This window comes from Podarcis pityusensis, assembly GCF_964106645.2.
Source record: "Podarcis pityusensis genome assembly, chromosome: 1".
In the NCBI taxonomy this organism is placed as follows: domain Eukaryota; kingdom Metazoa; phylum Chordata; class Lepidosauria; order Squamata; family Lacertidae; genus Podarcis; species Podarcis pityusensis.
In genome coordinates, this window is record NC_138028.1 from 21313940 (window position 1) to 21437220 (window position 123281).

General features: G+C 43.4%; 4 protein-coding genes and 2 long non-coding RNA genes across 9 annotated transcripts in view; 2 read left to right on the forward strand and 4 right to left on the reverse strand.

Annotated features, from left to right (window-relative positions):
• Positions 1–14834, reverse strand: part of PPP4R4 (protein phosphatase 4 regulatory subunit 4) — a 69596-nt gene extending 54762 nt beyond the window's left edge. The window contains exons 1-2 of the mRNA XM_080981762.1: positions 13013–14834; positions 11971–12044 (exon numbers count right to left, since the gene is read on the reverse strand). Of these exons, the coding sequence (XP_080837888.1) occupies positions 11971–12044; positions 13013–13132 (194 nt within the window). The 5' untranslated portion in view covers positions 13133–14834. The remainder of the gene's footprint in view (positions 1–11970; positions 12045–13012) is intronic.
• A 9560-nt stretch (positions 14835–24394) lies between these two features.
• LOC308470663 lies at positions 24395–25309 on the reverse strand. Its single transcript, XR_013982520.1, has 2 exons — positions 25195–25309; positions 24395–25112 (listed from the first exon to the last, which is right to left on the reverse strand). It is a non-coding gene; the product is annotated as an uncharacterized lncRNA (long non-coding RNA).
• DDX24 (DEAD-box helicase 24) lies at positions 25177–48081 on the forward strand. 4 transcript variants are annotated; one of them, XM_081018960.1, is made up of 9 exons: positions 25177–25496; positions 29779–30512; positions 34230–34619; positions 35615–35768; positions 37529–38044; positions 41351–41426; positions 42268–42456; positions 46372–46501; positions 47191–48081. In XM_081018960.1, exons 1-9 carry the CDS (start codon positions 25318–25320, stop codon positions 47445–47447), a joined length of 2625 nt encoding a protein of 874 aa, XP_080875086.1. In that variant the 5' UTR covers positions 25177–25317; the 3' UTR covers positions 47448–48081. The 4 variants fall into 4 exon arrangements, with proteins under 4 accessions (XP_080875086.1, XP_080875088.1, XP_080875089.1 ...); XM_081018962.1 differs by having other exon boundaries at positions 25476–25604; XM_081018963.1 differs by lacking the exon at positions 25177–25496 and adding an exon at positions 25687–25818.
• A 20514-nt stretch (positions 48082–68595) lies between these two features.
• On the forward strand, positions 68596–97111 carry LOC308470398. The gene is made up of 2 exons (XR_013982406.1): positions 68596–69534; positions 96408–97111. It is a non-coding gene; the product is annotated as an uncharacterized lncRNA (long non-coding RNA).
• On the reverse strand, positions 69536–109875 carry LOC308469655 (cytochrome P450 2C42-like). The gene is made up of 7 exons (XM_080992429.1): positions 109435–109875; positions 108562–108738; positions 108062–108203; positions 102718–102905; positions 101766–101907; positions 100960–101424; positions 69536–72538 (listed from the first exon to the last, which is right to left on the reverse strand). The coding sequence occupies exons 1-6, from the start codon at positions 109486–109488 to the stop codon at positions 101243–101245; spliced, it is 885 nt and encodes a 294-aa protein (XP_080848555.1). The 5' UTR covers positions 109489–109875; the 3' UTR covers positions 69536–72538; positions 100960–101242.
• Positions 72251–80870, reverse strand: LOC308464796 (cytochrome P450 2C19-like). The gene is made up of 9 exons (XM_080984386.1): positions 80673–80870; positions 78961–79123; positions 77652–77801; positions 76844–77004; positions 75588–75764; positions 75088–75229; positions 73957–74144; positions 73355–73496; positions 72251–73013 (listed from the first exon to the last, which is right to left on the reverse strand). The coding sequence occupies exons 1-9, from the start codon at positions 80853–80855 to the stop codon at positions 72832–72834; spliced, it is 1488 nt and encodes a 495-aa protein (XP_080840512.1). The 5' UTR covers positions 80856–80870; the 3' UTR covers positions 72251–72831.
• Positions 109876–123281: the final 13406 nt, after the last annotated feature.

Sequence of the window (123281 nt, forward strand, 5' to 3'; positions counted from 1 at the left end):
GAAGCGGACACGGAGCAATGGATTCAAACTACAAGAAAGAAGATTCCACCTAAACATTAGGAAGAACTTCCTGACAGTAAGAGCTGTTCGACAGTGGAATTTGCTGCCAAGGAGTGTGGTGGAGTCTCCTTCTTTGGAGGTCTTTAAGCAGAGGCTTGACAACCATATGTCAGGAGTGCTCTGATGGGGTTTCCTGCTTGGCAGGGGGTTGGACTCGATGGCCCTTGTGGTCTCTTCCAACTCTATGATTCTATGATTCCTGGATTGTACCCCTTTGAACTACAGGTAAGGGAGGGAGATCTCATGTTTTAAACATTCTGAAAGCCAGTACAGTGGTACCTCGGGTTACAGACGCTTCAGGTTACAGACTCTGCTAACCCAGAAATAGTACTTTGGGTTAAGAACTTCGCTTCAGGATGAGAACAGAAATCGTGCTCCGGCAGCATGGCAGCATCAGGAGGCCACCTGAGCTAAAGTGGTACCTCAGGTTGAGAACAGTTTCAGGTTAAGAACGGACCTCTAGAACGAATTAAGTTCTTAACCTGAGGTACCATTGTATAGCAAACATAGTGCTGGACTTGGACCAGAAAATTCAGAATTCAAATCCACACTCAATTGTGACCTTGAATCAGGCACTGGTCCTTAACCTACTTACTTAACAAGGTGGCTGATAATACAATAGGGTAATATGATGTACACTAGTGAAGCCTTTAACTAAAAGCTTCCTGCTTGTAGGGTCTTCTCATTTTATTGCTTCCTGTTCCATGTGAGAATAGCAATTAATACCCCTTGGTTATCTTCAACTCCTAATGAGGCTTTAATGATCTATTCCTTTCATCACTTTTTCTTTCTTTTATAAAGTTTGCTGTAAAATAAATAAAAAAAAGAAATGTAATAATTAAAGCCCCCACCCCACCCCAATTCATCATTTCCCTCAGCCCCACTGTACAAGAAGCAATAAAAGAGGTAGAACCTACATTGAGGAATCTATTAATAAACATTGTGGGGAATCTTGCAGTATTTGCTTGCAGGTAAACATTACAGAAGTATCTTGGTCATGAGGTGCAGCACTGCTGGATAATACAATATAACATTTAGTGTTCCATCATGTCCTACAGTTTTTGCCGGCAAAAGTTCCACTGAGGTATAAAATGCTATCAATGAATGGAGCTGTCTGCAGATCAATGCGAAAAGCGTATCTAGAATAGGCTAGGTTTGTGATAATGTACAAAATTTACATACTGCTTGAATGCAAACAGAATCTCTAAGCAGTTTACAACACACACACACACCCCTGTGGTCACCCTGCCCACCTCCACCATCACCAGTAGTGAAGCAGCAGCTTGAGATCTCCTGGTGGAATGACAGACGGACACAAGAATGAGAGGCTGGCAACTATTTACAGTTGGACTCATGCACACTAATCAAGAGCTCTGCGACTCAGAGCCTTTTCAAGTACACATGGGACTCTTTCATGAACATAGTCTGCAGATGCAAACCTGACAACTCCGTTAAAGATGGGTCAGCACTTCAAAGAAGGGAATGCTCCAGCTAGGGCAATGCATTTTAATGGTGTACTTTGTGTACCTCAAATTGCTTGGCCTGAGTTGTCCTGCTTATACTGTTATGGGGAAAACTGTGATTCAGGCGTGACGTACAGCAGAGGCAAAAGTATGAATAAATCACTGCTGTGTGTGTCATATTTCAGACAAATGTGCAATCCACAAAATTGCACATTTTATGTCACCGTGAGGGAATAATTTTAAGAAACCATTTTATATCCAACAAGCTGATCTAACAGCATGCACAGATTGTGCTATAATTGTACAAACCAACATACAGCAAACTTGCATCTGCTTTTATCAACATCTTACTTTTTCCACATCACCCTTATGTGCAGTAGAATGGTACAAAGATAGAAAGTTTATGAGCACTGCTTTGTCATCTTACAAATATGGGTTGATTAGATCCAAGCAAACTGTAGTAGCAGGTGAAGCTGCCATGTGATTACTTCACAAACGATTATCACAAAATCTGCCTAAAGTGTAATGATCTGTAGTTCATTCAATATGAGTGAGGTTAATGTAAATGAATACTATGATGAAACAACCACACCATACTTCCCTGCATGCCAAACTTTACAAAGTTTCACACAATCCACATTCTTGGAACGACAATTTGTTCATTTAAATCTTCAACACTGAAAACATGTATGTTCATGACTCAAATCTTAATTTAAAGTGATGTAAACTGGTGCAACTTCTTTAAGGATTTTCAAAAACATTGGTAAGAAACCTCAGGACCAGGGACTGAATGTGGCCCTTCAGCTCTCCAAAAACTCTTCAGGCCTCTTTCCCAAGCCACACCCCTACTGAGGCCACATACACACACCCTGCTCCATGCTCTCCTCAAATGAAGACGTTCAAGTTACAGAATATTTTGAGCCTATTCCAAATATTAGCTATTTCATGTCTATGTGTGTGCTTTTATTTATCAAAAAATTAACTGTTGATAACGTCTGCAACCTTCTGACAAAGTCAAAGAGCACCATTCTCTCAGTTCTTCACAAAATACCACCTGACAGGACCATTTTAATGTCTTATTGTCCTTCCATTCTCTTAGTTGCCACTTTTCTGGACCTTAGCTAAATAATGGGATCACTAGTTAAGTTTAGGATCCCCTCCCCACCCACATTATTTCAGCCTTTTGAACCATCTCCATTGCCCAGGATCAGGTTCTCAGAAGTAACAGCTACACCATATCAAGCTAAGCTGCCATGTTTTCTTTTTTATTAGGTGTTAGCCATAGATCAGAGATAGCTTTCTTACAGAATGAATGAATCATTTAAGGTGACTTTGCTTTCTTGCCACAGCTGATTCATACTCAGCTTTTTAAAAAGTGCTGCACTTATATTAACACAGCAATGAAAAAATGGTGGTAAGTGGTTATTTACTGAATAGGCCCAGGTCTCATTTAAGCCACTGGAAAGGTTTCATATATGTAGATCATAAAGGTAAAGGTAAAGGGACCCCTGACCTTTAGGTCCAGCAGTGGCCAACTCTGGGGTTGTGGCACTCATCTTGCTTTATTGGCTGAGGGAGCCGGCGTACAGCTTTCGGGTCATGTGGCCAGCATGACTAAGCCACTTCTGGTGAACCAGAGCAGCGCACGGAAACGCCGTTTACCTTCCCGCCGGAGCGGTACCTATTTATCTACTTGTACTTTTGATGTGCTTTCGAACTGCTATGTTGGCATACACACACTCAAATAATTAATGAAACAAATATCTAATTTATCATTTTTGGAACTTCATTTTTACACAGACATACATATCCTGGAACAGATCCTTGCCTAAGCCATGTTAAAATCAATAAAAAATTGATTTTTTCAGGTGTATCTGAAGAAGCATGCACACGAAAGCTTATACCCAGAACAAACTTAGTTGGTCTCTAAGGTGCTACTGGACAATTTTTTAATTTAATTTATTTCGACTGCGTCAGACCAACATGGCTACCTACCTGAATCTAGAATGATGTTGAAATCAGGGAGACTTAAGTGAGTTACTACCAACATTTCCTTGATTTCAGTGGAACTCTTGTTGTAACTAATTTTCTCTGGATCGGGGCCTCTCATCACTTTCATACACTAAAATTCCAGTATTCTGAGCTCAGCCAACAAAATCGTTTCACCTACTAACTTAACTGTCAGTTTTACTGCATTTTATTGTAATTCACCATTTTCCAAAATTAAGATTGCTGTGTTTTATTTCTTTATGCGTATCTTAATGACACACACAGGGACAGGGCTCAGCTGGTAAAACTTCCAGTAAAAGAATTAACATCCTTCCACAGCTGGAAAAGAAAATCACAGTACAAAAACATCTACAGTGTAACAGTTAAGGATGAGCATTAAGGAATGCCCAAGAGCTGAACTGCACACTTAAAAATATATGAAAAAAGAAAATATAATACTCTTGGTGGATCAGTCCAACGGTATACAAAAACCAAAGGTACTAGCAGAGTTCTGCTTTTCCTATCATTCATTGCTATCCCCCAGCATCTTAAATTTTAGAGATATCAGGAGAATAAGGAAGTATTGCCCTGACCACCATAAAATCTATTAAATTTACATTATATGCAAAAAAAAATAAAAAATAGTTTGACTAGTAGTAGAGACAGGTTAAACAAAATGTTTTTTAAAAAAATAATTAAGCACATCACAAGTGAGGGTGACATTAAAAGGGTACTTAATGTGCTGCTAAAACAGTTTTCAACCTGTGAATCACAAATAAAAGGAGATAAGAATAAACCTATATAAAAATGATATAATCAACATGCAGAATAATTTTCTATTCTTATCTATCCATATATTATTTCCCCTACTTGTTTTTTCTTCTCGTGGTCCAAAATACAAATATATATACATAAGCATCCCACACACAATGATAATGAACTCATTTGCCAAGTGTCAAGCCTCATGTAGCCAAAATGGCATCCTGAACACAAGCACTTTACAATGCAATATTTTGCTGTAGGTCCCATGTGTGCATTTGTGTGCATGTACACACACACACACACACACACACACACACACCCCACTACTACTTAAACTGGAAGAAGTAGCAACATCTCACTGCACACCATAATCTTGAAACAGATACTTAATGAAAACAATAGGAAGGATTTTACTGTTTACAATTATCAGTGGAATTTCAGGACAAGCAACGCTGAGCCAGTGACTCATCCATTGCTTGATATCAGTGCAACGCTTCCAGATCCAAAAGCTCGGCTGCATCAGTACGAGCAACATTTTCTCTGCTCTTCCTCCCAGAGCTAACTATTTCATCTGCATGCCTGCATGACAGCATAACTAATACTTTCAGTATTGTGTACATGGCATCCATATGGGTCCTTCACTCTCTCCTCCCCCTTCTCTGATTCAAGTGTATTTGTTCTGAAGCAATAATTAATTTATCTTCAGTGCAAAAAGTTACAATTACAACAAACATAAAATATCATGGGTCTTTAAAATGAAAGGCTGTCCCTGACTTATTACAAACTCAGGATCTGGTAGAATCTGTGAGTAGGTGACCTAAGGGACAAAAATATTGTCAGCTCGACAGCCAGCGTTACAAACTTCCAGAAGTGCTGCAGTGGGTATTTTGCAACACATGTGCTATTTCTGCCATAAATGCATTTCCAAATGCCATGCAAAGGCATATCTATATGTGCTTCTACATTCAACACAATTGGTTCAGCATCAAGATTGTACATGTTTGAATGCCACCTCTTGAAGAGGAAATGCACCCTCTGTCCATTGTCTTACTCTGGGGCAACTAGGCTGGCTATCAGGAATAGTTGGTCGGTCCCTGTTTTCCATTTGTGCCCTTCTCCTGGATCCTTTCCCTTGTACAGTGGTACCTCAGGTTACATATGCTTCAGGTTACAGGCGCTTCAGGTTACAGACTCCGCTAACCCATAAATAGTGCTTCAGGTTAAGAACTTTGCTTCAGGATGAGAACAGAAATTGTGCTCCGGTGGCACGGCGGCAGCAGGAGGCCCCATTAGCTAAAGTGGTGCTTCACGTTAAGAACAGTTTCAGGTTAAGAACGGACCTCCGGAACGAATTAAGTACTTAACCTGAGGTACCACTGTACGTAATACTTTTCCAGCTTTGATGAATACTCTGTAATAGCTGTAGAAACCCTGACTGCACTGTTACACACAACCATTCATGAAAGCTACCTTTGTGAAAGAGTAACAAGGCTTCCCTTGCCAAGATCCCCACCCCCATCCGCTTCCCTCAGATGATCACATTTTCTCTTCAAACTAAAGCCTCAAAGTGCATGAGGAACAAGATCCTTCCTCACTGAAGGGTCGAGAGAAGAAATTTGGCTTACATATTTGGACCATTTGGTACATCAGATGAATGGTATGATCCTAGGCAATAAAATGTATGACTAGATAAATGCGCACGTTAAGATTCTTCTTCATTTTTACCATGAGTGGCAGCTCTAATGATTCCTCACAAGGATAATGAGCAGCAAACAGTTTCTCCCCCAATCTTTAATAAGAATACGTAATACCCCAGGAGGCATAACCCATTGGTTATGTTATTCTTTGAAAGTGTAAGGCCTTGGTTTTAAAGGGGAGGGGAGAATGCTATAAAGGAGGCTGAGGAGTATTGAGCATCAAAAAGTAATGTCCTGAGGCTCTCCCAAGTCAGAAGCTAAGCCTCAAGAGGCAAGACCTATTAGAGCTTATGTTCTAATTAGGTGGTCTGAGAGGCTAAAGTGGCTTTTCCAAATACATATGGAACAGGATAACAAAGCAAAAGCAATGGAAGTCAAATTCAAGAACAACAGGAAAATATCATAGTCTGTGTACTTTTCCTTATAAGAACTTCTATACTGGGGCGGGGGGATGGTATTTAGAATGTTACCTTACCACATGCTCACATCATTGTAACATTAGTAATCATAAGGGCTGAATGCAATTGCATGTTGAACTGCTTTTCAGAGGCGGATAATAAAGCCTAAAATGAAGTACAGCACTTGTATAGCACAGTGACTAAGCAATGAATCAGAAAATTCCACATTCAAATCTCACCTCAGTTGCCAATATTATCTCCGTTTCAGTCCCCATTCCTATCCCTAGTATTATGCATGGGGATAATAATACTGATCTACCGCACAGAGTTGATGAAAGGATGACAAGAGTATGTGAGAACATTTTGAGTATATACAGTGGTATCTCGGGTTACAGACACTTCAAGTTACAGACGCTTCAGTTACAGACTCCACTAACCCAGAAATAGTACTTCAGGTTAAGAACTTTGCTTCAGGATGAGAACAGAAATCGTGTGGTGGCAGCGGGAGGCCCCATTAGCTAAAGTGGTACCTCAGGTTAAGAACAGTTTCAAGTTTAGAATGGACCTCCAGAACAAATTAAGTTCTTAACCAGAGGTACCACTGTATAGCTACCAGTGGCGTAGCGTGGGGGGTGCAGGGGGTGCCGGCCGCACTGGGCGCAACATCTGGGGGGGGCACGCTCGCACTCGCAGCTCTCTGCCCCTACCTGGCTCACTCACTCTCTCTCACTGCAGTGCTGGCTGTGCGAATCCGATCCGAGCCGCTGGGTCGCCGCCCACTGTGGAGCGGGTGGGTGCCAGGCATGCGGTGCGGAGAGAGAGTGAGGGACTATCTGGGGGAGGGACAGTGCAGCGGCCGCCCAGCGCAGCGCTGAGTGCGGGAGAGAACCACACCAGACCAGACCAGGCAGCAGCAAGAAGAAGCTGGCAGCGGCGGCAGGTTAGGGGTTAGGGGGCGCAAATTACTTGCCTTGCCCCGGGTTAGGGGGCGCAAATTACTTGCCTTGCACCGGGTGCTGACAACCCACGCTACGCCGCTGATAGCTACTATTAGGACCATATTTTGATCGGTTAAAGAAAAAAGGCAAAAAGGATAGTAGTAAGCTATAAGTATGAACTAGGAGAAACTGCAAGGAGTAAGCAGGACAAGCAAAATGCTGGACAAAAATGGGAAAATCAGAAGTCACCTTAACTTGCAAGAAAATTTGGTATGTGTTGATCATGTGCAAATAAACTGCAAAGGCAGGACACACAAGCACAATGCTTTCTTTTGGGGCAAACTAGGAAAAGATTGCCAAATTCTGGCACAAAAAGAACAGGGCAAAACGTATTCCAATTGAAATATCCCAGGGCAAGTTCATTACCTATCTTTAGGCACCAGGTGAAAACATTTCTCTATAACCAGGTCTTTGGGTAAGCAACATTCAATGACCTTTTAAATGTGTTTGAGAGAGGGGTATTATTGGTTTGTTTTTGCTTTTGCTTTACTATGTATTTTGCGTTTTTATGTTGTGAACCGCCCTGTGATCTTCAGGTGAAGGGCGGTATACAAATTTAATAAATAAAATGTAAAATAATTAATAATGTCTGCAATGCTCTCAGGAATGTATTTTAGAAATAGTTGGCTTTTTATTATTATTACAGATTCATTTTCATATAAGATTTTTCTCTCTTCCATCCAACCCGCCAATTTGGATATTTCAAATTAATTTCCCTTAACATTTTGGCTGTCAATTGAGTATGTCTCTTTGTACATTTTGTATACCTTGTGCATGCTTTCTGTGCTGTTTCTAATAAAAGTATTTCCTGGTGCAAGGGGAAGGGGGTGACCACGGGCGTAGCCAGGATTTTTGTTGGGGAGGCAGGCTTTTGTTAGGGGGGCAGAACCTAAGATTTGCATTGATTTGCATTGATTTAGGGGGGGACAGGTGACTCCCCCTGCCTACACCCATGAGGCTGATTGGTGGCTGTGTAAGAACTCCTGATCCCTTGGAGCAATTCTTACTTGGGACAGGTGACCAAGTAAGTGGCTTTGTCAGAGATGGGATCCTGGGATGAACAGGTCATTGAGTATCTCAGTGCTATTCCTATTTCTCTAGTACAAAACATGAAATCAGAGTAATATAAAGTTCCATGGTTTGACCAATCAAGTCAAATGACCTCATTATTCCCATGTTGTCTGGGGCACAACTTGTCAATTTTTTTTTTTAAAAGGTTACCTTCAACACATTCCCCCCCTACAATCCAGATTCAGAAAGCACACTCATTTTTACACATTTCACACAAAAATCTTCAGATTTCAAAATAAAATGGAAACTAGCAAAGTCTGGAGGTCAAATGTCCAAATAAGGCAGGCTTCACTTGCAAGGCAAAGAAAGAAAGAAAGAAAGAAAGAAAGAAAGAAAGAAAGAAAGAAAGAAAGCTAGCTCTGCTGTTTGATGCAGCACACAGTGGCAGCAACTTGTTCACCCTGGGTCAATTTGCGGATTTGCACACTACAATTAACTAAAAATTTCTACAAAAGTAGTCCTGTCATCTATGTGCTGCAAAAAGGGGATAGGTAGATGGGCAGGACCTACATGCATACAACAATATGTGGCGCAAGCTTATTTTCTCCTGCTCTGGAGGATAGGACTCAGACCAATGGCTTCAAATTACAAGAAAAGATATTCCAACTAAACATAAGGAAGAACGTTCTTGACATCAAGAGCTGTTCGACAGTGGAACAGACAGCCTCAGGAGGTTGTGGGCTCTCCTTCCTTGGAGGTTTTTAAGCAGAGGTGGGATGGTCGTCTGCCATAGATGCTTTAGCTGAGATTTCTGCATTGCAAGGGATTGGACTGGATGACCCTTGTAGTCCCTTGCAACTCTACAATTCTATGATTCTAGAAAAGATTCTAAAAAGCCTATGTGCAAGACAGAGGCAAGGAGGAAATGTCTGCCCAAAGCTCATTCTTGCACCCTACTACAAGTAGAGCCTGTGTTCTGGGGAACAGTGTGAACCAGCCCATAATGAAATAACGTCCAAAAGTTATGTAATAATGCTAGAGATTCAAGGAGAGAATCATACAGCAAAAAAATAAAGAAAGAACACATATCAGTCAAGCCAACAGCATGCTGGTGATGTTCAGCCAGAAATATGACAAGAAATGTCTAACTGAAAGAAAATAGAATTACAAAAAACAACAAGCAAACAAACAAAACTAGTTTATAGGGGGGGGAACACAACCCATTTTGTTGCAGTTGTTACAGAAAAGCCTGTTCTGAAAAGTATGGTCAATCAGGAAGAGGTATTCTATGTGCCACTGAATGTACAGAAAAAACCAGGTGAGGTTGGCATCACTGGTCGGGGGGGGGGGCACGGGGATGCACCAAGGAACAATTAGACTACCCAAACAAGAAAAGCATGCTAGTGTTGCTACACTGATGACACTCGACACTATTTCACCACGTATCTCAAAAAGGAAACAATTAAAAGCCAAATGTACATACCTCAACCAGAGGAAAGGAACACTCGAAAGAATTTGTGTTCCACCAACACAAAACTACAAATTGACCTAATTCTCATGCCATAAGCCATAAACCATGGCTTACTGTGCACAAGCAAATTGCTCTGGTTTTGCCCCGCCCTCTTCCTAGCTCATGCCAGGAAGGAACAAGCCATGACCTTTGGCTTAATGTTACAATCAAAACAGGGACCAAGGTTTGTTGGAACAAAACAGGATCAGACATAACTGTTGTAACACTAAACTAGAGGTCATAGTTTGTTTCTCCCCAGTGTGATCAAAGAGCGGAGAAACAGCTCAGTGCATTCATAGCAAACCATGAACTAGAGTATACTATGACAGGTGAACTGGGCCACTGTATAGTAAAGTGGGGGGGGGGGGGTCAAGAAGAATACAAAACCAGTTAAGAATCCTCTTAAACTCTTAAGAACTGTTAAATATAGCTTAGCAATTATCTAGCTACATCAGCAATTATAAAATCTTATCTTAATGAGACTTTTTTTGTTTCAAAAAATATTTGAGGCCTGCAACCTTCCAATACAATTGCATTATTCTCTTTCCCCATCTCTGACAGCTTGCAACGTGTTCTATTCATGTGAGGCCAAAAAGTGGCAGAAATCTGCCTTGCACATCAGAGTGTGCAAACGCTAAGGGTAGGCATAGAATCACCAATGACAGCCACCAGAGTGGCCTCTACCACAGTGATTGGTGAGCAGACAATGGTCCAATCTCTGCTTACCCAGTCAAGACACAGAAATATTGGATTGTGTGGAGGTCAGTTCCTTTTGGCTGCCCAAGAAAAGGAGATGTGGCTCCCATTTGAAAAATAAACTATGGTGCAAGAACAATTTTTCATTATTTACCATATCTTTTTAAACAGGCCCCCCAAAGTTACTAGCCTCCTAAAAGGTTTGTAGCCTGCTAAGAGAGGTTGGAGCAGCAGCAATGGAGTGTTCCATCCATCCTCTGTCTGTCCATTCACTTTCCTGTATACAATTCCTTTTCATCTAAGTTGACCAGGCAAGTGATTAAATATGAGGTGGTTTGCAGACTGGAGGAACAATATTCATGAGGTGGAGGTAGTAGCCATGTACAAAATTATTTTATGTCTCCAAACAACGCAAAGGTCACCCAGAGCTATGGAACCCAATATCTGCATGAACAGTATACTATTGATAACACTGAAAAAGGTAAATGGTGAATTCAAGCAAGTACTTCCAAATCACATGTGAGTGAGATAATTAAAAAAAAAAAAAAACAGAGCAAGATGATGGCTATTGCCAGATAGGAACTATTATCAGAAGCATAAGTGGCAGATAAAAATGCTGGCTTAAAAAGTGACAAATAGATTATATTAGCAGAGCACATTTTGAAGACTGAGACAAACATGGCTCTGGAGCACTCTAAAAATAACTGATCAAACTGAAAGGAAGCTTACAGCTGGCACTTCAATTAGTGAGCATTGTATAAAAATGCAAGTTTAAATGAAAATCTTTCAGAACAGCACCTCAAAGATGATATCTACATAAAAGTCAAAGGAAGCCCATGTTTCGGACAGTTAATGTTCAAGGCAGTTAAACATCTGTTAAGTAAGCATTTCAAGAGATTGGGTGGGGAAGGGTACCAGATATGACTGTGTCAATGTTATCTGCATCTCTGCATTTCTCAGGTGCTACACAACAAATCCTTTAAAACATTAAGTTGTACTATAGAGTTAGTCAATGTGAAATCTTATTAATATCACCACACAATTTGGTGACCCTCAAAAAGAAAAACAATAGCAGCCCAACTCATCAGAGGGAAGGACCATAGTAGAAAGTAGCCAACTTAATAGAAAGTAGCTATGCATCTGTGCATGCTCATCGATTCTTCATGCTACTACGTGCACGAAGGGCCTTATACAAATTTAATAAATAAAATGCTACCATCACACATTTTAAACTTTCTTCCATGGTGTTATTCCAAACCTTTTTAAAAAAAAACAAAAAAAAAACCCTTTAAAACCCTTTAAAAAACCCCATGAAGCATGGAGATGGAAACATTTAGATAAAAAGTAACATTAAAAAACCCTCTACAACGTTATCTGAAGAAATACCTGAGTAGATATACAGCCCTTTCAATATCATTGAGTTCTTCATCAACTGTCAATCTCTCTATTTCTTCTGGTGTCTGTCAAGTGTGAAACACAAATTAACATAATTAACATCTCAAGTCCATGCTTGAATCTGTTAACAACTACTTCCACCCCAAGTTTACAGTACATAAATATACTTAATCATTGAGATCACTATGACTTATTCCTGAGTGACTATGTCTAGGATGATGCTGTTAATTATGTTGTACAGCTCGAAACACAAATAAGTTAAATCAGAGTACATGAAATTAAAAAGATGCCAATGGAAAATGAATTCAAGTGCTCCTGCTTAATTGGTTATGAAGCTGTCTTGTATGAGTCAGACCATTGATCCATTTAGCTCAATATGATCTATACCAACTAGCATCTGCTTTCCAAGCTCTTAGGTAAGGGTCTTTCCTGACCCTGCTAACTAGAGACAGTAAGAACTGAAGCTAGGATTTTGTGCATGCAAAACATGTGGTCTATAGCTGTCCCCCTCCTCAGTTTCTGAATCAGAATGTCAGGCTGTAATTTTTAACTCACTTTCTCTGGAACAGTCTCCTGGAAGTCTATAAACAGTTCCAGGGTTTTGAGGCCTTTGGTTTTTAATACTCAGAATCTCTGTTAACATTTCAAAAATTAGGTAGTGCACTTTTTTAAAATCAGGAATAGTCCCCCCCCACACACACACCATTTCTTAAACTACATCCTGAAAGAAAGGAATGGGAAAGGATCCCAAATTATATAATCACAAAACCTATTTCAAGTTAAAGCAGTTTATATCTAGTATTTCTTCCCCCACCTCACACTTAAAACCCCATTTCTGAAATAATTCTACTGTCAGATGACATGATTTAATACCCTTATCTGTGCAAACTATCTCTTCATTGTAAAACAAGCTGAGCCTGCATATAGCAGATAGTAGCACCATTTATTTAATAGATTCCAATCTGAAATAACTGCAGTTTGATTAGAAAGTACAGTTTTATATATATAGAGAGAGAGAGAGAGAGAGGTATACCTTTAGACTCCTGCGTACTGGCCTTTCAATAATAGTAAGTTCCTGCAGATCTTCTATATAACCAAATAGATTGTTCTGGCTAAAATCCATTTTGTAGGAGAAGATGATTATCGGATGCATGTACTAGGTTGGAGCGCCAGTCTTTGACAAAACCAGGGTTGTGTGCAAGCTTCACATTGCACTGAGGCCAGAGAGAGGGAGAGAGGGTGGGAGAGAAAGAGGAGAGAGCAAGCAGGCAACAAACACCCTCTTCTCGTCTTAAAAGGATGCACTGGTGGAGGTGGGCGAATAGAGGCTGCTCTGCTGCTGCTGCTCTTGCTGCTTCCTCCTCCTCCTCCTCCTCCTCTTCGTAGGACGCTACTGAGCCCCCACCGCCCAGGAGGAGCCTCAGCAAACACAATGCGGCACCAGCACAGCCCGCCACCGTTGCTGCTCCAAGAGCATCACTCGCCACTCAGCCCAGGCTCCGGCAAGGAAACTTTCACTCCTGCTGCTTCACTTTCGCCTCAGTCCCTCCACCGTTTCCAGGGAGAAGGAGACACCAACATCTCCCTTCCTCCTCCTCCACCTCCTCCACCACACATACGCATATACGCACGCCCTCCTTTCACTTCGCTCCTGCTTGCTTTTCTCTCCCTCTCTCTTTTTGGTGGGGGCGCTAAGGGTGGAAATGCAAGGCGTGGGGGCGGGGGGTGGAGGCGGATCTGAGGCTGCAACTTTTCTCCTCTTTGGCCCAGGAAAGGAGGCAGATCTTGGGATCCCCTGCTCCAGGACAGATGGGGGCAGGTGCCCACCTGAAAGCTAACACTGAAGAGGGTTTTGCAGTGGGGGGGGGGGGAATGGAGGAGAAATCGACAACTTCTTCCCCGAACGAGTGCAAAGGGATTATCGGTTTGTATTTTAAATGTGAATTTAGGGGGCGTGCGGATTAGAGGGACCTGCACCCCCGCAAGAAGAAGGGTTGGTTAGGGAGGGCAGGCGCCGTTTCCTAGATGCTCCAAGAACAGGGGAGAAGATTTCCCGGGGGACGGGGGACGGGGTGGTTTGGGTGGCAGAACGGGGAGGTGGGCGAATGACAAGATCTATAGCCCTTTTTTTGTAGGGCGGGAAAGATGGATGGGGGGGCGCTTACGGAGGGAAACGCAGCGACTCTATCATATATAAAAGCCCGAGAGTGCGGTGCGTTCCCACCCCCGCCAAAGGAGCGGCTCTCCTGCCTTCCCGCCGCCCCCGAAGCGCAGCGATTCCCCCGCCCTCCTCTTGGTGACGGGCCAGGATGGGGCTTCGCGAGCGGAGAGAGAGACAAGAGAGCGCCAAGCCGGGAAGGCCAGATGCCAACCCCGGGAGATGCTGGGCCACTCAGGGCCCTTCCGAGGGACGCGGCTTCATGGGCCCAGGCGGGCTGCCTGCTTTCCCTCGCCCTGCAGCTCCCAGAGGCGCCGCGCTCCCTCCCCCGCGACTCGAGGAGCCCGAGGGGCAAGGGAGCCGGAGCCGCCTTCGCCTCCGCGGGCAGTGTGGCAGCGCCGAGCCCGTCGCCAGGGCAACGAAGCCGCTACAGAGGCTCCGGAGGGGCAAAAAGGGCCGACCCGAGCGCGCCAATATCGCAACGCGCCCGGGAAGACGGTCCAGGCACATCGTATATACAGTATTCTATTATGTATGACGGGGCAAGGCTCCGTTTCGGCTTAATTTGTTGTTTCCCACCCATCTCCATGAGGTAAATTTGACGTTCCCGTTTGCCGCACGGGCCCGCCTCATGAGGAAACTAGCCGCCGCCGCCGCCTGCTACGCTCACTGTCAACCCCTTGGCCCCGCTTCAGGTGGTGAAGGATAAAACGGCTTTTTAAATCCACGGCTGCTGGCCGTTGGTTGGCTGCGCTCTTCCCCCTCAGGAGGGGTGGTGGTCACGTGCTCAGGGACCAAAGGCCGGCCCACCTGTAAGGCAAGGTGAGGTGATGGCCTCAGGGGGGCGAGGATCAGCAGGGGCAGCAGACCTGGCCCCCAAAGAACACATCACCCGCTGACACAGCTACAGCAGCACACTCTGTGAAAGCCAAATCTGCCCCCTTATCAGCAATACGCACACACCACCATGCCACCTGTACAACAGGCCTCACAATGGTTTGCCTCAAGTGCCAAAATGTATTGGCCCTGCTTCCCATTGGGATGTCTGGTTGGGCGCTGTGAGAACAGGAGGCTAGACCAGATCTTCTTCTTTATTGAATTCATATACCACCCTATACCCAGAGGTCTCAGGGCAGTTCACAGAACAAAATATGTAATCAAAATATAGGCCACTGGCCTGATTCAGCAGAGCCTCCTTATGCTCTTGGGGCTCCCATGCCAAAACAAACACCAAAAAAAAACACCCCAGCAAGGCAGAATAGAGTGGTATTATTACTTCCCTCAATCTGGACACTACACTTCTGATGATGCAGCCTAGAATAGCATTAGCTCTTTTCTTCCCCCTCTTTTTTTTACTGAGGCGGCATCACACTGTTGGCTTAGGTTAAGCTTGTGGTCCACCAAGACTCCTAGATCCTTTTCACATCTATTGCTAGCAAGCCAGGTGTCCCCCATCTTATATTTGTTCAGGTGGTTATATGTGTCTAAGTTTAGAAACTTACATTTGTCCCTATTGAAATTCATCTTTAGTTTTTTGCATCAACTCGGGCCCATTGGCCACTGCAATGAGACAGGCCACCTTATGGGCACATACATCCAGGTGGGAGCTTCATTTGCAGGCTGATCTTTGGTCACTGACAACAGTTAGGGTTGCCATGTTTCAAAAGATTGAAGATTGTGGAGCTTTGTTGCAGAATCTCAAAAAAAGAAGTTTTTGAGCTATTTTTAAAGCCGAATCTCAGCTATATCTGGGAAATTACGGACGTTAAAAAAAAAAAAAAAAGGCAAGCCGGCATTGTCTTGTGGATGCTGTAAAAAGCTTGCATGCATGGGGAGTACCCTTCCACAATAAAGACCTATCTGGAAGCACACTGTGAGTTGCTTTGGTTCATGGTAGAGAAATAGTTAAATGTGGTAGTGTTTCCTCACTTCTGCACCCCCAGGCAGGATGGAACAAGTCCTAGATGTCTCTGCAACTTGCCCATACTGCTGTGGGGACATAAGCAATTTCTTATTCCACTGCTTATACTTCAGAAGTCACTTTTAAGAATCAGGCGACTCTGAATATGCAAAGAGACAGGAGGGACAACCCCTTTGGAATGTGCTACCCAAGGCAAACCTTTCATGCTGTTTCATGTTAAGGTTGGGCCTGGGGGTGGTTGCTTCTTAATTAGGCATGTCAAAATTTATTTTCAATAATAAGATGTAATGGAAGTCTGAATACAATTTTACTGGCACTTTATATATTTATTGGTGAGCCTGCCAATTTAATTAGTCAATTAACTGTTACTTTTAACCAATAAATGTCAATTAATCTGTTAGCATAGAGCACTGGAGAATCAGAACTAGATTTTCAGCTTACAGATCCTACAAAGGGCAGAGTGAACTGACATTCCCTGGGGAAAATTCTGCCAAGAGTTGCTAGGAATAAATATGGAGAACTAATTTCCTCAATTTTGTGTTCTCAGTGGGCTGGGGGACCTCAGGCCCTGGGGCTGGATGTGGCCTTCCAGGTCACACTGTCTGGCAAGCACAGAGTCTCCCAAGTCCATGCACCCTCACCAGCCCTGCAGTCTCGAGTTGTTTTTTGTATGTTTGTTTTGCCGGGCTGGAAGTTTTCCTCTTCCATGGAGAGATCTGTGAGGAGGGTACAGAACCCTCTGAGTTGTGTGTGACTGGAATGTTGCCATCAGCTCAAAGGCAAGAATTGCATTTGTTGTTGCTCTACACAGCACAGGTTTGTGCACATGTACCATACCCCATGGCAGCAGGGCCCCCGGACTCTTAGCTTTCGTTTTAAAAAGTAAGGAATAATAATCTGAGATATACTTAATGTTGAAAAGAAACAGGGTTATACCACAGATAGGGTAAAATGATTAAAATGACATACACCCTGAACATGCAGACACTGGCCATTACTCTCCATGAACATAGATAACAGTGTGATTCTGCCCTGACATCTTCATGGCTTGCATCCTATTGTCTGGCATTTTCTATTTGAGTTGTGACTTCATTCCGTTTAATACTGCATGTGCCAAACAGGGCTGCATTTCTACTGCACCCCGCTGAGTTGCATGCACATCTATCCCACCTACATAGTGCTGCCATGCAGTTTTGTGGAATCTTTCATATTGTTTTATATATAAATTCCTTGAAAGCTCTCTAGAGCATTACATCACAGGCATACCAACAGAGTTTTGAAAGCATCTCAGGAAAAGGCAGAAATAAAGAGGAACAAACAGGGACAGTTATTTATCAGGGACAGGTAGCAGAAAACAGGCACAGTTGGTAATGGATAGCAAGCGTATGGCACCGGAGATGAGCATTTGGGAACAGCAGGCAAGCAAGGTTTGAAACGAAGGAGGGGCACGCTTTCACCCACAGTATGGAAAGGCCTGAGTGCTATTGTACAAATGGAACAGCATTGATTACAGGAGATACCTCCATTTATACAGATGGATTTAGGGTTACACCCCAAGGCTACAAGCCCCAAATTACTCTGCTGTTGCTGAAAGCCATACTGAAAAATGATTTCAGTAGACGTTCTTGCGCTCAAAATGCTTTGCTGCTAGTGCATTGCCTCTCTAGACTCCTGTAACTCTTCCTTTTCCTCCATGTTATGCTGGATAACTCACTACACTAACAGGAAATGGTAGACCGACCAACCCCACAAGACTTGAGGCGGGGGGAAATCAAATTATGTGAAATATTATTTGACTTCATGCACATTCTAATTATACTTTTTATACTAAGCAGACACTAAGATGCAAGAGAACAACCAGTAATGTTTCTGCAAACGAAAATAATGAAACTATGAAGCAGTAGTTTCTTAGCAACAAACTGGAAGCTGTGTTAAGTAATGTTCTTATTTTTATCAGGGCTTGTGTGTATTGGCAGTTTGGCATCTCTATTCTAGGAATTTTTATACGTGCAGATATTTCACTTCCCCCACCCTCTCTCTTGCCATATATATGAGGAGGTTAAAATGACAACAGTGATTGCTACTTTTTATCCAGATAGGTGCATTGTGCATTTAGCAACTGCCCAATATGTAGTAATTCAGCTAGGACAGTTTTTTCTGTAGATTGAAAACAGTAATGAGGTCTAGTCTGTTGAAGTTCTAGCAGTTGTGCAGCTTTTAAAGGCACAAATGTTTTGTCAAGAAAAGGAGAAACAAACCAACACTTAAAATGACAACATATTTAAAGTAGGAATTTCACCTAGTGAAAACAGTTTGTTTTACTAATGTAGGAAAAGCCTCAAAAGTACCATCTCTTTTTTCCTTTACCAAAAACACATGGGCTCTACTGAATGGTTTGCTCACAGTATCTGTATGTGTTTTGGCTACAGAGACCTTCATATCCCAAGAGCAAGCAGGACTCCAGTCCTATGAAGAAAGGCTACACCACATTCAGAAGACAATGTAGCCTTTGTCAGTTGTCACAGTTTGTGCAAGAGAGAGCAAGGCAGCACCCTTGACACCCACATCCCCATTGGCTCTACGAGTCCTAATTTGGGAGAAAAGTGGGATATAAATGCATTGAATAAATAAACATGATGACCCTCCTGGATCAGGCCATGTAGACCTCCTATGGGAAACCTGCAAGCAAGCTGGAAATGAGTGCAGCAGCAATCTGTCCAGCTGCAGTTCCCAGCAATGTGTAATTCCTCTACAATCCAAGTGTTTTGTGGGTGCATGTCCATAGAGCTAAGTCTGCTCTACATGCATCAACTCCCACTGAATGCAGAACTCTATTTAACTCTATTTATGCTTCATTCTGCCCTTCATACCATGGGCATCCATGGGGTAAGGGGAGTCCTCACCAATCTCACCCACCTCTGGATGAACGATAATTTAAGGATCTCCTGCTTTCTTTTTTTAAAAAAAGTCTAGCAGTTCTAGAACCTAAGTATAAGACAAATTTGTACGTGCACTATTCTTTCCATTCTTTTTATATAGTGAGAAACTGGCTTGCCTTTCCCCTTCAGTGTTTTAATTGGTCAGTCTTCTCCTCCAGAAAAACTCCTACAGACTCCCATGCTTCACACAATTGTTAATCACATAAGGGGACAGGAACTAGGACTGAACAGGACTACTATTCCCTATCACTACTACTATTATTCAGAAGAAGCTATGCCAATATTATAAGAACTTAGCACCAGGTAGGGCCAACACATTTAACCAACTGCACCTGGTGGGTGGAAGTTTATATACATCGATCTGGAAGTTTGCAAATCACCTGGGAAACTCTTCTGCACAGCCCAGATGGAGCAGATAAGGATACCACCACTGATAATATCAAAAGCTGCTGAAAAGTCAAGGAAAATGAACAGGGACACATTTCCCTGTTTCTATCCTGACAGAGGTCATCATACTGAGCAATCAATGCCATCTTTAAATATTTTAAGGGCTGTCACATGGAAGAGGGAACATGATTGTTTTCTCCTGCTCTGGAGGGTAGGCCTCGAGGCAACGGCTTCAAGTTGCGAGAAAGGAGATTCCAACTAAACATTTGAAAAACTTTCTGAAAGTAAGAGCTGTTTGGCAGTGGAACAGACTCCCTCGAGAGGCGGTGGACTCTCCTTCCTTGGAGGTTTTTAAGCAGAGATTGGATGGCCATCTGTCATGGATGCTTTAGCTCAGATTGCATTGAGTTGGATTGCATTGCATTGAGTTGGACTAGATGACCCTTGGGTCCCTTCCAGCTCTAAGATTCTATGAATGCAGTTAGTTCCTCTACCATAACCAGGTCTAAACCCAAACTGTAATGGATTTAGAAAATCAGTTTCCTCCAAGAGCGCCTGGATCTGGTTTGTGACTCAAGAACCTTGATATTGGTTGTTTAGTTGATATTGAGTCGGAGACAATCATTAACACGTTTTGATAACTTGAAGGCAGGCATTATGGCTCAGACAGAAGTTATAATAGTATGGCACTTAAATTCTGGACTATTGCGATTTATTTATTTTTCTTCACTGAAGCCCTTAAGGCTTTATATACGCTTTTCAAAAAGGGCCTCATTTTTATTCATCATTTGCTCTCTAAATTTCAACCGTGTCTTCTAAGCTGAAATCAAGGAGGCTTACAAAACACAATGAATATTTAAGAAACACAAACATAATCATTATCATAAAACCTTGATGTTCTGTTAATAAGGTGGCACAAGATCACATTACATAAAACCACTAAATAAATAAATAAATAAAAATGTGAGCCAGTCTCTCAAAAGAAAATGTCTCCTTGAGGTTCAAAATCAATTGACACAAGCAATTTCTGTGGAAGGGATTTCCTCATAAGGTGATTGTAATAGCATTGAAAAATTATAAGTAGAAACCGTTTTCCAGTTAAGTTGCAAAGAAGAGGCTTGACAAAAAAATTGTTTAATTCATTAAGGCCCTGAATTCTTTTTATGTAACAATGTTTGTGCAGCTGGTAGGGAAGACTGGGAACTTCAAGTGTTACAACTTTCAAATTCTTTAAAGTGTATTGTACTTTAAAGAACTGGCATGATATGTAATTCTGTCAATGTGAAGGCGTAATGCTTCAAGGAGGAAGGAGTCAAATGTGAAATTGCTGATCTTCTAACGGAAACACATAACTTGTCCCTCAGATCAGCCTCCATTCCTGAAGAATTGTAAAGAAGCCAATTTAACGCCAGTATTTCAAAAAGGATGCGGGGGGATCCTGGAGATTATAGGCTGGTTAGCTTAACATTTTTCCTGCGAAAACTGGTGGAATTTATTGTTTTGTTTTTTAAAAGTTGCCAAGCATATAATGAACCTTGCTGAAGGAGGGCAAGCATGGCTTCTGAAGGACAAGCCCTGTTTCACAGTGCTATTAGAATTATTTAGAAGTGTCAGTAAGCATATTGTAGATCAAAGTCTTTTATATGTTGAGTTTAATTCTGCATTTTTTCATTTTTACTGGACTTGCGTCATCCACTTTGAGGAGCTGCCAGGCAAGGTGCCAGTTTGCAAAACAAACAAATAATAAATTGGGGTCGTCAGTTCTTTGTCATGATAGATTTTAATAGGGTTCACATTTTTTCCAATGGCTTCTGCAGCTGTGCCTGTAAGATAGGACAACTTATGTGTTGCCAAAAGGGGGGGGGGGGGGAGGGAATGCATCACACAAAAAGGCGGCCAAAAAAATTAGCGTAAACCTTGCATAGTCTAAGTTATATTTATAGATGCACATTTATAAATAATTACTATAATAATTACTAGAAACACATCTCACCATAACTGAGAAGATAGTGGCTTGTGTGCCTGCTCAGTCTCCTATCCGGATGGTATTTGCTGATAGGCATCTTCAAATCCCCTGCTCCTCTTTCTCTAGTTTTTTATTTTTAAACTGGACTACCACAGACCCTAGGGCTTGCCGATCAGAAGGTCAGCGGTTCGAATCCCCGCGATGGGATGAGCTCCCGTTGCTTGGTCCCAGCTCCTGCCAACCTAGCAGTTCGAAAGCACGTCAAAGTGCAAGTAGATAAATAGGTACCACTCTGGCGGGAAGGTAAACGGCGTTTCTGTGCACTGCTCTGGTTCACCTGAAGCGGCTTAGTCATGCTGGTTACATGACCCGGAAGCTGTACACCGGCTCCCTCAGCCAATAAAGCAAGATGAGCACCGCAACCCCAGAATCGGTCACAACTGAACCTAATGGTCAGGGGTACCTTTACCTTTACCTAGGACCAGAGAGCCCTTCATAGGGCCTTCTTGACCTCCCTTGAAATAGAGGGCTGTAAAGTTGGACACATGGCTACCCTACTGTAACAGCAGCTTCATCTGTAGCTATTAGCAGATGATAAAATCTTTCTCCTGCTCTGAAAAGCACAATCCTTGCAGATCAAGCGTCTGTTAAAGGCACAGTTGCAGAAGCCACCTGAACAGTCCTCCTCAAAGCCTAAAGAGTTGGCAGAGTGGTTCAATCTCCTTATGCCTGTGCCTCTGAGGTAATGTATAGTAATGATTTCCTAGGACAGAAAATGGTTTCAAGGTGCTGCTTTTCACTGCTGCTCTACTAATACGGATGCATCAAGGAATATTTTTCAAGCACCCCAATGACTGAGAAGCAACCGGAAATAGTCTTAGAGAGATGAAATCATACTAATTATTGCAATAATTGCATTTCACTGTCTGGCCCCATCCTTTCCCTTCCAGAAATCTCCTGTTTGCTGTCTCTGCCTATGTGTCATAGTATAAGAGAAGCTGTTCCGGCCATCTGTCTGTCTTCATGCTTAACTCAAAAACTCTCCATTGTTTCTGGTGTATAATTTAAGCCGTACATATTCTTTTTGCCAAGATCAACCTGCAAAATGCTCTCCATCGCACAGGAGAAAATAACATGCTGTGTCTTCTGGCAGTGCACTTTAGCTACTTGGAACTCCCCCCCCCCCCGCTCATCATGTTACTCTCCACATGCCCCTTCTCTCAGTGAAAAACACCGGAGGTGCGGGGAGGGCAAGAGGAGGAGAACAATAGGAAAAGTAAGAGAAAATAACATGGTTCTTTCTTAGGTGAAGCTTGGCGTGACATTCAAATCCATACAGCCATTGTATTAAGAACATTAACAGCCTTGCTGGGTCAGAACAGCAGACACTTAAAGGGAAATGGTATAAGTGCACAGCACTCCAGAGGAGTTCTGCACTCCCTGTTCCTTAATTCTATCAGTGTGGTGAGGACTATTTTAAGGTTACTGGATGCAGCGGAAGATGGGACTGCTCCCATAACAGCTGGGCAGAAAAGAGAATTCTAGGAAATGCATCTTCACATTCACATCTGTCCAAGGCTACTGATGGGGGAGACTGCTGTTGCATTCATGTCCTGCTTGGGGGAGTCCCAAAAACATCTGGCTGGCCACTGTGAGAGCAGGATGCTGGACTAGATGGCCCTTTGGCAGCCACTGACTCAGTAGAACTATGACTGCAGGTAAGAACTGCTGCTCCATCAGCCCGTCACATGTCTGTCCAACATGTCAGGAGGCTAGCAGGCCAGGCACACCGCCAGCCACACGTGCAGCAACCATGAGAAGGGGGACTTGTGTATACAGTGGATGCTTGGGTCGTGAACATGATCCGTACAGAAGGCACTTTCGCAACCCACTGTTCGCAACCCACGAGCGTCGTGATTTAGCAGTTCTGCGCATGCACAAGCGCCAAAACCCAGAAGTAATTGTTTTGGTACTTCTGGGTTCGGTGCAGTGCGCAACCCGAAGCGTCTGTAATCCGAGGTATGACTCTACTGACATAGGCACTCACAGCTCTTCTGTGTAAGGATGGTATCCTGAGTCAGAGTCCTTTCTCAGATGGAGAAATGTGATGTGCATTGGTACATGCACAGGGCTCATGCACATGGTCACCCAATGTATGGTTGCTGGGGTAGAGATGTAGCAGCAAGGTTTATTAGCAGGGACCAAGACTGGTTTGTGATGCTCCTCAACCCTCATGTGGGCTTTAAACCCATGATTGAGCAATAGCAAAGCAATGCACACACACACACACACACACACACACACTTAGTACCGAACAGGATGCAGGTGGATTAGGTAGTGAGGTTTATCTGCCCACCTCTCCCAGTTGACTCCCCACCAGCTGAAGTTGGGATAGCTATCTGCAAGAAAACAAACCAACCAAAGGTCATTCCTGGAATCTGGGGCAACCAAGCTGTTTCCACTGCTTTCACTTGACAGTATTAGATCTAATCCAGGCCTATATAATCCTGCCTGCACTTTTGCCGTATCCATCCTGAGCAGGAGTGCTGCAGATGCGACAGTAGTTCTACTCCTCTGCAAAGCCCAGCCAGCACCATAAAAGAATTCAATGCACAATATGCAGAGTTAGGAAGCTGTCCAAATCAAGCCAGACTATTCCAGGTATTTGCTATTCTGACTGGCAGCTACTCACCAGTGTCCCTGAAAAAGATCTCTCCCAGCACCTACAACCTGTCCCCCCCCCCCCAAGTGGAAAGGCAGAATTGAGCCTGTAGTCAAAGCATATGCTCTACTGTTGAGCTATGTATGGTCCCCCCCCCCACCCAGAACCTGCCCTATTCTTGTGACTAATTTGATTTAAACTGTTTTTAATATTGCATTTTAAAATGGCAAGAATTGGACCTTTTGGTGAAGGACAAGTAACAGTAGATGGATGTGGATTTATTCAAAGTTTGTTGTGCACAAGATTTGAATCTGGCATTTATAGAAAAATGGGCAAATAGGTCACATGAAAGACGGTAACATTAAGAAAATTGACAACTTAGGAAAATATGGTTTTATTTTATTGAATCCGCTTTGACATTTTTACTGCTTCAATTTGCTATTGCTATTCTATATAGGACATTGTTAAAAAAATAAAATTGTGAAATGGGCTTGGGTTTGGGAGGAGGGGGAATGTTTGTTGGATGTCACTTCTCCTCCCCTCCTTTTCAATAATTAATAAAATCAATTTTAAAAGTAGCAGTAGTAACAACAACAATACAAGGTGAAGAGACTTCAGCAACTTTTAATGAGAAAAAATACAGGGCCAAACGATTCAGACAGAGACTACGGCATGAGAGCACAAGAGCTCAGAAAGCGTGCAATATCACCCTCCTGTTAATCTGTGATTAGCTGGAGAGGGCCGCGGGTGGCACTGTGGGTTAAACTACAGAGCCTAGAACTTGCGGATCACAAGGTCGGCGGTTCGAATCCCTGCGTTGCTTGGTCTCTGCTCCTGCCAACCTAGCAGTGCAAAGTGGAAGTAGATAAATAGCTACCGCTCCGGCAGGAAGGTAAACGGCGTTTCCGTGCGCTGCTCTGGTTTGCCAGAAGAGGCTTAGTCATGCTGGCCACATGACTTGGAAGCTGTACGCTGGCTCCCTCGGCCAGGAAAGCGAGATGAGCACTGCAACCGCAGTCAGTCACGACTGGACCTAATGATCAGGGGTCCCTTTACCTTTATGCCTCGGTTACTCGAGCTAATGAAGTGCTGAACATTCTCTGAGGATAAAATAAAAAAATAAAAAAAAAACAGCCATAATTAAGCAACGGGGATGGAGGAGAGCCCTTCTTGATAACATACCTCCAAAACTCCACTCAACTTATACCAGAGCAATAACGCTCATCTAAACCGACCATCGGATAACAAAAACCAGCAGAATCGGATGCCTCATCCTGTGCTTTCCCCCACCCTTCCCATAGAGACATGACCGAGCCAACGCAGCAACCGCAGCCTTCCCCACTGCTGGAGAGGCAGCCAGCACGCAGCCTGATAAAAGTTCTGAAGCGAGCTTGGCGCTGGGGGATGACGTCACGGCATCATGGCCGCCCCCGTGAGGCTCCCACGTGGTGGGATTTCCCGGAAGCGTCGCTGTGCAGTGTCTGGTGGGATCTTCGCAGGGACTTTTTTCCGCGGGTGCAAACGGCGCTCGCTGGGCCGTTAAACCCGGCAAGCGCGCAGAAGTAGCCTCGGAGGCCAGCGGAGGAAGGAAGGCAAGGATTACTTTTGTGCAGCCGTAGAGATTTGTGTGGTGTAATGTATTTATGCATATAGATATTTCAGTATAAGTCTCTTGGAGACCTTGGGTGACAAGCGACTAATAAGTTCAGCTAATAAGAATAAATAATAAGAACTTGGAAGGAGATAACCGCGTGGGGCGGGTAGCAGGAAAGGACGGACGGCAGACCCCAAAGAAGCAAAATCGAGGTTGCTATTTACTGTTCTTGTAGTTTCATTACCATTTATAAGCCTGCATCCTTAAAAATGCTTGTTATTGCCGCTTTGATGCCTCGCTGTTCCTCTCAGGAGCATAGAGTGGCATTTTCCTTCCTGTTTCTCCCCTCCCCCCTCCCCCCCTCCGCCCCCCACTTTAATCTCGCGACAGTAACCGTAAGATTGGTTGAGAAACGGCGGGGGAGGGGGATCAGCTGGGGGTTCACCCCACTGTGGCGATGTGGTGGTTTGGAGATTGGTCTCCTCAGTACTTGTAAGTAAATCCCCGGTGAATCAGTTAAACTTCTGAATAAAACATATTTAGGATGGCTTCCTGGTCAACTGTTAATTCATGCAGTTGGCTGCGTGTTGGACGCAAGCTCACAACTTAATGTTGTTGCGTACCACTTTTACTGGGTGGACTGGTGAATTGGGAGGTTGCTGATTAGCAGAGATCCAAAAGTCTCTCATTATCTGAAAACCGAACACTTACAGTTCATTTCTATTTTTGATTCTTCCTTGTATGTTCACCTGCAAATTGGATGGGGTAAATAACATTTTCGGTTGTTTATTTGTTTGCCTATTAATTTAATTCCACCTATTGTACATCTGTTAATGTGGGTACTTCTGCCTTACTTTCCCAAAGTTGCAGCTCTGTTTTAACAACCATATGTTTAAACCCGGATACTGAATCCCACAAAAACTGTAGTTTAGGATTAGGATCGACATGTTGGACAATTAACCATGTTAAATACTCAGATATTTGAAGTATAAGCCACTGAGCGATATCCAGCTGAGTCATACTCTGAATAGACCCATTGAAACCAGTGGACTTCAGTTATTTAAGTCAGCTTATTTCAGTGGGGCTGTTCTGAGTATGACTAGCATTGAATAAAGGTGTAGAAGATTACTCTTTTATTTCAGCTCCCCAGCTCTGTTGGCAGGGCTGGACCTAGGAGCATGGAAAAATGTACCCCCTTGGCTACCAGATGTAACTGCAGGCATTTCCAAACAGGCACACAAGCTTCTGTGAGTAAGCTGCCATCAGTTACAGAAGCCACTGGGACTGGAAAGATCCAGGTTCAGTTCCTCATTCAGTCATGAAGCTTATGGTGTGATGTTGGGTTGGGTTAGTTGCACACAGTTTGCACGGCCTGCTTCACAGGGCTGTTCCAAGGAGAATAATGGGGAATGGGTAGTATGCTTGATAATGTGGGTCCTGTGGAGGATGGGCAGAATTAAAATAATATATCACATTTTTAAAAAGTTGATGTCATTGTTTTATAGTACAGTGGTGTTGTTGTGTAGTCGTGTCCGACTCTTCGTGACCCCATGGACCAGAGCACGCCAGGCACTTCTGTCTTCCACTGCCTCCCGCAGTTTGGTCAAACTCATGCTGGTAGCTTCAAGAACACTGTCCAACCATCTCATCCGCTGTCGTCCCCTTCTCCTTGTGCCCTCCATCTTTCCCAACATCAGGGTCTTTTCCAGGGAGTCTTCTCTTCTCAGGATGTGGCCAAAGTATTTGAGTCTCAGCTTCAGGATCTGTCATTCCAGTGAGCACTCAGGGCTGATTTCCATAAGAATGGATAGGTTTGATCTTCTTGCAGTCCATGGGACTCTCAAGAGTCTCCTCCAGCACCATAATTCAAAAGCATTAATTCTTCGGCGATCAGCCTTCTTTATGGTCCAGCTAGTACAGTGGTACCTCTAGTTAAGAACTTAATTTGTTCCGGAGGTCCGTTCTTAACCTGAAACTGTTCTTAACTTGAAGCACCACTTTAGCTAATGGGGCCTCCTGCTGCTGCGGCGCGATTTCTGTTCTCATCCTGAAGCCAAGTTCTTAACCTCAGGTACTATTTCTGGGTTAGCGGAGTCTGTAACCTGAAGCGTATGTAACCTGAAGCGCCTGTAACCCAAGATACCACTGTAAGGGCCATCTAAGTGTCAGACCGGTTGATTAGCATTTGTCCTCCTGCTGTAACCTTATTGTGACCATTATGGGACTGGTCAAATGCCTGAGATAGCTCAGTCGGTAGAGCATGAGACCCTTAATCTCAGGGTCATGGGTTCAAGCCCCACGTTGGGCAAAAGATCCTGCATTGCAAATTTATTTTGTATAGTTAAGCTTTTACGTCTATCTTCAGTACATTTATGCTATGTTATTGCAACGGCCAGTGGCTGATGCAAATAAATATTCTGATTCCCTGCACTGCGGGGGTTGGAATAGATGACCCTCGGGGTCCCTTCCAACTCTATGATTCTGTGAATGCCCAGCTATATGTTTAGGATACTTTATAAGGGAACATGCAGCTGACAGTACAAGGCACCACTTCATTTCATGTCTTCCCTTTGCAATTTTCAGAAGGAAAAATTGTATTCCTTTTGTACATGTAATCATCTACCAGCTTTTGAGTCTAATGATTCCGATGCCACAGCTGCCAGTTATAGCTTGCTTTGTCCATGCTTGCTGTCTGAAAGTTTTTTTAAAAAATACAGTCACTACCAAATCTGAGAGGATTGTTGTTCAGAACAAAATATGTAGAACCAAATGTTCAAAGAACCAGGAAGAGAACACAAGCCTATGAAGGGCATATTGAGACATGTTGCTGTAGGAGTTGCTCACATGAGTGATTATTCAACTCCCCCAGCCCCCAAGATAAATGTTCACAGTAAAAGTCCTAGGAGCTGTTATCACTTTTCATATGAATGGACTTAGCAGGCTGGTAAGGACGACTGTAAGGGGAAGGTCTCTGCTAGTTAGCCAAGGTGGTGCCCTCTAAATGCTGTTGGACTAGTGGTTAGGGTGTCAGGCTAGGGAGACCAGGGTTCAAATCCCTGCTCACCCATGGTCTGGAATGATTGGAGTTGTAGTCCAAAATATCTGGAATGCATTAGGTTGGGAAACTCTGGTCTAGGGAAAGGCAGGATCTTGGGAGAAGGTAGCATGGCGTGGGAAGCAGGGAAGGACTAGGAAAGGAGGGTGGGAGTGGTCTGAATGAACTTAGGGAGGACCTAAGAGGGGAAGAGAAACTAGACTGCTGAATGAGTGAAGGAGGGATGCTAATAGTTGGGAGCTGCAGAGAATTACATTTTGATTTGAAATGGCCTCATCAGATACACCTGCCTAGTTCAGTTTATAAAGATATGCCCTTCCATCAAATCAAAGAAGAGGCAGAGCAAAGTAGATTTACAATTAATATTAAATTTATTGACAGTGGCAGGAATATATAGCTCAATCCTTGAAAACCACACAAATTCTGATTGGCTTAAGAAAATCTGGGACATGGTTTTAATATCCAGATTGGCTTTTTTTTACAAGCAGCTATAGCAGCACAAAACAGACTTTGTTTATTAATTCTAAAAACAACAAATTTCATGATGTACTGCCATTTATCACTTTTTCTGCATTATGAGTCACTTAAAAAAAAAATTTAATAATTGCATAAAGTGTTAAAACAGTGCACAGTGGTATCCTTTTTTTCTTTTATCGCTTCCCTTTGTGCAATTTCATGTTATGTACTTTATATAATGGGACGCAGGTGGCGCTGTGGGTTAAACCACAGAGCCTAGGACTTGCGGATCAGAAGGTCGGTGGTTCGAATCCCTACGACGGGGTGAGCTCCTGTTGCTCGGTCCCAGCTCCTGCCAACCTAGCAGTTCGAAAGCACCTCAAAGTGCAAGTAGATAAATAGGTATCGCTCCGGTGGGAAGGTAAACGGCGTTTCCGTGCGCTGCTATGGTTCGCCAGAAGCGGCTTAGTCATGCTGGCCACATGACCCGGAAGCTGTACGCCAGCTCCCTTGGCCAATGAAGCGAGATGAGTGCCGCAACCCCAGAGTTGGTCATAACTGGACCTAATGGTCAGGGGTACCTTTACCTTTACCTTTACTTCATATAATGAATTTAACTGATAGCCATTTTTGAAATATTTTCCTTTGTTCTTCTTTGAAGGTCAGTCATGAAGCTCAAGCGAGGTTCAAGTAAGTTTAAGACTCCATCCAAACTTAAGCGAAGAGGCATCAAAGTGACAGGGGCATGGAAGCCCATTGAGATTGACCCAAATCTCTTTGCCGACGAGCAACTTGGAGGCTTAGTATGTTTTGAGGAGCTTACAGATTATAAACTGGTGTCTTCCTCAAAAGCGGGAGAAGAAAATGCCAAGGGGAGAAAATCTAGTAGGCGGCCTGGAGAAGTGGAAGACCTGGAGCAAGAGCATAGTGCAATTCCCAAAAAGAAGAGGAAGAAGGAGAAAAATCTGGAACAGGAGGTGAGGAGTGGTTATGAACCCAAAGTGAAGGAACTGGTAACAACTGAGCAGGAGGCTGAATGTAAAGAGGCCATCCCTAGCTTTGAGCAAGATGAGAGAGTAGAAGGAGACACCACAATCCTTAAAAGGAAAGCGAAGAAAAAGAGGAAGAGAGAGTTGAAGAAGAAAACCTGTCCTCCCCAAGATGTTGCTGAACCAGCTAAAGCTTCTAAAAAGGCTAAAAACTGGACAGCAGAAGTCCTGTCTTTATCTTCAGGTCAGGAAGTGGACATGTCTGCATGGAAAGGCCTCTTCGTTCCTAAGCCTGTTCTTCAGGCACTGAGTGAATTAGGGTTCAGTGCGCCAACTCCGATTCAGGCCCTGGCTCTGCCTTCTGCGATTCGAGATGGCATGGACATCCTTGGAGCTGCAGAGACAGGTATAATTCATTGCTACGGCGATTGTTTCGCTTCCACTGTCCAAGATGTGTTGATTCTGTACCTCCATAAGCACATGATAGAAGCATGGATTTTGGTAATTGAGCACAAAGTACAATGTGTTGAGAATTTCAGCTTTTTCTTTTGTGGGTGAAAAATATTTGGGTGCAGGGGCTGCTGAAATTGAAGAGGGCCATCAGGACATCAGTGGTGAGGACAGGGCCGGCCCAAGACATTTTACTGCTGTAGGCAAGACCAGCAATGCCCTCTTCCCCACAACAATTAATTTATTATTTTTATTTATTAAATTTATATAACACTCTCCATCGTAAGATCTCAAGGCGGTTCACAGAATAAAATACAAGTTAAAAGCAAGAGTGCAAATTTTCAACTTTGAAACGTGCTTTTTGATTGTAAAATTTTATATGGCAATTTCAGTGTATTAGATTTGTTGGCATCTCTCAGCTAAATTTGGCAGGCATCAAATATGGATTCTTATAACCTGCCAGTTGTTGATAACAAATCACAGACAGCTGCACGGGCACCAAGATTCAACTCGTATCTGTGTGTTTGTGTGTTTTTAAATATTCCAATCTGTTCCGAGTTGCTTTGTACTCTCTTTTTCAATCTGTGCTCTGGCTTCTAAGCCACTACGTCTAAAACAAAGCTCTGTGTTTTCCTTATTCACTGTAATGGGGAACCTGCAGTGACTATAACATTTTCCCCTTTTTGGCCAAAGTGGATAAAATTTTGAGAGACAAATACTCTTCCGGAATGCAGTGAGCCTGCCAAATTGTAGACCGATAGAGAAATTTTCATGAAGGGCGCCTTTAAAATTTGATGAATCTTAACTGAAGGAAAAGTCTATTACTTTTTTGATGTTCTGGCCGAATTGGATGCAGTTTGCAGGCATCACCACCCCTTCTGAGGGGATGAAGACTTCTGAATTTCAGAATGAATCATAAGGTGGTGGTAGAAGGTTTATTGGTGGAGTGTGTGAGCTCCCCATGCCCCCTAAGACTTAGAGATTGCAACTTTTCTTCCTTAAGAGAGTGAGAGACCTCTACATTGTGATTGGAGTGCCCTGAGAAAATAATTATCTGTGATTCAAGCCAAGACCTGTCTGTCAACATGACAGATTGCACCCTTTCCCCCTTTGAGCTCTGGGCATCTCCCCTCTCGGTTTTGTTTCATTTTGGTGGGGAGAGATTTGTTCATTTTTTTTGAGAGCTAAAGCTACAGAGCCATTCTGCTGATGTTGCTGAACTGCAGCTCCCATAATCCTCCACCATTGGCCATGCTGTCTGGGACTTACGAGATTCATAGTCCCAGCAACATCTGGAGGGCTGCAGGTTAACCACCCCTGGCTTATTGAATTGAGAAGGTCCCAACTTCGTTTCCTCTGAATTCACATTGTCTCAACACTTACTGAGGGGGAGCAATAGTGCGATAGAAGAAATGTCTGCCAATTCCCCCTTCCCTAGGTGGACTGTCTTCCAGATTCAGAGGCCAGCCTGGGTGAACAACCTTTACCACAAGACCTGGGGTCAGGGACATATGCGCAGGGAGACTTGGTGTGGGGGGCAGGGATTAAAAGAGGTCCTCCTGTTTGCCAGTTTTCACTTGGGAAAAGTCCCTCCATTCCTTATGAGGGAAACCACTGGGTTAGTGATTCCATATTTCCTACAGAAGGAGTTAAAATGTCAGTGGCAGCAACAGAAAATTGTATCACGAGAGATGAGTTGAGTAGAATGCAGTTTGTCCTTGGCCTAGTTTTCATTTCTGTGTGTGGAGAGCACTGATCAGAGCTGTCAATTAAGACAATTCCTTTTATAGAGCTTTTTTAAAAAGACCAAGAGTAGAAGGAAAAATCCAACCAAGTACACATGTTTGCACGTCAATAGCATTACACTGCTTTGAATGTTACCTTAGGATGGTGGAAGCCTCAGAGCAGCCTTTGCACACCCAACCACAAGCAGGCCAGAAACCACTACAATTTTTAATATATTTTTTAAGCAGAGCAGCCATTTTGCTTTGCTGTGAGTCTTATTACAGACTAGCAGCCTACAAATGAACCAGTACTTTTTAAGAGTCCAGGCACTTATTTGTTGGTTTTAAAAAATATGTATATATTCAAAAGATTTCACAATGATTTATATTTATTAATTACTACTGTTGAAAAGCAACCCACAGTGAAGTGTCTTGGTGAGATAAGCAACGACAGGTGCCTGCTTTAAGAAGCGCCAATTTGACTCATTGTAACTACATATATTTACATGGCTTTAATTAAGAGAGGGAGCCCTGGCTGAGGGATAATGCATATCCTTTGTATCCAGAATTTCTGAGGTTCAATCCTCATCAACTTCAAGGAGCAGGAAGCTGCTGAAGTAAAAGAATTCCTTGCCTGAGATCCTGGAAAAGAGCTGGCAGTCAAAGAAGAGTAGACAATACCAGACTAGTGGGGGGAAACCGGCTGGTTTGGTTTCTTAATTTTAGATTTAAGCTTAGTTTTTATCATTCAACAAGTGTACAAAATATTAAGAAAATTGGATGACACCAGGTAAAAAAGTTGGATCACTTGATATGGAATTACCTGGCTACACTAGCGTAAGGCAGTTTAGAAAACATTCGGAAAAGAGCAACCTGTTGAATGTTTGACTCTCATTTACACTGTATACGGATGGAGTGTTTCTTGGGGTGTGGGGATGTATGGGGGTGGTTTGTTATATGAGTTTTTTAAAAACAAAAAGATGTGTTAAAAAGAAATGGGATGGAGCAAGTCCCCTATAAAAAAAGGTGCAGAATTTGGGGCTTTTTAGTTTAGGGAAAAGGCAAAGAGAGGCAACATGGTAGAAGTTCATAAAATTGTGCATGGAGAAAGTGGATAGAGAAATGTTTTTCCCCCCTTGCTCCTCACGCTACAACTCATCCAATGAAGCTGAATGTTGGAAGATTCAGGATGGGTAAAAGAAAGTGCCTAGTTAAACTCTGGAGCTTAGTTCTGTGGAAGGCAATGATGGCCATCAGCTTGGATAGCTTTAAAAGAGGGTTAGGCAACATCATGGAGGGCAAGCCTACCAAGGACTACCAGCCATGTGGTCTAGCCTGCCTCCATGGTTGGAGGCAGCAATGCTGGAAGCCACATGCGGGGGGGGGGGACGACTCTTGGGTTTGCCAGTTTCCCCCAGGCATCTGGGTGGCTTCTGTGACAAGATGCTGGACTAGTGTGATGGCTTGTGTATGCTCTTCACAATAAGCACCCTCTGCTCACTCAGAGAGGTATTTACAGTTCTTTATTTTACATATGGACAAGCAGCACATTACAATCATGCGTCTGAATTGTCCAGTTCAGATTCAGGGAGTTGTCTTCTCCGGCTTCTCCAACAGAAAAGGCGGGGAAGTTTCATGGGACGTCTCTGATCCTTTCGTTTTAACCCTCTCCTTTCCTATGCCGACGGCACAGGGACAGGCTCTCCATCTGTTCCTGAACTTCCTGTGTGGTTCTGGGGCTCTGCTTCAGCATCAGAGAGCCTTCCCGCCTCCTGGCTCTCTCCCTCTTCCCCATCTGTCACTTCCTCTCTATCTATCTCTTACTGTTCCCGCTCCTCAGAGGTGTACCCTGGCAACCCTGTGACAACTAGGTGGGCCATTGGCCTGATCCAGCAGGCTCCGCTTGTGTTCCTAGGTTTCTAACCTGCGTTTTATTTGTCCATGTTTAGGAAGTGGTAAGACTCTTGCTTTCGCCATTCCAATGATCCATTCCATTCTGCAGTGGCGCAAGTCAACAGGACTGGCAAGTGGAAGGGACAGGCCGCTTGATGAAGGAGAGGATGGTGAGGATGAGGTACCCAAGCAGGAAGAGAGTGTGGATACAGGAGGCTTGAGCCCTGATGGGGGTGAAGCTAGTGGCGATGACGATGGCGACGGTGACAAGTCTTTGGCAGCAGGAAACCTGAAGGTGTTGGAGGGTGCAGAACATGATCTGGGTTCCCCAAAACCTAATGCTGCTGCACATAGAAACAATCCTCTTCTGGGTTTGGTCTTGACTCCTACAAGAGAACTTGCTGTCCAAGTGAAGCATCACATTGATGCGGTGAACAGATTCACAGGTAATGTCAATTCCTGGTAATCATAGAATTGGAAGGGATTCCATGGGTCCAACGCTCTGCAATGCAGCAATCTCAACTAAAGCCCCCATGACAGATGGCCATCTATCAATGCTATTGTTGTGGTTATTATTTCATTTGTGAATCACTTCCTATGACGCATCTGGAAGTGATTCTACAATACAGTGAAGAGAGATGAGACAATAGCATATATAAAATCAGTTTTGTTTTCATCTAACATACATATAAAGGTCTGTCTTCCATTACTTACTTTGCTGCTGAAGTACATTGCTTCAGTTTCCCTTTCCTAAAATGGAAACATGCTCTGCAGAGAAAGTTTCCTACAGTTTTCTGTCTTCTCTGTAGGGAAAGCACAGACTATGGTATGCACAATCAGTTTGCTGAGAAAATCCTTGGGTTTTTTCTTTTCTTTTTTGAAATGCAGCTTTCTAACCTTCCTTGCTGTGAGGCTATGTTTGAAGGTGTCTGGGCATGGCCTGTGGACATCTGAGAACCCAGAGAGGTGGTTGAGTAAGAAGTCCAGTGATTGGTGGTGGCGCTTCAATGACCTGCCCGGTTCATTTTCGCACACAACTAGAAAGCCAAGATAAATTATTCAGAATAAGAGTGGTTGTTATTTGCATAATTTATACAGGTTGAGAATTCCACTTTTGGGGGTGCTCAGCATCGCATCAGTAAGGATTTTTTAAATTTTTAAGATGATCCACTACTAGGAGGAGTGCACACCATCTTGAATACGGGATAAATGCTGTTTTGGAGATGCAGGTCATCTTTGTAGTTCATTGGTTTTTTAAAAAAACATTGGGAAATACTTTTGTGGAGATTTGTGCTCCTGAAAAGAGGGGAGGTAAATCCAGTGATTTCTTACAAACATGGTGCAGCATCTCATGACTTTCATGCCAGAAAATTTTATGAAATATAGCTGCAGCAACAATGCTCCAGGGACCTTAATGTCCTGTTGGTCTTCTGTCTTTTAGGCATTAAAGCAACCATTCTTGTTGGAGGAATGGCACCTCAGAAGCAGCAGCGAGTTCTGAAAAGGAAGCCCGAGATTGTAATCGCAACCCCGGGGCGCCTGTGGGAACTAATACAGGAGAAGCAGCCACATCTCTCAAACCTGCGGCAACTCAGGTACTCAAGATCCCTTTTCAAATATGTCTTCCTTCTCCCAAACGAGCAAATACTATCTGGGTATTTTTAAGATCATCAATGCTAAAGAACTTCCTGCTTAAGCAATAGTACAGAGGTATTCAGTGTATCACCCTCCAGATGTTTTTGGACTACAGCTCCCATCAGCCCTGACCGTTGGTGGTTCTCACTGGGGCTGATGGGATTTGGAGTTCAGCAACACCAAGGGCACCATGGTTAGCCACCTCTGCAGTAAACACTTTGCAGGATCTTTCAGGGTGTTCCCTTGAAGTTCACAGTTGCTGCTTTGAGAATCGGGGGACACTTACGCATGCTTGATGTTGCACTTGGACTGCTTAGCTCTGTTGCACCTGCCTGAACATACTGTGGCTCATTCAGATGAACAGCAGAGACCATGAAGCTACTATAGAACAATTGAGGTGGGTGGAGGATGGAAACGGTTTCCATAATTGGCCTGACTTACCAGATTTTCTCCTCCACCCAGCTCATGCCACGTTTCAAAGCAAATTTCCAGGCACTGGCAAGTGGCGACCAGTATTAGAAATTAGCCAGGCGCCAGGTGCATTTTGCGACTGCCGTGGGTCCAGCTGTGATCACCTGGAGATCTCTGGGGAAACCAAAATGTCACTTAGGGAATGATCTGAAATATTTTCCTTGAAGCCTGAATTTGTTGTATTCCGGATTGCTTTATTTGATGTTTCAATATGCTATAAACCGTTTTGAGATTTGTTCTTTAAAATATAAAGTGGTATAGAAATGAACAAGATGATGATGATAACAAAGCCCATTGAAAAGAAATGGCGCCTAGACATTCCATGGTGGCAACCACAACCTACATTTAAGATTTCATTTGCGGGTTAGCAGGAGTGGCATCAGTTTCACCCTGGTTCCTCCTGGGCCCAGACTACAGCTCATTCCTAGTGGCGGAGTTTCGTGCTCCGGCACCAGGGGACAGGGCTGGCGTGCGTCCTGGGGTGGGGCACGCCGCCCGCAGGGACGTGGGGCGCATCCTGGGGGTGGGGCACGCCACCCACTGGGGCATGGCACACGTCCTGGGGATGGGGGGTGCCGCCTGCGGAGGTGGGGCGCCCAGCACGGGCAGGGGGCAGTTGTGATGGCACCCTGCCGGAGGCGGGGCACTCCCCCCGTACTCCTCTTCCTCCACCAGTGCTCATTCCTCCCTTGGTGCGCCAAGCAGTGGCAGCAGAGGGAGTCCCTCCATCGCCAGTGCCTGGCATGCCAAGGGAATAATGACCTCCATTGGCCACAGCGCTGATGGAACCTGTTCTACCAGGTGCTGGTGACAGAGAGTTCCTCTGCCATCAGTGTGCTAAGGGAATAACAAGCTGCATCAGCTCTGGCACCTTACGGTCAGGAGTGGTGGCAGTTTCACCCACAGTCTACCGTCGGGTGAAGGCGCCATCATGCTCTGGCCCTCAAACCAGTCCTGGGAGATGCATTGATACACCAGGCCTAGCGGTCATCGCTTTGCAACAGCAAAGTCCTTGAATTTGCTGGTGCAAATTCCATCAGACTTTTGTTTCCTTTCACCTTGGTTTCCCACTTTGGTATCTATACAAGCATACGGAATAAGAATCGGCTTGTGGTTCTGTTCACTCACCGCAGGCCATTGTTCTTTTCTGTGTGCGCTGTAGCAGGTAGGGCTCTTTTGAAGCGTGTCGGATCTCCTCTTATCTCAAAACGAAACGCTCTTAAAACTGTCTCTCGCGTCCGTCTGACAGGTGCCTGGTGATTGACGAAGCGGACCGGATGGTGGAGAGGGGGCATTTCGAGGAACTCTCTCAGTTGCTGGAAATGCTGAGCGACTCGCAATATAACCCAAAACGCCAGACGTTTGTCTTTTCTGCCACCCTGACTTTGATCCACCAGGCTCCGACTAGGGTTCTCCACAAGAAGAGAGCTGTCAAAATAGACAAGAAGACCAAGCTGGAAATGCTGATGGAAAAAGTTGGCATCAAGGGCAAGCCCAAAGTGATAGACTTGACCAGGAAAGAGGCCACCGTGGAGACCCTCACCGAGACCAGGATCCACTGCGATACAGAGGAGAAAGACTACTACCTGTATTATTTCCTCCTTCAGTACCCAGGCAGAACCATGGTTTTTGCAAATAGTATAGATTGCATCAAGCGGCTCACTGCCCTCCTGTCGATATTGGACTGCGACCTCCTGCCTCTTCATGCAAACATGCACCAAAAGCAAAGGTTGAAAAACCTGGAGAGGTTTGCTGAACGCCCCAGGTCGGTTTCTCTCTCTCTCTCTCTCTCTCTCCCCCCTTTGGTTTATTTTAGCAATTAAGATCATGCCGCTTTTCAAAAGTGGATTGCTTGAATTGACAAAAACACAATGAGAACAAGAACGGAGTAATGCGCCGCAGCACAATTAGCAAGTAAACGCTGAAAAACTTACCAGAATTTAAAGGTGGGCGAAACTTTTAAGGGGAAAAGTAATAACGACTCGCCTAAAGCTTAAAACGGAGGGATCCAATTTGGGAAGGAGTTCTTTGTGGGAAGCATGGGGGCCGCAGTAGAGAAGGCCCTTTCTTAAGTCCCAACCAGCTACACGTGCAGTGGAGGTAGGACACAGAGCAAGGCCTTTGATATTGAACACAGTTGAATGACAGGATCCAATAGCGTGGCCTCCGTTACCCATGCTCTGCTAACCTCCCGTGCAGATTGCTGCAGTGCATTCTACATGGGGCTTCCCTTGCAGATGGTCCAGAAGCTGCAGCAGTGGAATGCAGTAGCTCTGGGCAGGGCAGAGCTGCCGGAGAAAGGCACATCGCTCCAATTTTGAGAGCACTGCACTGGGTGCTGGGGAGATACTGGACCCAATTCTAGGTATTGGAACTAGTGTGCAAGGCCTTAAATGGGTACTTGAAGAAGCCATATTTTCCATATGCCGCAACCCATAATTTGCGGTGGAGGGCAGACACCCTGAAAGCAGTGGCAAGGAGGATGAGAGTGCACAAGAGGGCTTTCTCTGTAGTGGGCCACCACGTTTAGAACCCCTCCTGAAGGTAATGGTGCAGTCCCCATCCCCTAGCTGTGCTTGGGAGGAATTCGAAGACAGTTCTATTTATCCAGGCCTTTGGGAGGGATTGGCAATGTTAGGCTGAGGGGTATCATGCCTTTCATTTTAATTCTTGTGTCCTGGATACTGTGTGGTTTGATGTGGTGCTGTTGACTTCCTTGGGGACTCTTCAGGGAGGAACGTCAAGCTGTGAATTAAAGAACAGGAGGTGGACCTTCGAATACCTTTAGGGCTTTGTCAGTAAGAATGGGAACATTTATTGAATGATTTGATCTCGGCACAGTTCACGGAATAAAATACAAAATAATTAAAAACTAAACAGCAAAACAATAACACACACACCCTTCCCAAAGGCACATTTAAAAGGCTATAGAATATTAATCAGCCCAAGGCCTGGTTGAACAGAAACGTTTTCTCCTGGCCCCTAAAATATATAATAATAATAATAATAATAATAATAATAATAATCCTTTTTATTTATATCCCGCCCTCCCCAGCCAAAACCAGGCTCAGAGCGGCTAACAACAGTAAAAATAGCACCATTTTCATAAAATCACAATCAATTAATTGAAATACATTCTAAAATCAATTCAGAATCAAATTAATGGCAACCATTGGGCTAGAGTTCTATGTGGATTACAGAAGGCGAGAGGGGGGTCAGACTTCTGCCTTGGCCAAAGGTCTGGTGGAACAGCTCTGTCTTGCAGGCTCTGCGGAAAGATGTCAATTCCCGGAGGGCCCTAGTCTCTTGTGACAGAGCGTTCCACCAGATCGGGGCCATGGCCGAAAAAGCCCTGGCTCTGGTTGAGGCCAGCCTAACCTCCCTGTGACCCGGGATCTCCAAGTTGTTTTTGTTTGAAGACCGTAAGGTCCTCCCTGGGACATACCAGGAGAGGCGGTCCCGTAGGTACGAGGGTCCTAGGCCATATAGGGCTTTAAAGGTAAAACCAGCACCTTAAACCTGATCCTGTACTCCACCAGGAGCCAGTGCAGCTGGTATAGCACTGAGTGAAGGTGCCTGGCAAACCTTACCTGGAAGAACATACCACAATTGGAGAGCCACTACAGAGAAGACCCGTTCTCGTGTTGCCGCCCTCTGGACCTCACCTGGAGGAAGCACACGAAGAAGGGCCTCAGATGCTGAACACAGGGGGAGAGGCAGCCCTTGAAGTATTGCAGTCCTGAGCATTTGAATCGCTCCCACAAACAACTACCAACCAGTGCAGACAAAGCAAGAATCTATGATGTGTAGTTGTCACACACACTGTATAGCTTTGATTAACGGCTAGTTGTCCTGGAAGACTGGCTAGAGAAGGGGTGAGAGCTAGCGGGCCTCAACTTCACACATGAAAGTCGGCATCACACAGTGTTTTGCGGCTGCACACGCAGTGTGTGTACACCACCTTTCTTTTGCCTCTAGGGTGACAACTAGAGAGCCAGGCGGCGGCAGCACCTCCCTCAGGGCCACTGGAATTGGGCCAGGCATCTTTTTCCCCCTAGACTCCTAGTGTACAGGACAGCTGTTTTGTGCAGGGGAGTAAGCAAACTTAACGTGAGTTGGAGCGACTGACGTGGGTTGGAGGTTTGGTTTCCTTAGCAAATGCTGCTCAAGACAGCGAGCAGCAGTAACGTACTCCTGAAATCAAATGATAAATTGCAATGAAACGAAAAAGATACAAAGTAAAAAAAAAAACCCCAAGGCAGGTAAAACTTCATAAAAGACAAATTAGACTTATTTACATAGTGTGGGTAGGAGAACTGAAAATAATGCCAATATATTTCACATCTGGTTTCAGATAGTACATGGGTAGACGAGTCTAAAAAGCCCAGAACACACATTTTCACAGTCCTCTAGCAGCTATGGTGGCTCAGTTACTGGAAGTAGTTTATTTAGCATTAACTATGGAAGTATATGGGACGCGGGTGGCGCTGTGGGTTAAACCACAGAGCCTAGGACTTGCCGATCAGAAGGTCGGCGGTTCGAATCCCCTTATTCCGAATAGGATTCATCACAAGAAAAGGGAAAAATTGACAGCTATGCACCGTGGCCGTGAAAATTTGTGTCCAGGGCTTTTTCAGAGCTTGGGAGCAGCCATCAAGAAGGCTCTCTACTGAACATTTGCCCTGTGTGCTTCAGATGCCTCCCCCATAGATCTTAAAACCTGTGCAGGCTGACATGGAAGAAGCCTTTCAGATAACCTTACTCCCAAGACTTGCAGGCGAAAACTAGCAGTCTGAATTGTAACCGGAAACAAACCAGTAGCCCCTGAAGGTTTCTCCACCCATCCTTCACAGGCTAAGCAAAGCAGTCTTAAATAGATAGGTTATCTTCTTTTTGTCCCTTTTGTCTTTCTTTTCATTCTGCAGTACTTATGACACAGCCCTATTTTGCTTATGTTACTGTATCTGGCCTTCTGGAAATACTGAATTCAGTGTTAATGCACTTTAGGGAGCTCTCCCCCCCCCCCCTTTCCTTAATAAAACAACCATTGTCTCCACTTCTGCAATTTCAGCTGTGCCCTCTTGACAACAGATGTTGCCGCTCGTGGTCTTGACATTCCTCACGTGCAGCATGTCATACATTACCAGGTACCAGAACAAAATGTACTTCTGTTCTCTGTTCATGAATTTGTAATACATTGATGGCTGGCGGTAAATTGAAGACCACAAGCGATCTTCGTGGCCTTTCTTTGGGTTGTGACACAGAAGAAGAAAGAGAGGCATGGTGGATTGGTTTAAATCAAGATGATTTCAGTTACCAGGGAGGCAGGGAAGCTGATTTAAATCATTGATTTAAGGGGGATTGAAAATCAAGTTTTCCATTTATACTTCATGGTGCAAATTTAGCTCTTAATTGCAACTGAATAGGTTATTATTTACACTGTTTTTTAATTCTTAAAGCCAAGGTGTGTGTTTGTTTGTTGCACTGTATATAACAAAGGCACACTCCTCCATTGCCTTCCAAGACAGATGTCCACAATATAATTTATATGTTTTCCATTCTTCTACCTATAGATGGACTGTCATTAAAATATTCCCATGTAGGTTCTCAAGACTAGTAGTCTGTTAGGTAAACTTAAGAGAATGTAGGAACAGACACACTTGGACCTTCTGAGTGTTGCTCCTTTCTGCTTTATTCTGCTGTTGCTCAGCCCTGCAGAAATGATTTTTTTTTTTTGGTTAGTAGCATTGTTTGTAACTGTGGCATGTGCTAACCAGCCTGTCGTTTCAGATATCTCTGACATTTCTGGGCTTGCACATAATTGTGGAATCCAATATCTCCCAAGAGTTTGCGCACATTGAGATAAACTGAAACAGTGCCATAGTAGGTGTGAAATTGCTTGCTGCTGGGGAGCGTTATGCGTTGTTCTCTTTTTGTGTACTTCAGACCCGTTCCCACAGAAGTGCTTAATCTCTTTCGCTGTTGCAGGTTCCTCGCACCTCTGAGATTTACGTGCACAGAAGCGGCAGGACTGCCAGAGCTGCCAATGAGGGCCTGAGCTTGCTTCTGATTGGCCCAGGCGACATGATGAATTTCAAAAGGATTTACAAGACGCTGGAGAAGAACGAAGAGCTTCCTTTTTTCCCCGTCGAAACAAAATGCATGACGGCAATCAAGGTGAAATAGATATTTCCTTTGAAAGTAGTGTGTTCGTGGTTTTTATTTTATTTCTCAACCGCAGCGCTTTTCACAGTTGCTCAAGGCTTCGTAACAGATGTCTGTTCCTAACACCTGATTTTGGAACTTGGTTGGGAAGTGAGATCTGGAACAGTGGTTCTGACTGAGATGGCTGTTCATGAGCCAAGCTTGCTGTAAATTTTTTGTTTTAAAAAATGCTTCTAGCCAGTGGGCTGGTGGAGGAGAGACAGGGTGAGCCATCCCTTCTCTGCCAATCAAAATATTAGCCTGCATTAATGTCCTGGTCACCTGTGACAAGTTGTTGAAAGCAAGGTGGCATAAAGTTGGATATAAAGTCATAGAATTGTAGAATTGGAAAGGATCCCATGGGTCATCTAGTTCAACCCCCTGCAATGCAGGAATCTAAACCAAATCATCCATGACAGATATGTGCTGCTCCACTCGAGTAGAGCCCAGGGTTCAGCTTCTTCAGTGCTCATCTCTCCTTTAGATCTTGCCAGCCAGGGTTGGAAGACCAGAAAGAAGACATTATGTTACCACTAGTAGAGAAAAGACAAGAGGAGAGCAGGAGTTACCGTATTTTTCGCTCTATTGGACGCAGTTTTTCCTCTCCAAAAATTGAGAGGAAATGTGTGTGCGTCCTATAGAGCGAATGCAGGCTTGTGCCATAGCCGCGCGCAACCCCTCCGGCAGGGAGAGGCTGCACGGGGCTATGGCTTCTTTAGCCCTGCGCAGCGTCTCCCGGCAAGGAGAGGCTGCACGGGGCTAAAGGGGAAGCCAAAACAGCGAGCGGGATGGATCCCGCTCGCTGCCTTGCCTGCTTCCATAGCTGCGCGCAACCCCTCCGGCAAGGAGAGGCTGCACGGGGCTAAAGGGGAAGCCAAAGCAGTGAGCGGGATGGATCCCGCTCGCTGTCTTGCCTTCTTCCATAGCTGCGCGCAACCCCTCCGCAAGGAGAGGCTGCACGGGGCTATGGCTTCTTTAGCCCCACGCAGCCTCTCCCGGCAAGGAGAGGCTGCATGGGGCTAAAGGGGAAGGCAAAACAGCGAGCGGGATCCATCCCGCTTGCTGCCTTGCCTTCTTCTTTAGCCCCACGCAGCCTCTCCCTGCAAGGAGAGGCTGCACGGGGCTATGGCTTCTTTAGCCCCACGCAGCCTCTCCCGGCAAGGAGAGGCTGCATGGGGCTAAAGGGGAAGGCAAAACAGCGAGCGGGATCCATCCCGCTCGCTGCCTTGCCTTCTTCCATAGCTGCGCGCAACCCCTCCGCAAGGAGAGGCTGCACGGGGCTATGGCTTCTTTAGCCCCACGCAGCCTCTCCCGGCAAGGAGAGGCTGCATGGGGCTAAAGGGGAAGGCAAAACAGCGAGCGGGATCCATCCCGCTTGCTGCCTTGCCTTCTTCCATAGCTGCGCGCAACCCCTCCACAAGGAGAGGCTGCACGGGGCTATGGCTTCTTTAGCCCCACGCAGCCTCTCCCGGCAAGGAGAGGCTGCATGGGGCTAAAGGGGAAGGCAAAACAGTGAGCGGGATCCATCCCGCTTGCTGCCTTGCCTTCTTCTTTAGCCCCACGCAGCCTCTCCCTGCAAGGAGAGGCTGCACGGGGCTATGGCTTCTTTAGCCCCACGCAGCCTCTCCCGGCAAGGAGAGGCTGCATGGGGCTAAAGGGGAAGGCAAAACAGCGAGCGGGATCCATCCCGCTCGCTGCCTTGCCTTCTTCCATAGCTGCGCGCAACCCCTCCGCAAGGAGAGGCTGCACGGGGCTATGGCTTCTTTAGCCCCACGCAGCCTCTCCCGGCAAGGAGAGGCTGCATGGGGCTAAAGGGGAAGGCAAAACAGCGAGCGGGATCCATCCCGCTTGCTGCCTTGCCTTCTTCCATAGCTGCGCGCAACCCCTCCGCAAGGAGAGGCTGCACGGGGCTATGGCTTCTTTAGCCCCACGCAGCCTCTCCCTGCAAGGAGAGGCTGCACGGGGCTAAAGGGGAAGGCAAAACAGCGAGCGGGATCCATCCCGCTCGCTGCCTTGCCTTCTTCCATAGCTGCGCGCAACCCCTCCGCAAGGAGAGGCTGCACGGGGCTATGGCTTCTTTAGCCCCACGCAGCCTCTCCCGGCAAAGAGAGGCTGCATGGGGCTAAAGGGGAAGGCAAAACAGCGAGCGGGATCCATCCCGCTTGCTGCCTTGCCTTCTTCCATAGCTGCGCGCAACCCCACTGGCAGGGAGAGGTTGTGTGCAGCCTGTACGCTGCTCTTTGGGGCTGGGCGGAAAAAATGTTTTTTTCCTTGATTTCCCCCCCTAAAAACTGGGTGCGCCCTATGGTCCGGTGCGCCCTATGGTGCGAAAAATACGGTATGTGGAGACATTAAAATCAAAGCTGTTTTTAATGAGCTTAGTTTTCAGTAGTTGATTGCAGGTAATGAATGTTTTTCAGGACTAATTTTTCCTTTATTTGGCTGCTTAAGAATTTCAAATTGCTCATCACCCTGCTGTCACTTCTGCGGCTTTAATAATTTAATCCCTTATTAAATATGGAATATAGGCATAGATAAATCACCATGTCCCATTTGCAGACTTGCGTGGGACTTTCTTTGGTGCCTACATTCTAAGCTCTTAATGTTGGCAGCGCCCTGCCAGATCTCATTTTTCATCTAGAACATTCATCTAGCAGAATGGTTGAATTAAAATGTGTTGAAAGCTAAGGGCAAAAGACTTTGTGAATTGCGCTGGTGGTTCCGATATAACTTAGTGGAGCATAATCGCTTCCATTGCTTTGCATTGTAGAAAAGGCTCCTTTAGGAGGATAAGCAGAATATAATTTCAATTAATAAAATAACAGTGAAAAATAAATATATTTCCCCTCCAGTTTCTTTGTCATTTTCCTTGTTTTGAATGCTATGTAATTTGAAGCTGGGTCTATATTATTTTTTTCTGTCTGTTTTGAGGTGGTAGCTTGCTCCATCCCAAATGTTTTGGGTAACAAAATAGAGGAAGCAGCAGTAGTCTTACAAATAATTTTCCAATATTTTTATTAATAATTGCAGTTGAACAAAAGTCCAGTTAAACCACCGAAACATAGGATATGTTTATATGCACAGAGCTTGGTTGACTTAAGTTGCACTGTACCCAAACGTCTTAAGGCGAGCTTGTACATCACCATGTTACAAGTGGAAGATAACTAATTGTTGTCAGTGGGGAAAGCTTTTCTAATTCAGAATTGTTGGCTTCCTCCTTCCCCATTTGAGTCTGCTGATGTTCCATAAAAGACCAATGTAAGGCATGCTGGAGCTTAAGTTTAGCGTACTTAGACCCCCTTTCCATTTTGGCCTAATGGCAGTCCTGCAAAAGAAGGTGGCCGGACAAATTAGCCCATGATTTACCCAAGATCACCCATTGAACTTTTCAACTGAGTGCCAGTTCCAACCCAGGTCTCCTCCTCATTCCAAGTCAGCTTGACCCCTTTGTAAGCCAGTAATGTTTGTAGACTGAGGTCCAAGGGTTACTTTACAAACCATCACCTTGAAGTATGTCCAGAAGATAACAGGGATGGCAAAATTTAGGGAGTAGTGGTTAACCTAGGGTCCCATGAGTTCATTAGAGTTAGTGAATTCCTTACAAAGGCAAAGTGTGTGGAAGCTTTTTCATCTCCCCTGCTATTATGAGAGAAGGAATCTAACATGGTGAAGGGCAGGTTATTAAAATATTAATAATGATAATAATAACAATGGCCAGAGACATCCACAGACCTGTACCATCTATTTGTTGAAGAAAAAGCAATTGTGAAAGACCCACCCAGTGAAAACAGTGCCACGTCTAACTTAGCCCTTATATTGCCTTTGTCCATGTACTGCTTTGAGTGCCCACGTCCTGTCCCTGCATAACCTCACTGTGCTTCGTTGCAGGAGCGGGTGAATTTGGCAAGAAAGATTGAGAAGGTGGAATATTTCAACAGCCGAGCGAAGCAGCACAACTCATGGCTCCAGCAAGCTGCAGAAGCGCTGGAGCTTGATTTAGATGATGATGAGCTAATAGGCAAGTAGCAGTGTGTGTGTGTGTGTGTGTGTGTGTGTGTGTGTGTGTGTGTGTTTGGGCTTGGGAGGGAGGAACCACCCCGAGAAAGGTGTAATAAGGGGCATAAGGGGCATATCTCCTGGATGCAGCAATGAAGGCAATAACCTGGGTACTCTCACACATCTAAAGAGCTCTATTTATGGACTCTTGTATGCATTTGGAATGCATTTGGAAAATGTTTGAGGTTGTATACAAGTTGGGCAGTGGGGGGAGAACAGGTAAGGCATAAACTTCATTCAAACTCAGCAAGAGTTGGGCAAAGCTTAGCGCCAGTTCAGACATTCAGAAAAAGAAAAAGCTGCAAACCTCAGTAATGCCAGTCTCATATTTTAATGCTTCCTGAAGGATCAATGCACTTGGAGTCCAAGTGTAGCAGATGTTCATGTTTCATCTTGCCAAGGCAAGATTAAAGAGGAGTGGTTTTGCCTGGTGCCTAAAGGTGTACAATGAATCTTGTTTTACATGTCATCATTTAACTATTGGGAGTCAGAAACCCTTAACTATGTACTGTAAATTGTCCAGTGATCTATCAGTAGATTTCCCTATGCTTTTCACCAGCCCCCAGCTTTAAGTAACAAAATTTCTAGAACCCCTCTTGATTATTTGTGCTGGGATTTATGTTTCCCCCCTTCCTGTGTGTGTGTCTACAGGAGGCCGACCCGACGAGCAAAATGAGAGTGAAAAACAGAAGATGCTAAAGGGGATGAAGAAACATCTGAAACACTTGCTCTCTCAGTCCGTTTTTAAAAGCTTGATGAAGACCAAATACCCAACCCAGTCTGGGAAACTGCTCTTGTCCGATATTTCGGAAGAACACTCTCAGTCTGCGTTGGACACCATGTCAAAAGCAAAAGCGAAGAAGATGAAGAAGAAACCACAGCAAAATGCAGAGAAGTTAAAGAAGTGATGGGACATTTTGGGGGTGCAAGATAAGGAACACTTAATTCTCCCCTTCTCAGCCACTGGATGCACAGACCTGTTCTAGAATGATTGCTGCTTCCTCTCCTGTTGCTGCTCTCAAGTCAGTCAACGTGCATGTACAGACACCCACCCACATGGTCCTTCTTGGTGCTGAGTTTACCTGACATGCAGGTGATGTCCAGTGTCTTGAGTTTTGTGTAAAACATGCCACCTGAAAGAACCAGGTGAGTGGAAATCATTGCACGTGATTGGGGTTGTGTGGAAGCAACTGCAGAGGTGGCAGTGAGCCCAGAGGAACAGGTAAGCATAAATGTGTGTGTATCAGTTCTGTATCCTTTTAATCAAGTTCATTTATTCATTTAAGTTGCAGGGTGTTGCAGGGCATTGCATATGCGTTTCTAAAGAAAACCCTATGTTTGTAATTCTTCGAATTTTGCATTAGCATTTGATGCTTTAAATCGTAGCAGCCGTGGGGAATCTTCTCTTCTGCGGAAGGAAGAAAAGAAAACATGTCCGGGGGGGGGGGGGATAGACTGTACCCTAAAGTAAATTAGAGAATGAATTTCTTCCTGTTCTTAACTTGCCCAGCTGAAGTCTATATTAAAATATTTGTAAAACTTTTTCTTAGCATTTTTATTACACACAAAGCACATAAAACAGAGGCAATGAGACAATAGGGGCCCTTCCAATGTATCCGGTGGTTGTGGGAGAAGAAGGTACAGCCCATCTTTCTCTTTTTGCTGTTCAGGAAAATCCCTGATCCACTGGAGAGGTGGGTTTGTTTGCTTGTTTACAGAAAGATCAGGGGGAAGGGTAGCTTTATGGAGGTGTTCGAAAGCAAATTACATTTTCAGAATTCATTGCCCTCAGCAACTTAAAAACTTCATGCAGGAAATCAGTTCAAGTAAGTTATGTATATTTCTAGTTTGCAATGGAAAATTACTGACTGAAAAACAGGTGGGTAGGAGGATAAGCACGACTATCCTGCTTGACAGTCTTTACAAGGTCATTTGGTTACATATATGCTCTACCACTCACAACTTTGGAATAGTTTACTAAAATTTGTTTGTGTGAAGAAAGATGTATACCTTTCTCAAACTCAGGGGATATTTCTATTATTATTTGAGTTAGCCAGCTGCCCTGGAGGCTCTGCGAAGCTATATTCAGTAATAAAATAATAATTAAATGAAATTCATTCAAGACACAAGGAGCATGCATGTAAAACTGCCTTGATGGTTTCAGGAAAAGGCTAAGGAGTAAATCCTGCACAAATCCTACAATGCTTGGATGACGCCTTGTATGCCTCATTCCAGCAACTCCTGCAGTCAAGCTGGTGCCAAATATATTGCTCTGCTTTCCTTTGGACCACACCAGCGAGGCTGAGAGAGGGGTCTTGTCTTCTGGGCAGGCCCAGAACCTGCATACGCACTGCCCAGGCTTGCACCTCGGAGGGGTCACTTTGGTCTGCTAACGCAGCAAAAACAACGCAGGCGACTGCAGTTCTGAGGTACTGGTCTCTGCAGCCACAGCAGGTGCTGTGATTCTCTAGTGATTTGACTTCACCCCCAGAAGCACACTCCATTGTTTCTCGAGGCAGGTGGATGCCAACTGGTTGCTGAAAAAGGACCTGCAGTGTTCCTGTGTTACACATGACCATGAGGAAGAACTGGATCCTCAAGACTTCCGAAAGAAAGTTGGAGCAATAGTCCATCCCCCAAATTGAGGGTCTTTTGTCAGCAGTAGCTGGAGGTCAGCTATTGTAATCCTAACTGTATCTGGAGGGCCACACGTTCTGTACCCTGAGTGAAGTGAAGCTTCTGCCATCACTGTTAAGAATTCAGAAATGGCTGCTCCAGTGGGATTTCTTGTTCTCATACCCTTATTTAAATGCATAGGAGTTGTGGACGGGCAGGACAGATGGCACACCACAATGGCTGTGCAAATCTTTGGTTTTGCTTGACAGTTTCAAGTATCTCCTTGTCAATTTCAGGCTATGAAGCTTTTCAGACCAACCTTACAAAAAGCAAGGGAGCTCCTGGGACTGTTAAGTGACTGATAGAGCTATTATTTTCTAGGCCACATTTCCAATTAGCATTGTTACAAATATAGCTGTACCCAGGAGGTGTTCCGTGAAGAGCCGTACAATGCAAACACCTAATCCCAGATGTAATAAACATTGGCACCTTCAGATTTTAAGTCACTGCCCTCGCACGGAGGTTGGATGTAGGTTGGATGTTTATTTTTTGAAACCTTTCTGCCTTTGAAAGCAGCTTGATCTGCAGACATTAGGAGATCATCATCAGCATTTGGAGATTTCATTTAAAGATAAGGCGAGTAAGAAGTGCCATGATAGAAGTTTCTAAACTGGAGAATGTGCATAGAGAAAAGTTCCCCCCTCCCATGACAGTAACTCATGGAGAACTACCTGAAAAAGATTTACAGATGGTATTTAACTCTAAGCAGACTTGCTAAGATGTATAAGACTGAATCAGATAAGTGCTGGAGATGTAATGAGGTTGAGGGTATGCTCTTTCATATGTGGTGGACATGTAAAAGGGAAATTATTATTAGGAAATAAGTTATAATGAATTGGGGGGGGGGGAATGTTTAAAAGCACCTTTCCAGAATAACCAGAGTCCTTTTTGTTGGGAATAAATCAGATGGAAATTCCCAGGTGTCAAAAAGGTTATTAATGTACGCCACTATGGAGGTGCGTGTTTTGTTAGGTAAACGGCGTTTCTGTGCACTCTGGCACTTGTCACGGTGTCCTGTTGCACCAGTAGTGGTTTAGTCATGCTGGCCACATGACCTGGAAATCTGTCTATGACAAACACCGGCTCCCTTGGCCTGATAGCGAGGTGAGCACCACAACCCCAGTCACCTTTGACTGGACTTAACTGTCCGGGGTCCTTTACCTTACCTTACCACTGTTGAGCAAGCAGTATCTAGTTTCAATTTTTAAAGCCTACGTGCAGATTTTGCTATCGGGGCTGCAAATGCTATTAAAATGAAGGCTTTCAAAAGTTGATCAAATGGAGGTTGCCTCCAAAGATGATGCTTCTCTGGATTACAGGCTGGACCTGATCTTAAATTGGCAATGATCAGGAGAGGGGAAGCTGAATCCACTGGCTGTGCCCGCCCCCATCACACCCATTATTAAACATCTCCCTCACATGCTTTTTAAGCAACTGGAGGGAGAGGTGTCATGTGAATCACACTGGGAGGGCCTATGCACATTCCCCATTCACCTTATCCAATAATACAGCGGAAACGGGGATGCCATCCAAAAATAAACAACGGAAATTATTTCACGAAATGGTATTTTGATAGGTCTCATAAACCAACACTAGGTGGTGGTAAAGCACCACATTTCTATTGGTAACTTCAAAGCAGGGGAGAGCAGGTCAGGGGAGAGAGGAACGCCGAACATAGCCTGCTCTTTAACCCAATTCCTCTTTCTTTCATGAAAACAGTGGCCACTTTACCTCAGGAAACAGGGAGAAGATTGAGATAATCATAATACTGGCCACCTTGCAAGGTGGTTCTTTAAGGATTTGAAGAGAAAGTGCTGAAGCAATGCATGTGGCTCAGTATCTAATATTGCTGTTATCTGAAGACTTGGGACTTTTCCTCATATACCATTCATAGTGGAATAGTTGCTGTTTTGATCCGATATTTTTTAAGAGTGAATGTGTAGCTGACTTTCATCACCTCATGTGTCATTATTATTAGAGAGTCAACGCGAGGTTTTCCTTTCCACACCAATGGCAAGTTGAGGTTGAATTTAGAAAAGTTCCATGGCTGTAGTCACACCCCTGACACCCCCTTGTGTTCCCTCAACCAGTAAATGCATTCCTTTCTTCTTTTTTAAATAGTAAATTTTAGTATTTTCCACACAACAACAACAACAACAAAAGAAAAATAACAATACACAAAACACAAAAACAAGCATATAAAAAAACAAATCCAAACCTTACAAACTAATAATATAAACACTAAAAAGGAAAACATTGACTTCCACCAATCCCACAGCACCTCCTTTACCTCTCATTGTATCTTCCTGTTTTCCTTATCTCTATCCTAGCATCTAGATATAAATCCCTCTTTATCCTTTCACTTCACAAGGTTATTCCAAACTCAGCCAGATTTCTGTCCTTGAACCTTGGCTTTTGAGGTATTCATTTAGGCACTCCGATGCCTTTTTCACTTCACTTTTTGGTTTTTATCTTATTATATCTGTCAATTTGGCTAATTCTAAATATTCTGAAAGCTTACATAACCATTCTCCCCTAAGGGATAACTGATTCCCTTTCCAATACCTAGCCACCAGGATTCTTGCTGCAGACGTCGCATATAGTTTCGTCTTTTGGAATATCGTTTAAAATTCCTAAAAGGAATGCCTCTGGCCTTTTACTATATGATATTCTTAGTATTTTCTTTATTCTTTTTTAAGTTTCCGGCATTTGTAGAACCTGAGAAGCCAACCTGCTCCCAGCTTTCGGGACCTATTTGCACTATACATATGATTAGCTGCAGCTGCTTGCTGAGATTTCATTTTGTGATAAACCTGAGTTTACCTCTGCATAATATGTCAAACGGCTTGTCTACCTCAGTTTAAATAACTGACTGAACAAGCGTTTAAAGCAAAGGAGGGGTTGCATGTTGTCGAATTTATTTCTGGTTATGAAGAGAAAGCTTCTCCCTACAGGAAGAGCTGGGATTAATTGATGTTTTGTTACATTTATATCCATCTTTTCTTCCAAGGAACCCATTTTATTCTCTCAACAGCCTTGTGAGGCAGGTTAGGCTAACAAAAAGTGGTTTTCCCAAGTGGTTTTCTCCAGGGCTGAATGGGCAACTCAAATCCTCCCAGTCCTAATCCAGCACACAAACCACTACACCATATATTCTGTTTTTATGAGTTACTGTAGTTTCCTCCTCACAGAGGGGGAAAAACCACTGACTGCTAATGTAATTGGGTGTGAGATTTATGACACTGATAATAAGCTTCACTAACCTCTTCTATTTATCACTCAAACACGAATATTAACTGCCACTGTCATCAAGTAATTAATGAGATTAGGTCAACACATTTAAGACCTCGGCTGCATTTGTAAAACCGGTCATCAGAATCTTTTAAAAATTATAATACAGCATTTAAAAATTAAACTGCAGGTCTTTGTGGCTTCATGGCTATAACTCTCTTGCTCACTCTCTTGGGGTCAAGTTTCTGTATGAGAGGAGATAACGGCTTAGATTTCTTAAAGAGTCCTACTTTAGGCTAATAGTGGGGGTTTTTAGGACACGGTTGTAGGGTTTCATGGCTCCAGGCTAAGCCAACCTTAAGAAAGGATCTTGCAGAGCTGAAAAATCTTCAGAAAAGGGCAACCAAAATGATTTGAGGCGATTAGCAAGTTAACTATGAGGAAAGGTTGTAGCATGTGAGACTTTCGTTCACAGAAAAGACAAGTAAGAGGCGTATAAAATAATACATGGTGTTTAGAAAGGGAATAGGTAAAAGCTTTTCTCTTTCATAACACTAGAACTTGTGCACATCCATTGAATAATAATAATAATAATAATAATAATAATAATAATAAATTTTATTTATATCCCGCCCTCCCCAGCCAAAGCCGGGCTCAGGGCGGCTAACAACAATCAAATAATCAAACAATCAAATAATCAAACATTCTAAAACATTTCATTATAAAAATTAATTAAAATCAAATTAATGGCAACCGTTAAGCAAAGTTCTGTGCAGGATGCCAGAGGAGGGAGTCAGGCTGGGCCCTGACCAAAGGCCTGGTGGAACAGCTCTGTCTTGCAGGCCCTGCGGAAAGATGTCAAGTCCCGCGGGGCCCTAGTCTCTTGTGACAGAGCGTTCCACCAGATTGGAGCCGCAGCCGAGAAAGCCCTGGCTCTAGTTGAGGCCAGCCTAACCTCTCTGAGGCCTGGGACCTTCAGGATGCTTTTATTTGCAGACCGTAGGTTCCTCTGTGGGGCATACCAGGAGAGGCGGTCCCGTAGGTACGAGGGTCCTAGGCCATATAGGGCTTTAAAGGTTAAAACCAGCACCTTAAACCTGATCCTGTACTCCACCGGGAGCCAGTGCAGCTGGTATAGTACCGGATGAATGTGATCTCGCAGCGAAGACCCCATAAGGAGTCTCGCCGCGGCATTCTGCACCCGCTGGAGTTTCTGGGTCAGTCTCAAGGGCAGCCCCACGTAGAGCGAGTTACAATAATCCAGTCTGGAGGTGACCGTCGCGTGGATCACAGTGGCTAGGTCAGGGCGAGAGAGATAAGGGGCCAACTGCTTAGCTTGGCGGAGATGAAAAAATGCCGCCTTTGTTATAGTTGTAATCTGCGCCTCCATAGAGAGGGAGGTATCGAAGATTACACCCAAACTCTTAACGGACGGTGCTGGCACTAATTGCACCCCCGCAAGAGATGGGAGTTGCCCCCCCAATCCCATATCGTCCCGTCCCAGCCAGAGGACCTCTGTCTTCGAAGGAAGCTGAGTGTTGCATAACCTCCAATATTTCTCCAATGAAAATAGGGACTATTTTACTATTTATACCCTGCCCACCTGACTGGTTGGCCTCAGCCACTCTGGGTGGCTTCCAACATTTATAAAAACGTAACAAAACATTAAACATCCAAAAACTTCCCTATCCAGGGCTGCCTTCAGACGGCTGGGCGTGTGTGTGTGTCGGACAACAGCATTTCCCCCAACATTTCTCTGAAGAAATAGGGACGTACAAAGGAAAAGCGGGACATTCTGGGATCAAATAAGAAACCAGGGTGGCTTTCGTAAATCTGGGACAGTTCCTGGAAAATAGGGACACATAACTCTCTCCCATAGCTGTCAACTTTTCCCTTTTCTTGTGAGGAATCCTATTCGGAATAAGGGAATTTTCCTGAAAAAAAGGGAAACATTGACAGCTATGCTATCCCCACCCCCGACAAAAGTACATGCAAACGAACTGAAAAAGACTCTTATGAATTGAAAGTGGAGATGAAAAATGTACTCCCCCCCACCCCATTTTTGTTAGTTTTGTAGCATGGGAACATCTTTTATAAAAATTATTTAACAAAACAATAACTGTGGGATTTGCTCCCAGAGGTGGTAGTGATACCATAGATATTAACTTTGGAGGGAGGGCTGTGGGGCTTAAGCCCACTCCATATTCCTCTGGAGGGGCTGAGCTCCCCTCAGGTAGCAGGCAGGGCCAGGAAATTGACAAGTTTGCAGGTTCACAGTTGCAGCACAGGGCCGTCCCATCTCTCTGTTGTGTCGCACCACACTTTCCACGCTTCTTTGGGACTTCATTCCTGTTTGCTGGCACTTGTTTGTGTTTATAAAGAATTTATACCCTGCCATGAAGGGCCAATAACCCGGCTGGCTCCACCAACTTCCTTGGGAGCAACAGGCTGCAAGGCCTCAGGCTGGGCCCAACGGATTGCAAAGCCGTGAAGGAAACTGAGCCAGGTAAGCTGACAGCCTCCCTAATATTAAATAGAAACAAAAGCTTCAATGCATTTAACAGGGACAAAAACCATCGCCCCCCCCCCCAAGTTGGGGGTGTCTGTCTGTCACCATGAAAAACAACGAGTCTGAGGGAACTTTAAGGACTGTCTTTATATAAAGTGTAAGTGTTTGTAGGCCGGAGACTTCAGATTAGATAATTTAAATAATAACAGTTTTACAATAATCAAAGAAACAAATCATCAATTGTTATTCATTTTAGTCTAAATGGAGCCATACACCATGCTTCTTGTATTTTTGAACGTAATCACTTTCTGTAACCTTAAATTGAATGGCCACGAAGTTGAGTTGACTATATATTATCAGTGATTTTTTTTCTAAAGAAATGTTTTGGGGTACTCTCATTTTGACTCAAGAAAATCACCATTTTATAGTTCAAATCCGGAAAAATTAAAGCAGCAAATGGACAAAAAGGTTGCCATCGGAGGTAGCAACGGAACTGCCGATTCACCGTGCTAGAGAAGAAATTAAATATTCCCGTTAGATTCACAAAATGTTTAGGGGTATGCCTACCCCTGCGTTCCCCCCAGAAAAAAACACTGTATATTATTATTAATATTAATACTATGTTGTTGTTGTAGTCACCCATTTCCCATCAGAGGAAGTACGGCCTAGCAAATCTTACTCCAAATACAGTTAAGTCTTTAAATTGCCACAGACCTTCTCATATTTTTATATACAACTTAGATAAAAAGAAGCAATGGCAAACTGCTTAAAAGTGTGGGCATGGGAGAGGGTTTTCATCAGCTAATATAAGCTTGTTCAGCTTATATTATATATATAATATATTATATATATAATTTTCATACACACATATACACACGTATGTACAGAAAATAAATTCTTCACGGAAAAAAAAACAATAATAAGAACAACATAACTTAATTATAAGAAAACAAAAAACAAAAACAAAACAAAGACAAACATGTAAATTATTGACTTCCCTCCACCTCAGTTTTGGGTTATGTAATACATTTTCCCCCGCAGTTTTTCTTTAAAACTTTTGTATGTTGAAGGGTTATATTAAGCCTACTGTGATCTTTGGATTTTTTAAATCTACTTCAATATAGGTTATGAATTTATTCCATTCTTTAATAAACTTTGTTTCTTTCTGGTCTCTAATTTTTTGTGTTAATTTTGCCAATTCTGAATATTCAAATAATTTATTTTGCCAATCTCTTACTGTTGGGATATTGATTGATTTCCAATTTTGGGCGATTAAAATCCTAGCAGCTGTTGTTGCGTACTGGAATAAGGTCTGGTCCTCTTTCTTAATTTCATTGCCAATCATTCCCAGAAGAAAATTTTCAGGTTTTTTTAACAAAAGTATATTTAAACATTTTTTTTAGTTCATTATAAATGAGCTCCCAGAAGTTCTTGATTTTTTCACAAGTCCACCACATGTGGTAAAAACTACCTTCCTTGTTTTTACACCTCCAGCACATTTTATCTCCATTCTTATAGATTTTTCCTAATTTTACAGGGGTCATGTACCATCTGTACATCATTTTTTCCATGTTTTCTCTTAAGGCAACACAAGCAGTGAACTTCATATCTTTATTCCAGAGCTTAATCCAACTATCGTATTCCAAATTATATCCCAGATCTATCGCCCATTTCACCATAACTTCTTTTATTTCCTCGTCCTTAGTATCCCATTCTAACAGTTGATTATACATTTTTGATAAGAGTTTTGAATTTCCTTCCAGTATTTCTATCTGGAATCTTGATTTTTTCCCGTTTATCCCGATCTTTTTATCTTCTGTCCACAGTGCATTAATTTGATGGAATTGTAACCAACTCGTTAATTTATCTCCTAGTTCTTCATACATTTTGATCTGCCAACCTTTTTCTGTTCTCACCAATAAATCTTCATATGTCCATCTCTTACCTTCTATGTTTGTTTTTTTAATTGTTAAAATATCTATTGGTGATAACCACCAGGGAGTTTTCCTTTCAAGAAGATTTTTATTTCTTTCCCAAACCTCTAGCAGAGGTCCTCTAATGATGTGACTGGAGAATTCTTTATGTACTTTTGCTTTATTATGCCACAAATATGCTTGCCAACCGAATCTGGTGTTAAAGCCTTCTAAATCTAGTAGGTCAGTGTTTTTTTATTACAATCCATTCTTTAATCCAACAGAGGCATGAGGCCTCGTAATACAATTTCAAATTCGGTACCGCAAAACCTCCTCTTTCTCTTCTATCTGTAAGCAATTTAAATTTAATTCTAGGCCTTTTTCCCTGCTAAATGAATTTAGATAAAATTTTCTGCCAGTCTTTAAATACTTTGTTTCCTCTTATCACCAGAATATTTTGAAATACAAATAACAACTTTGGAAGTATATTCATCTTAATTGCGGCCATTCTTCCTGACCATGATAATTTTATTCTGTTCCATATATCTAAATCTTTTTTAATTTCTTTCCAGGTTGTTTCATAATTGTCCGTCAATAAATTTATGTTCTTCATAGTTAGCCAAATTCCCAGGTATTTTACTTTTTTTACCGCTTTAATTCCAATTTTAGCCTCCAACTGGTTTTTCATAACTTCTTCCATGTTCTTCGTCATCATTGTTGGGTGTAGTGAAGGGTTAACCTTCTGTGTCTCGAGGCTGAGAGGAGGCGCTTACAAGGGAAGTAAGCCAGGACGTGACGAAAGCAGCTTGGAATGCTGTGAGCTGAGTGAAAAGTGAAAGCAGCTTTGTTTCGCAGCTGCAAGCTGAGAGAGAGACGCAGAAATGCAACTGGAATCAGATGGTGTCTAACTGTAAATATGCTACTTTTGAGCAAATAAAGTGCTACTAGGAAAGAAGAAACGTGTGGGACGTCTTTTACTGCCCTTTCTACACGAACTGCTGTGCAATTCTGCTAATTGCTTTACGACCTGCAGAGGTGCAGGGAAGTGTGCCGGACCACAACAATAAAGCAATAAATCTTATCCTAACATGGTTATGGGTCAACGTGAAGCATGTGAGGAAGGGCTTTGAAGTTTTATCTGCTGAACGTCAGCTTGATCGACTGCCGGAGACTTCAAAGAGGCAGATCGGAGGAGGCTGACGGGAGGCTGGGAGCCAAGAGCCATGACGTCCGGAGTGCCCAGTTTGGCTGAGTGAGTACCTTTGGGAAAAGCCAACAGAAGGGAGGCAATGGCTCAGCCCCAGGGACAAGTCTTTGAGAGTTTCAATATCCCCTTTGAGAGACTCAATGGGAGTAATTGGGAGAATTGGCTGCAGTGGAGCTTTCAAGTGGAGCTTTTGCTGGTGGGGGAGCAGCTGTGGAATGTAATTCACCCCACACAGAATGCAGCTGGGAAAGCAGAGGCTAATAGGGCTGCAGAGCAAAATGAAGTGGAGAAGCGTGTGCTTGCTTTTTTGGCAGAAAGTGTGGATGCTCATCTGGTGCCTGTTGTCCTGGGTGCAAGAAAGCCAGAGGCTGCTTGGCTAGCACTCCAAGAAGCTTGTGGAGCTGGAGTGGGAAGCAAGGGCCGAGAAGGGGCTGCATCCGAAACGGAGAGGCAAGATGGCGCCGGCCACATTCTTGATAGCCGATACACAGCTGGGCGGAGCTGCGAGTCCCCACAGGGGGGCGAAGGGACTGTTGCTGTTCCTGTTGCTGTTGTTGCTAGCAATGCTGCTTGTGCTTTTGCTGAGCCTGGGAGCTGTGTGGATGCTGCAACGTGTCTGTGTGAGGAGCCTGAAGAGAGGCCAAGTGTTGAGAGCCCTTTACCCTTCAGAGGGGGTGCAGAAAAACGTTCTGAAGACCCCATGAGCAGTGGGGGGGCAGTGAGCAGTGAAAGCTCAGAGACGCCTCTTTCTCCAAAAGCTGCCAAGAGTTGTTTACGTCGTGAGTCGGAGCCTGGGAAGCTGAAAAGGGCTAGAGGCTTCAAGGTCAGCCACCTGCAGCAAGTAGAGATAAGCGCTTCAGAGTTGTGTGGGAACGCCGAGACAAGTCCAGTCTCCATGGCAACTAAGAGAGTTGCATCTACGGAAGCTGTGAAGGTTGTGGGCAAGTCTTCCTGCCGGGGGGGAGTCTGTTGCCGTGACAACCAGAAAGGACATCTGCAGAAGCCCCAAGGAGGGGGGTAGTGAGGAGATTGTTGCCCTGGCGACCCAGGAATGTCAACAACAAGACTTTCTCACTATAATCATCGACTCTGGTGCCTCAAACTCATTAGTGCCTTCTGCTGATCTTTTGAGGAATTGCAGGACAGTAAAAACTGAGAAGTTTGTTAAGTTTGCAGATGGGAGCAGAAAAAGACTCACAGAAACAGGACTGTTCTTCTGTCCTTTCCTTAAGCATGAAGTCAAAGCTTATGCAGTGCCCGGTTTAACTAACTGTTTGTTAAGTGTGCATGATCTATTGATTGATAATTTTCAAATTTCTTTTTCAGGTGACAAATGTGAAGTTTCCAAGGATGGGAAACACGTGTACACAGTGCAGTCTAAAGATAATTTGTTTGCTGTAAATGTGCCTTTTTCCACAGGGGAAGATGACACCGAAGATGCGAAGGGCCAATGTGTGAATGTAGCGCCCCACAATGGTTGTTTACATATTTGGCACAGACGCTTCGCTCATTTAAATTGGAGATTTCTCCAGAAAGCACCAGAGCTGACACAAGGGTGCAAATTTAATGTTTGTGAAAAATTTCTAGATTGCAATGCATGTAAACAGGCGAAAGTTGTGACATGCTCATATCCAAAGTCAGAGAGGCAGACCACGCAACCCTTTGAATTAATTCATGCAGATTTGTGTGGGCCCATGTCTGTTGAGTCACTGGGAGGTTCGAAGTATTCTTTGCTTTTGATTGATGATTTTTCGAGGTCTGCTTGGATCTTCTCTCTGGAAACGAAAGGGGAGGCGGCTAAAATGATCAGGGATTGGATCACCGCAGTTGAGGTAACCTTTTCCACCAAAGTTCGTGGTTTTCAAAGTGACAGAGGTGCTGAATTCACTGGTTCTGCTTTACAGGATTTCTTTAGGGAGAAGGGGATTAGCCACAGACTGACTGCTCCTTACTCTCCGCAACAGAATGGGGTCGCAGAGAGAAAGAACAGGACGGTGCAGGAAGCTGTGTCTGCGATCCTGTGGGACGCAGGGCTACCCCAGAAATTTTGGTCTCAGGCCTGGCACTATGTGGTCCATACGCAGAACAGAGTGTACAACTCTAGTGTAGGAAATACACCGTATTTCTTACTTCATGGAGATAAGCCTAAGGTACACTACCTTCGTGTGTTTGGTTGTGAGGCTTGGGTGCTTATTCCAAAGGCTCTACGCAAGAAAGGTGAGCCAAGGTCTAAAAGGATGATCTTTGTAGGGTATGAGCCTGGCTCAAAGGCCTGGAGGTTTGCATACCCAAGTGGAGACCAGTCTAGGTTGGCTATCAGCAATAGCACTGAGTTCTGTGAGCAAGCTGGTTGGAAACGTCTGCACGCCAATCCAGACGTGCTTCCACAGCAGTTCTATGACTCAGACGAGGAGGAGGAGGAACTTGGAGCTGGGGACCACGGTCCAGAGGGACAGAGTCCAAGGCAGGGACAGCTCAGGATCCCTCAGGGGGGGGAACCTAGAACACCTCCTCAGGCAAGTGTCAAGTTTGAGCCAAAGAGTGAGCCTTCTTCACCTGCTGGACCAGCTGTAAGGCCCAAGAGGCGCAGCAGGTCAGAGGGGGAAGACACTGAAGTTGAGGATGACTTAGCTGGACCCAGTGAAGCGGCAGGGTCACCAGGAGTCACACTGAGGAGATCAGCGAGGACAAAGAGGCCTCCTGATCGGTACGGCGCTTCAGGCGTCTGGGTAGGTTCTGCAAGATGTGAACCTGAATCCTTCGAGGATATTCAGAGTTTACCTGAGGAAGAAGCAGGCAAATGGCACAGGGCAATGGACAAAGAGATGAAGTCCATGAAAGATCTAGGTGTGTTCTCACTCACAGAGTTGCCACCGGGGAAGCAGGCTGTGAGTTCCAGATGGGTTTACCGCTTGAAACCCACTGACGCTGGAGAGCCGCAGTATAAAGCCAGGTTAGTTGCTCGAGGATTTACTCAGAGGAAGGGAATACACTTCACGGAGGTGTATTCGCCAACGTCACGAGCGGAGACTCTGAGAACGCTTTTAGCTTGTGCGGCACAGAGAGGCTGGAAGGTAAACCACTCTGATGTGGATGTTGCCTACCTTAACTCAGATCTCCAGGAGGAGCTGTACATGATTCCTCCTCCGGGGTTTGAGAACTCAAGGCAGGATGTTGTGTGGAGATTGCACAAATCCATCTGTGGATTACGTCAATCTGCTAGAAACTGGAACATGTGCCTGAATGAAGCTTTGGAGAAGCTAGGTTTCAGGAAGAGTCTTGCTGATAGTTGCCTGTTCCTTAGAGGATCAGGAGACTCACAGGAGCTGGTGCTGATTTGGGTTGATGACGTGCTTTTCGTCTCAGAAACAGATGAACAGGCGGAGAAGTTTGCCAGAGAGCTAGGTAAACGATTCAAGCTTAAACAGCTTGGTGCTGTCAAAACCTATCTAGGTGTCAATGTTGAGCGTGCACAGGATGGAAGTTTTTTGCTCAGCCAGAGAGGTAAAATTGAGCAACTGCTTCAGAAAATGAGGATGAGTGATTGTGCAGGAGTGAGAAGTCCTATGGAGACTAGTTTTGTGAAGGACAGCCAGCAAGCAGAACGCGCTGCGTTCGAAAATACTGAAGTGTTTCAGTCAGCTCTAGGGAGTTTGTTGTACTTGTCCCAATGGAGCAGACCTGATATAGCGTTTGCTGTCAATCTGCTTAGCAGGGAAGCATCAAACCCTAGTGTGCAAGCCTGGAATGGCATCAAGAGAGTTCTGAGATATTTGCAGGAGACCAAAGACTTTTGTCTTAGGTTGCCAGCACAAGGAGAAGTCAAACTGACTTGCTTTGTGGACTCGGATTGGGCTAATCTTGAGGATCGCAAGTCTGTGTCTGGCCTAGTGGTGAAGTTTGGGAACTCAGTAGTTGGATGGAGGTCCAAGAAGCAAAGTCTGATAGCGCTCTCATCCACTGAGGCTGAGTTTAGTGCTCTTTCAGAGGTGTGCAGAGAAGTAGAGTTCTATGCTTGTTTGGTGCAGGAATTCTGCGAAGTGGATTGTCTGCCGATACGTGTTTTCGAGGACAATCAACCATGCCTGGGTTTGGCAGAGTCAGGTCAGTTCAAGGCCAGAACGAAACACCTAGACATTCGCTTTCGGAATGTGTGCCAGAGTGTTCAGGAGGGATTAGTTGCGCTGAAGTACTGTCCCTCTGCCAAAAACCTAGCTGATGAGTTCACGAAGCCACTCACCTTCCAAAGACATGGGGAGTTTTGTGAAGGTCTGGGTTTGGGACGACCAAGGGTCGATTCTCCCCTCAGGCGCGAGACAAGAGGGGGTGTTGGGTGTAGTGAAGGGTTAACCTTCTGTGTCTCGAGGCTGAGAGGAGGCGCTTACAAGGGAAGTAAGCCAGGACGTGACGAAAGCAGCTTGGAATGCTGTGAGCTGAGTGAAAAGTGAAAGCAGCTTTGTTTCGCAGCTGCAAGCTGAGAGAGAGACGCAGAAATGCAACTGGAATCAGATGGTGTCTAACTGTAAATATGCTACTTTTGAGCAAATAAAGTGCTACTAGGAAAGAAGAAACGTGTGGGACGTCTTTTACTGCCCTTTCTACACGAACTGCTGTGCAATTCTGCTAATTGCTTTACGACCTGCAGAGGTGCAGGGAAGTGTGCCGGACCACAACAATAAAGCAATAAATCTTATCCTAACAATCATCTTAGTTTTTGATTTGTTTAACTTAAAACCTGATAACTTTCCAAATTCTTCTAACAATTCTATTACCTTATGGACACTTTTTTGTGGATCTTCTAATGATACCATCAGATCATCAGCGTATGCTTTCAGTTTGTATTCTTTTTTTCCAATTTTAATTCCACGTATTTCTGGAGTTGTTCTTATCTTATTTGCTATAATTTCTAGTATTATAAATAAAAGAGGTGATAGAGGGCACCCCTGTCTCGTACCCTTTGAAATTTCGAAATAATCAGTTAAATCATTATTAATAATCAATTTTGCTTTCTGGCTTGAGTAAATAGCTTTTATCCCTTCCAGGAAGGCGCCCTCTATCCCTACTGTTTCTAGATATCTTACAAGGAATTGCCAAGATACATTATCGAAGGCCTTTTCAGCGTCAATAAAAATTAGTGCCGCAGGTATTTCATTCTTGGCCTCTAGATATTCAATGATGTTAATTATATGTCTTATGTTGTCTTTTAATTGTCTATTGGGTAGGAATCCGACTTGATCTGTATGAATAAGGTTTCTTAAACATTTCTTAAGACGGTTGGCCATTACTTCCGCAAATAATTTATAATCATTATTTAATAATGATATTGGTCTGTAGTTTTTCATATCTAATTTATCTGTGTCTGGCTTAGATATTAATGTAATATAGGCTTCCTTCCAAGAGTCTGGTGTCTTTCCGCCACTTAAGATGTTATTCGCTACTTCGCACAGCACCGGGGCTAAATATTCCTCTAGAACTTTGTAGTATTTAGCTGAAAGGCCATCAGGCCCTGGAGCCTTTCCTAATTTCATTCTTTTTATCGCATCCTGGATTTCTTCAATTTTTATAGGATTATTTAAGTGTGTTATTTCTTCCTCTGTTAATCCTTTTAGTCTATTTTCTTCTAAATATTTCTTTTTTCCTGTGCTGTCTTCTTTTTCTCTTTTGTATAATTTTCCATAAAATTTGATGAAATTTTCCTTTATTTTCTTAGGTTCTTCCACAATTTGCTCTTCTGTTCTTAATTTGTTGATCACATTTTGTTTTTTGTTTTTTTGTAATTGCCACGCTAGTAATTTTCCGGTTTTATTTGCTGATTCAAAGAATTTTTGCTTCCATATCTTGATTCTCCATTCTACTTCTTGGCCTACTAAATTTGAGTATTGCGTTTGTAATATTCTATAAGTTTGTTTAACCTGCTCCTCAGTTGGGTTTATTGCTAGTTTTCTTTCGCAATCTCTTAATTGATTGAGTATTTCTTCTTTTTTTTGCTCTCTTAACTTTTTCCTATGGCTGTTCTGATTAATTAAAAATCCTCTTAACACTGCCTTACTGGCATCCCAAACTATCTCTATATTAGTCTCTTTATTTAAATTCATCTCAAAATATTCTTTTAACGTTCTTTTGGCCTTCTCAATTATTTCCTCATTTTCAAATAGATAATCGTTCATTGTCCATCTGTATGTTCCTTGTAATCTGCTTTTTATCTCGAACGTTACTGAGCTATGATCTGAAAGAGTTCTGGGCTGGATTTCACATTTAAGTGCTCTTAATGTTAATTCTCTTGAAACCCATATTTGATCCAACCTGGCCCAACTTTGGTGTGGTTCTGACAGGTGTGTATATTGTTTCGTTGTTGGATTTTTATGTCTCCAGATGTCTATCAGATCTAGATTTTCCACCAGATTATTAAATGTTCTTGGTAATTTCCCCTGCTTAAGTTTTCTTCTTTTCATGCTTCTATCTAATTCAGGTGTTGGCATGGCATTCAAATCTCCAAGTAAAATCATCTAATGATCCTCCAATTCTGTTAACATTTGTTGCAATTTTTTAAAGAATTCAGCTTTATTCATATTTGGTGCATAGACATTTATAACATTAATCTTTTCTCCCTGGTGGCTGATTTGTACTCCTAAGATCCTTCCTTCATCGTCCTTACATATTAATATTGGGTCCCATTTCTCCTTCACGTATCTCACAACTCCTCTTTTTGTATTAATGTCTGAATTAACAAACTCTACCCCCAACCTTTTATTTGCTAGTATGTTTGTGTTTTTTTGCCACGTGTGTTTCCTGAAAACAGATCACATCAAAATTTTTATTCTTTAACACCTTTTGAATTTTGTTCCTTTTATATTTTTCGTTCAAACCATTAACATTCCAGGACAGAACCTTTAATGGCATTATATTGTTTGACTTTAATTTATATTCTAGTCTACCTCTTCTCCGTTAACTCTTCTTCTTCCTCCTCCTCTTCTTCTCCACCTACTGCTCCTTCCTCTTCCACTTCCTCTTCTCTCTCTTTTGCTTCTCTGTGTTTTTTACCTTCTTTTCCTTCCTCCTTTCTGTATATCTCCCTCCTCCTCCGTACCTTTCTTCCCCTTTTCCAAGCTCCTTCTCATATCTTCTCAAAAAATTTTCTGCTTCTTGTGTATCTGTCATCTGAATCTTTTATCTTTATAATAGAAGGTAATTCCTTCGGGGAACTCCCATCTATATTGTATATTGTTTCTCTGTAAGACACTTACTATTTGTCGGTATCCTTGTCTTTTACGCAAAAGTCTAATTGGTATTTCTTTGTATAGAATAATTGTTCTGTTTTCAATTATTAATTTTTTTCGGTAACTTGTTCTTAATATCATATTTTTCATCTCAATTGAGTTGAAAATCATCAAACAATCACCAGGAGATTTTTTTTAGTTTGAGCTGCTGGGGTTTCACCCTTATTCTAAATGCGCTTTCTACAGTACAGGCTACTTCTTCTTCTTTTATTTCCAACCATTTTGCTAATTCTCTTATCATTTTTTCTTTTATATTCTCATTGATTTCTTCTTCTACTCCTCTGAATTTTAAATTGAGTTGTTTCTTACGCATTTCTGTCATAGCTAATCTATCCTCAATCTGTTCTTGTGCTTTGTTCAAATCTCTTATTTCCTCCTTCATTTTTTCTGTCTCCCTTTTATGTTCCTTCATTTCTTTTTGAATTTTCTTGTTTGATTCCTCTATTACTTTTGATCTAACTGATAGGTCTTGTATTTTATTAGTGAGTTCTCCCACAGCTCCTTCAATTTTTTAATCTATCTGTTCCTGCACCTCTCCTAATTTACTTTCCATATGCAATTCACTCTGTTTAAATTCCTCTTTGATCTTTAACCACAATGTGTCTAGGTCTTTAATTTCCTCCTGTCGTGAGGCCTTTCTGTCTCCAGGAGTCCCTCCTACCTTTTTCCCGTTTTTCCCTGACATTTTGTGATTATTTACACAATAGTCTGTGTTAATTTTCTGTCTCTCCCCTGAGGGGCACACAATCTTTTTTGTTTTGTTTTGTTATTCTTATTTTTCTATGTCTTAACCACTCTCCTTTAATTTACCTTATTACACCCGTGTGATTTTGTTTTTCTTATTTTATATTCTTACAATTTCTTTTATATCACTTTCTATTGTATTTCCTTTTTTTCAGACAGAGTATTACCTTTGAAGTCAATTAATTCAACTGTATCCTAAAATACAACCATAATATCTCCGAGTACCACCAATGTCTGCTAGAAAATATGTACTATTATAATATACAGTTACAGATCCAGTTGGATAATAAAATGTCCAGAAATCAAAGAAAATAGCTTCACTTATAAGCCCAGTATATCTCGACGTTGGCAATCTTAACGTCTTGTTTATACACCTTAGTACCTTCCTTAGGCTCTTGTTTTTCTTCAAATGATTCCCCCCTCCTAGGGTATTATTAATAGTATATGACAATATAGTTTGTGTTTTCCCAAACCGTCCCTTAAAACCTTAACACCCTCTGAAAGTTTGGTAAATTTCTCCAAGACTCAAATAAGTATTACTTATATATGAATTATTCCTGTTAAAGTGGTTTTCTAAAGTCCACGTAGACTCTGATGGGAGAGCAGTAGTTCTTTCGTCTTCTTTTTTAAATTAAATAATTAAATAATTAATTAATATTCAGTTCTGATTTCTTTTAATTTCTTTAATCTTCCACCACTTGCCGGTTTAATCCATCATGTGTAAAGGATATTCTATAACTTAGTCCATGTCCTAATCCAAGGTCTAGTAAGGCTAATAATTCAGGCTTTAATCCACGATCTAAATCAGACCTGTAAACTAATTAGATCCCAATGTCACCAAATCACTGGTCCGGTCTCTAGCACGAAATCACTGTTTCAGTCTCTGTCCGTGAAGAAAAGGAGATCACTGGTCCAATCTCTATCACCAAATCACTGTTTCAGTCTCTATCACAAAAAAGAAGAAATCACTGGCCCAGTCTCTGTCACCAAATCACTGGTCCGGATTCTGTTCCCATTTCCTGTTTATATTTTCAAGTCCATAAAAGATGTAAATGTCCAATTCAAAATGTTGTAAATATCCAATTATAGTCTACTGGGGTGTAAAACCCCCCTGTTTTTAACACTTAAAGTTATTTTCCAAATTTTCCCAGGGTTTATCGGGTGATATTTTCCGCATTCTAATTATTTCTGGTTTTTTTAGCTCCAACGCTTGAATGTAAATCTTTCCCAGAGAGAAAAAAAACAACAAAAAGAAAACGGGAAAGAGGGGGTTAACTTAAGTCCAGTTTTTCAGCAGTAAGGATCGAAAGAGAACCCAAGATCATTGCAGTCAAATATAACCTTTTTTCTTAGACAGTTCTTATTTAAAAGAGAGGAGACATTTCTGCCAATCTTCCCTTATTCTTGTCTTTACTGTAACTTTGTTGTTTTTAACGCAGCTTCCAAGCTTTCCCTGTTTTCTTTTAAATTAAACTTCTACTAGTCGTCTCAAGCTGCTCTTTCAATCAGCTCTGTGGTTATTACGTTTCTAATTATCTAATTAGTGAGAGAACAACAAAGTCTCTGGATAGTCCTTAATCTGTTGCTTTGTTTTACAAATTCAAAAGTCTATTTGCCTCGACAAAAGCTGCCGTGGGTACTCACGCAGTCAGGCTAGAGGCTGCTTCCTTCCTTTACCCCTGCGACTTTGTATCCTGCGCCATTTTAACTCCTCCACAGGGATGGATTCCTTAATTTAATCCTTCAGCATCCAGCGTTCACTTAGTGTGTTCTTCAAAATTTTAATTTTAAAATACTTCTCTCACACTAAGGGTCCGTTCTTAAATTTTTGGAGATTTGCCGCTTTCTCTAGCGAGAGCCAGAGGCATCGCAACACAGGGTCGGTACCTTCCTCTTGCGCTTGCAATCCCGTCGTCTTCGAGCTCTTCAAGAAAAAACCCCCGAAAAAACGGCCGGACCGCTTCCGCGCTGCCAGTTAGCCATCCCTCAAGGGTATCCCCCTTGAGATTTTTGGGGGGTGCAGTGCCTTTGCAACTTCCCCAAGCCCCTGTGTTGTTCGGAAAACCCCGACGAGGCTTTCCGCGCTCCCTTTCTGTCTCGCGGCTTCAGGTTACAGACACTTCAGGTTACAGACTCCGCTAACCCAGAAGTAGTACCTCGGGTTAAGAACTTTGCTTCAGGATGAGAACAGAAATCGTGCTCCGGTGGCGCGGCAGCAGCAGGAGGCCCCATTAGCTAAAGTGGTGCTTCAGGTTAAGAACAGTTTCAGGTTAAGAACGGACCTCCGGAATGAATTAAGTACTTAACCTGAGGTACCGCTGTACATTATTATTAATACTAATACTATGTTGTTGTTGTTGTTGCCACCCATTCTGCATCTGAGGAAGTATGCCCTAGCAAATCTTACTCCCTTTACAAATAAATACATAAGTAAGTAATACATAAGTAATACATAAATAAATACAATAAATAAGTCTTTAAATTGCCACAGATCTCCTCTTTTTTTTATATACAACTTAGATAAAAAGAAGCAACGGCAAACTGCTTAAAAGTATGGGCATGGGAGAAGGTTTTCGTCAGCTAATATAAGCTTGTTCAGAGGGGCAGTTTGAGACAAAATACTACACTTTAATCCTGTGTGGACGTGGTCTATAAATGTCTGTAAATTCTGGATTGCTTGCATTGTTACATCATAAGCAGCAGGTCATCCTTAGATTAGATGTGTCAGGGGAATCGGTAGTGAAAGTACAGGTTTGCCACTGATCATACAAACAAATACAAATGCTGTGGGATGGGGGGGATTAAGGGCAATTGGGGCTAGGGAGGAATACAGAGGTTTGGGGGCATGTGAGGAAGGGGGAGGATGCGTAGGGGAGGTGGGAAGACAGGGGGCTGTTTGATTTTGTTGTAAAATTCCAAAAATAAATAACAAAAAGTTGTTTGCATTGCTAATTAAAAGTAAAAGTTGTGTTTCTGCTGTCTGGATGTCATTTGCTAAAACCAAATGTGTTTTAAAAATTGAACCTATACAGCAGAAATACGCACCACTGTGTTCAATGGTTCTTACTCTCAGCCATGCACAGAACTGCAGTCATGTGCCATAAATTTAATCATGAGATTTTATTAGTAATTTGTTTTAAATGTCTGTGTTTTTAAGGTGGAGGGATTTTTTTAAAGCAATGTGTTAGAAAAGCAAGATATTTAAATCCCGGTGGCCTGACTCTGGATTTCATTATGGAGCTGTCATTGATGCACTACACAGTTAGGAATAGCCCTCAAATGTTGCTGGGAACTGCAAATGAGGAGGAGAGCACTGTAGAGCTCAGTTGCTCCTTGAGGGCTTCTCATAGGCATCTGGTTGGCCACAGTGAGAACAGGATGTTGGATAAAATAATAAAATTGCTGTACTTGCATAATCATTACAAGTGACAGTATTCAGTTTGTCATAGTATTATTTTTTTAGCTCTGGGAGGGTGAAGTACATCTATAAAGCTATTCCATTTCACAAAGAGGTAAAAAAATACATACATCTGGAAGTGCTCTTATTCTCCAGAAGAAGTGGAGCAGTAGTTTTCTATGCTAGTGAAACCAGCACACTTCTCCAAACTTTACACTTTGGTTTGGAGAAGGCCTTCAGGAGTTTCAAAGCGGACAGAGGACATGCATTTCAAGACCCGAATTCTTCTCCAGTTTGAATTAAAATGCAAATCAGAGACAAGTTCCTTCCTCTTGCCCCTTCCATTCAGTGCAATGGAGAAACATTACTTCATTACTTTGAATAGGAGCATAATTGAGAGGGTGGAGGAACCCAAAACAAAAAATCTGAATACAGAAGAGGAAGACCATTCTTCCTTGGTTAACTGCATAGGTGGACTTCCCCTCACCAATTTTGCCCATGCTGCCTCTGAATTTGTACTAGGGAAACATTTTTCTTTTACACTGAATGGGAGCAGGGTTGAAGGAAGGCTGAGAGGAAAGAAATCTTGGCAATTCTTTGAAAGTTTTCCCTCTCCAACTCCTCCTGGAGATTTTCAGTCCTCCCTTGGAGAATATTCAGTGAAATGACCTTCCTTATTTTACCACCCACAAAGCAAGTGCAGAATTTGAGGGATGGACATTTTCACTCTGTTCTAGATTTTTAAAGACAGTGAGAGCCTCAGTTGGGCTCAGGAGGAAAAAAAAATAGTTTTTTCATCCAAGGTGGGCTTGGGAGATCTTGCCCATCTATGCTCTGTGCATAGGCAAAAAGTGAAAGTTATTTTAGACAGTTTGTTCTAGCACCGGGAGACCCCAAACTGAGTTTATTGGAATATCTCTCCAAATACAATTGTCTGCCTATGCTTTATTTTTAGCATTGACACATCTGCCAATCTCGGTGTACAGATTTATAGAAGGGTTACCAAAAAAGCTTATGTTGTCACTCAGTTAAACAACTTTGCTGTATCTTGGGTAGGACATGCAAGGGAATCAAAAGGTCATCTCAGACAGGGGCCTTGACCCACCCAGCTTCTACAGCCTGCAGCACTTCAACCCACCAAGTCAAGGTTGGAGAATTACTGCTGGACTGCAGCTCACATTATCTCCAGCCACCTAGCCAATGAAATGGGATTATGGGAGTTGTCCCAACTGAGCCCTCATGGCAAGAATGGGGAACCTGCAGCCCTTCAGATATTCCTGGACTCCAATCCCCATCTGCCCCAGCCAACATCAGGGGTGATGGGCGCAAGAGTCCAACCACCATTGAGGGTCACCAGTTCCTCAGTGGTTGACTCAGTTCCTTCCACTCTGATTGGCTTCATTTAGCACAAAGAGTAACAAGACTTCTCACCCATCACTCTTATACAGTGGAGGAGGAAGGGGGGGGTGCAGGGGTGCAGTTTGCCTCAGGTGTCATCACTGAGGGTATGTGTTTGACAAAATGAGTTTTTTAAAAATTGTGCTCACGAAACTTTTTAGGAGTGAGGTGGTGGCTTAGGCACCTGCAGGTTCCGCGCTGCCTGAAATAGCAGCGTGGGACTTGTGTCTGCCTACTGCCTCTCCCTCAGACGCGCTACAGCTGAGGGGGAGGCAGCGAAGAGGCTCCAAGTGTTGGAGAGGCTTGCCCTGCCCACATGGGTGACTCGACACGCCCCCTAGCTACTCCGCTGCACACATATCCACATGAAGAGGCAAGAAAGATAAGAATGGGTTTTTTGTGTGTGACTAATTTCTAAATCCTGCTATTTGCCCATTGCAATAATGTCTTCAATGTGGAAATCATTATACAAAATATGGATTAAATATAAAGGAATATTGGAGCCCAAGATACCCCTGTGCTCGTCACCCACAGAAGCCATGGCAGTTAAAAAATAAATATGAAAGGGGAATGGCCAACATCAGTCTTAGAAGTAGATAAGGATAAGCCAACATTGAAGCAATATGCGGAAATTAAAAACTCGCTAACAGACTGACTACAGTATTTCCAGCTACACCAAAGACTAGCTATAGATTCAAAACAAGAAGTTGCAAAAGAAACATCTAGATTTGAAAGAGAATCAACACTTAACAGAAAGAAAATTATTTCACAAGTGTATGATTATCTTCTGGAATGGGAAACAAAAGAAGAACAGTCATGGTTAAATGGGCACAGGACTTCGGGCATAATATACTTATGGAACAATGGGTGAGATTATGGACGGCAGACATTGAATTCACAGCATGCTATAATCTCAGAGAATATACCATAAAATGGTATATAGATGGCATCTTACCCGCAAAAACTTGCTAAAATGTATAAAGGAAAAACATCAACCTGTTGGAGATGTAAAAAAGAGGAAGGATCATACTCTCATATGTGGTGGACCTGTGTAGCCATTGGCAAATACTGGAATGATATTTATAATGAGTTTAAGAAACTATTTAAAATTACTTAAAAAAAAAAAAACCCCAGAGATTTTCCTACTTTATATATTACCATCAGAAATTTAAAAAGATATAAGATCATTGTTTATGTATGGTATAACAGCAGCTAGGACCCTTATAGCAAGGAACTGGAAAAATGAAATGCTCCCAGAGATTACAGATTGGCAGATGCTCATGTTAGAATATCTACAATTAGCAAAACTGACGGGATCAGTTAGAGGAATATCGAAACAAAAAACAACTAGAGAACGGATAATATTTAAGAATTATGTAAAACTTTATTGTACAAATAATTCCATATTAGCAGAAATTGAGTGATATTTGTAAAGAAAAAAATCAAAGGAATGTATACAAAACAGAAAGAAATGATATTATACAATGTAAACCTGTGTAAGAAAGAATGTTATATCAAAGAGTATAATGAGAAGGATGGGAAGGATCGTGCCGATGAGTACTTTTACTATGTAAATAACTCTGTCTTCTTCTTTTTTTGATTTCTTTATTTCCTATCCTTGTTACTTCTTTATTTTTTAGTTTTTATCTATTTATAAATTTTATAAATTATATATATATATATATATTACCTGTTAAGAAATAGTACATAATGTCTGTATAGACATGCAATTTTTTTAATCAATAAAGAGATGACATTTTTTACAAAATGTCTTCAAGTGCAATAGTCTCTAGCAAGATCCCCAAAGTAACAGTTCCACAACTAGTCAGGTAAAAAGATAAGACTCCACACATGAGGAGATATTGTGTTACGGATTTTTTGAACAAAGATTTGCCAGGCTACAACTTTTCCACATGTGCAGCCCTCCTGAGGCAGGCTTTTCATCGAGGGACAATGCAGAGCTGATAGGGCCGAGGGCAGTTGCCTATGCTGCTCAACACCGGTTTGAGATCGATGTCTTTGGGGTCAATGATGGACTTCAGAGTGAAGTTCTGTAATATGGTGGTCAAGAACAAGAAGATCTCCATACGGGCCAGACCTTCCCCCACACATATCCGCTTCCCTGCAAAGGAAACCCAAAGTGTAAGCTGCATTACATCCACTTTGGCTGTTATGGAGAAAATAACAATCATGCCAAAGGAGCAAAGGTGCTGCTCCAGAACGGCTCCTGGGAGAGTCACTCTTTCCACCATTTCTTTTGTTTCAGCTGGCCACAGGAAAGGTACAAGGAGTTCTGATGGACCCAGAAGCCTCTGCCCCTCTCTCACAATCTGGGAGCCCTTCCAGTTTAGGCTGCAGGAAGAAGGAGGTTCCCCCTCATTGCCCCGACACCAGCCAATTAGGGAGACAGGAAAGACCTGAGCTGGCCAAGACTGCAGCCTACTGAGGAAGCAGAGATCTTACCTGCTGAGAAAGGCATGAAATAGTCGCTCTTCCTGAAGGTGCCATCTTTGTGCAAGAAATGTCCTGGGTCAAATTCTTTGGGGTTTGGAAATTCTTTGCTGTCATGTAGCACAGATGTCAGACTTGGATATATGGTAGTGCCCTGCAGAGAGTGCAAAGAAATGGGCTGGATGGCCATGACACCCAAAGCAATGGTGTGGGAAGGCACTAACAAAAAGGAAGGTACTTTGTTGATACAGAAGAATAATGGAGCAGCTTCAGAAGGCAATAGGGTGTTTCAAATGAAGTCCAGGCTTCAAGATGCCCAGCTACACTTTCGGAATTGGGCTAAACTACTTCCCTTGCTTGTACATAAGAAGAGAAGAAAAGCTCTGCTGGATCAGTCCAGTGGCCCCATCTGGTCCAGCATCCTGTTTTCATGGTGTGCAACCAAATGCCCATGGGAAGCCCATCAACATAATCTAAACAAGACAGCACTCTCAATTCCTGTGGTTTCCACCCACTGGTATTCAGAAGCCTGCTGCCTCTCACCATGGAGGTAGAATATAGCCATCATGGCTAGCAGCCTACTATTACTACTTAGAGCCTTGAAAAGAGCTAACCTTTGGAATGACATATTGTCTGAACGGTGTATCTTTCAGTACTGCATGAGGGCCACTCAGTGGGGCAATAGAGATGAACCTCTGGATCTCATGGATGACAGCATCTGTGTAAGGCATTTCCCCACGATCTGCTATGCAAGGACTTCGTGATCGGCCAATAACTCGGTCAATTTCTTCATGCACTTTCTCTGCAATGGGAAGAATGAGGTTTAACGCCAGTGCAGGAAACATTACAGAAGAAACTGAAACTCAGTGGGAATGGTTGCAAGGCTCTGCACATTTTGGAGCTTTCAATTGTTTTCTGATGCCAACTTTCTACTAACTCGTCACCACAGGCAATTTATTGTAGCTTACCTTCAGCAATGCATCTGTAAACAGGGAAACATAGTATAACTGCAATTATTTATATATTAATTTAATTTCTATCCAAAAGGAGCCCAGCGGGACAAAAGCTTTAGGGATGTTTTAGGAGCAAGTGATGGTCCAGCCTAGAGAAATTCCTATTGGAGGCACTGTCCTGCAGTGATTCTGATCCTACCTGAGGGCCCTTTGGCCCCTGGCCCTTGTGGTTGTGCCTTTGTCTAAAGCAGTGGTGTCCAAACGTTTTTCAAAGAGGGCCAGAAAGGATGAAGTAAACCAAAGTTGTTGACCTTTTTTTTAGTATTTTACCCCCAGGAAATAACCTGCTGCTGGGGTCGGATTAAACTGACCAGCAGGCCCGATTAGGTCCCCAAAATGGACTTTGGACATGCTTGATCTAAAGGATCTGCACTGGCTGCCAGTACACTACTGAGCCAAATTCAAGTTGTTACTGTTTGCATATAAATCCTAGGGTTTGCAATATGGTCAGCTATAAGAGCTCATCCACACTTCTGTTTTTGCTGGGATTTCTAGGCACGGGTCTGTGGTTACTAGGCATGGATCTGTGCATTTTGTCCACCCCCCCACCCCCACTGTTGTCTCCAGGAAAGCCTTCTGTTTACTGCTGATGTCAGTCAGCGATGATTAACATTCAGCGATGAAGAGTGGGTTTTCCTGGGGAAAGTGGCAGAACAACAACCTCTTGGACCTGTGCCACATAAGTCTAGGAGAGAACTAGAATAATAAGTACTAATAACGCATCTGTTTTACCTTGTATCTCTGGGTATTTGAGGAGGATCATGAACCCATATCGCAGTGTGGTGCTGGTGTTCTCTGTTCCAGCCCCAAACAAGTCAACTGTGCTTATGGCCAGGTTTTCAATGGTGAAATGGGATGCACTATTACCTTTTTCCTGCAGAAAAACACAACACAGTCACTGGAGTCGACTCAATTGTTCTGAGTACAACATAACAAGAATTTAACTGCGCCACTGGGACCAGCTCTCTTCCCAAGACACATCTTATCTCAAGTCTTTTTATAGCTCGTTCCTCTGGACATTCCTTGCCCAGAGGGCTAATCATTAGAAAGAACTTCCCACTTACTGCAGGAACAAGTCAGCAATGGGAAATGAATCTACTCCAATGGGGTGTGGGCAGGAATCTCTTTCCTTGGCATTCCCCACAAGAAGCTGGATGGAAGTCTGCTGGTTGGGAAGCTTCAGGAGTGGCAGGAGAACCCACATGGAGAGTTCTGTGAGTTTTCATGATTACCTGATCCATTTTCATAAGGAAGCAGTCGATAAAATCCCGAGGTGAGTTGGGTTCCGGAGTTGCCTTGTGCTCTTCAACCTCGTCCAAAACAAACTCTCTGAGTGCCAAGTTGTTTTTCAGCACTTTGCGGTGGGGCCCAGGGATGCATTTCATCAAAGAAGGAAAGATGTTGTAGAGCTAGAAGAAACACCACAAGAGACCCATTGGCACCAACCTCAGTCAGGGTTTGTCCACACTCGGGCTTCAGTATAATGTTGGCCACTGTTGCCTTGTGTGCATTTCAACTCTGTGGTCCACACACCAGCATTTTCACTATCAATGCCTCCCAAATCTATATAGATGTTCCCCATCAGCTGTCTTATATTATTATTTTATATCTGCGGTTCGTAGACTAAAATCAAAATATAAAACCACAAAATTCATAATCAAAATAAAAACAACCCAATTGCCCCCCCCCCCCAATCCACATGTTAAAAGGTATATACTGAATGAGACCATTGTTCTCTCAAGGTCAGTAGTGCCTATGCAGCAGCTCTGCTGGGTTTCATTCAGAAGTCCCATCCCTAACCAGAGATGCTACTAGGGATTGACTCTGGGACCCTATATAAACAAGCCAAATGCTCTAAAACGGAGCTATGGGATTACATATATATCTCTAAATCTAGTCCCATCTGTTTGTCCTACTGAAACCAGTCCGTGTACACATCCCTGGCTTAAAATTCAGCAAGGCGCAACATTTCATAAGAAATGGCAGGTTAGATATGGATTGTGACTAACATCATGTATTCACACCTTCTCAAACCATTAGTGGAAGCACACTGGATGCAGAGGCAATGGCAGTGTATATACATCCCAAGTGATTAGTTCCAGTTACAGTATTGAGCCTGTGGGTTTTACTCGTTAAGCTTTACTTCCTATTCCACTGGGCTGCTGTTAAGTCAAACCTTGGTTACTAGACCCAGGTATTGGTATTGGCTCTCCAAATTAAAAACAAGAACATAAGAAGAGCCTACTGAATCAGGCCAGTGGCCCATCGTGCTGTCACAGTGGCTAACCAGTTATCCATGGCAAGCCTGCTATAGGACATTAACATAAATATTAAGAGGCGGAGGCAGTATGGGCTATGAGAAGCCTGGAAGAAAAACAGCAGGAAAATGGCTACAGCCAGAGGCAGTATCTACATAAAATAAATATTCCACATGCAAGTAAACTTTAGACTTTGTGGAAAAGAATGCATTTAACCAGATGGCACCTACCTGTCCCCAAGGAGAGCTAAAAACCTGAAAGTTTTCACTTATTAAGCTTAACATGGATAGCAACTTCTTGTCATTATAATCGTATCGTTTCCCAAAGATAATTGCACAAATGACATTGGAGATGGCGCAACTGAGCAAGTAGGTTGGATCCAAGGGCTTCTCTGGAAGAACAAGGAAAAAAAAATTATACCCATTACAGGTTTTAGGCAATAATCTAGTCTGGAATTTCTGAGCTGCCATTTCCTGGCTCCTGGCCTCAGTGGTCAGACAGGGAGCTGCCTTTCTCACAACAATTCTGGAGGCATGGGCATCTTCAGTGGCTATGAGTGGTTTCTTCCAAGGACTTTCCAAGGTGCTTTCTTCCAGCTTCAGCCAATATATCCTTAGATAGGAAAGAGTGACCACAGTGGAGCAGGCCTTGGTGAACTCTACACTAAAACTAGGGAATCTAAAGCACTTCAGATGCTGCTAGACTCTAACTTCTGGACCACTGTTGACTGTTGGGGCTGAAAGCTGCTGGAATTCAACAATATCTGCGGAGCACTCTTGCAGTTGATAGAGAAGCAGCAGCCAGGCTTTAGTTGGAACTGGTCTGTGTCAGCATATTACACCCCTGCTGAAAGCTATGCATTGTTTGCCAGTATATTGACAAGGTAAGTTCAGTGCATTACTGGTGTGTATGAAGCCCTCAGTGACCTAGAACCAGGTGGTGGTTAATAATCTGTTGTAATGTACCCCAGAATCTGTTGTGATGTTTAAGGGGGTCTGCTTGATAAGCCTATGTCGATGAAGGGCAGTGGCTACCCACCCTGTGTGTCCTGGAACTTTTGTAGCAGGAACTGTGCTTCCTCCTGGATCCTCTCCTCAATACTTTTCTTTCCCATGCCAAAGTTGCGCATGGTGGTAAGGGCAAAATGTCGGAGCTGCTTCCACACCTCCCCATTGCTGAATATAATTCCTGGAAAGCAGAAGAGGAAATGGGCATAAAGGAGATGGATGGACTGAAAGAGAGAGCAGAAGAAGCAGGTTGGAAGAGCAGGAGGCTCTTATTCTTGGCTCCAGACCACCTGGAGACTTGGTACTATGGTGCCTCCTTATTCCATAAGCAGTAGCTGGCCAGTCTTCTGATACATGCCCTTACTGTAAAATATATGTGTTTAATGTGCATAAAATGCTATGCTTGTGTGTGTTGTGTATGAAACGTAGTGGAGATTTGCATTTGCAGAATGTCCATTTTTGCAGCTAAAACTTAAAAAGAGGTTTCAATGTTTTGATATTTATGTTAACTGATAATTCATCTCTTGGAGCCTGGGTCTCTCTCTGAAGCTACCAGTATAATGAAGAAGCAATAGTTCTTGGACTATATTAACCAGAAATAACTTAAAGAAAACTGGACTACATTGCTAGTTGTTTAAGTGCAATGTGTTGATTTGTATTTATTTATTTTCTTGGTAACAAATTTATAGATAGTTTGCAGTAACTTTGAAATTCTTTCTTGGTGTGGAGAGCTTATTGATTCACAAGATCCAGGCCAGGGAATTCTGCTCACATAACTCTCACACTTACTGCCCACACCAGAATTACCCCAGACCATTATTTTTAAAGGCTAGAGACTCATTCAATCCTGTTTTAATTTTTGGTGCTTGCTCTAAACCAGAGGCGGAGCTAGCTGCTCCGGCACCTGGAGCGGCCTGCGTGGGCAGGGGTAAGCACCCTTGGGTGTAAGGCGGCGCGCGGCGGCGGGGAGCTTCCGGCGGGTGCCAGCGGCAACGCACATCCCAGGGGGGCGTCACCTGTGGCACTGTCACTCCCCTCAGGGATTTCACCCAGGGCGGCCAGCACCCACCACACCCACCTTTCTCCGCTACTGCCCTAGATATTGCTTAAGTACTTTTATGAGATGGCTCATTTCTCTCTTAAATGGCAATGCCCAATATATAGCTATGCCATTAAAAGGCTGCTAATTATCTATTTCTACTGTCCAGTGGGAACATTAATTAGGAAAGTTTATCTCAAGATGCAATGATTTGTCTTTGCAACCTTTTTTGCTTTATTTTCATGAATAGAGGGATTTTCCTGTGTCCCCCCCCCTCCACTGGTCAACCAGCATAAAATACCTAATCCCTTGTTGACATCATCAGCTAATGGCAGGCATCCCCTGGCAGCAAATTCATCTCCATGGTCGATCAGTGCTTCTTTCACTGCATCATAGCCATGCAGCACCACAACCCGTTCTGCTCCAAAATACATTGTGAACACAGAGCCATACTTCTCACCAAACTGGAAAAAAGATAGAGAAGGACACACATCTAGGTGGGTTTGCAGGTTAGGAGAGAGTCATATAGCTGATGTAGAGCCCCGCTGCCCCCAGACTCACTATGGGCATCTGAACCACATGACTCTTAATAACATACAGAAGTGTTCTGCAGCTAGATCAGGCCGAAGGCCAACTAGTCCACGACTGTTATCACAGTGGCCAACACAGTTCTTCTGGGAAGCTCAAAAACAAGACCTGAGTGCAATAGCACGCTCCCCTCCTGCAGGTCCCTGGAACTGGTTGAGGTTCAGCATCATCACTAGCAGCTATGGGTAGCTTTATCTTCAATGAATTTTGTCTTAACAAAATTCCACAGTGAATTCCACAGTTTCAATATGCACTGTATGAAGAACTACTATCTTGCGTGTGTTGTAAATCTTCCAACACTCAGCTTTAATTGAATACTCCAAGTTTTAGCATTACAGACCCTTCAAGTGTCCCTATTTTCCAGGGACATCCCTGATTTAGAGAAGCCATCCCAGTTTGATCACAGAATGTCCTTAGGCTGTCTCTATTTTCATTGGAGAAATGTTGGAGGGTATAGAGTTATCCGACCCCCTCTGAAGGCAATCCTGAATAGGGAAGTGTTTTTTTGTTTAATTTTTAATGTTTTCATTATGTTTTTATATATGTTGGAAGCTGTCCAGAGTGGCTGGGGCAACCCAGTAAGGTTTGTGGGCTATAGTAAAATTATCGTTATGGAATGGGATGTCCCTATTTTCATTGGAGAAATGTTGGAGGGTATGGCATTATGAGAGGGGGGTAAAAGTGTTTTCCCGTCCACTTTCTCTATACCGTGAATATGATTATACTGCTCTGTTATGTCCCCCTCACACTTATTTTTCTAAGGGAATTCTTAAAGTACCTTCCAACCAAGCACATTCTGGCGAAAATAAAGGAGCAGCTTTTCGAAATACAAGAAGACTATGAACTCCACACTGTCCAGCAGAGGCTAAAAATGTTCAGAGGGCAAAAATGCCCAAACCATCCATATGTGGAGGGAGAATTGGACCTGCTCCCGCCCCCCCGTCTTTAATATAGTATGAAAATTGCACTATTGCTTTTTAAATTTCTTTACTCAGAAAGGGGCTTTATGGCTTTTATTTTAAGGATAAAATAATAAAATGACAATAAAACAACCCCCTTTGTGGAGTTGTGGGACCTGCTCAAAGTCCACCTCTTTTCTGTGGAGCCTTTGCGACAAGTCCCTGCTCCCCATCGCTGCTGATGTAGCCAAGCGCAAGTCCATGCCACTGAAATCACAGCAATTCTGCTATTCTTTTCCTCTGGTCTGGATGCCTCCGCTGCCTCTCTTGCCTCTCCTCTGTCAAAGTGCAGAGCCTGTTGCCTTATACTCTGCAAATGTGCCCTGCACACAGATGGTACCATCTATAAATAAACAAACTGACAATGGATTGTCCCCTTCCAAAAGAGTCAGATGGAAAGAGGATTGCAAACAGGTAACGGTCATAAACAGACAGCTGTTGAGAAAGGTGCTCATCTTTGGCTTACCTCCTGGAGAACCTGGGCCAAGTTGTTGGTCTTCAGCTGCAGAGCGTTCCCTACGATGGGCAGTGGAGGTGGGCCAGGTGGCAGTTGCTTTGCATTCTCTGGCGTCCTGCTCCTGACTGCAAGGAAAACAAGGCAAGAGATACATATGATCATCAAAATGGTCACTCTCCCTAGAGGCTCCATGGCACCAGCTAAAAGTGACTGACATGACTCTAGATGAATTAATTTGCTTTCCAATTTTATATACTCTGAGGAGGTCACATATACATGGAGTTTAACCAATAGGAATTCTAGGTTTCTCTGAGTAAATGAGATTAGCCTTTAAGTAGATCAGGTTGTATAATGAAGAAATGAACTTCTCTGAACTTCTTTTTCTTCATTGATTATTAAGGCAATGATAACAGCATTACTGTACACAGGGTCTGTGATGTAAGACAACCAGGGGTTCAGTTTTTTTCTGCCAAACATTGTAATGTGCCAAGAAAGAAGCAAACCAAGAATTCAGATCAATATAAGTTTTAATAGTGGGGGTGGTCATAGAATCATAGAATAGAATCATAGAATCATAGAGTTGGAAGAGACCACAAGGGCCATCGAGTCCAACCCCCTGCCAAGCAGGAAACACCATCAGAGCATTCCTGACATATGGTTGTCAAGCCTCTGCTTGAAGACCTCCAAAGAAGGAGACTCCACCACACTCCTTGGCAGCAAATTCCACTGTCGAACAGCTCTTACTGTCAGGAAGTTCTTCCTAATGTTTAGGTGGAATCTTCTTGTATTTTGGATCCATTGCTCCGTGTCCGCTTCTCTGGAGCAGCAGAAAACAACCTTTCTCCCTCCTCTATGTGACATCCTTTTATATATTTGAACATGGCTATCATATCACCCCTTAACCTCCTCTTCTCCAGGCTAAACATGCCCAGCTCCCTTAGCCGTTCCTCATAAGGCATCGTTTCCAGGCCTTTGACCATTTTGGTTGCCCTCCTCTGGACACGTTCCAGTTTGTCAGTGTCCTTCTTGAACTGTGGTGCCCAGAACTGGACACAGTACTCCAGGTGAGGTCTGACCAGAGCAGAATACAGTGGCACTATTACTTCCCTTGATCTAGATACTATACTCCTATTGATGCAGCCCAGAATTGCATTGGCTTTTTTAGCTGCCGTGTCACACTGTTGGCTCATGTCAAGTTTGTGGTCAACCAAGACTCCTAGATCCTTTTCACATGTACTGCTCTCAAGCCAGGTGTCCCCCATCTTGTATTTGTGCCTCTCATTTTTTTGCCCAAGTGCAATACTTTACATTTCTCCCTGTTCAAATTCATCTTGTTTGTTTTGGCCCAGTTCTCTAATCTGTCAAGGTCGTTTTGAAGTGTGATCCTGTCCTCTGGGGTGTTAGCCACCCCTCCCAGTTTGGTGTCATCTGCAAATTTGATCAGGATGCCCTTGAGTCCATCATCCAAGTCGTTGATAAAGATGTTGAATAAGACCGGGCCCAAGACAGAACCCTGTGGCACCCCACTAGTCACTCTTCTCCAGGATGAAGAGGAACCATTGATGAGCACCCTTTGGGTTCGGTCAGTCAGCCAGTTACAAATCCACTGAGTGGTAGCATAGTCAAGACCACATTTTACCAGCTTCTTTACAAGAATATCATGGGGCACCTTATCAAATGCCTTGCTGAAATCAAGGTAGGCTACATCCACTGCATTCCCTTCATCTACCAGGCTTGTAATTCTGTCAAAAAACGAGATCAGGTTAGTCTGACATGACTTATTTTTCAGAAATCCATGCTGACTATTGGTGATCACAGCATTCCTTTCTAGGTGCTCACAGACTGTTTGCTTAATGATCTGCTCCAGAATCTTCCCTGGTATTGATGTCAGACTGACTGGGCGGTAATTATTTGGGTCCTCTCTTTTCCCCTTTTTGAAAATAGGGACAACATTTGCCCTCCTCCAGTCTGCCGGGACTTTGCCTGTTCTCCAGGAATTCTCAAAGATGACTGCCAGTGGTTCAGAGATCACATCTGCCAGTTCTTTTAATACTCTTGGATGCAGTTCATCTGGCCCTGGAGACTTGAATACATCTAAACTAGCCAAGTATTCTTGTACTAACTCCTTAGTTATTCTAGGCTGTGTTTCCTTTGCTGAATCATTTGCTTCAAATTCTTCAGGTCGGGCATTGTTTTCTTTATTGGAGAATACTGAGGCAAAGAAGGCATTGAGGAGTTCAGCCCTTTCTGTGTCCCCTGTTTGTATTTCACCATCTTCTCCTCTGAGTGACCCCACTGTTTCTTTGTTCTTCCTTTTGCTACAAACATACCCATAAAAGCCTTTTTTGTTGCTTTTAACCTCTCTAGCAAGCCTGAGTTCATTCTGTGCTTTAGCTTTTCTGACTTTGTGTCTACACGTGCTGGCTGTTTGTTTGAATTCCTCTTTGGTGGTTTCCCCCCTTTTCCATTTTTTGTACACATCCTTTTTTAATCTTAACTCAGTTAAAAGTTCTGGCTTCTTTAGGCACCTTCCATGTTTCCGTCTCATTAGTATTGCCTGACGTTGTGCTTTTACTATCTCCCTCTTAACAAACTCCCAGCCATCATGAACTCCCTTTCCTTTTAGTATTACTGTCCATGGGATCTCACCCAGCGCTTCCCTAAGTTTTATGAAGTCGGCTTTCTTAAAGTCAAGAAATTGAGTCCTAGTATGCTTGGCTGCTCCTTTCTGCTGTATAGTAAACTTCAGAAGAGCATGATCACTCGCGCCTAATGATCCTTCCACTTCTACCCCACTAACCAGGTCTTCAACATTGGTTAGGACCAGATCTAAAATGGCTGTTCCTCTTGTTGCTTCTCCCACTTTCTGGACAATGAAGTTGTCTGCAAGGCCAGTGAGGAATCTGTTTGACCTTATGCTCTTGGCTGAGTTTGACATCCAACAAATATCCGGGTAATTGAAGTCCCCCATTACTACTATCTCCCTTCCTTTTGCATGCTTGGCCATCTGTTCCAGGAAGGCATCATCTATGTCCTCCGTTTGGCTTGGGGATCTATAGTAAACTCCCACAATGAGGTCACTGTTATTCTTCTCTCCCTTAATTTTGACCCAAATGCTCTCACTTTGGCTTTGAGGTTCTAAATCTTGGATCTCTTCACAGGTATACACATCCCTGACATATAACGCCACTCCTCCTCCTTTCTTGTCTGGTCTGTTTCTCTGAAATAGATTGTATCCCTCCATTATTACATTCCAATCGTGGGACTTATCCCACCAGGTTTCAGTGATGCCTATTATGTCATATTTAGTTTGCTGTACCAAGAGCTCAAGCTCATCTTGTTTATTTCCCATGCTTTGCGCGTTAGTGTACAGACATTGAAGTCCATTAATCATTCCCCCGTGTCTCTTATTTAAGGATTTTTTCCTCCCACCACTAGGTCTGCATGCTGTTTGCTCCATTTGGTCTATGACATTTGGATGATCATCTTCATCAATTGATAGACTCCTACCTTCAGGAGCACTGTCTCCCTCCCCCACATTAGTCAGTTTAAAGCCCTCCTGATGAGGTTTCTGAGATTTTTGGCAAAAACATTTCTCCCAACCGTTGTGAGGTGCAGCCCATCACTTGCCAGAAGTCCATCTTCAAGAAACTGCAGTCCGTGATCTAAGAATCCAAACCGTTCCTGTTTACACCATTTGCGAAGCCAGCTGTTCACTTCCACTATTTTTCCCTCTCTCCCTGGGCCACGTCGTTCAACTGGGAGGACAGATGAGATGACAATTTGTGCATTTAATTGCTTCAATTTCCTGCCCAGAGCCTCGTAGTCTACTACTCACAATTCAATAGTCACTAGAAACCAAAACCAATCCATTCAAAAGTATGTATTCTAATAAAGATTACAAACTCAAATAGAGATTACAAACTCTAACGGAGATTACAAACTCAAACTCAAAGAGATATGTATAAAACAATAATTCGTTACAAAGATTTTCTCCTTTTCACTCGACAATAATGTTGATCCTTATAATTTATCAGCTTGCAGATGGAGACTCAGTTTCAATCGTTAAGCAGAAGTCAGTTATGGATTGGAGACCAGGACAGGGCCCTGTTTCGATGTATTCACCTTCATCAGCTGGATGTATCAAATATTACATGAAAATACATTTAAATTCTTACAGGACCCTGTTTCGATGTATTCACCTTCATCAGCTAGTATATTTAATAACAAGAACTCCAACTTATTAAACATTGTAATGTAGCCTTGTGGCAAATGGTTCTGCTTTTAAGGTTCCTGCAGGAGAGCTTCTTCTACACTCTGAGTGCTTGGTTGGAAGTTTCTTGCACCTTAGATGCCCACAAATGTGACAAATTGTGTCAGAAGTGTAGAGAAAACTTGTGTTTATTTTTTTTTTTTTTAAATCAAAGGTATGTATGCCAGCTGCAGTGATCATGGAGCCCAAGAAAGTAAAATCTCTCACTGCCTGACAGCAGCCACGAAATTAAAAGACGCCTGCTTCTTGGGAGAAAAGCAATGACAAACCTAGACAGCATCTTAAAAAGCAGAGACATCACCTTGCCAACAAAGGTCCTTATAGTTAAAGCTATGGTTTTCCCAGTAGTGATGTATGGAAGTGATCGCCGAAGAATTGATGCTTTTGAATTATGGTGCTGGAGGAGACTCTTGAGAGTTCAATGGACTGCAAGATGATCAAACCGATCCATTCTTAAGGAAATCAGCCCTGAGTGCTCACTGGAAGGACAGATCGTGAAGCTGAGGCTCCAATACTTTGGCCACCTCATGAGAAGGGAAGACTCCCTGGAAAAGACCCTGATGTTGGGAAAGATGGAGGGCACAAGGAGAAGGGGACGACAGAGGACGAGATGGTTGGATTGTGTTATCGAAGCTACCAGCATGAGTTTGACTAAACTGTGGGAGGCAGTGGAAGACAGTGGAAGACAGAAGTGCCTGGCGTGCTCTGGTCCATGGGGTCACGAAGAGTCAGACACGACTAAGTGACTAAACAACAGCAACAACAAACAATGTATGCCAGACAGGTAAACAAACAAAAAAAAGACAACAGATTTCATGGCTTGGAGCAACACAAATTTAAAATAAATTACTGCAATTTTGGACAAGTCTGGACTATTGGAACACACATATTTGAAATAAACTTGAAGGCAGGTCCATAATGGATGTTGGGATACTGCCAGGGAGACAAAGTCCATCATGGCCCCCACGTCGTCTCCGGACGATCCATCGATCTCCCGTAGATACAGTATCAGCAATTAGCGACACGAGTTTCCAGAAATAGCTTGCCACATTCCAGAGCTCATGCACACACTATCAGCAGATAATTCACAGCGGAAGTTGCACGCAGGAGAGCATTATTTACAAGTTTTATTCAGCGTTGATCAGAACAAAGAAAACATGACTGCCTGCTTCTGTGTCTCCAGACACACAGAGAGAAACGAAAGCAATAGAAAACATAAACTTCCTGTGAACAGGAAATGCGCAGACTCTGTGACTCACAAAGCCTGCTCCCTTTTAAGGTGGAACGGAAATATCCTAACATCCTCCCCCTTTCCGTGTAACCTGTAGTACCTGTGGTTCAACCCAATTGCAACCTTTGTACGTAAACCTTAAGTTGTTCTCTGTTAACAACCTTAGACAACAGATCAGCAGGAATTTCATTTCCTGGCATGTAGGACACCCGAATGAGTCCTTTCTGAATACACTCTCTTGCACGATGTAACTTAATCTGCAAGTACTTGGTTCTTTGCTTGCAACTCTCTGAGTTCAGCAAAGCCAAACAGGATCTATTGTCTTGATACACTTGTATAGGTCATTTCACAGAAACTCTGATGTCCTTAAACAGTTGCATCAACCATTCACAATCCATGAGTGAAAATGACAGAGCATTGAGTTCTGCTTCACGGGACCTTAGGCTCACTGTCGTCTGCTTCTTGCACAGCCAGTCAAACAGACAGTGGTTGTACATGTAGCATACTCCAGAAGTGCTTGTACCATCTGTGGTGTCACTTCCAAAACTTGCATCTGCAAAGATTTCAAGACCTCCAGTCTTCTGACTGGTGAACCTCAGCCTGTAGTGCAAAGTCCCTTTCAAATAGCGGGCTATGCACTTCAGAGCTTTCTAATCCTGAACAGTAGGATTGTTAGCATGTCTGCTAAGCAAGTTAGTGCTTACAGCTATGTCAGGTCTTGAGCATCTAGCAATGAAATTCAACTTGCCTAGAATGCATCTGTACAGCGTTGTGTCAGAAAACGCTTCAGCAGTACTGTCTACCTGGTAACCTTGCACCATCGGTGTGTCTGCTGGGTTTGCATCAACCAAATTCAACCTGGTTAATACATCAGCAATTTTCTGTGTTTGGTGTACCAGAAAATTACCTGCTTGGTCCCTCTCCACCTGCAGAGAAAGATAGTTGGATACCTCACCAAGATCCTTCATGTCAAAGTGCTCCTTCAGCTGAGCTAGGGTGCTTTGGTAGAAAGCCTGATTCTTCCAAAACATCAGAAGATCATCAACAAAACATAAACAATACAGTTTGTTTTGCCCCTCCTCCTTGACAAACACACATGGATCAGCTTTGCCCTGGTGAAAACCTAGAGAAAGCAACGTCTCAGTGAGTTTTGTGTTCCAACACCTGGCACTCTGCTTGAGACCATATAAGGATTTCCGCAGTTTACAGACCATTCCCTTCTGTATCTGCATCCCATCAGGTGGAAGCATAAACAGCTCCTCATCCAAAATCCCGTACAAAAAAGCTGTATTAATGTCATGATGGGAAACATGCAGTTTCTCCTCTGCAGCTATCTTGAGCATGAGCCGAATGCTCTCATATTTGACGGTGGGTGAGTAGGTCTCGTGGTAATCCTGTCCTGGTACCTGTGAAAAACCTCTGGCAACCAATCTGGCTTTGTGTCTGACAACCTTGCCATTCTGGTCTGTCTTGGCCTTGAAGACCCATTTGCTGCCAACCAGTCTCATTCCTGGGACTACCGGTACCAGTTCCCAAGTTTGGTTCCTATTCAAGGAATCAACTTCAGCCTTCATGGCATTAAGCCAAGGCTCAGAATCTTTAGAGGTTAACTCCTGAACCTCTTTGAAGCTTGAAGGTTCCCACACCTTCTCTGAGCTACTAAGAACAGCAGTTGCTGTCTTAGCAAACTCATCAGCAAATCTCTTTGGAGGTCTGCCCTTCGTCGCTCTTTCAGATCTGCGTACTAGACGCAAGTCTTCTGGATTCATCTCCTCCTTCTTAGGAGAAAAGTGACCAATGGTGAACAGTGGTTCTTCCAGTTCATTGTCAGGCGCATCAGATGGTCTGACTGAGGCCTTTGCGCTCTTGTAGTCTGCTGTGTCATCACTGTCACTGACAACAGCAGCAGCGCCGCCCACTGAACTGGAATCCGAACTCTGATCATCATCATCATCATCATCCTCAGCAGCTTCCTCAACATTATCTGCTTTCTTCACATCACCTTCATCCTCCTCTGGGTAACTCTGGAAAATTCCCACATTTCCCCCCCACTTAGGATTGTACTCAACACTCTTTGTGAACTTAATGGACTTAGAGTCAGTCATCCATACCCTGTATGCACCTTTTTCGTACCCCATGAACAAACCATGTGCCCCACGCTTCCCAAGCTTGTTGCTCTGTGGGGTGTGTACCCACATGTCAGAACCAAAGATTCTCATGTGTTTGATGTTGGGTTTCTTACCAAACATCTTCTCATAGGGAGTAGAACCAATAGGTGATGACAATCTGCGATTATAAGTGTAAACAAAATTCGACAGAGCCTCCCCCCAATACTTATCAGGGAGATTGGCATCATGCAACAATGTTTTCATTCCTTGCAGCAACGTTTATTTGCTCGCTCCGCAAGCCCATTCATCCATGGCGATCTAGGCGTTGACAAGTCATGCTGGATTCCCTTCTCAGTCAGGAAAGCTTCAAACTGCTGAGAAGTGAACTCCCCGCCCCGATCAGTAAACAAACAACCAATGCGTTTACCGTGAACATTCTCCAACCAAGCACAGAATGCCTTGAACCTAGGAAACGCTTGCGATTTCTGCTTGAGCATAAACACATGAATGTACCTGGAAAAAGAATCAATTAAAACCATGAAGTACCTTGCTCCACCCAAAGAGGGCGCAAGTGGACCAACCAGGTCTGCGTGCACTAGCTGGTAGGGATTGGAAACCTGCCTGCTAGACTCCTTGCCTTTTGGAGCAACCTTCACCTTGTTCTCTGCACAAGATACACATTTCATGTGAAACTTACAGGGTTTGATGTTCAAACCCTCAACCATCTCTGGCATCTTGGCCAGTGCCTTCCAAGAGAGGTGACAAAACGTTCTGTGTGCATCATGAATGCATCCTGCATGAAGAACTTTGTTAGTTTGTGCAACACAACAAGAATCAACATCAGACACAACAGCACCATTGTCATCATAAGTTATACAGAACAATCCATCCATAAACTTTGCATGAAAAATGTCCTCTTTGCCTTTTCTGATGACACAGACGCTCCTCTTGAAGGAAATCTCAAAACCACGCCCAGTCAGCTGTGGGACACTGAGCAAGTTGTCTGCAGCACCTGGAACATAAAGTACATCTTTGACGGTAGTGTGCAGACTTGCCAGTTTCACAGTCCCTTCTCCTGCAATTCGCAATGTCTTTCCGTCAGCCAGGTGGATCTCACCTTCTTGAGGTTTGAAGGAGATAAAGAGATGCCGGTCTTTCGATACATGGCGGGTACACCCCGAATCAATAATAAACCTGGCCTTGGCCTTTGGAGCAGTCTTTCTGGCAAGCAAAACCTTGTTTTCCACCGGCGTGGGCTTTTGCAGCTTGCCCCCTGCTCCTGGCCATCAGACTTGCCTTTAGCCTTTGGTGAAGCTGTGCCAGCAAACAAAGCCTTGTTTTCCACTGGCGTGGGCTCTTCACCCTCCCTCTGCTTCTGGCCATCTGCAGGCATCTGTCTCTGTTTACTTCTAGCCTTCCGGTATCTGTGAGGATGACCTTGGCTCCCATGAGAAACAGAGCTCTCAGCTGCCGACTCCTTGACTCCCCCTGGAGGCTGGAATGCTGCCTGGGATGACTTCACAGTCAGCTCCCCCTGGAGCTTGCAAACGGTGCCCTCGGCATCCCTGCATTCACCCACATTCTGGGAAACAGCCAGGACCTCCGATGCAGTCAGACTCTGGGCTTGGATGACTGGCAGATGGGCTATCTTCAAAGCATTCCACATCTTACGTGCAGTCACGTTGCCAGCAAGCGTTTTAATGTCCTCCAGAGAGACGGACAAGACTATTACATCTATGGCCCTCGAATTCTGGGCTCTCCATCTATCTGTCAGAGGAACTGGAGGGGCTTCAGACACAGTATGCCACACTCCAAACTGACGCAGCAAACTCTAACACCACATCTGATAATTGTGCCGATTTAACTTTGGGCACTTAGTGCTATCATCTGAGGCTTGGAAAAACTCCATTCCAGGTTTTTACTTGAGCCGTGAGCCTTTTTGCCTTCAAAAACTTCTTATCTCGGCAGCTCATAAATCATGAAGCCTCTGGCGCGGCTCCCAGGCCAATTAAGCCAGCTGGACATCAAAGAGACTCTGCCGCGGCAACGAAAAGCCTCACTTTCGCTTTTCCTCCACATACCTGTCAGCAGTCCGTCGCAGTCTTACTCTCCTGTAAATGCCGTGAATCTGGGCCCGAAACCTGTGGTTGGGATACTGCCAGGGAGACAAAGTCCATCATGGCCCCCACGTCGGCTGCGGACGATCCATCGATCTCCCGTAGATACAGTATCAGCAATTAGCGACACGAGTTTCCAGAAATAGCTTGCCACATTCCAGAGCTCGTGCACACTCTATCAGCAGATAATTCACAGCAGAAGTTGCACGCAGGAGAGCATTATTTACAAGTTTTATTCAGTGTTGATCAGAACAAAGAAAACATGACTGCCTGCTTCAGTGTCTCCAGACACAGAGAGAGAAACGAAAGCAATAGAAAACATAAACTTCCTGTGAACAGGAAATGCGCAGACTCTGTGACTCACAAAGCCTGCTCCCTTTTAAGGTGGAACGGAAATATCCTAACATCAGAGCTCAGCCTCAGCAAAATACATCCCTGTTAGCAGACCTTGCAGCTTGGGTGAAGTAAATTGAGACGTTTATGTACAGTTTCTGGATTTCTACAGCTTTATTCATGCAGGAACAGAATTATCTTGGCAAGAACTATTTACAGGATGAGTAGAGATAAAAAGAGAGAGCAATAGCAGGCATCTTACTAGGAGAGAACAACAAAAGGTTCAGCTTTTACAGGTGTAGTTAACTTAGAAAAAGACTACGAGCAAATGCTGGCTTGCTTGCTACACAAACAGTGCTCTTGTGTGGTTTAAAGTAATACGTGCATTAGCTAGAGGTTTAGGAGAAGGAAGTTTATTTGTTTCCCCCCAACAATCCCATCTAGCACTACCCACTAATGTGGACAGGACACACCAAGATAGATTTTGGAGACATAAACCTGGAAGTGCTTTTGTATTGATAAGACACACTAATGTGCTCATCAAAACAGTGACTCACATGTGCCCTAGTGGGGACAAAACCATGGTCACTAGTGTACATGGTGACACAGAACATTAACTTCTTGTTTTCATTTAGTCCAATTTTTCCATCCACATCTGGAAATCATATTTAGTACAAGAGGGGAGCATGCAGATGATGGAAGTCTACCAAGTTATTTATTTAAAGTATTGAGCGGTCCCCTTTTAAGGGGTAGCTCCTAAAACAGGAGTGATTATACCCTCAAGCATTTCAAAAAGAAGAGAGTAAATATCCCATTGTGTATATTAGCTGGCCTTTTTACACTGATTCACAGCTTAAACATACTCCTGGAACATGGCTAAAATGGCCGCTGTTTCTTTAATGCAAATAAAGCTGGGTCAGCATGACTCAGCGGTTTGCAGCAGGTTGTAAATATATAGTGAGAAATGTTAGTCTGAGACTGAGGCTGGTTTTTGGGTTGGTTGGTTGGTTGGTTAGTGCTGGTGTGTATAGTTATTCAGTCGTGTTTTGCACAAAGACTTTTAAGAATAAAACTCTGCAAGGATATTCCCGTGGACTCTTTTATGCTGACAAGGGTCCGAGGACCAGGCTGAGGAGACAAAGGGAGGTCAGAACCCTTTCCTCCTTTTTGCTTTTTACAAACACTGACAGGTTATGGGCCCAGTGTTTTTGAGCATGTGCAGAGTGCAAAACGACTGGCAGCATCTCAGCAGGGAGCTGGTGAGTCCTGGTGGTGTATGGAGCCAGTGGCTGTGCGTTGGAGCAGTTGGTGGCAAGCTGTAACTGTGTGCAGCGACGCTGGAGCGTCTAGGATCTGAGGATCAAGAAAGCACTCAGCGTTGGCTACTGAAACAGTTTAAATTGCTAGAGGACCACAGTAGGCAACTCACAGAGCGGCTACACCAGTTGCAGAGCCAGGCGGGACCTGAGGGTCAACAGAGGCAGCAGCTAGAAGCCGGTGAGTGCCAGCCAGGACCATCCAGTTGGACTCTAAAGAGAGAGTCAGGAGAGATTGCCGGAGGCCCCACAGAAGGGGCTCAGCAAGCACCAGCAGAGATGGCAGATTTCCAGTCTTCCCAAGTTGTAAATATTGGGGGAGGCATCCCTTTTGAACTTCTCTCGGAAAACAACTGGCTGAGTTGGTCAATTAAAATGCAGCAGTTGTTAAGGAGAGATGGACTATGGGACTGTGTTGAAACTGAGGTTTTGAGACGGGACTCTGCTGAGAAAAAACGGCTGGATGAAAGGATGAAGCACAGCCCAAATTATGCTGTGTTTGAGCAACTCTCAGTTATTGCATGTAGCAAATGCCAGCACAGCGTTTGAGTGCTGGAATTTATTAAGGGCAATGCATGTCAGAGAAACTGCTGGAACTATAATTTCTCTGACCAGAAGGCTGTTCAGGACTGTTATGAAGGAAGGTGAGAGTTTGGCAACTCATCTTCAAATGTTGAAATCTCTGTTTCTTCAACTACAGCAGAGAGGTAAGCATTATGATGAGACTGACCAAACCTACATTATCCTTTCAAGTTTGCCTGAAAGCTGGTTGCCCGTGATTAACAGCATGGAGAGTATTCGTCCCCGAGATCTGACCCTTGAGTATGTGGTTGTAAGATTGACTGAAGAAGCAGAAAGAAGGTCAGATAGACAGGCTGAACTCCAAGAGTGGAGGAGTTACAGCCGAGGGGGCCAGCAGCAGAATCTGCCAATGGAGCAACGCCAAGGTTTGGACTTGGCCATGGCAGTGAGGAGATGCTATAGATGCAACCAACCCGGGCATCTCCAACGTCAATGCAGGGCAAGACTTCCAGGAGACGATGTGTAGCAGAGACGGCAATCGACTCAGAAACGTAAGCAGAAGGGGTTCTCTTCAGAGAAGAAGAACACGCATTCTGCTCAGTTTGTTTCTGCATTTTCTCGAGAGGAGAGGAAGATACCTCGAGGAACATGGTTGCTGGACTCTGGGAGCAGCAGGATTATCTGCAACAGTCGGGAGGACTTTAAGACCCTGGAGAAGCCAGCCGATGGAAAAGACTCAATCTATCTTGCTGATGGTCGTAGAAGCAAGATTGTTGGCCAGGGAACATGTTTCCTGCAGTGCTTGAACACTACTCTACCAGAGACTCTGTTTGTCAGCAGTTTGGACTATTGTTTACTGTCTGTAAGCTGTTTGATTAATGCGGGGTATAGTGTTAACTTCACACGGGATGGCTGTCTGATAAAGAATGAAACTCAGGTATGTGGCCATGCAAAGTTGGAAGATGGGTTATATGTAATGCAGGACAAGCCTGTTAAAGCAGCCCAGGTGGTTCAGGATAATTTGCCAGTTCATAAGGGGTGTGTACATGAACTGCACAGAAAACTGGGCCATGCCAATTTCCGTGTGCTTTCAGAGATGCAAAAGGTGTGCAAGAACCTAAAAGTAAACAGCTGTAACTGTTTCCTAGATTGCAATGTATGTAAAATGGCCACATCTAAGAGGAAGCCTGTGGCTTCTAAAAGTGACAGAGTATCTAAAGAGGTTTTAGAACTTGTCCATTGTGACGTGATAGGCCCTTTTCCACAGAAGACTGAAGGGGGCGCCAGATATGCTTTTCTGGTAATAGATGATAAATCACGTTTTAGTTGGTTGTTTTTGTTAAAGCAGAAATCTGAGTGTTTCCCCACATTCAGAGAATGGGTTGCCCAAGCTGAAAAGCTCTTCGCTCGCCCTGTTGTGCAGTTGCAAACAGATAGGGGCGGAGAATTTCTGAACAAACAATTTGGGACATGGTTGCGACGTAAGGGGATCACTTGATTAACCCTTATAGCCCTGCTGAAAATGGTCTGTGTGAAAGACGTGGGGCTGTAATACAGTCAGTAAAGGACTGCCTGCTAGTGGATGCAGGATTGGGTCACAACTATAGGCTGTGGGGCGAGGCTTTCCTGACAGCGAACTTTTTGATTAATAGAACCTGGTCAAGCTCTATAAAAGATATACCTTATTGTGTATTGTTTGGGAAAGAACCAGAGTGGACAATGCTCCATAACTGGGGTGCTTGGGCACATGTAAATATTCCCAAAGCTCAGCGCCAGAAAGGGGGCGCTAGTGCGCAGAAACTGCGGTTTGTGGGATACCAGTCCTATGGCAAAGGGTGGCGTTTCAATTTACGCCCAGGACGCGTGGTTCTGTCATGAAGTGCAGACTTCACTGACCAGGACAGATGGACTGCGATCCATGCCAACCCAGATTGCCTACTGCCCCTGCAAGTAAGAGAAGAGGCTTCTTCTCAGCCATTGGCAACACAGGAGCAGGATGAGGAGGAGGCACAGATTTCCCCAAAGGATGTGGCAATAGATAATACTTCTTCTCTAGAGGAAGAGGAAGAAGAGCCAGAGATAAGGGGGGGAAGAAGAAGTAGTTGTGCCTAGGCGCTCCCAACGTTCAAACAAGGGTGTACCTCCTCAGCGTTTGACCCTAGGAGGAGTGAGAGTATGCAATGTGAGTTGTGTGGAACCACAAAGTTATAATGAAGTCTTAGACTTACCCCCTGGAGAACGTGCTTTGTGGGAACAAGCTATGAAAGAAGAAATGGACTCTTTTAAACGTAACAAAGTGTTTGAGGTCATAATGCCGCCACCTGGTGGCAGAGTGGTGTCATGCAAGTGGGTTTATAAAAGGAAAACCCTTGCATCTGGGGAACCACGTTTTCGAGCCAGATTAGTAGCTAGAGGGTTCACTCAGATTAAAGGGGAGACTTATGATGAAGTGTTTTCTCCCACTGTAAAGAGTGAAACTTTTCGTTTAATGCTTTCCATTGCTGCTGTAAGACAACTAGAAGTGCACCATTTTGATGTTGATGCTGCATATCTGCATGCATATTTAGACCATGAAGTGTTAATGAGACAACCCCCTGGGATTTCTGCTCTCATCCTGAGGCAAAGTTCTTAACCCGAGGTACTATTTCTGGGTTAGCGGAGTCTGTAACCTGAAGCGTATGTAACCTGAAATGTATGTATGCTTTGCACCATAAGGTCCCATGGCAGGTTACAGCAATCTAAAATATCAATATTAAGCAGTATAGTTTAGGTGTACTCTCATTTTGACTCAAGAAAATCACCATTTTATAGTTCAAATCGGGAAAAATAAATGCAGTAAATGGACCAAAGACTGCCATTGGGGGTAGCAACAGAACTGCCGCTTCACCACGCTGAGAAGAAATTAAATATTTTATTTTTCGTCTCCCGTTAGATTCACAAAATGTTTAGGGGTATGCGTACCCCTGCGTCCCTGCAGAAAAAATCACTGTACTGTGGTACCTTGGGTTACAGACACTTCAGGTTACAGACTCCGCTAACGCAGAAATATTACCTCGGGTTAAGAACTTTGCTTCAGGATGAGAACAGAAATCGTGCTCCAGCGGTGTGGCAGCAGGAGGCCCCATTAGCTAAAGTGGTGCTTCAGGCATGTGAGGAAGGGGGGGAGGATTCATAGGGGAGGTGGGGAGACAGGGGGCTGTTGGATTTTGTTGTAAAATTCCAAAAATAAATAACAAAAAGTTGTTTGCATTGCTAATTAAAAGTAAAAGGTTGCGTTTCTGCTGTCTGGATGTCATTTGCTAAAACCAAACGTGTTTTAAAAATTGAACCTATACAGCAGAAATACTCACCACTGTGTTCATTGGTGCTTGCTTCCAGCCATGCACAGAACTGCAGTCATGTGCCATAAATTTAATCATGAGATTTTATTAGTAATTTGTTTTTAATGTCTGTGTTTTTAAGGTGGAGGTATTTTTTAAAGCAATGTGTTAGAAAAGCAAGATATTTAAATCCCGGTGGCCTGACTCTGGATTTTATTATGGAGCTGTCATTGATGCACTACACAGTTAGGAATCGCCCTCAAATGTTGCTGGGAACTGCAAATGGGGAGGAGAGCACTGTAGCGCTCAGTTGCTCCTTGAGGGCTTCTCATAGGCATCTGGTTGGCCACTGGGAGAGCAGGATAATGGACTAGATAGGCCTTTGACCTGCTCCAGCAGAGTTCTCTTATGTTCTCTCTCCCAGGGCAGGTTAGACTGCCAGAATCTTCTGAGAGCAGCCATTCAAACCATCCTAAAAAGCAACCTACTGTGCATGCTCCTGCAGCTATTTCTTGGAAGAGAAGGGGGAACAATAATTGCCACACCTTATTCTAGTAAGTGGAGGTGTGCTGGATTGCTACTAATACAATGAATGGCAGTAGCTTGGGTTACATTACAAACAAAGGCTAAGCTCCGAAGTTCATAAGCAATGCCTGGTAGAAACTAGAAGGAGCTTAGGATGTCAGGGGGTGAAGGTGTCAGTGGCCTGCAAAGGACAAGCATTTCAAGCCCCGAATTCTTCTCCAGTTTGAATTAAAATGCAAATCAGAGACAAGTTCTTTCCTCTTGTCCCTTCCATTCAGTGCAATGGAGAAACATTACTTCACTACTTTGAATAGGAGCATAACTGAGAGGGTAGAGGAACCAAAAACAAAAATTCTGAAGACAGAAGAGGAAGACCATTCTCCCTTGGTTAACTTCATAGGTGGACTTCCCCTCACCAATTTTGCCCATGCTGCCTCTGAATTTGTACTAGGGAAACATTTTTCTGTTACACTGAATGGGAGCAGGGTTGAAGAAAGGCTGAGAGGAAAGAAATTCTGACAATTCTTTGAAAGTTTTCCCTCTCCAACTCCTCATGGAGATTTTCAGTCCTCCCTTGGAGAATATTCAGTGAAATGCCCTTCCTTATTTTACCACCCACAAAGCAAGTGGAGAATTTGTGGGCGGGCCATTTTCACTCTGTTCTAGATTTTTAAAGACAATGAGAGCCTCGGTTGGGCTCAGGGGGATAAAAAAGAAGTTTTCTCATCCAAGTTCATCCAAGGTAGGCTTGGGAGATCTTGCCCATCTATGCTCTGTGCCTTTCTTGAAGATATATAGTCAGCATGGATTTCTGAAAAATAAGTCATGTCAGACTAATCTGATCTCGTTTTTTGACAGAATTACAAGCCTGGTAGATGAAGGGAACGCAGTGGATGTAGCCTACCTTGATTTCAGCAAGGCATTTGACAAGGTGCCCCATGATATTCTTGTAAAGAAGCTGGTAAAATGCGGTCTTGACTATGCTACCACTCAGTGGATTTGTAACTGGCTGACTGACCGAACCCAAAGGGTGCTCATCAATGGTTCCTCTTCATCCTGGAGAAGAGTGACTAGTGGGGTGCCACAGGGTTCTGTCTTGGGCCCGGTCTTATTCAACATCTTTATCAACGACTTGGATGATGGACTCAAGGGCATCCTGATCAAATTTGCAGATGACACCAAACTGGGAGGGGTGGCTAACACCCCAGAGGACAGGATCACACTTCAAAACGACCTTGACAGATTAGAGAACTGGGCCAAAACAAACAAGATGAATTTTAACAGGGAGAAATGTAAAGTATTGCACTTGGGCAAAAAAAATGAGAGGCACAAATACAAGATGGGGGACACCTGGCTTGAGAGCAGTACATGTGAAAAGGATCTAGGAGTCTTGGTTGACCACAAACTTGACATGAGCCAACAGTGTGACGCAGCAGCTAAAAAAGCCAATGCAATTCTGGGCTGCATCAATAGGAGTATAGCATCTAGATCAAGGGAAGTAATAGTGCCACTGTATTCTGCCCTGGTCAGACCTCACCTGGAGTACTGTGTCCAGTTCTGGGCACCACAGTTCAAGAAGGACACTGACAAACTGGAACGTGTCCAGAGGAGGGCAAACAAAATGGTCAAAGGCCTGGAAATGATGCCTTATGAGGAACGGCTAAGGGAGCTGGGCATGTTTAGCCTGGAGAAGAGGAGGTTAAGGGGTGATATGATAGCCATGTTCAAATATATAAAAGGATGTCACATAGAGGAGGGAGAAAGGTTGTTTACTGCTGCTCCAGAGAAGCGGACACGGAGCAATGGATCCAAACTACAAGAAAGAAGATTCCACCTAAACATTAGGAAGAACTTCCTGACAGTAAGAGCTGTTTGACAGTGGAATTTGCTGCCAAGGAGTGTGGTGGAGTCTCCTTCTTTGGAGGTCTTTAAGCAGAGGCTTGACAACCATATGTCAGGAGTGATCTGATGGTGTTTCCTGCTTGGCAGGGGGTTGGACTCGATGGCCCTTGTGGTCTCTTCCAGCTCTATGATTCTATGATTCTATGATTCTATATGCTTCCCAGGACTTGTAGTTTACTGGATCCAACTTAGTTCATTTCCCATACTTACTCAGAAGTTCAGTTGCATCCATTATTGCTATCTGTTCTTTAGAACATGGTTACCCTTAAAGGGATTTTTGGCAAACATTTGTAAATGTCAAGTCTCAAGGTTGTTCTACTAGGTGAAAGGGGCAAAGATTTCAAAAGCTATTGATTTCTGCAGCACCCTCCAAAGACTTTCCTTCTTAGCTCAGGCAAAAAGTGAAAGTTATTTTTAGACAGTTTGTTCTAGCACCGGGAGACTCCAAACTGAGTTTATTGGAATATTTTTCCAAATACAGTTGTCTGCCTGTGCTTTATTTTTAGCATTGACACATCTGCCAATCTCAGTGTACAGATCTATTGAAGGGTTACCAAAAAAGCTTATCGTATGTTGTCACTCAGTTAAACAACTTTGCTGTATCTTGGGTAGGACATGCGAGGGAATCAAAAGGTCATCTCAGACAGGGGTCTCAACCCACCCAGCTTCTACGTCCTGCAGCACTTCAACCCACCAAGTCAGGGCTGGATATCTTGCTGCTGGACTGCAGCTCCCATCATCTCCAGCCACCTATCCAATGAAATGGGATTATGGGAGTTGTCCCAACTGAGCCCTCATGGCAAGAATGGGGAACCTGCAGCTTTCAGGTATTCCTGGACTCCAGCCCCCATCTGCCCCAACCAACATCAGGGGTGATGGGCGCAAGAGTCCAACCACTGTTGAGGGTCACCAGTTCCTCAGTGGCTGACTCAACTCCTTCCACTCTGATTGGCTTCATTTAGCACAAAGAGTAACAAGACTTCTTCTCAGTGGCTAAAAAGCTTCCATCTTGGCAGATTTTACCCATCACTCTCATACAGTGGCGGAGGAAGGGGGGTGCAGGCATGCAGTTTGCCTCAGATGTCATCACTGAGGGGGTGTGTGTGTGACAAAATGGGTTTTTAAAAAATTGTGCTCACGAAACTTTTTAGGAGTGAGGTGGTGGCTTAGGCGCCTGCAGGGTCCGCGCTGCCTGAAACAGCAGCATGAGACTTTCGTCTGCCTACTCCCTCTCTCTCAGATGCCCTACAGCTGAGGGGGAGGCAGCGAAGAGGCTCCACGTGTTGGAGAGGCTCGCCCCGCCCCCATGGGTGGCTCGACATGCCCCCAGCTGCAGGACACGCCCCCGCACCAGGCACTCAAGCGGCTAGCTACTCCGCTGCACACATATGCACATGAAGAGGCAAGAAAGATAAGAATGGGGTTTGTTGTGTGTGACTAATTTCTTAATCCTGCTATTTGCCCTTTGCAATAATGTCTTCAACGTGGAAATCGTTATACAAAATATGGATTAAATATAAAGGAATATTGAAGCCCAAGATACCCCTGTTCTCGTCACCCACAGAAGCCATGGCAGTTTAAAAAAGAAATATGAAAGGGGAATGGCCAACATCAGTCTTAGAAGCAGATAAGGATAAGCCAACATTGAAGCAATATGAGGAACTTAAAAACTCGCTTACAGACTGGCTACAATATTTCCAGCTACACCAAAGACTAGCTACAGATTCAAAACAAGGAATTGCAAAGGAAACATCTAGATTTGAAAGAGAATCAATACTTAACAAAAAGAAAATTATTTCACGAGTGTATCTTCTGGAATGGGAAACAAAAGAAGAACAGTCATGGTTAAATGGGCACAGGACTTCGGGCATAATATACTTATGGAACAATGAGTGAGATTATGGACGACAGACATTAAATTCACAGCATGCTATAATCTCAGGGAAAATACCATAAAATGGTATATAGATGGCATCTTACCTGCAAAAAGTTTGCTAAAATGTATAAAGGAAAAACATCAACCTGTTGGAGATGTAAAAAAGAGGAAGGATCATACTCTCATATGTGGTGGACCTGTGTAGCCATTGGCAGATACTGGAATGATATTTATAATGAGTTTAAGAAACTATTTAAAATTACTTTTAAAAATAACAAACCCCAGAGATTTTCCTACTTTGTATATTACCATCAGAAATTAAAAAAGATATAAGATCATTGTTTATGTATGGTATAACAGCAGCTAGGACACTTATAGCAAGGAACTGGAAAAATGAAATGCTCCCAGCGATTACAGATTGGCAGATGCTCATGTTAGAATATCTACAATTAGCAAAACTGACGGGATCAGTTAGAGGAATATCAAAACAAAAAACAACTAGAGAACGGATAATATTTAAGAATTATGTAAAACTTTATTGTACAAATAATTCCATATTAGCAGAAATTGAGTGATATTTGTAAAGAAAAAAAATCAAAGGAATGTATACAAAACAGAAAGAAATGATATTATATAATGTAAAACTGTGTAAAAAAGAATGTTATATCAAACAGTATAATGAGAAGGATGGGAAGGATCGTGCCGATGATTACTTTTACTATGTAAATAACTCTGTCTTCTTCTTTTTTTGATTTATTTCTTATCTTTGTTACTTCTTTATAAATTTTATATATTCTTTTTTTTACCTGTTAAGAGATAGTACATAATGTCTGTATAGACATGCAATTTTTTTAATCAATAAAGAGATGAAATTTTTTACAAAATGTCTTCAAGTGCAATAGTCTCTAGCAAGATCCCCAAAGTAACAGTTCCACAACTAGTCAGGTAAAAAGATAAGACTCCACACATGAGGAGATATTGTGTTACGGATTTTTTGAACAAAGATTTGCCAGGCTGCAACTTTTCCACATGTGCAGGCCTCCTGAGGCAGGCTTTTCATCGAGGGACAATACAGAGCTGATAGGGCCGTGGGAAGTTGCTTATGCCGCTTATCACCGGTGTGAGATCGATGTCCTTCGGGTCAATGATGGACTTCAGAGTGAAGTTCTGTAATATGGTGGTCAAGAACAAGAAGATCTCCATACGGGCCAGACCTTCCCCCGCACATATCCGCTTCCCTGCAAGGGAAACCTAAAGTGTAAGCTGCATTACATCCACTTTGGCTGTTACGGAGAAAATAACAATCATGCCAAAGGAGCAAAGGTGCTGCTCCAGAACAGCTCCTGGGAGAGTCACTCTTTCCACCATTTCTTTTGTTTCAGCTGGCCACAGGAAAGGTACAAGGAGTTCTGATGGACCCAGAAGCCTCTGCCCCTCCCTCACAATCTGGGAGCCCTTCCAGTTTAGGCTGCAGGAGGAAGAAGGTTCCCCCTCATTGCCCCGACACCAGCCGATTAGGGAGACGGGAAAGACCTGAGCTGGCCAAGACTGCAGCCAACTGAGGAAGCAGAGATCTTACCTGCTGAGAAAGGCATGAAATAGTCGCTCTTCCTCAAGGTGCCATCTTTGTGCAAGAAATGTCCTCGGTCAAATTCTTTGGGGTTTGGAAATTCTTTGCTGTCATGTAGTACAGACGTCAAAATAGGATATATGGTAGTACCCTGCAGAGAGTGCAAAGAAATGGTCTGGATGGCCATGACACCCAACTAATGGTGTGGGAAGGCACTAACAGGAAGGAAGGTACTTGGTTGATACAGAAGAAGAATGGAGCAGCTTCAGAAGGCAATAGGGTGTTTCAAATGAAGTCCAGGCTTCAAGATGCCCAGCTACACTTTAGGAGTTGGGCTAAACTGTTGGGATACTGCCAGGGAGACAAAGGCCATCATGACCCCCAAGCCAATTCCGGACATCCATCGATCTCCCGTAGACACGCAGTATCATTCAATTAGCGACACGAGCCCCAGAAATAGCGTGCCACATTCCAGAGCTGGTGCACGCTCTATCAGCAGAATTCGCACAGCGAACGATGCACGCTGGAGAGCATTATGTACAACTTTATTCAGCGTTGGTCAGAACAAAGAAAAAACATGACTGCCTGTCTCGATGTTCCAGGCACAGAGAGAGAAACGAAAGCATAGACACAACAGAAACATCCTGTGAACAGGAAATACGCAGTCTGTGACACAAACATCCTGCTCCCTTTTAAGGTGGAACGGAAATATCCTAACATAAACTACTTCCCTTGCTTGTACATAAGAAGAAAATAAAATCTCTCATGCATGTTTTCATGGTGTCCAACCAAATGCCCATGGGAAGCCCTTCAACATAATCTAAACAAGATAGCACTCTCAATTCCTGTGGTTTCCACCCACTGGTATTCAGAAGCATGCTGCCTCTCACCATGGAGGTAGAATATAGCCATCATGGCTAGCAGCCTACTATTACTACTAAGAGCCTTGAAAAGAGCTGACCTTTGGAATGACATATTGTCTGAACGGTGTGTCTTTGAGTACTGCATGAGGGGCGCTCAGTGGGACAAGAGAGATGAATCTCTGGATCTCATGGATGACGGCATCTGTGTAAGGCATTTCCCCACGATCTGCCATGCAAGGACTTCGTGATCGGCCAATAACTCGGTCAATTTCTTCATGCACTTTCTCTGCAATGGGAAGAATGAGGTTTAACGCCAGTGCAGGAAACATTACAGAAGAAACTGAAACTCAGTGGGAGTGGTTGCCAGCCCCTTCACATTTTGGAGCTTTCAATTGTTCTCTGATGCCAACTTTCTACTAACTCGTCACCACAGACAAGTTATTGTAGCTTACCTTCAGCAATGCATCTGTAAACAGGGAAACATAGTATAACTGCAATTATTTATATATTAATTTAATTTCTATCCAAAAGGAGCCCAGCGGGACAAAAGCTTTAGGGAGGCAGGTGATTAGCTGTGGGAGGAGCTTATCAGAGCTTGCAGGGCAGCAGTTGAAGAAGGTGCAAAAAGGGTTTTCTTGTGTGTGTGTTTCTTTGTGGCTGATTAGCTGCTCTCCCTGTGCAAAGGTCAGAGGGGGCAGGGTTTCTGTTGAGGCAGGTGATTAGCTGTGGGAGGAGCTTATCAGAGCTTGCAGGGCAGCAGCTGAAGAAGGTGCAAAAAGGGTTTTCTTGTGTATGTGTTTCTTTGTGGCTGATTAGCTGCTCTCCCTGTGCAAAGGTCAGAGGAGGCAGGGTTTCTGTTGAGGCAGGTGATTAGCTGTGGGAGGAGCTTATCAGAGCTTGCAGGGCAGCAGCTGAAGAAGGTGCAAAAAGGGTTTTCTTGTGTGTGTGTTTCTTTGTGGCTGATTAGCTGCTCTCCCTGTGCAAAGGTCAGAGGAGGCAGGGTTTCTGTTGAGGCAGGTGATTAGCTGTGGGAGGAGCTTATCAGAGCTTGCAGGGCAGAGGCGCGCACCTAGCGGTGCGCACAGTTTGATCCATCTTTTAGATTTAGGGGAGCTACTCTCAAACGTTTGTTGGGGGAGACCTAGGTTTTTTTTGGGGGGGGGGGAGTTAGTTGTCCTGTCTTCATGCTTTTTATGATGGAGGACCGCTGTAGCCACCCCCAATGACACGTTCTCAAGATGGAGGGGGAGGGAACAGCTGCAGTCGCCTGCGGTTCCTGCGCAATGTTTGCCATCTTGCCAAAGGTTGCAGGCAGCTTTACCTGCAGCAATTGCATGTTGATTGCCCTCTTAGAAGACAAAGTCCAGCAACTGGAGGAACGTGTAGCTACGCTCCAAAGAATTAGAGAGCTGGAGCTCTTCTTGGAAGCAACAGAGCACACCGTCTCCACCAAGGAGGAGACAGGGGACTCCCCTGAGAAGGAGGCTAGTTCACCAACACAGGAGCCAGATATATGAAGAAACGTGACTCAAAGAAGTAGGAGGCCCAGGGTTCGCTCTGATTGTTTAGAAATACACAATCGCTTTGAGGTCCTCTCCCCTAGCATGGAAGACGAAGAGCAGACTCCATTTGAGGATCTCTCCCTCATTACAGTCGATCAGGTATATGAAGACGAGCAGCAAAGTCAGTCCTCAGGGAATGTGCAGGTGACCTTGGAACGGACAGCTCACGGAAGAACCCCGACCAAACCTAAGAGGAGGCGTGTAGTGGTGATAGGGGATTCCCTACTGAGGGGAACAGAATCAGTGATCTGTGGGCCTGACAAGATGTCTCGGGAAGTGTGCTGTCTCCCCGGGGCTAAGATCCAAGATGTAACTGAACGACTGCAAGGAATCATAAAACCCACTGACAAATACCCCTTCCTCTTGGTTCATGTGGGAACCAATGACACTGCAAGCAATAGCCTCCAGAAGATCAAAAGAGACTACGAGGCTCTGGGCAGGAAATTGAAGCAATTAAATGCACAAATTGTCATCTCATCTGTCCTCCCAGTTGAACGATGTGGCCCAGGGAGAGAGGGAAAAATAGTGGAAGTGAACAGCTGGCTTCGCAAATGGTGTAAACAGGAACGGTTTGGATTCTTAGATCACGGACTGCAGTTTCTTGAAGATGGACTTCTGGCAAGCGATGAGCTGCACCTCACAATGGTTGGGAGCAATGTTTTTGCCAAAAATCTCAGAAACCTCATCAGGAGGGCTTTAAACTGACTAATGTGGGGGAGGGAGAAAGTGCTCCTGAAGGTAGGATTCTATCAATTGATGAAGATGATCATCCAAATGTCATAGACCAAATGGAGCAAACAGCACGCAGACCTAGTGGTGGGAGGAAAAAATCCTTAAATAAGAGACACGGGGGAATGATTAATGGACTTCAATGTCTGTACACTAACGCGCAAAGCACGGGAAATAAACAAGATGAGCTTGAGCTCTTGGTACAGCAAACTAAATATGACATAATAGGCATCACTGAAACCTGGTGGGATAAGTCCCACGATTGGAATGTAATAATGGAGGGATACAATCTATTTCAGAGAAACAGACCAGACAAGAAAGGAGGAGGAGTGGCGTTATATGTCAGGGATGTGTATACCTGTGAAGAGATCCAAGATTTAGAACCTCAAAGCCAAAGTGAGAGCATTTGGGTCAAAATTAAGGGAGAGAAGAATAACAGTGACCTCATTGTGGGAGTTTACTATAGATCCCCAAGCCAAACGGAGGACATAGATGATGCCTTCCTGGAACAGATGGCCAAGCATGCAAAAGGAAGGGAGATAGTAGTAATGGGGGACTTCAATTACCCGGATATTTGTTGGATGTCAAACTCAGCCAAGAGCATAAGGTCAAACAGATTCCTCACTGGCCTTGCAGACAACTTCATTGTCCAGAAAGTGGGAGAAGCAACAAGAGGAACAGCCATTTTAGATCTGGTCCTAACCAATGTTGATGACCTGGTTAGTGGGGTAGAAGTGGAAGGATCATTAGGCGCGAGTGATCATGCTCTTCTGAAGTTTACTATACAGCGGAAAGGAGCAGCCAAGCCTACTAGGACTCAATTTCTTGACTTTAAGAAAGTCGACTTCATAAAACTTAGGGAAGTGCTGGGTGAGATCCCATGGACAGTAATACTAAAAGGAAAGGGAGTTCATGATGGCTGGGAGTTTGTTGAGAGGGAGATACTAAAAGCATAACTTCAGGCAATACCAATGAGACGGAAACATGGAAGGTGCCTAAAGAAGCCAGGGTGGCTATCTAAAGAACTTTTAACTGAGTTAAGATTAAAAAAGGATGTGTACAAAAAATGGAAAAGGGGGGAAACCACCAAAGAGGAATTCAAACAAATAGCCAGCACGTGTAGATACAAAGTCAGAAAAGCTAAAGCACAGAATGAACTCAGGCTTGCTAGAGAGGTTAAAAGCAACAAAAAAGGCTTTTATGGGTATGTTTGTAGCAAAAGGAAGAACAAAGAAACAGTGGGGTCACTCAGAGGAGAGGATGGTGAAATGCAAACAGGGGACACAGAAAGGGCTGAACTCCTCAATGCCTTCTTTGCCTCAGTATTCTCCGATAAAGAAAACAATGCCCGACCTGAAGAATTTGGAGCAAATGATTCAGCAGAGGAAACACAGCCCAGAATAACTAAGGAGATAGTACATGAATACTTGGCTAGTTTAGATGTATTCAAGTCTCCAGGGCCAGATGAACTGCATCCAAGAGTATTAAAAGAACTGGCAGATGCGATCTCAGAACCACTGGCAGTCATCTTTGAGAATTCCTGGAGAAGAGGCAAAGTCCCGGCAGACTGGAGGAGGGCAAATGTTGTCCCTATTTTCAAAAAGGGGAAAAGAGAGGACCCAAATAATTACCGCCCAGTCAGTCTGACATCAATACCAGGGAAGATTCTGGAGCAGATCATTAAGCAAACAGTCTGTGAGCACCTAGAAAGGAATGCTGTGATCACCAATAGTCAGCATGGATTTCTGAAAAATAAGTCATGTCAGACTAACCTGATCTGGGTGGGTGACACCTGGCTTGAGAGCAGTACATGCGAAAAGGATCTAGGAGTCTTGGTTGACCACAAACTTGACATGAGCCAACAGTGTGACGCGGCAGCTAAAAAAGCCAATGCAATTCTGGGCTGCATCAATAGGAGTATAGTATCTAGATCAAGGGAAGTAATAGTGCCACTGTATTCTGCCCTGGTCAGACCTCACCTGGAGTACTGTGTCCAGTTCTGGGCACCACAGTTCAAGAAGGACACTGACAAACTGGAACGTGTCCAGAGGAGGGCAACCAAAATGGTCAAAGGCCTGGAAACGATGCCTTATGAGGAACGGCTAAGGGAGCTGGGCATGTTTAGCCTGGAGAAGAGGAGGTTAAGGGGTGATATGATAGCCATGTTCAAATATATAAAAGGATGTCACATAGAGGAGGGAGAAAGGTTGTTTTCTGCTGCTCCAGAGAAGCGGACACGGAGCAATGGATCCAAACTACAAGAAAGAAGATTCCACCTAAACATTAGGAAGAACTTCCTGACAGTAAGAGCTGTTTGACAGTGGAATTTGCTGCCAAGGAGTGTGGTGGAGTCTCCTTCTTTGGAGGTCTTTAAGCAGAGGCTTGACAACCATATGTCAGGAGTGCTCTGATGGTGTTTCCTGCTTGGCAGGGGTTTGGACTTGATGGCCCTTGTGGTCTCTTCCAACTCTATGATTCTATGATTCTATGTTTTAGGAGCAAGTGATGATCCAGATTAGAGAGATTCCTATTGGAGGCACTGTCCTGCAGTGATTCTGATCCTACCTGAGGGCCCTTTGGCCCCTGGCCCTTGTGGTTGTGCCTTTGTCTAAAGCAGTGGTGTCCAAACTATTTTCAAAGAGGGCCAGATTGGATGAAGTAAAGGTGCCGACCAAAGGGCCAACCAAAGGGCCAACCAAACTTGTTAACCTTTTTTTTAGGATTTTACCTCAGGAAATAAAATGCCGCTGGGGCAGCAGGCCTGATTAGGTCCCCAAAATGGACTTTGGACATGCCTGTTCTAAAGGATCTGCACTGGCTGCCAGTACACTACTGAGCCAAATTCAAGTTGTTACTGTTTGAATATAAATCCTAGGGTTTGCAATATGGTCAGCTATAAGAGCTCATCCACACTTCTGTTTTTGCTAGGATTTCTAGGCATGGGTCTGAGCATTTTGTCCACCCCCCCACCCTTTGTTGTCTCCAGGAAAGCCTTCTGTCTACTGCTGATGTCAGTCAGCGATGATTAACATTCAGCGATGAACAGTGAGTTTTCCTGGGGAAAGTGGCAGAACAACAACCTCTTGGACCTGTGACACATAAATCTAGGAGAGAACTAGAATAATAAATACTAACATCACTTCCGTTTTACCTTGTATCTCTGGGTATTTGAGGAGGATCATGAACCCGTATCGCAGTGTGGTGCTGGTGCTCTCTGTTCCAGCCGAAAACAAGTCAATTGTGCTTATGGCCAGGTTTTCAATGGTGAAATGGGATGCACTATTACCTTTTTCCTGCAGAAACACACAACACAGTCAGTGGAGTCAACTCAATTGTTCTGAGTACAACATAACAAGAATTTAACTGCGCCACTGGGACCAGCTCTCTTCCCAAGACACATCTTATCTCAAGTCTTTTTATAGCTCGTTCCTCTGGACATTCCTTGCCCAGAGGGCTAATCATTAGAAAGAACTTCCCACTTACTGCAGGAACAAGTCAGCAATGGGAAATGAATCTACTCCAATGGGGTGTGGGCAGGAATCTCTTTCCTTGGCATTCCCCACAAGAAGCTGGATGGAAGTCTGCTGGTTGGGAAGCTTCAGGAGTGGCAGGAGAACCCACATGGAGAGTTCTGTGAGTTTTCATGATTACCTGATCCATTTTCATAAGGAAGCAGTCGATAAAATCCCGAGGTGAGCTGGGGTCCAGAGTGGGCTTGTGCTCTTCAACCTCCTCCAAAACAAACTCTCTGATTGCCAAGTTGTTTTTCAGCAGTTTACAGTGGGGCCCAGGGATGCATTTCATCAAAGAAGGAAAGAGGTTGTAGAGCTAGAAGAAACACCACAAGAGACCCATTGGCACCAACCTCAGTCAGGGTTTGTCCGCACTCGGGCTTCAGTATAACGTTGGCCACTGTTGCCTTGTGTGCATTTCAACTCTGTGGTCCACACACCAGCATCTTCACTGCCAATGCCTCGAATATCTATGTAGATGTTCCCCATCTGCATTACTGGGTGGTGCTTCATTGATTGAACTGCATTGTATTATCTTCCCTTCCCCTCAATTAGTGCTTTCCCATCCTCTGCCTAATGGTTGTAGAGGTCATATGCAGATTTTTTTTAAAATTTCACCTATGTGTACCTTTACAAAAAACTGAGAAATCATGCAACAATCCCCCACCCCCACTGCCAAAACTGCTTAAGCTTTACTTCCTTTTCCACTGGGCTGCTGTTAAGTCAAACCTTGGTTACTAGACCCAGGTATTGGCATTGAATGCACCGACCTTGACTGGAACTCCAAATTAAAAACATAAGAACGTAAGAAGAGACTATTGAATCAGGCCAGTGGCCCATCCTGCTGTCACAGTGGCTAACCAGTTACCCATGGCAAGGCTGCAACTAGGACATTAACAGAAATATTAAGAGGCAGAGGCAGTATGGGTCATGAGAAGCCTGGAAGAAAGAATTTAAACAGCAGGAAAATTTAGACTTTGTGGAAAAGGGCCTTTAAAAAGATGGCACCTACCTGTCCCCAAGAAGAGCTAAAAACCTGAAAGTTTTCATTCATTAAGCTCATCATGGATAGGAACTTCTTGTCATTATAATTGTATCGTTTCCCAAAGACAATTGCACAAATGACATTGGAGAGAGCGCAACTGAGCGAGTAGGTTGGATCCAAGGGCTTCTCTGGAAGGACAACAAACAAATAATTATACAACCCCACTACAGGTTTTAGGCAATAATCTAGTCTGGAATTTCTGAGCTGCCATTTCCTGGCTCCTGGCCTCAGTGGTCAGACAGGGAGCTGCCTTTCTCACAACAATTCTGGAGGCATGGGCATCTTCAGTGGCTATGAGTGGTTTCTTCCAAGGACTTTCCAAGGTGCTTTCCTCCAGCTTCAGCCAATATATCCTTAGATAGGAAAGGGTGACCACAGTGGTGCAGGCCTTGGTGAAGTCTAGACTAAAACTAGTGGCTAACCAGTTACCCATGGCAAGCCTGCAACTAGGACATTAACAGAAATATTAAGAGGCAGAGGCATTATGGGCCATGAGAAGCCTGGAAGAAAGAATTTAAACAGCAGGAAAATGGCCACATCCAGAGGCAGTATCTACATAAAATAAATATTCCGCATGCTAGTAAACTTTAGACTTTGTGGAAAAGAATGCATTTAACCAGATGGCACCTACCTGTCCCCAAGGTCCCTAGAGGTCAATGTCCCTAGAGGCTCCATGGCACCAGCTAACAGTGACTGAAATGACTCTAGACGAATTAATTTGCTTTCCAATTTTAAATACTGAGGAGGTCACATAGACATGGACTTTCACCAATAGGAATTCTAGGTTTCTCTGAGTAAATGAGATTAGCCATTAAGTAGATCAGTTTGTATAATCAAGAAATGAACTTCTCTGAACTTCTTTTTCTTCATTGATTATTAAGGCAATGATAACGGCATTACTGTACACAAGATCTGTGATGTAAGACAACCAGGGGTTCAGTTTTTTCTGCCAAACATTGTAATGTGCCAAGAAAAAAGCAAACCAAGAATTCAGACCCATGTAAGTTTCAATAGTGGGGGTGGTCCCTACGCACAATTCAATAGTCAATAGAAACCAAAACCAATCCATTCAAAAGTATGTATTCTAATAAAGATTACAAACTCAAACTCTAACAGAAATTACAAACTCAAACTCAAAGAGATATGTATAAAACAATAATTCATTACAAAGATTTTCTCCTTTTCACTCGACAATAATATTGATCCTTATAATTTATCAGCTTGCAGATGGAGACTCAGTTTCAATCTTTAAGCAGAAGTCAGTTATGGATTGGAGACCAGGAGAGGGCCCTGTTTCGATGTATTCACCTTCATCAGCTGGAAGTATCAAATATTACATGAAAATACATTTAAATTCTTACAGGGCCCTGTTTCGATGCATTCACCTTCATCAGCTAGTATATTTAATAACAAAAACTCCAGCTTATTAAACATTGTAATGTAGCCTTGTGGCAAATGGTTCTGCTTTTAAGGTTCCTGCAGGAGAGCTTCTTCTACACTCTGAGTGCTTAGTTGGAAGTTTCTTGCACCTTAGATGCCCACAAATGTGACAAATTGTGTCAGAAGTGTAGAGAAAACTTGTGTTAATTTAAAAAAATAAAATAAATCAAAGGTATGTATGCCAGCTGCAGTGATCATGGAGCCCAAGAAAGTAAAATCTATCACTGCCTGACAGCAGCCACAAAATTAAAAGACGCCTGCTTCTTGGGAGAAAACAATGACAAACCTAGACAGCATCTTAAAAAGCAGAGACATCACCTTGCCAACAAAGGTCCGTATAGTTAAAGCTATGGTTTTCCCAGTAGTGATGTATGGAAGTGAGAGCTGGACCATAAAGGAGGCTGATCGCCGAAGAATTGATGCTTTTGAATTGTAGTCCTGGAAAAGACTCTTGAGAGTCCAATGGACTGCAAGAAGATCAAACCTAACCATTCTTAAGGAAATCAGCCCTGAGTGCTCACTGGAAGGACAGATCATGAAGTTGAGGCTCCAATACTTTGGCCACCTCACGAGAAGAGAAGACTCCCTGGAAACGACCCTGATGTTAGGAAAGATGGAGGGCACAAGGAGAAGGGGACGACAGAGGACGAGATGGTTGGATAGTGTTCTTGAAGCTACCAGCATGAGTTTGACCAAACTGCGGGAGGCAGTGGAAGACAGAAGTGCCTGGCGTGCGATGGTCCATGGGGTTGCGAAGAGTCGGACATGACTAAGTGACTAAACAACAACAACAACAACAAACAATGTATGCCAGACATGTAAACAAAAAAAAAAAATACAACAGATTTCATGGCTTGGAGCAACACACATCTAAAATAAATTACTGCAATTTTGGACAAGTCTGGACTATCTGAACACACATATTTGAAATAAACTTGAAGGCAGGTCCATAATGGAGCTCAGCCTCAGCAAAATACATCCCTGTTAGCAGACCTTGCAGCTTGGGTGAAGTAAACTGAGAAGTTTATGTACAGTTTCTGGATTTCTACAGCTTCATTCATGCAGGAACAGAATTATCTTGGCAAGAACTATTTACAGGATGAGTAGAGATTAAAGGGAGAGCAATAGCAGGCATCTTACTAGGAGAGAACAACAAAAGGTTCAGCTTTTACAGGTGGAGTTAACTTAGAAAAAGACTACGAGCAAATGCTTGTCGCGATTCCTCGCGGCGCTTTTAGCAGAAACGCTTAGAGTCCCAGGGTTTTCCAGTGCAGTCTTTTTAATGTGAGCTATATACAGGTATTTACAAAAACAGTCCATACATAGTACCTGCTCCTTAAGGCAAACGAATACTCTCCACCACAGCACCACCACCACAACCACAACCACCACAACCACGGTTACTGTTGAACAGGCTTTCCTTTTTAAAACAGGTGATAGCCAATCACATTAATCACACTCCTGCTGAGTCACTCTGACCCAGCACTTCACAGAGTATTGCATCATCCAGTTGAAGCCTGCAGACTTACTCAGTATCCTGCGAATCCCAACACTCCTCCTTAAGTCAAAGGCTTGAGACCTAATAATTCTCTTAAGTCTTGAAATTTAGGAGCATCCAAACATTTTGTATACAAATCCGCCACATTACATTTTGTGTTACAATGCTGTACCTTTAACACATTTCTTTCCAAAGCATTTTTCACATTTCCGTATCTTATCGCAATATGTTTACTCTTGCTCTTAAAGTTCTGTTGGTTAGCAAGCTGTTGTGCAGCCATGTTGTCACTTAGCACAGTGATTGGCATTTCAGAAGGTATTCCAAGCTCTTTTGTTAGGCAAGCAAACCACTCTATTTGTGACACACATTCGCTTATGGCTGAGTACTCTGCTTCACAAGTACTTGTGGCAACAAATGTTTGTTTCTGGGATTTCCACTGAACCAGGGCATTTCCAATATATATGGCATAGCCAGTGGTAGACTTTCCATTTTCTCTGTCCCCCCAGCTGGCATCAGCGTATGCATACACTTGCTGATCATATCCTGTATCCAGCATCAGTTTGTAATCTTTTGTGCCTTTCAGATACCTTAGGATTCTTTTAAGTGCTACCCAATCTCTCTGAGCCGGGTCTGCACTTCTTTGGCTTAACATGTGCACTGCCAATGTTATGTCGGGTCTTGTCCAACAACTTAAATATAACAGAGAACCCAACAGAGAATGAAATGCTGTTGCATTCTCACATTTTTGCCCTTCTGGTTCATTTTTGTACTGGGTAGTTATGGGAGTGTCAACCTCATTTGCCCTCTCCATTCCATATGTCTTCAGTAACTTTTCAATTTTTTCCTTCTGACTCAGAGAGTAGACGCCCTCTTCATTTCTCTGAACCTCTACTCCTAAGTAATTCTGAATCTCTCCCAAATACTTCAGTTTGTATTTGTTACCTAGGCTGTTTATAAACCAAGACACTTGCTTTTGTGCAGTTGTTATTAGACAGATATCATCAACATACAAAAGTAAATAACAAACACTTCCTTGCACCATTGCTGAATATAAACAGGAATCAGCCAGGCTTTGTTTGAATCCCATCTTTTTCAAAGTTGTGTCTGTGCATTCATGCCATAGACGTGCACTTTGGTGCAACCCGTATAGTGCCCTTTGCAGTTTTAACACCATGCTGTCTTTTTCCAGCTCATAACCTGGTATTTGCTGTAAATACACCTCGGCGTCAATAGGAGCATTTAAATATGCTGAGGCAACATCAAAATGATTAACTTTTAACCCTCTCAGACTTGCCATTGCTAAAACTGATTTTACTGTTTCAGCCTTTGCTGTTGGGGCAAACACTTCATCATAATGTATCATTTTTCTTTGTGTAAAGCCCCTTGCCACCAACCTGGCTTTCCTCTGACAACTACCATCAGCCAGCTTTTTCACTTTAAAAACCCACTTACAGCTTATGGGCTTTTTACCTTCAGGCAATTCTGTAGGTACAAACACATTGTTGTTTAGCAGAGAGTTATACTCTGCCTGCAGTGCCTTTAACCACACCTCTTTCTCTAGAGTAGGTAACTCTTGCACTTCTTCAAAGTTTTCTGACTCAGTTACACAAACCTGGTTTATGGTGGCTGGGAACCCATAACGGTCTGGAGGTTGACCTTTATTACTTCTTGTAGACCTCCTTGGTTCATTAATCTCACCCCCTGGGGTGCTTTTGGGGTGGATTGACTCTGTAGATCTACCTCCTCCTGTCCCTGTTGCACTTTCTTCTCTCCCCTGCTCCATGCTAGCAGCTGGAGAAAAATGCTCAACCTTTACCTCCTCCCTTTCAGTTTCTCTGGGAGAGCTGCCAATTTTTAGCTTTGTTTCAACTGCCTTATCAGGTACGCTCGGCAGTAAAACTTTTTCTGGCAGCAGGTTTGCACGTATCTTGGGCCAATTTCTTTGCTCATTAAAGCTGGCTGATCGACTATAACTCAAAAGATTTTTATCATCTTCAAACCTGTAGGCTTTCGTACCACTTTCATACCCAAGAAATAGCAACTGCTGTGCCCTTTTCCCACCTTTTCTTCAGTTCTTTACAGGTATGTCAACCCATGCCTTTGTCCCAAAGATTCTCAAATATTGCAAACTGGGACTTTTGTTATAGAGAATTTTATAGGGTATGTCGTCTAGTACCCTTGACCACAAGCGATTCCCAATATAATTCGCGGTCTTAATACTCTCAGCCCAGTACTTAATTGGAAGATTTGCATCTGCTAACAATGCTTTCATTTGTGTCTGCAAGACACCTCCCCTACGCTCTGCTACTCCGTTCTCCTGAGGCGTTGCCACATTGGTAAGCCTATGTTTAATCCCTTGGGAACGCAACCAGTTTCTTAGGGAGCTTGCCATAAACTCTCCTCCCCTGTCTGTCTGAATAGAGCACACCTTTTCGCCAAGTTGCCTTTCTACCCTTCTTACCCAGAACTTCAAAGTTTGGGCAACGTCAGACTTTTGCTTTAATGGCTAGACCCAGCCAAATCTTTTTTTTTTTTTTTTTAATAATTTTTATTAAAGTTTCAATCAAAAATTAAACAGCAAAGAAAAAAAAAACATAAAAAAGATACACAAATACACAAAACAAATCCCAGAAAGAAAATAAAAAAAAACACGAAGAGCAAGAATCAACAATAAAAAGAAACATAACAATTAAAAACAATATCTCTTTTCCATTTCCGTTTTTGAATTTACTTATTTTCTAGACTTCCTCATACCTCCCTCTTTTGTATTCCAATCCAAATTGTTTGTCCAGCAATTTCTTTTCCACTTTTTTAATCCCAATCTTTAATTTTAATATAATATATAACTTCAACTTCTTTAAACCTAATCTTTGATCTTAATGTAATATAACATTGAAATTTTACCTCTTAATTGTCAAATTTCCATTTCCTTAAACATCTTTAAACCTAATCTTTAATCTTAGTCTATCATTAACTTTAACCTGTACAGCTGGAAACCGCTTATAATCAGTCCAACATCACTCTAACATTCTTTAATTTTACAATGTTTCTGAAGATAGTCTTTGAATTTCTTCCAATCTTCCTCCACCAACTCTTCTCCCTGGTCACGGATTCTACCAGTCATTTCCGCCAGTTCCATATAGTCCATAAGTTTCATCTGCCATTCCTCCAGTGTGGGAAGTTCTTGTGTCTTCCAATACTTTGCGATAAGTATTCTTGCTGCTGTTGTTGCATACATAAAGAAAGTTCTATCCTTTTTTAACACCATTTGGCCGACTATGCCCAGGAGAAAGGCCTCTGGTTTCTTAGGGAAGGTATATTTAAATACCTTTTTTAATTCATTATATATCATTTCCCAGAAAGCCTTGATCTTTGGGCATGTCCACCAAAGGTGAAAAAATGTACCTTCAATTTCTTTACATTTCCAACATTTGTTATCGGGCAAATGATAAATTTTTGCAAGCTTGACTGGGGTTATGTACCACCTGTATATCATTTTCATAATATTCTCTCTTAAGGCATTACATGCCGTAAATTTCATACCTGTGGTCCACAACTGTTCCCAGTCAGCAAACATAATGTTATGTCCAACGTCCTGTGCCCATTTAATCATAGCTGATTTTACCGTTTCATCCTGAGTATTCCATTTCAGCAGCAAGTTATACATTCTTGACAAATTCTTAGTTTTGGGTTCTAACAGTTCTGTTTCTAATTTGGATCTTTCCACCTGGAAGCCAATTTTCTTGTCCAATTTAAATGCCTCCATTATCTGAAAATAATGAAGCCAGTCTCGCACTTTGTTTTTTAATTTTTCAAAACTCTGCAATTTCAGTCTATCTCCGTCTTGTTCCAAAATTTCCCAATATTTCGGCCATTTGACCTCCATATTGACCTTTCTCAAGGCTTTCGCTTCCATTGGTGACAGCCACCTTGGGGTTTTGTTTTCTAACAAGTCCTTATATCTTATCCAAACATTAAATAGCGCTTTCCTGACAATGTGGTTTCTAAATGCTTTATGTGCTTTGACCTTATCATACCATAAATATGCATGCCATCCAAATACATTATTAAAACCTTCCAAGTCCAAAATGTCAGTGTTTTCAAGAAGTAGCCATTCTTTCAACCAGCAGAAGGCTGCTGATTCATAGTAAAGTTTGAGGTCTGGCAGGGCAAATCCGCCTCTTTCCTTTGCATCTGTTAGAATTTTAAATTTTATTCTGGGCTTCTTGCCCTGCCAGACAAATTTAGAAATATCTTTCTGCCACCTCTTGAAACAATCCATTTTGTCAACAATCTGCAAAGTTTGAAACAAAAACAACATTCTAGGCAATACATTCATTTTTATCGCAGCAATACGGCCTAGCAGTGAAAGCTTCAAATTTGACCAAATTTCTAAGTCTTTTTTCACTTCAGACCAACATTTTTCATAATTATCTTTAAATAAATTCCCATTTTTTGCTGTCATGTTAATCCCCAGGTATTTAACTTTCTTAACCACTGTTAAACCTGTCTCATTCTGAAACCTCTCTCTTTCAAACGGTGTTAAATTTTTCTCTAAAACCTTGGTTTTTGACTTGTTCAATTTAAATCCTGCCACTTGACCAAATTCTTGAATCAGTTCTAAAACCCTTTTAGTACTAGATTCTGGCTCCTGTAACGTCAATACTAAGTCATCTGCAAATGCTCTCAATTTGTACTGTTTAGTTCCGACCTGTATACCTTTAACCGACTGGTCCCTTCTAATCATATTCAGCAGAACCTCCAGGACCGAAATAAAAAGAAGTGGGGAAATTGGGCAACCTTGTCGTGTCCCTTTTTCAATTTTAAGTTCTTCCGTCACAACATTATTTACAATTAGTTTAGCCTTTTGTTCTGAATAAATTGCACCTATACCATTCTCAAAACCCTGGCCTACCCCCATACCCTGGAGATTCTTCTTCATAAAATTCCAAGAAATATTGTCAAAGGCTTTCTCCGCGTCTACAAATATCAAAACTGCTTTAGTGTTTATATTCACTTCTAATTTTTCCAAAATATCAATTATATTCCTCAAATTGTCAGACAAATGTCTTCCTGGGAGAAAGCCCGCTTGGTCTTTATGAATCTCTTCCATCAACACTTTTTTAAATCTCTTATCCAAAATATCTGCAAAAATTTTGTAATCCACATTCAGTAACGATATAGGGCGGTAGTTCTTAAGCTGTGTCTTTTCGGTCTCTGTTTTTGGTACAAGTGTAATATATGCTTCTTTCCACGACTCTGGTGCTCTTTTCCCCTCCATTATTTCGTTGCAGACCTCTTTCAAAGGTTGAATTAACCATTCTTTTAAAGATCTGTAGTATCTAGAGGTCAAGCCGTCTGGTCCTGGAGATTTACCCAGTTGCATGTTTTGAATGGCACCTTCTATTTCCTGTTCAGTTATTCTATGATTCAAAATTAATTTGTTTTCTTGAGATATTTTTTGTAATCCATTTGTTTTCAAAAATTGGTCTAAGTCTGTTTCTTTCAGTGGCCCTTGAGTGTATAATCGTTTAAAGTACCTCTGGAAACAACTTCTGATCTCTGCAGGGTTCTGTATGTTTCTTCCTTCCACTTCTAAGTTCATAATTGTATTTAATTTTTGTCTCTTTTTCATTTGCCATGCCAACAGTTTACCACATTTATTGGCCAATTCAAAAGTCTTTTGTCTCATTTGTTTAATTTTCCATTCTATTTCCTGATTCATCATTTTCATATATTGTACTTGGTATAACTTTAACTCTCTCAAAATCTCTTGAGATTTGGGGTTTACTCTCAGTCTTTTTTCACATTCCTTTATTTTATCCATTATCTTATCCTCCTTCTCATTTTGAGTTCTTTTCTTTATTGCATTCTGTTGTATTAAGAACCCTCTCATAACCGCTTTACTAGCGTCCCAGATTACTCTTTTCTCCACGTTAGTACTGAGATTTATCTCAAAGTAATCTCTCAAAGTTTTTTGGGCCTTCTTAAGTAATTCATCATCTCTAAATAAGGTGTCATTCATCTTCCATCTGAAGGAGCCAGTTGGTGTTAGTCTCATTTCCATCTTAACAGCATTATGGTCGGAGCAAGTTTTTGGGCAGATTTCCACCTTTCTTGTCTTTGGTGCCATTCCTCTAGTAATCCAAATTTGGTCAATTCTTGTCCATGTCATTTTGGCTTCAGAGAAGAAGGTTCCCTCTTTAGCCATGGGATTTCTTATTCTCCAAATGTCGACTAAGTCCAAGTTGTCTGTCATGTCAAAAAAAGTTTTCGGTAGTCTACCATCCTTGGTGACTACCTGTCTTTGTGCCTTGTCCATATATGTGGATACCACTCCATTCATATCTCCCATCAAAATCATGTTATAATCCATATGGTCCATCAGGATCTCGTGCAACTTCTTAAAAAATTCAGATTTCCCGTCATTTGGTGCATAGATTCCTACTATCAAGAATTTTTCTCCTTGTGTTTGAATTTCAATTGCCACAAATCTTCCTTGGTCATCTTTAAATACGAATTTCGGTGATAATCTGTCCTTTGCATAAATCACAACCCCTCTTTTTTTTACTTTATCCGATGAAATAAACTCTTGACCAAGTCTTTTATTTATCAACAATTTCCTGTGTAATCTTGTTATATGTGTTTCTTGTAAACAAATTAAGTCCAATTGTTCCTTTTTTAATATATGAAATACTGATTTCCTTTTCTGGGGGGAATTTAGACCGTGACAGTTCCAAGTTAGTAGTTGCAGAGCCATGATGTTATTGTTTTAATACTCCTCCTACTGCACCTAGTGCCTGTTCCTCTTCTGTCGGTGGTATCCCTTTTTTCAAGCGGTCTTTTGGTTCCAGAGATAGTCCTTTTTGTAGGTCTTCTCCGTGGTCTCTCCAGAATTTGTCTTTGTCGTCTTCCGATCTTATTTTCCTTTTCTTTCCTTTGTAGCTAAAAGATAGGCCTTGAGGAAATTCCCACCTAAAGTTAATACTGTTACTTCTCAGCAGAGTAACCAAATCTTTGTAGTTTGATCTGAGATCCAGAAGGTGTTTCGGAATGTCTTTAAATATTTCAACTCTTGTCTGTTGAATTTCCAGTGTCTTCTGGAAATGCAAACCCAGAATCTTATCCCTCTCTTCTTTTTTTCGAAGAGTGATCAAACAATCTCTCACCTTCTTCTCTCCTCTTTTCCCAAGTCTAAAAGCGTTTACTATTTTGAAACTGTCTTTTACCAATTCTGGATCCCAAAAGTCAGAAAATTCCTGCATGAGAAATTCAGCTAGATTGTCCTTTTCCACTTCAGGTACCAATCTGACCCGTAGATTCACTTGTTTTTCCTTCAATTCAATCATAGACAGGGTCAATTTATGGTCTTCCAATTGTTTGTGTAATGATGGTATTGTCTCTTGAACCTCTTGAACCTCTGTGGCAGAAGTTGTAGCAATTTCTTTGGCCTCCTCGGCAATCTGGCGCACTGAAGCCGATTCCTCTAGTAATTTTTGAATGGTCTCTGTATTAGTGTTTACTTTCTGGCCCAAATTATTTATACTTGCTGTATTCTGGTTGATACTTATTGTGTTTTGGTCAATCTTGTCAGATGCCTCTGCTACTTGTTGACTTATTCTATTTAAAGATTCATTAACCTTAGCCAAAACTTGAGCAAAGGCATCATCACTTGCCATACCTTTTACTTTTGGTTGTGCCGATGGGGCTGTTGTTGGTATTCCAGAGGCGCCAGAGGTCGAAAATCTCCTTTGTAATCCTTCTTCTGTTCGATAAACTCTGCCCGACCTTGTAGCCTGTGACGCTTCTGTTTTCTCTTTACCATCTGCCATTCCTTTAGATAGAGCTCAAGGTCGGTCACGCAGTTAAATTCAAACAGTGGAAATTTCCAGCAGAGCTGTGTGAGAATTCCTCAAGCCAGCTACAGTTTCAGTTATGACTAATTTGTAACAATTCCAAGTTCCACTAGGGGGACACTGTAACAGTCAAAAAAGTTCTTAGATACTTTACTTCCTTTTTTAAGTCCCCCCAGTTTATCAGGAAGATAACAGTCTATCTAGAACAATTACTTTAAGACCAGGAGATGTATATCCACATATTATATCCAAATTATATTTCCTGTGCAGGACTAACTGTCAAAATATATTTCAAGACAGTACCTCTCATCCGTTTTTAAATTGCCTCTGGGAATCCGTTCCCAAGGAATTGAGCGATGGTTTAATCCCTTTTATTTCCACTTCTTTATGAAGAAATCACATCCACAGTTCTCCCCCCTTTTCCCACGATTTATGGGGGGGGGGAATCCAGGTTAGATGATTGGGTTAAAGTCCGTTAAAACATCTTTTCCTAAGCTTCCGCTTTCAAGTTCAATGCTTTGTTGTATCTACAATAGGAAGAGGCAGACTTCCTTTTTATGCCTCTCCGCTTTCGGCCAAATTCACAATTTGTACAGTTCCAATTACGTTAAATCCTACTCACGGATCGTTGATTTTCAAGTCGAAATTCCAAGGAAAAAAGGCAGCGCTCTCTGGTTAACAGCTTGCGGCTTCACTCCACGAAAGAAGCAGACAGCCCACAGCACAGCGCTCCTTCCCCCGCTCCGATTCCGAGCCCGTTGCCGGGCTTTTTACCGGGTTGGGGGGGCACCAAATGTGCCCGCTGGGTCCCAGGTTCACAGGCTTCCCCCGCCTGTGATTTTCAGGGGTCCCCCGCTGCGCCGAAGCGGGATCCGACCCTGTTTTTCGTGGTGAGATTTCCTCCGATCGAGGAAATCCGCCATTAACCGCTGGCGCCACCTCCGGAAGTCTAGACCCAGCCAAATCTAGAATAGTCATCCACTAGGATCAAACAGTACTTGTTATGGGAGACACTTGGTGGAAAAGGACCAGTTACATCAGCATGAATCAACTCCAGTGGTTTTTTGGTTTCTCTCTGGCTTGCTCTTGCTACTGGGCAAGCCCTGCTTTTAACCTCCTTGCAGATATTGCAGTCTAAGTAATTATCACAACTTTTTATGTTTTTCATCCCCCCACACAACTCCAATGTTTTGTTCAGCACCTTAAAGCTAGCATGAGCCAGATGCCTGTGCAGGAGATGAATACACATATCATGGGTTGGGACATTTTGCACATTCGCAACCTTAGACTCACACTGCAGTACATACATATTAGTTCTAAGGTTAGCATTTGCCAACACTGCCCCATTTTGCTTTATCTGGCACTGATCTCCCACAAAGTTTACTTCAAAGCCTGCTTTTGCCAAGTCAGGAATACTCAGGAGATTGTTTTGCAAACTAGGCACACACAACACATTCCTGAATGTGTGTCCCAGCTGTGGGAACACAACCTCCCCCTCACAAACCACATTAGCTTTCTGGCCCGTAGCAAGACTTACATGTTTTTTTGTTTGAAGCCTTAGCATCAATTAGCAATCCTTTTCTTTTACAAAAGGTTTGAGAAGCTCCACTGTCCAGAACCCACAGCTCTTCATTTTCTTGACCATCTGCAGACACCCAAGCGGTAGACTCTCTCTGCTGCCTCCTGTGCTTCTGCTGTTTTTGTTGTTTTCTCGGGCAGTCCCGCAGCAGATGTCCACTGGATTTGCAGCAAAAACACCTTTTTACTTTGTTGACCACCGGCTGGTCTGCAGCAGCTCCTCCTGGCTGTTTCTCCGGCTCCCGACACCTCTGCTCTTCCTGGCTGTTGTTCCCTCTGGGATGCTCCAACAGCTGGGCTGAGGTCATCTTTCGCTCTGCACGCCTGTCCTCCTCTGCATACAACCGTCCAGTAACGTATTCCAGAGTCAGCTTATCAGTCTCTACAGACTCGAGGGAATTGACTAGCATATCATAGCTGTCATCAAGGGAACTCAGGACTATATTTAGTACAAGAGGGGAGCATGCAGATGATGGAAGCCTGCCAAGTTATTTATTTAAAGTATTGAGAGGTCCCCTTTTAAGGGGTAGCTCCTAAAACAGGAGTGATCATGAAGCGAGAAAGGGGGGCTACCCTTATACTATTCATATAATCAGTTATCAGTAATCAATATATTCATAAATGCTCACACATAACAGGGCTCACAGTGATTTTATAATCCATTTTTGAATCAAGGAAAGCTTTGCCTTAGCTAACTGCAAACTGCTTGGAACAGCAAGTCTAGAACCGACCTTTCACCAAGAAAACATCCTTGTACCCTGAAGGAAAGGGGAAGACATGAATCAGAGACACTGGTACAAAATCCCCCTCAAATGCAGGCTAAAATAGTCCACAGAACAGGAAGGGCCAAACCACAAAAACTATGCAGAATGCATAGGGGGAGGTAGCCCAGGAGATTCCCTCCCTGAGTCTCAGTTCTGTCAGAACTAGGGAAAAGGTCAGACTGTGCATCATTGTACATCATTTGTGCAGACAATGGAAAGCAGAAATTGGGAGTGAACTCTGTGCTCGGCCAGGAGCTGGGAGCATGGCAAGAAGAAGCGCTAATTCGTCATTTTTCGCTGGCGTGCGTGACTGTTTCATGATTGTCTCATGATCTGTAATTTGCTCAGGTATATAACCTCAGGAATTGTATGCTTCTGGGTCCCAGTCTTTTGGAAAAGATTCCAACTGGGTCTATTATTGCTCAGCAATAAAACCTCATCTTCTTTTTCTCCAAAAGCTGTGTCTGTCTGATCCTTGTTTCACTCTAAGTGGGTACCACTTTACTTTCACGTGCTACAATCATATCCTCAAGCATTTCAAAAAAAAAGATGTCAAAAAGAAGAGAGTAAATATCCCGTTGTGTATATTAGCTGGCCTTTTACACTGATTCACAGCTTAAACATACTCCTGGAACAGGTTATAGACATCCATAAAATTACTGTAATTAGCGGGGATAA

Excerpts from the sequence above, each read along its gene's own strand:
- LOC308469655 (XM_080992429.1), bottom strand. The coding sequence starts at position 109,488 with ATGATGAGCTTAATGAATGAAAACTTTCAGGTTTTTAGCTCTTCTTGG. Across the intron at positions 108,739-109,434 it reads TTAGCTCTTCTTGGGGACAG|CTCTACAACCTCTTTCCTTC; the intron begins GTAGGTGCCATC and ends TGTTTCTTCTAG. Across the intron at positions 101,908-102,717 it reads GACAATATGTCATTCCAAAG|GGTACTACCATATATCCTAT; the intron begins GTCAGCTCTTTT and ends CACTCTCTGCAG.
- DDX24 (XM_081018960.1), top strand. The coding sequence starts at position 25,318 with ATGACCGAGCCAACGCAGCAACCGCAGCCTTCCCCACTGCTGGAGAGG. Across the intron at positions 34,620-35,614 it reads TGCGGTGAACAGATTCACAG|GCATTAAAGCAACCATTCTT; the intron begins GTAATGTCAATT and ends TCTGTCTTTTAG. Across the intron at positions 38,045-41,350 it reads AGGTTTGCTGAACGCCCCAG|CTGTGCCCTCTTGACAACAG; the intron begins GTCGGTTTCTCT and ends CTGCAATTTCAG.
- LOC308464796 (XM_080984386.1), bottom strand. The coding sequence starts at position 80,855 with ATGGAGCCTCTAGGGAGAGTGACCATTTTGATGATCATATGTATCTCT. Across the intron at positions 77,005-77,651 it reads AAAGTTCCAGGACACACAGG|AGAAGCCCTTGGATCCAACC; the intron begins GTGGGTAGCCAC and ends TTGTTCTTCCAG. Across the intron at positions 73,014-73,354 it reads TTTCATGCCTTTCTCAGCAG|GGAAGCGGATATGTGTGGGG; the intron begins GTAAGATCTCTG and ends TTTCCTTTGCAG.